Raw genomic sequence first — 144,179 nt, 5'->3', positions numbered from 1 at the left:
ATAGCTTGGGAAAGTGCTTGGGAAGTAGACGCGACGTATCCGGCCTGTTGAGTGATACATGCGCGAGAGGCAATAGCAGCCGCTATGGAAGAATGTTGGTGGGTGCCGTCATGGAACAGTGGGGGGTTGGAGGCCGTGCCTACGACCGAACCAAACGGAATGCCCCCCTCGATCTCGTCAGATTTGTGAAGATGAATAATGCTTGGAATGGGGGATCACCATGCATTCATACAGAAAACTCAACGCGTGCATCGATAACACCCTGGCCGTCATAGTAAATATGTGAAAATATACCGGGTGTTTCAAAAAAGATAGACCCAATTTCAAAGATATAGCGATTTCAAATCGGGTCCATCTTTTTCAAACGCCCTGTATAATAGGCCACGTACGAGAATAGGTTTTCCCCTTTTTCTGAAAACAAAACAGCTGTGTTAAGATGTTAAAACACCAAAATGAAACCTTTTACAAGGAGTCATGTCTGCATTAACCACAGATACGTGTGGTCAGAATGCAAACAAAAAACATTCTCTGATAATAATATATGCATTGTCTTTGAAACTGATTGGTCCACACCAGAGACAGCTTTCTTTGGAGCCTCGTCTCAAAAGGTGTTAGACCAGAGGACGCCAAAAGCCATCTTAACACCCGTTTTGTTGCCAGAAAAAAAGGGGAAACCCTTTTATCATATTTTGGAACTGGCAAAGGATGTCCCATGAAATATGCCACGTTCTTTGGGCAATTGCCCTTCTTCACAGCACTAGTGCTGCGAAGTGCCATGATTGAGGCCCCAAAACGTCGTCTCTTGTATTTGTTAGAAGGTCACAGTGTTACTGACCGTTGTGTCGAGGCTTTCGTTGGTTGTGCTTGTGTTTCACTGCCAATGCAGCATCAGCAGCCAACACATAATGCACGCTTGAAACAGGTGTCGGCAGCCGATGATAGTACAGCAAAATCCGTTGTTGTACTGCTACTGTGCTCCCACGTCTATGCTCTCCAACTTCATCAAACCGAATGGATCGCCGTAAAGGCTGCGCGTGCGAGTTTTGGCGATGGCTGTTTATTCTCACATGGTGGTCAAGATGTCTTGTGACCCCCCCCCCCCTCCTATCTTAATTTGGAGCTTTCGTGACTGCAGGAATTACTCTTTGGTTCTTTCGGTAAAGTCACATATAAAGATAAAATAATAAATAAATAGCATACTACGACGTTTCGATTGCAACACAAGCAATCGTCATCAGGTATAAAAGAAATAGCAACAAAAATCTAACCAGAAATCTATAGACAGACATATACGCAGGCATATATCACAAAGATACATAGAGAGAGAACACACATCGGCACACAATTAATTGACGCCCTAAAATGTTTTCTTCTTTTGCATATTCATGTATTTCTAAAATAAACCTTTACTCTAAAAAAATACATATTAAGTTACAGAGAATTAAATAGGGAAGGGTCACAAGACATCTGGACCATCACCCTCTACACAGAGGGTCAGAGAGAGAGAGAGAGACGTGGGGTGCAGGGGGTTGATGTAGTCGCAGTGGGGGAGTGCGGTGCGGTGCGTGAGCTGCTGGGAGGGATGGGACACCATCTGCTTGCTGTTTGCGGAAGGTGGCGGTGCGCTGCGGTTGGGAGTGACTGACGCTTGGACATTGCATCCCAACCCACAGTTCCATCGTGGGGCAAAAGCTGGGAAGTCACATCAATGGCGGAGTTTTGGTGTTAGGACCCTTATAGGTTTTTGTGTGTTTTTTATTGCTGTTGCTTGCAACGTTTATCGTGTGAGAGGCAGGTGCGGCGGCGTCTATATTTTAACCAGGGTTGATGCTTGTTGAATCCTTTGGCATCAGCACTAAACCCACCACCCCTCACCCCCGCCCAAAAAACTGAAACAAATAATGAAAGTGAGCCATGTGCAGTGCCACCCACCAGCGTGGTGCAGAACATGAAGCCCGTGTACTCTCTCGCAGCACGCCAATGGCTCCCACTCACTGCCTTGCCTAACTCTAGACCAGTGGTTCTTTACCCTATCTGCAGCCTTGCACCCATTTTGGTTAATAAATAACATCGGGTTTGATGAAATAAAGTAGTTGTACTTGCATCGGGTTTGATGAAACAAAGTTTTTTTACTTATGTGTCCGTGCTTAAATTGTGTTCCGAAGATTTTTACCTTCTAAAAAAATGTGCCACACCTCCAGAAAGGGCATCTTGCACCCCCAGGTTAAGAAGAACCACTGCTCCAGATCCTTTGGGTCTATCTCCCCAATGAGACCGTCTCACCCATGTGCCTCTGTGAATGAGGTGTGCCGGGCGCATGTAGGTGAAGCGTGTTGTACACAGGCAGTGAAGGAGTCTGCGGTTTTCTCTGGAGAGTTCGGGATAACCTGAGGTTAGTTGTCGCGTTATCTCCAGCTATGCAGGCCTTTCCCACCAACCTTCCATGTCAAGAGAATTGACGGACACTGCCGCTTCTCTTGTACCCGCCGTGGCTGCGGTACAAATATATATATACACGCGCCCAGATGTCCCAAGATACACAGGACTTGCTCAAGACAGTAGGGTCGCCGTCGTCTTACTCTGCACCTCGAAGAACTTGCTTTATTAATCGGTTTTGGGTTATGTTTACAAGACCCTATGTTGGTAAGTGTAAACGTCTGGTCTGATTTTTCGTGAATGAAAGTCACAGATATGATTCCCCTCCCCAACTTTTGATTTTTCTATTGCTCATAGTATAAAGTATAAAAGAGCTCAATTGCACACATTTTTACTACTAAAATCTAAAGTTAGGTACATTTACTAATGCTCTTTCTCTCTATATATTATCTTCTACATCACTATCAGAAAGGATAAAGCTCAAATATTCCCGCTTTCAATACAAAGAAAACTAATCATACATTAATTATATGTACAGTGCCACGAAATGCAAGCTTGTATGACAGTGCATTTAAATGGGGGAGTCCCCTCCTTCCCTTTGTCAAATACTCTGGCTTGGTGGAACAGTAGGTAGGATGTGCCACTCGCCAGTTGAAAGTGGTGGTAACGCGAGCAAAACTTTGTGTGCAGTCAACAACCGTTGCCCTCGCCATCGGAACGTGGAGTTTTCATCACAGTAACGGGGCAGCAAACGAACTAGACTACGTCTTATTTCACCCAGGTAAGGCCCACTGAGCTAACATCGCTCTTTTTCAGAAGTGACCTGGCCACAAATGACAGCTCAACGAAGTGGCTCATCGTGTGGAAATTTCTATAACAGCCAAATTCTCTAAACGCGTGTTTATAAATGTGGAGGTAAAAATCGGAGGACCCGGGGAAAAATCCACACAACCACGGGGAAAGAGAGACACGCAAACTCCAAATATACAACAAGCGCCAAGGGTCGGAATCGAACCCACGTGCCAGGCGAGGGAGTTAACGTCTCGCCACAACGGCGACCCCGATATTAAACGAGATATTGAGTGCCTTCCAATTCTCGTGTGAGCGTAAACACACGAGGACGTTTACTTGTCAAGTTTAGTGCCATTTTCACCACGCAGCGGTGTGTCATGGCATGAAGCAATAACAAAAAACAAATTCACGAAGCAAATTTTTTTAGTTTTTACTCTTCAGGAAACTCCACCCTGGGCGGGGAAAATTTCCTGAAAAGTTATTTCGTCAAAATCGTGAAGGAAATTGGCAGCCACTCACAGAGCCGAGCATGGGGCACTGTCGTGTGTGGACATCATGAAGGGAAACCCACCACGATGCGTTCTGTCTGTGACATGCAAAGACAAAGACCCCCCCGTGTAGCCTTAACAGACTGTAGGGGCAAGTGCTGTTAGCGAGCAACTATGAAGGCCGCTACGGCACACGAGGGGGGTGGGTGGCCAGCACCACGCCCGGCCGCCTTTGTCTCCCTAGTGACGATGTTTACACATTGCACCAGGTACTCATTTGAGGCTGAGTCGACCAAGGGGAGGCCCAGAACCGGTTCAAATAATCGTCACTGGTTGTGGCCGTGAGCAGGAATGGAACCCGTGTTGCCGGGATCGTAGCGCAGCGCGCTAACCACGACATTACCGATGCGATATGTCTGTGACATACACACACACACGTGTGTGTGTCAATAAAAAATGCATTCATAAGAAACTCTAACTCGTTGGCCTCTCCATGTGCTGTGAAGAAGGGCCATTGTCCGAAACGTGGCCTGTTAGACACTCTTATTCTCAAGGCAGCGTGGTTTTCTCGGGCTCGCTGTGCGCTGCGTTGCACCGCTATCCGAGTAGTTAACCTCACATTCAATAAATCTTCAGAGCCAGGGTGAACATCCGACTCCGACGTAGTTGATTAACTGAACGAGGTAAAACTGATGGAAAAACGCAGCACAAAATACAGCATCTGTTAATACTTGGAATATCAATACAAGGAACACTGCAGCATCATAACATTGTCTTAGATAACATGAAACTCAGCAATAGGTCCTGGATGGACCAGGCACCTACATTAGCACTGATTAGCTACACAAGAGAATAAGCTGTGTTTAATAAGGTCACATTGTGTAATCACCATACTGCAGCCTAAATGTACAGCGCTGCAAATAACACGGAACTGTGGATGAGATATTTTGTCATCCTTGCTCTCAAGATTGCATTAAAGTTACATGGGCACAAGTCGAACTCGACTTATTCAATGACAAGTAACATTCACAATAATGCAAGTGGCAGGCTTCGTTGTTAACTAGGCCTCATATTTATCATAGCAAGTTAACAGCATTATAAAGGCATTTACAGCATTATACCGCCAATCCTAACATAACAGCATTCCAAGTATTATAAGAACATAAACGAGCTTAAAGACAATGTTGCTTAAAGTACCACAATGTGCAGATGCACATGTCTTCACTGAGACGTTATTTGTGCCTCCATTTTGTACTTTTTGTAATGGCTGACACCCTTCCTCATGGCTTAGAGAATGTTAAGTCATAACTTCCTGGTCACGTGACTAAACTTAACACCATATCAGGATGTTCCTGTGTAATCAACACTCCCATGCCTGCCATGGGGCAGAACAGTTGTTGACGAACACATCGATTTGTGTTGTTGTTGTGAACTGTGCTTGTGCACTACTGCCTGGGCAGCATCTCGCCAAATAATTTCTTTAAATATGTCAACACGGGTCAGTGCCTCCCACCTCCCGCAGAGCCGCTGTTTGAGTTCGCAAAGCCAAAAAGGCCACTTTGCTCAACACAAACGTCAGTGGCGATGATCTAACATCAATCAATCCCATATTCCTTTGTGATACACCAGCCCAAATCTCCATATGGACCACCAACTCCCCAATCTTTACGTGATTCATCAACCCACGTGTCATATCCTGGCCATCTCACAGTCCTGTGGTGTTTGGGGTGGGATGTGCGTGGGGGGGGGCTTCACAAATCGTGATCCACCAGCCTATGCCAGCATCTAGTAGGAACAGAGGTACAGTGTTGGTGAGTGCACGCTACACCAGGGTACACACTTAAGGCTGAGTTGACTTAAGCAAGTGCCACTGTTGTTGTTAGCCTCGTGTCAGAGAGTTGAACCGATTGGTTTTTTTCCGGTTAAGTTTGGGGAAACCACTCTATCTCTGTCCGCTCTGACAGGGCAGGACAGCTGATGACAGTTTAGATTTTAGATGGAACATTCTCGAACTGGTTAAAACTGGAAACCCAAATCTGGTTGAATGGTTTTCGTTCATGGTTCACAAACGGTGACCAATGTAACGGTTATTTACGGTTAACGGTTATGGTTTTCGGCTCGGTTCCACTTCCTAATTTTCGTACACCAGAAATGTCGGCGGCCTACTCCCGGCGCCCCTCACTGATGTCCACTTTTCCACCACCCCCCCCCCCCACATCCAATGTGTGCAGATACTACTATCGACTCTATTGTATGTAGGCTGTGTGGGGATAATGCCTACAAAAGAAAACGTTTGGGGGGGGGGGGGCGGGGGGTGTCGACAATTGTTGTAAACCTGTTGGATCAACTTTTTATTCCCACAGTAAAGGTTTTTTGGGTTAGATCGCGTAAGTATAAATGTGTCGTAACCCTCCACCACCTGACAAAGCCAATTACCAGGAAGGGATTTGTCACGTAAACAAAACACCAATTAGTGACTACTTCAGCCCCCTGGTGTGTTGGAGAGTAAATACACAACATTTACAATCTGAGTACGACAGTGCATTTAAGCATTTACAATTTGAATATTAACTATTTTGACTCGTCTTTAAATTGTGATTGTTAATTTACAAGCACATGTCCTGACTGCAGTCGGGGAATCTTTTTTTCAACAAGTCACAAAGCTGTAAATGTCACAGGAAAGAAAAGATGCTGCTCTTCTGCGCGCATGTACAGCTTCATGTAATATTCTAGAATCTACAACAACAGCATCGGTGGAGTCACGGCCAAATCCTAGAGCTGAGCTCAACATCGCAAGGCTTTGGATGCCTCTCTGCTCGTGTCTATTTCCCAACCCACTGTGACAACAGTAACCCTCTACGACACATCCGTGGATTACGGGGCTGCTATAAATTGCAACGTGATAAGCCACTTGACCAGGTTGTTTCTGAAAAATGAGCTAATAACTCAGCGGGCTTTACCTGCTAAAATAAAAGTTGAATTTTATTTGAAAATATTTTTCGAGTGATTTTCTCAACCTTTAGTATACTTAACGCTCCTATTGTGTCTTTGTATTGTTTGTTGTTGTAACGTTCTGACCTGCCCCTTATGGACATCTGTGAAAAAGAGCTTTGTAGCTCATCCGATTCCTCCGGTATAAATAAGATCATCTGATAGCGGCTCCAGTTTGAAGTGGCACTCACCCGCTGGGTCGGTTCGTGAAGAAAGCCCCCCATCCAAACCAACGTAACTTCATTGCATTAGGGATGAGAAATAAACCAGACGCGTCGGTTAACGTGGATGTTTTGGTTCCAAATACATCGATGTTTTCCTTCCCATGTTTTGTCTTTTCACGCCAAAAAAAACACAGCTGACAGTAAAAAAAACCCACCCGTCTCCAAACGTCGCGGACGCGCAGTTTCTACTGCAGATAGATGTCACGTGAATATTCTGGGAAGTAGGCGAAGTGCGCGATTGGTCGTTCTATATTATTTCCATTCTACGTGACTTTACCGAAAGAACCAAGAAGATGCGCTGTTGGTTGTCGAGACCCTGCAATAAGAGCCTTGCTGCCAATCTTGATTTGAAGCGTTCGTGATTGCACGAATCCATGCCCCATGGTTCTTTCGGTAAAGTCACGTAGGTAGAAAATTTGATTAAATAGATCACTACGTTTCGGGCGCAACACAAGCGTCCGTCATCAGATGGGAAAGCATGGTCTGCTGCTGATGCAGACTGTTTTAAAAGGTTTGAAATGGGTGTAGCCCAAGGGTCATAAAGAAGTGGCCGGGTCGAGTGACGTTAATGTGAGAAATTAGCATGTAACTGGGTACGGAAGTGGCTATGTTAAGTTGAGAGATTAGCATGATGTTAAAGTGAGAAATTAGCATGTAACTGGGCACGGAAGTAGCTATGATAATGTGAGAGATTAGCATGATGTTAATGTGAGGAATTAGCATTAACTTGTTGCCTCTGTGTATGATTTTAAAATGTTGTTAATCATTCCGTCTTTCGATATAAAGTAGACTTAATATTGCGGCTCAGCGTTGACCTGTCAACAACAGCAGCCTCGTGCCTTTGTATTTTATTTGAACAATTATTTATTCTTGTTCATGATGCACGACTGCCTCGCCTGGTACGCAGGAGGTCGTGGGTTCGATCCCGACCCTGACGCCTGCTGCTGTATATTTGGAGTTTGCGTGTCTCTCTCTCTCTCATCATCATCACGGTGGCTAGGAGATGTTAACTACCTCGCCTGGTATGCAGGAGGTCGTGGGTTCAATCCCGACCCTGACGCCTGCTGCTGTATATTTAGAGTTTGCGTGTCTCTCTCTCATCATCATCATCACGGTGGCTAGGAGATGTTAACTACCTCGCCTGGTATACAGGAGGTCGTGGGTTCGATCCCGACTCTGACGCCTGCTGCTGCTGTATATTTGGAGTTTGCGTGTCTCTCTCTCTCATCATCATCACGGTGGCTAGGAGATGTTAACTACCTCGCCTGGTACGCAGGAGGTCGTGGGTTCGATCCCGACCCTGACGTCTGCTGCTGTATATTTGGAGTTTGCGTGTCTCTCTCTCTCTGTCTCTCTCCCCGTGGTCGCGTGAGTTTTTCTCTGGTTCCTTCGGTTTTACCTTCCACATTGATAAACACGCGTTTAGAGTATTTGGCTGCTATAAGTTTCCACGCGATAAGCCACTTCGTCAAGCTATCATTTGCGGCCAGGTCTCTTCTGAAAAAGAGCCACGTAGCTTAGTGGGCCTCAACTGAGTAATCATTGGAAAGATGTGATTAACCATGCAAAAAAGATTTAACTACACTTATTTGCCAATCTTATTTGACAGACAACTATTACAGGTTTACCATGTTTAGTTGTTTTCTCCTTGTCACAGGTTGAGTCACAAACCGTACCTCTCCATAACAAAGGCTCACCCTCTTAAGCCTCACCTTACCATATGAATAAAAAGTGTGCTGTACTTGGCCCTTACCCCCCCCCCCCTTCTCCAACCATTATATAAACGGAGTGGTAGCTACTGCAATCTCTCATTTGCTTGATACAGCTGTCGTGGCTGTGACGGTTCCACCTGAAGACGGAAGCTTGTGTTGCCTCCGAAACGTCGTGATTTTTATTTTATTTTACTTTTATTAATTTTAATGTTTTACCTACGTGACTTTACCGAAAAAACCTAAGAATAAAAATAAACATAGTTTTTCTTTGTCAAAGTTTTTGTAGTTTATGATACAGTTTATCTTAGACAGTGGTGTACGTTTGTGTCGAGGGTCGAACCTGCCACAGCAGCCGTCTTCTGCCTTTTTATCACGATAAGTTACGTTTCAGTTTTTAATGATTGGTTTGTCATTACACTGGTCAACAACAAAAAACACATTTTTTTCTGGCCTGGACTTTTGCAGCTGTTTTAGACTAATTTCAGGGTGCTGATTCCAAATCTGGTCTCAGATTTGCTCTATCACATCTCATTTTTATGCTATCGGCATACCCCATTTTCATTGATTTTACCCGAAATTAACTCTGTCACTTATGATTGCAAGTTATTGCGAGTCAGTGACTGCTTTAGTGTTAAAATATGGTGCTGTATTTTTAAGATAGTGTGTTTATAATATCATTTTATGTAGATATCCGCATTTATTTATTATTTTTCTTCTGCAGTTTTTATTGAAAATGCAATATTTGATATCTCAAAAACCTGATGTGATAGACAAAAACTGATGCCAGATTTGGAATCAGCACCCCAAAATAACCTTAAAACCGTTGGAATACCTTATGCCACAAAAAGTGTGTTGACCAGTGTTATCTTATTTGGTAACACAATTTTTATCAAGTCGGAAAACACATCAAATGTTTTCATTCTGTCAGCGTCACGTACATCGATGTGCTCATTAAAAACATCGATTGGTCGTTCTATATTCATGTTCGGCTTGCAATGTACCATCCCTAGCGCTAATCATTCAGAGTATTGTAATCACATCATCATCATCATCATCGTCGTCCTAATAGTAATATGCAGTGCTTTGTCAATCCACTTTAGAAGAAAGCCTCCCCACGCAGTGTTAGTCATGGGGGTTGTTTGACCATACTTCACCATCAGCTTAACACGTAGGCTTTCGCGACCAATGTTATTCATAATGAACGTTTTTGGGTTTAGATCGCGTTATTTATAAATGTGTCGTAACCCTCCACCACCCGACACGGCCAATCAGTAAAAAAGTGTCACGTTGACCAAAGACAAATAGTTCACTGCTTTAGCCCACCGGTGTGTTGAAGCATGAAACCACAACATTTACAATTTGAGTAGTACGACGTTTCGCTGGTAATTGCATCCAACATCATCGGGCAATTCGCCAGAATGGTGAATTGCGAATTGCCCGATGATGCTGGATGCAATTACCAGCGAAACGTCGTACTCAAATTGTAAATGTTGTGGTTTCAACACACCGGTGGGCTAAAGCAGTGAACTATTTGTCTTTTGTCAACGTGACACTTTTTTACTGATTGGCCGTGTCGGGTGGTGGAGGGTTACGACACATTTATAAATAACGCGATCTAAACCCAAAAACGTTGATTATGAATACTTCACCATGCTGGTCATTGCACTTTTATGACGTGGATGTCCAGAACTGGTTCAGATACCACTCACCACTGATGTCATCCGTGGTGGAGAATCAAACTCGGGTAATCGAGTTTTACAGTACGTATGTGTAGGATATACATTTGCTCTCCCTGAGTACCTGTCACAGTGTATCGATATCAGCTGACAAGGACACATTAGCAGCGAATGTGTTTTTTGTCTCTCTTACCGCTCTGTAATGCCACGTGGGCCTCATTAGGTGCTCACAAACACAAATCGACCAAGCAATCTCAACGCAGGCTATGAGAGGGGATCTCTGCGTCAAAGACATTTGCCATATCACTATCGTAAATCAGTGGTTTGATTTAAGTTGTTGTAAAGCACAACTGCTATTCAGTGTTTCGTACGGGCACCACAGTGGCGAGATGTTAACTACCTTGCCGGGTGTACAGGAGGTCGTGGGTTCGATCCAGACCCTGACACCAGTATATTTGAATTTTCCGAGGTTTCCCTCCACATTTAGAAACATGCCTTTCCAGTATTTGGCTGCAATAAATTCTCACGTGATAAGCCACTTTGTTGAGCTATCATTTGTGGCCAGGTAGCTCAGTGGGCCATACCTGATAAAAATAAAAAAAATGGTTTCGTTTAGTACACAATAGTAGGTCGTATTATAAGATGACTAAATGCGAAGGTGTCTTTCAAATGTGTTCTGTGTTTGGGCAGCCCACGTTAAAAGTATATTGTGAGTCCACAATGATTTATGGCGGTTTGTCCGTGCGAACGTGTTTGCGCTATAAGCGTGATGTTAACCACATGGCCAACGGAGTTGTTTTTACCGAGTTGCTGTTGGGTATTCTGTGCGCCGCTGCTGCTGCTGCCAAAAGCCTCGTGCGCTTTGTTCTGTGAACTCATTCCCTCTGTGACTCCGTTGTTTTTCAATATCGCGGTCGTTTGAATTATTCGTGTTTTTGTGATTGGATAATTGTGTTACATGCTGTGGGAACATTATGTCAGTGTTTTGTACCCGTGGCCGTGATCTGCGGCCGTCTGCGTTTATGTGGTCGTCTGGAACGCTCTTCAGTTCTGATATTATGCAGCCAATTGAGTTATGCACTTTTAAATCTGAATTTAAAACGAATTTCTCGAGAACTGCTTTTTGTGTTTAGTTTATTGTCCTTCCCCTGCGCCTCTGATTAGCAGGGTTGGCTACGTACGAAGGAACTTCAACATATATATGCATACATCTTGTAATCTCATCTTTACTCAGCTTAGCGTAAAATACCCGGATTTTCAACTTTAAATTGCTTGCGGTGATAATGGATCCCTCCCATCTGCGGCGTGAAAGATGGCAGACTTTTCGCGGCCCACCTTGTTACGTGGAAAACCACTACGAACGTCATCCAAACGGTGGCCACACATCAATTATTGACCACCTGGTGAGAAGAGCAATTTATGAATCCATGAAAGGGGCCCTCTTCAGGGCCAAACGTTTCATCAAACCGCCCTGCGGTACGGATTGTTCTTGTTTTGATAATGGTATTAACGTGTTTAAATGCTGCAGTGGCTTTATTTCAGGCGTTTTGTACCTGATACCGTGGCCTTGTAATCTCAACGGTGAGAGCCTTTCCCAGGTGCCTGTCTGAGCAACCGTATGATTATACATGTATGTTGAACTTCTTTCGCAGCGTACGTAGCCAACTGTGCTAATCGGAGGCATCTCGTGAAGACGCTGAAGGTGGACAACATTGGCGACCTCGCACGCCAAGGAACCCGCGATTCGCTGCGACCAATCTGGAGTCTGCTCAGCAACTGGGAGACGCGTGGTCACCTGGGCAAACAAATCATTTCACCTGGCACGCTGAATAACGGGCGATTCAACCGATGCACGAGTGGTGACGGGTTAGTTGACTACCTCGCCCGGTATGCAGGAGATCGTGGGTTCGATCCAGACCCTGACGCCTGCTGCTGTATATTTGGAGTTTGCGTGTCTCTCTCTCCTCGCGGTCACGTGGATTTTTCTCCGGGGCCTCCAGGTTTTCCCCTCCACATTTATAAACACGCGTTTAGCAGTATTTGGCTGCTGTGAATTTGCACGCGATAAGCCACTTTGTTGAGCTATCATTATTTGTGGCCAGGTCGCTTCTAAAAACGAGCTATGTTACTCAGTGGGCCGTACCTGGTAAAATAACAAAGTTAGTTTAGACATGCCACAGGTTTGTGTAACGCAGACGACGATGACCATTGCGACACGAGCCCACGGCATCCTCGGCGAGGTGAAGCCGTGAAGGCCACTCTCAGCTCTGACCTCAGCATCGCAGCACTTCGGAAAGTGGCGACTGATACGGAACACAAATAATTCAATCAAATGCGCAAACTCCAAATATACAGCAGGCGTCAGGGTCTGGATCGAACCCACGACCTCCTGTGTACCGAGCGAGGTAGTTAACATCTCCTAGCCACCGTGGCGCCCTGTGCCCTTGTATCGTTCCCGTACTTCTGTTACGTGCACTGCCTACTTTATTGAGGGCGATATTGGCACGTAACATGAAGATTGATTGGTTTGAGCCGCCTTGGTGTTCATGTCGACAATAAGAGCAGCCCACTGGACGTGGCTATCTTCGTCAAAAAGATGTGAAACGGCCCGAGGCCGACCTACCTTGCCATGACAGCGACATTTAATGAACGGCTCACGAAGGCTGCCGGCAAAAACTAAGAAAAGGGTGAATGTCGCTCAAAAACTAATGAGACCCAGAAGATTCAAAAAGAGTCGAGGGTTTGGGTGTTTTAAGGAAATGCTGCTGGTTAACCTCAGGCGGCCAATAAGCAGACTAAACAAATAGAATTTTTTTGTGTGGCAGCATAGAACAGATGTCAATTAATTACATTACCCAGAATGTTCCACAATAGCGCACGGAGAGTTGTCATACATGTGTGATATTATAACAATTAGAGATCTGCTAAGAACCTTCCTCATCTGAGGCCCTATCTTTTTGCGTAACTTTCCTATGCTCTATTTAGCTTAGGACAGGGTGAGAAATGAAGAAGTGATGAGAGGAAGACTCAAGGTGGTAGAAATCACAGAGAAGAAGAGAGGAAAACGGCTGCTGTGGTTCGTCCGTGTTGAGAGACGACGGGGACATCACGTGGGTCAGAAGGTGGCAAGTGATGCAAGTGGAAGGAGAGAGATCCAGAGGAAGGCAGAAGAGGAGGTGGAAGGCGATGTGGTGCGATCGGACTGTGGTTGCCCTGGGAGCGGAAAGAGAGATGGCGCAGGACAGGACAGCATGGAGATAGGTTGGCAAGGACAGTGGGCCCTACTTGAGTGGGACAAACGCATGGAAGAAGAAGATTGTATCATGGGACCTCCTTTGCCAGTACCAAAATATGAGAATAGGATTTTCCCCCTTTTTTCTGGCAACAAAACAGGTGTTAAGATGTTAAAACACCAAATTGAAACCTTTTACAAGGAATCATGTCTGCATTAACCACAATACTTGTGGTCAGAATGCAAACAAAAAACATACTCTGATAGTATATGCATTGTCTTTGAAATTTATTGGTCTACACCAGAGACAGCTTTCTTTGGAGCCTCGTCTCAAAAGGTGTTAGACCAGAGGACGCCAAAAGGCGTACAGCACAAAGACAACGCACTATCAGAGTCGGTTCCAAAGAAAGCTGTCTCTGGTGTGGACCAATCAGTTTCAAACACAATGCATATATTATCAGAGCATGTTTTTTGTTTGCATTCTGACCACAAGTATTGTGGTGAATGCAGACATGATTCCTTGTACAAAGGTTTCAGTTTGGTGTTTTAACATCTTAACGCCTATTTTGTTGCCAGAAAAAAAAGACGGAAAACCTATTCTCAAGAAGATTTTAGGTTATCCAGCATCTTGCAGGACTTCCATTAACACGCAATGCACATTTAATCACCTTGCTATGTTTGCATCAAATCAAGATATGGGCTCTTCGATTCTGTAAGTAATCGATTGCTCTACCACTTTTCTCAAGTGGCTTGTGATGTATGTTTGGATTATGCCATTTTGTGTACGATTCCAATATGTAAAAAATATGATAAAAACGTACCTTATTTATTGACCGATTTAATGTCCACTAAATGTCACGAAGATGGCTTTTTTTGTGATGATGCATTTAAGATTATGGCTTCACATGAACAGGACTACAGCATCAGTAAGCTTGATGAGGATAGGTGTGCACTTTTGATGTCCCCTACAACAGCATGTCCGTACGCTCTTGAATCCCATTGACAAGGCATCTGTGTGGTTTCACCGACTATAATGTAATCCTTGCTCGCAGTTGCTGGGCTTTCTTCCAACAGGTTTCTCGGGGGACTCTTCCATACGTGAGACTTAACATAGAGTGGCGTGTCCGGACATTTCTCCGCTGCACAATCGAGGAATGCACCTGGGCAGTTTATCGGGCCGATAATCAGAGGGGCCCACATGCCTTGCGGGCTTTTCGACAAACATATGGAACCCTGTTATGTAACCTGGCAACTCTTAACGACTCCTTGTGGGTCTTTTTTTTTACTGGCCACTCGCAAAATGTTTGAGACTGGGTTTGTGGTCTGGGCCGGTTTGGAAGTCACGCGACTTGTATTGCTTCTGCAGCAATCCATCAATCAATGAATCATTAATCTTGGTTTTGTGTGTCTAATATCGCCCGCAACAAAGTAGAGCCGGTCACGCCCTCAGCAGGCGAACACCAGCTGAGCAAAGTAAACGTGCAACCGTGAGCAACGGATAGCATAGGAAAGGGTAAGTAAGTTGGACACACTTAAGTGGTTGTGCTTTCGCTAAATTGTTCCCACCTGAAGAAGGATGCTTGTGTTGCGCCCGAAACGTCGTGATTTAATTTATTGATTTTTTTTACCTACGTGACTTTACCGAAAAAACCAAAGAGTAAGGGTAAGTAGTAAATGCAAATACATTTAATGAAAATTAAAGAGAGAGTTTTTATTTTTTTATTTTAGATTCTAAGGGAAGACAAGTCCGAGCAAGATGTGCCCCATAGTTGTCAACAACCCCTTATCAGTGCCCTACCTTATTACAGACCAATTCAGGACCTTATTGGTCACCCCGTGTCCTTATAAATCTCAACGTTCATCCTGCAAAGTTCCACCACAAGGCAGAAACACAAACAAATGGACAATTTTCGATTTAAAGCTTTCGTAACTGCAGGTATTCATATTCTTGGTTCTTTCGGTAAAGTCACGTAGAAGGGAACACAACCGCCACTTTTTCAAATTTTCTTGCTGTGGTTTTCACACCTGATGATGATTGCTTGTGTTGCAATCGAAACGTCGTGATAATTGTATTGGTTTATTGCTTATTATTTTATTATTTCCCTTCTACGTGACTTTACCGAAAGAACCAAGAAAATGGACAATTATTTTTGATGCCCGTATTGAAACGGCCGTACGCCCTATGGACCTGACAACTTCATGTCCCTGTACAAGAATACGGGGGTAAACCCTACGGGGTTGACAGCGATGCGGGGCCTTGCACAGACCCAGGAATTGAGATTCATGCGGAGCGTTGCGGAAGTCTGGTGGCAGGCAGTGCAGCGTTCCAAATTTTTGGAGATGCGCTCGAGAAGGGCTTCGTTCCCCCGGTGTCGGATGAAAACAAAAATCCAGCCACGCAGCGTGTAGGTGCAGTACCTGTTGATTGTGCCCATCAATGGTTTTGAGATAACTTTTGTTTTTGAGCAAGTGAGATGAGTAATCCTTGACAGTGCCTGCATCAAAACAAAGCTTAATTTACGCTCTTTTAACAAGTGCACTGATAGAATTACATCTCAGAAGACGAGCGGGGTTGTTCCTTGGTTACTGTTTGGATTTGAGAAATAAAAAAGAGACTATACCTGTAAATAGCAGGTCACGTCGGCTGGGGCTGTTGGGTAGCCAGACAAATGTCAATGCAGTAATGGATTAAATCCACCCGTAAGGAGATTTGATTGCGAGCCCTGTCTATACTTGGGCGGAGCCCTTGTCTAGTACGAGTTAATTTACTACCCACAATGCCAAACATCCCCGATGCATGCCGATGCAGGTCCCTATCTGGACCCCCCCCCCCCCCCGCCCACACTTTTATAAGTAAGTCTTGAATTTCGATTTAAAGCTTTCGTGACTGCAGGGATTCATCTTCTTGGTTTTTTTCGGTAAAGTCACGTAGAAGGGAAGTAATAAAATAATAAAAATAAAACAACGCAAGCAGCCGTCTTCACCTGAAGACGGCTGCTTGTGTTGTAGCCGAAACGTCGTGATAATTATTTTATTGTGTTTTATTTTTATTAAGTAAGTCTTGCCTGGGTAAATAATACAGACCATCGTCATTATTAGGAATTCTGCCAAACAAACAATGGGCAGGTCTCTTAATCCTCCACTGCCTCCGTCAACGCCACAGCACCTAAATGTGCACGTTGAACTTTTATGGCGCCGTACGCAACTAACCGTGTTCATCGGCGGTGCAGCGGGGGGGGGGGAGAGCAAACTGAACCCAAAAAGTGCAGCGTACGTCGGTACACCCCCCAGTCAATCGACAGGTCGCGTGGATTGTAGAGAAGTCTGGGCAGCGTGGAAGAGTAGGCCAAATACTCTCCAGCACTCTTCTTGACGGCTCAGCGAGAAAGGAAATCGCTAGGCTGCACATGTATCTGTGGTCCTCTCGAGTAAGAACGATTGTGATTCATACTCTTAGTTCTTTTGGTAAAGTCACGTAGGTAAAAAATGAAATTAAAATTGATAAATATAAAATAAAAAATCACGACGTTTCGGAGGCAACACAAGTCTCCGTCATCAGGTGGGACCGTCACAGCTAGATTAGATCTTGATGCAGCAAATCTGGCTGTGACGGTCCCACCTGATGACGGAGACTTGTGTTGCCTCCGAAACGTCGTGATTTTTATTTTTAATTTTTATTAATTTTAATTTCATTTTTTACCTACGTGACTTTATCGAAAGAACTAAGCGTATGAATCCTTGCAGTCACGAAAGCTTCAAATCTAGAATAGATTGTGATTACTACTACGAGTTGAACTTTCATTACAGGATGGACTCGGGTTTTATTTCGTGCACGTCTCGATGCCAACGTGTACCCACGGGAAGAGCTCTTCACTTGACCGAGAGGAGAGGATCGGTGCTGCCATCTGCTGTCTTATCCGTCTTCCTTCGCACGGCGGGGTCCAAAAAGCAAAAAGTCGCCAAACGTTGTGGCCGTCCATAAATGACGTCACACACATACGGGGGGGGGGGGGTCAGACATTGGTGACGATGTGTGACGAGGGGGGGTTTGAGAAATGTGACGTCACATCAAAATGCGCAACTTTAAATAAATATAGACGACACGTTCTACTTAATTAAATAGACTTTTTAATAAATGTTTTCTACCTACAACATCAGAGTGCAGCGGCCACATTAAATACGCACTACAATGACACTAGTTTAAAGCGATTTTTAACATGTTTTATATTCTTTTTGGGGAGGGGGGGGCAGAGCTTTGTGACGTCATATTTGAGAAGGGGGGGGGGGTCTGACTTTTTGTGACGCCGTGTGACGAGGGGGGGGGGGGGTAAAAAATCGTCCCAAATCGCGTGACGTCATTTATGGACGGCCCCTTGCTGCGGTTTACGACTTTTCGACGTTTTCTTCAACCAATCCAAGACGACACCGCCAGGATGTTTCTCGCACGGATGGCGCTGTAAGGGGATACAATGAATCCGCGACAGAATGAACAATAAACGACGTGTGTAATATAGAAGGCCCCGTTACATGGAGTCGTCGCGTGTGGCTTTTGCCCGCATTAGGAATAGTGGAACGGGAATCGACGCATTTTGAACGACCGAATGCGCGATGAAACTGGTAATGGACCGATTTTAAGGATACAAAGCTTGATCCGTGCTTGATCCATGCTCGAACACATAGATAGCTATGATATTTACAATATTTTTTTTTTATTTAAAGCTTTTGTGACTGCAGAGATTCATCTTCTTGGTTCTTTCGGTAAAGTCACGTAGAAGGGAAGTAATAAAATAATAAAAATTATTTTATTATGTTTCATTTTTATTATTTTATTACTTCCCTTCTACGTGACTTTACCGAAAGAACCAAGAAGATGAATATATATATTTTTATCGTTTAAGTGATTCCTGTATCTTAAGAGACGATTTGGCCACCCCTTGACACTGATTGGATTCCTTCTTCACGAACATCATTTATCATTCATTCTGTCGCCGATCAATTGTTTCCTGTTACTGCGCATGCATCGATGATGCCGTTTGATGGGGTTCGGAATTGATCACTTGTCGCAGTTCGGCGATTATTTTTTACTCGCCTTTTGCCCATCAAAGGACGGGCGTATTGTAGTAAATCTGAAACGTGCAAGCGAAAATCAGAGCGCGACGTGATATATTCATCGCATGAATGCGTGTGCAATTTGTAAGGGCGCGGTGACACAGATCTATTTCATTTTAAGGTTATAATCCCTTGTTCATCGTAACGTCCTTTTTACTTTGATGTCTCAACAGCGTTACGGAGATCACGTGACGTGAGGGTTCTGCCTTTGTAGTGAGGGTTGTGAGTTGACGCCGAGGAGGGGGGAGGAGGCGCCTCGGCCCCCCAATGTGGAGTGACGTCACCTGCTAATTATTATGAATGGGGGGGGGGTGTCCATTTGGAGGACGTCACCTGCTCATGAATATTAATGAGGGGGGCTATTCGATGTGGAGTTACGTCACGTGCGCATCATTATGAATGAGGGGTGGGGGGGTGTCCATTTGGAGGATGTAACCTGTTCATGAATATTAATTAGGGGGGGGGGGGCTGGTCGTCGTGGAGTGACGTCACGAGCGTTAAGGACAGACATTCCTGGGTGATTATAGTATTTCTAGATTTGAAGCTTTCGTGACTGCAAGGATTCATACTCTTAGCTTTTTCGGTAAAGTCATGTAGGTCAAAATAAAATAAATAATAAATTGCCGAAATAATTATTGAAATAAAATAATTAATCACGACGTTTCAGAGGCAACACAAGTCTCTGTCATCAGGTGGGACCGTCACAGCTAGATTTACTGTGTTAAGTGGGGGAAAATCCAAAATCCAAAAATCCAATCTTGTTGATTTGCCACGTCTGGCCCACGGTGCGACCCTGTCCAGCGAGTGCCCCCATGTCTTTTTCTCTTGCAAAGGACTTGGGACGAGGTAAGCATCGCTCAACTTTACGGTTTATTCGCAGATAACGTGCCAGCACATGTAGTTCATACTTATCGAGGCTTCAATCCAGAATGGGCCCTGAGCTCTCTCCCGGGCACCTTATATATCCTCTACCCCCCCCCCTCCCCACCATTTCTAGAAAGTTCTCCTCTTCTCTTCCAATCCCCTTTCCCCTTTTCCAACGGCTTTCAACCGTTCCTTATGAATAATTTTAATCTCCCCGCCTTTGCACGAAACTGATTTGCATGCTCCGATGCCTTCCAATCAGATTGTTGTGGTGGCGTCGCCGACCAAGTCGGTTGTCAGTGGCTTTGATACTTTTAAACTTACTTGGCATGCCAGTGAAGTCGTTAAGGTTCTAGATTTGAAGCTTTCGTGACTGCAAGGATTCATACTCTTAAGTTTTTTCGGTAAAGTCACGTAGGTAAAAAATAAATTAAAATTAATGAAAGTAATAATTAAAAAAAAGAAAAAAAAATCACGACGTTTCGGAGGCAACACAAGTCTCCGTCATCATGTGGGACCGTCACAGCTATATTTACTGTATCAAGTGAGGCAAAACATTTCAAGATACAAGTTCTTAAATACAAGTTAAGGGGGGGGAGGAGCTTATCTGAGTGTGGTAGCCAATGAATGGAACATATTGGGGGGGCGGGGCTAAAAGAGAACAACAGGTCACATGCTAAAGGTGCACATGCTTGAAGAGAACGACACTGCACATGTTGTTTTACCCAGTGTTAGTGGCAATCCAAATACAAAAAAGAAGAGTGTTGTTAACCGCTGGGGATGTTAACACTCGGTAAAGTAGAATAGTACCTGTCAAATAAGATGGTCCAAAAATGTGAAGTTAAATCTTTTTTGCATTGTTAATAACATCTTTCCAATGATTACTCAGTTTGTACCCATCATTACGGTTAAGTCGTTAAGGCTTCTGGCAGGCTACCCCCCCCCCCCCCCCCCACACACACACAGACATAGGGTTGGCCTCCAGGCCTAAAACTTACATCTTGAATCTGACTGCGTGTACAGGGACGGACAACACTGTGTTTCCCAAACAAATCCGCTTTGCACCATTGTCATCCTGTAGATCATAATTTTTATTCACATGTGTAACTTGTGCCAGGCTAGGTGTATTTTGAGGCCACGTGAAGTGTCGGAAGGCTCGCTGCTGGCAGGAGGTCATGGAACAGACCCAGCAAGTGGCGTGGGGTTGACCGACTAAGACGACTGGCCGATGCACCATCTGTGCCCCCTACTGGGCAGACCCCGCTAAACGCGGGGGTTACGTTCCTGCAAAATGCCTTGTTGGGAAAAAACGCGTTCGACAAATAATGTACCTTGTGGGAAAAACAGAGTTGCGTTCCTGGGTTGGAAATTATCATCGCCTTCCCCTTTGTTTGACTAATTCTCCACGATTTCCACCCTTGCTGCACTAAAGGAAGCAACAAGGGTGTCAGTAACCCGTTTATTTTTTAATTTCCCTTCGACACAAAAGCCCGCGTCTTCATTCCTCTTCCCGCGGCACTCACGCCCAGCGCTCGCCCCTGTAACTCTCTCACGCCGTCGTTGAAGATATTCGCCATCTAAGCGTCCGTATGACCGACGTGCCGTCGTGCGTGTTGCGTGTGTTACGTTATTACGGGAAAAACCGTACGCACACAAAACACACACGTGAGAAATAAATTGTTCTCACAGTTGATTCCTTGACACCTTCCAAAGGATGCAGCACTCTCGTCAACCTGTGACCTGACTCCCCCCCCCCCCCTCTCGTGTGAATGGTTCAGTCTAATCTGTGACCTGACTCCCCCCCCTCTCTCGTGTGAATGGTTCAGTCCAATCTGTGACCTGACTCCCCCTCCTCTCTCGTGTGAATGGTTCAGTCCAATCTGTGACCTGACTCCCCCCCCTCTCTCGTGTGAATGGTGCAGTTCAATATGTGACCTGACTCCCCCCCCCCCTCTCTCGTGTGAATGGTTCAGTCCGATCTGTGACCTGACTACCCCCCCCCTCTCTCGTGTGAATTGTTCAGTCCGATCTGTGACCTGACTCCCCCTCCCCTCTCTCGTGTGAATGGTGCAGTTCAATCTGTGACCTGATCCCCCCCCCCTCTCTCGTGTGAATGGTTCAGTCCGGTCTGTGACCGGACTCCCCCTCCTCTTTCGTGTGAATGGTTCAGTCCGATCTGTGACCTGACTCCCCCCCCTCTCTCGTGTGAATGGTTCAGTCCAATCTGTGACCCCCCCCCCCTCTCGCCGTGTGAATGGTGCAGACCGATCTGTGACCTGACTCCCCCCCCCTCTCTCGTGTGAATGGTTCAGTCCAATCTGTGACCTGACTCCCCCCCCCCCCTCTCTCGTGTGAATGGTTCAGTCCAATCTGTGACCTGACTCTCCCCCCCCCTCTCTCGTGTGAATGGTTCAGTCCAATATGTGACCTGACTCCCCCCCCTCTCTCGTGTGAATGGTTCAGTCCGATCTGTGACCTGACTCCCCCCCCCCTCTCTCGTGTGAATGGTTCAGTCCAATCTGTGACCTGACTCCCCCCCCCCTCTCTCGTGTGAATAGTTCAGTCCAATCTGTGACCTGACTCCCCCCCCCCTCTCTCGTGTGAATGGTTCAGTTCAATCTGTGACCTGACTCTCCCCCCTCTCTCGTGTGAATGGTTCAGTCCAATCTGTGACCTGACTCCCCCCCCCTCTCTCGTGTGAATGGTTCAGTCTGATCTGTGACCTGACTCCCCCCCCCCCCTCTCTCGTGTGAATGGTTCAGTCCAATCTGTGACCTGACTCCCCCCTCTCTCTCGTGTGAGTGGTTCAGTCCGATCTGTGACCTGACTCCCCCCCTCTCTCGTGTGAATGGTTCAGTCCAATCTGTGACATGACTCCCCCCCCTCTCTCGTGTGAATGGTTCAGTCCAATCTGTAACCTGACTCCCTCCCCCTCTCTTGTGTGAATGGTTCAGTCCGATCTGTGACCTGTCTCCCCCCCCCCCCTCTCTCGTGTGAATGGTTTAGTCCGATCTGTGACCTGACTCCCCCCCCTCTCTCGTGTGAATGGTTCAGTTCAATCTGTGACCTGACTCCCCCCCCCCTCTCGCGTGTGAATGGTTCAGTCCGATCTGTGACCTGACTCCCCCCCCCTCTCTCGTGTGAATGTTTCAGTCCGATCTGTGACCTGACTCCCCCCCCTCTCGCCGTGTGAATGGTTCAGTCCGATCTGTGACCTGACTCCCTCCCCCCCTCTCTCGTGTGAATGGTTCAGTCCGATCTGTGACCTGACTCCCCCCCCTCTCGCCGTGTGAATGGTTCAGTCCGATCTGTGACCTGACTCCCCCCCCCCCCCCTCTCGTGTGAATGGTTCAGTTCAATCTGTGACATGACTCCCCCCCCCTCTCTCATGTGAGTGGTGCAGTCCGATCTGTGACCTGACTCCCCCCCCCTCTCTCGTGTGAATGGTTCAGTCCAATCTGTGACCTGACTCCCCCTCCCCTCTCGTGTGAATGGTTCAGTCCGATCTGTGACCTGACTACCCCCCCCCCTCTCTCGTGTGAATGGTTCAGTCCAATCTGTGACCTGACTCCCCCCCCTCTCTCGTGTGAATGGTTCAGTCCGATCTGTGACCCTCCCCCCCCCCCTCTCGCCGTGTGAATGGTACAGACCGATCTGTCCTGACTCCCCCCCCCTCTCTCGTGTGAATGGTTCAGTTCAATCTGTGCCCCCCCCCCTCTCTCGTGTGAATGGTTCAGTCCAAATCTCTGATTTACCCCCCCCCCCCTCCTCTCCTTGTGTGTAAGTGGTGCAGTCTAAACTCTCACTCGACTCCCTCCCCCTCCCCACATGGTACAGTCTGACCCGGAAGTCATTGCGTTGTGTGTTTGTACGCACACGTGTGTGTGTATCGTAAGTTTACTCCTGAATTATGTGAACATAATTATAAACAGTTGCAGCGTTGCCGTTGTTGATTGTGCACATAATGGGGGAGGTTTGTATGAACACACACGTGCATACAGCCATACACGCGTATCTTAACGCTTACATAAATGTGTGAATGTTGCGAGCAGTTACATTGCTGTGATACAAACACGTTCGCATTGGCACTTGGTTGATGTGTGAAAGGTAGTATATTTGTCCTGTTCGTGGTTGTTGTTTTGTTATCGCGGTATAAAATAATTCCCCGTGAAGAGGTTTTAATTCCTGAGGGTGGTCTGTGTCTGTGCCCTTGCCCGTGGCTTCACTGAACTTTGAACCTCCTCCTCTGATGTGAGTTTATTTGTTGCCAACTGCACACACAAGCCCCATCGTGCAAGGTTTATCAAGCACTTGTAATGCCACGACCTGTAAGACTTTCCCAAATAGCCCTTCCCCACACAATCTGCTGTTTTAAAATGCGAACATGAATCCAACGATTTTTACAACGATGGTTATTTTTTCTTTCGCTGCCCTCTGCGAGTTAAACTCACTGATTTTCCTGACCTAAGCGTTCATAAAACTCGACACGATGGTTAATTCACGTATCCCTCTAAAACTATTGTTAACGTTTCTGCCATGGAACCATGGTACACAGGTATTTTTTTACACGCTTTCATTTAACTCACTTGTTATTGTAGTTGTATCCTCCAATCTTGTAACTCAATTTTAACCCACTTCCCAATGTGGTATCGACTGCAAACTTGGTATACTTATGTCAAACTGATGACAATACTATATTCTATCATAAAAAAATTTAAACATTCTTTTTATATGTTATGTTTCGGCTTGGGTCTAATTGTCCACGGTCCCTTACGTTATGGCAAGCTTTGGGGCACTTCCTGGAGTCGTGGAGTTCTGCCATTACTAGTACATTTCATAAAAGCGTGTTTTTTAAAAAGTAAAAAAAAAATATTACTTGTTTTATCAAAGGAAATGCCTAGTACCCAAAGCTATTTGTGGTCTGATACAATACCCATTTGTTGTACAATCCACTCAGACTTTGTTTAAAATACCAGATATGAATCTGGGCAATTCTTAATGAAGTAAAATATCCCGTACTGATTTTGCCCCACCAAGAAAAATGCTTTTCTTATAAACGTTTATAATTAAAAAAAAATCATATTTGGTGAATGTATAAGCCTCAGTGGGCATTGCCTGGTAGGAAGGGGATGGTTTAGTTGTATTTGTATGCGTTTTGGTGATTTGTCTACCTTGTGCTTTGCACGACTATCATGTGTTTATTTTACTGTTGTAACGTTCTTACCCGCCCCACAATATTTAGAAACATGCGTTTGGAGTATTTGGCTGCTATAAATTTCCACGTGATAAGCCACTTCGTTGAGCTATCAGGTCCGTTCTGAAGAAGGGCTTTATAGCCTAGTGGGCCTTACCTGGTCAAATTAAAAAAATAGTTTAATAGTTTTTATTTCAGCCACTGGAGGTCAAGAATTGCTTGGTGTTCCCCCAGATGTCTTCGCTACAATAAATAATCACTACTCCTGGGATTTATGAAACTTTCCTAATCTCCACAAGCCTTGCCACGTGTATTCTCATTCAGGGGCTCTGAGGATTCTAGGGCTCCAGCCACACGCCACCTGGTCCACCACCTTTGAACTCTGGAGGGTCTCCTCACTCGGTCCCCTGCACCCATATGTCATGGGTCTTCACCAGTTCCTTAAGAATCGCACGAGACAAATCTGCAATCGAGAGAATATCACCGGAGCCACCCAAGGCCCTGTGTATACCCTTGCTGGCTTCAATGGTTGAAAGTAGAGGCAGGGGCTGAAATATCATCAGAACATTCAGTGACTTGCTCCTCCTTGGCTTTACCCTGGAATGGTTTACTACTTTTTCAAAATAAATATCTGCCCACTTTAAAAGGTCTGATAATTGGAACTTAAACCCGCTTGAAAAGGACAGTGCATCTACTCTAGACCACTGGTTCCCGACACCCGTGGTCTGTAGGGTCATGGATATTAATCTGCAGAATTGCTGAAAGACATAAGAAATTGCTCACAAAACACGATATTTTTTACTCGTATTTTTTCACTCAATTGTTTTTGTTATAATTTTACTGTATGGTGGTCCATAGTTTTATCAGGTCTGTGCTTATATTTATTTTATTTTCTTCAACAGGTATTCCAGATGGCAGAAAATGTGTGCTGCATTGTCAACATCAGATCCCATCGTGATACCGCAGACCATGACAGCCGGCCTCCCAGTCCTCGAGACTCGGTAGCCCATCCCTGCGATTCTGAACTGGAGCAAAGCAGTTGTAGTGGAATCCTTCTGGATTCCAGACAAGGCTTGGTACTCTGTCCCATCAGTGCATTTATCCCCTTTTTGACAGATCTGGATTCTGAAAATGCCCAAAATAAAGGATACATGCAAGCCAGAGATCTCTGCGAACTGGAGATTTCAGTTACTCTTGGCAAGAGTGGTGCCAACAAAAAAGGAAGACTTCTCCAGACACGCGTGACGGGACATAGAGCTGTGTCTCCGAAGCTGTCCAATTTGAAGCCAACTTATAAACAGCTACACACTGCGAACATTGTGACAATGTTTCCGTGCAAGGAGTTCATGGAAATAATGTCACACTTGCTGCCTCAGAGTGAAAAGTGGAAGTTTATTGATAACATTGATCATTTAGGTAGCACGCCAGAGACAGAGTGGCAAGTTAGTAAAAAGCAGATGCAGGCTGCAGGCTTGCTGGGTTGGTTTGCTCTGCTTTCGCTGGATGGCTGGAGTATCCATGGCTTTGATTCCCAACTGTCTTATATCCTAGCAAGGGACCTTTACAAGGGTCCAAGCGGTTCTCACCGTGTGGCTCACCGTTTGGCAGCTTCTTCCCCGATGTCTTTTTAAACTCGTTGAGCAAGGGCATCGTCAGCGGTCTGGCTGGCAGTAATAACGAGCTGATGACGACTGATGCCCGCTGCATGGTTGGTACCGAGGGCGGAGCAGTGTTCGTGGAGGCGCCCCCCTCCTCCGATGCTCCCGGTGGGCGCCAGCTGCTGGCCGGAGTCATCGTGGTGCCGCTTTTCTGGAAGTCAGGCGAGTTTGTAGGCCTCACCCTGGTCTGCTCCTTCTCGTCCATCTTGAACAGTTTCCGGCAAACGCTCGAGAGAATTTCTGGGGATTTCAGTCGCTCAATCGGGGATTTACGATCGGTCAGGATGCAACCTTGCATGGGGATTCTGGACTCCTGTCCGACCGGGACGCTTGGCGGACTGAGCAACGTGGTGCTGATTGAACAGAATGCGACTTGGGGCTCCGGGGTGATGGTGGATCCGGCTCATGGATTGGTGGTCACCTGCCGACATGTGGTGCAAGGGGCGCCCAATGGGAAAGTGAAGGTCATGATCAGGGCGGACACTTGTGAAGAGAGGTAAACGCACGATGTCATCATAATCGAGTATGACGTTTTGAAGATGCTACTGATTTAGATGTTTGGACCTTCAATGCTTCAGTAATTTTCAATGGCCATAGAAATCATCCAAGTTGGCACAGCTTTGAGGGATTGGTGGAAATTTAACGCTTTGTGCAAGCCAGCCTTTCTGTAGGATTACCACTGGTGACCTCCCACAATCTGGCACTATTTAACTACCATAGAGGGATAATTGGTTCTTTACCCTTCTATCTGGCAAATGAGGTCCCCATAGTACCATAGAGGGATTATAGACCATCAACCCAAACGGGGATATGAATTTGTAACTTTAGAGTTGTGAGTCATGCACTTAAAAACACTGCTACCCTAACTAATAGTATCCCACTGTATTATACTAAAACATTTGTAACATATGAAAGGTAACATTTTTTGTGAAGACAGCTGTAAGTAGGACCATGTTTGGAGGAAGTTCAAATATACCAATGTGGACTTTTCTAAATTTGGCAAACAGTCTGGAGCCTCATCGGTAACCACTATCTGTACTTGTAAGAGACATAGTACTAAACATTGAGTTATTGAACCTTTATTCTAGATTTGAAGCTTTCGTGACTGCAAGGATTCATACTCTTAGGTTTATTGAACCTTGCTTGATATGATGTAGGAATAAAGTGTGATATATATTAATATCACCTTCAATAACAGACAATATTTAAACGGCTGCCAGATTTTCAGATCGATCAATATTGCAATTGTTTGTTTCAACTTTTAGATCTATATGCCTTTAACAAAAGGTCACCATCGCTGTGAAAAAAAACAATAAACGTTTGGAATACGATCAATACGTTCATTGTTACACTGGAACATACATTTGTAAGAAGGAACACACGGAAAAAAGGGGCTCTCTTTATTCACACGTGGATCTCCCAGTCTCGGCCGCCATCTTCCTCCACCCTCTCTCCGCCCCGTCTCTCTCCCTGCATCTCCTCTAAACTCATCCCTCTTTTCTAACACGTAGGAGGCTTTCGCGACCAATATCATCCATAATACAGGTTGCTTGGGTTAGATCGCGTAAATATATCAATGTGTCGTAAAACCCGCCACCACCAAATCTGGCTTTCGCCTGATGAAGCTGGTTGTAATTACTCACGAAACGTCGTACTCAGATTGTAAATGTTGTGGCTTGGCTCTCCAACACACCGGTAGTGCTGTACTCGTGACGACTTGGCATGTTCTGTTTACTTGACAAACCTTACTAATTGGCTGTGTCAGGTGGCGGGGGGTTTAACGACACATTTATTTACGCAATCTCGCCCAAAAAACCTGTTTCATCCCTCCTTGCCCTCCATCTGACATGCCCCACCCCCTGTCCATGGATGTGAAAGCTCTGCTATCTTATGCTATATTTCTCAGGGTGCTTATAACACCTTTACACATTCATAGCACACTAACTTGACCAATCGTACTACTGTAATGAGCCAAGAATGTGTGTGTCCCGCACTTGACGTCACTCCACATGAGGCCCACCCACCCGTGTGACGTCACTCCACATGAGGCCCACCCCCCCTCATTAATATTAATGAGTGGGTCGATTTTTACACTAACGCAGAGGAAGGTCGAGCTGAATTAAATAATTTATTACGCAAAGTCACTTCAAATATGACGTTTCTTTACAGAAAGTGACGAAAAAAAATAAATCTAAGCAGCACACTGCTACATCCGTACGTGACGTCACTGCAAAAAAGACCCCCCCCCCTTAATTAATATTCATGCCACGTGGCAATTTACACGAACGCACAAGAAGGTCGCTCACTCCACATGCCGCACCCCTCCCCTCATTGATAATCTTGAGCGAGTGACGTCACTCCACATGCCGCACCCCTCCCCAATAACCATTAGCGGGTGACGTAACTCCACATGGGGCAACCCCCCCCCCCCCCCCTCATTAATAATCATGAGCTGAACAATTTTTCTATTGAATATTTAAGATTTACTGCAATATACACCCATCTTTTGACGGGCAAAAAAGCAAGTAAAATAATAGTTCTGGATATTAATAAAGTTGGTAGTTTGATAGCCATTTAATAAAAATGTATTTCTGTCTTTGAGCTTAATACTGATACTTCTATGAATGACATGACCACACCTGCCATCGCACACTGCGTGGATTGTACCCCGTTCCACTCGCGAATGATTTCGATTGCACTGTTTCCACAGCTTCACTTGGCTGGATGGAACAGTTTTGTTCGCCACCAGCCTGGACTCACCCTACGACCTCTCTGTTGTCGAGCTCTCGCAATCCTGCCTCCACATTCCGCACGTGGAGATATCACAGCACTACACAGCTGGTGAGGAATGCAACTTCAGTGTCAGGCTCACAATTAATTATTGACGGAAACAATGTCATTGTGAGCATTTCCCCCTCCACGAACGTTGGAATCTGCCATCGTGCAAATAAGGCATCTTTACTTTTGCAAATGCCGAAACACAACAGACGGCTTTTTACCTCGCATTCGTGCGTACGCTGTGCGTGCAAACGCGGGCAGTCGGGGAGCGCAAAACGTGGCCTCGAATCCAGGAGAGGGACCACGTGTGGTGGGGAGATGCAGAGAGAGGCCTGGAAGAGCGGATTGGCTGGAGGCAGATCATTGAAGGTGATTGGAGGAAAGATACAAACGCAAAGGGCCAGGAGACGACCGGGTTGACTGACAGGAGAGCGAGCGGTTGAGAACCGTTAGAGAAGGGGGGGGGGGCGAGGATTGGCTGTGGAAAGTAAAGTCGGTGGAACCTTCGAGAATGGAAGGGGGGGGGGGTCTTGAGGGATATAAAAAGGTTAAGCACAATGGGGGGGGGAGGGGAAGCTTGGAGAGAAGACTGAGCTGTGCTTGTACCATTTTACCATCAGAGCTCGTTACTGTACGATGTTAGTGTAAACTTTATGGGCCTAGTAGCGGCATCCTCCCTGACCTGTCCAGTGTGCCACGGAGAATTCACGGCTTGGATTGGCCTGTTCAGCCATCTGCGCACTCATCAAACCCAACAAAATGACAAACGTGCCATGGTCATCATCAACTATGATGGACGAACAAGAGAGAGAGAGAGAGTAGCGGCACAAAATAATCCGAACGACTGCAGTCATACTACTAGAAACAGCTGATGTGGATTAATTATTGGATGCCGGTGGCTGTTTTGGCTGAATGTTATTGTATTACAATGATTTTGAAATCCGGCACACGGATTCTTGTAGTGCATAAAACTAGGCACAAGCTGTTTTAACATAAATTACAGTAACTGATAAATTTAATATTTATGTTGTCTAATACATAAATTAATTCGTTTAGTATCTAGCATGTAAACCTTGATAAATATGGACCATTTTTGGGGGGCACAAAAAACAAATATACCCCGTATAGCCTTAGCAGACTGTTGGGCCAAGTGCTGTTAGCGAGTACCTATGAAAGCCGGAACTGCACACGAGGGGGTGGGTGGTCAACACCACGTCCGGCAGCGTTTGTCTCCCCAGTAGTGATGTTTTACACACTGCACCAGTTACTCATTTGAGGCTGAGCCCACCAAGGGGAGGCCCGGGACCAGTTAAGATAATCGTCACTGATGTTGCCCATGAGCGGGAATCGAACTCGGGTCACCGTGTTCGTAGCGCAGCGCACTAGCCGCTACGCTACCACTCCCCGTGAGTGCACCGATCGCCCTCCACACATGGTGAGTAACGGTGCCTATATCAACACGTTCCTTCGGAGTGGGCAGGTAGGAACTTGGTTGGACAGCGCATTCGTGCACGACAGAAAAATATGCACGACAGACAGACAAATAATCCCTGGTGGGCAGTGTGGAACCTGTTGTTCCTACCTGTGCATAAGATCACGTGACTTGAGGCAGCCAGGCAGCCAGCCCCCTTAACTATCGGCCCCTCCCCCTTGCTTAGGCCCCTCACCTGACCAACCCCCCATATCCTTAGGCCCCTCCCCTGACTCCCCTTCCCTTAGGCCCCTCCCCTCTCCGTACCCGGCAGTAGGTCTCCACCAATCAAAGAGCTGTCAATATTATTTATATATTTATGCACGACAGACAGACAAAAAATCCCTGGTGGGCAGTGTGGAACATTGTTCCTACCTGTATCATCATCAGCTGTTAATGTCTCCTCCGGCACACGACGCGGCAGTGGATGAGCGGGAAGGGACTCCTGCACTGCCCCTTGCTGACAACGATGAGTTGAATGTTATCTCACTTATATTTGAGCTGGATTTATGGGGCGACGGCTTTTTTAGGTTTGTTTAAGAATCTCTGTTAGACGCTCTGCATGAAGAGAGTTATATAAAGCAAATAATTTGCTTAGGATTAGGGTTCTTATATAATGCATTACTCATAAACAGTTTATTGGAACCTTTGACGTACAGAGACGTCTGCAAGTTGCAGGGTGTGCCCCGTTCACCGCTGAATGTCGGAACGCACAAGCGGCTCAGCGTTAATTTTAGTTAGGGAACAAGCGCCACTGTTTTTTTAAAGACATTGCACTCATCGCAAAGAACTGTAGCGACACGACCGCACTCTACGATAGCTGGCACCAAACTGTGCCACGCCCTCCCGCATGGCCTTGTTGGAGCCTCGGTGCGGATAAAGCTTCCATTAACATGCTAATCTCTCATCAACATGCTAATTTTTACCTGGCAGCCCTTTGATTGGTGGAAAACCAACCACCTTCAGGTTGGCTGCCCACCACTTACATTGTCATTGGCTGTTGACATTTGGGCTACGCCCATTTTAAACCCTTAGAAATAGTTTGCCTTGGAAGCTAACCCCCCTTTTCCTGAAGACGACCGCTTGTGTTGCGATCGAAACGTCATAGTTTTTTGTAATTTTCTTTACCGAAACACCGAAGAACACGTGTCCGATGTGAAACGCTTCAACGGCGTTTCGTCTCTCTCGCCTGCCTGCGCTTGCCCAGGGGAGGACGTGCTCGTGGCGGGCTTTGCGCTGTTTGGGAAGCGCGCCGGTCCCACGCTCACCTCGGGGGTGATGTCGTCCGTGGTGACGCTGCTGGACGGGCGTCTGCGGGCAACGGAGTTGGCGCCGCTTCGTCTCCCGGGCGGTGCAGCGGAGTGCAGGGCGGGCGCCCCGGCTGGCGGAGTTGTCATGCTGCACACGAGCTGCGCCGTGCACGCGGGCGCCAGCGGGGGAGCCGTGATGCGCAGCGGCAGTGGCGAGCTGCTGGGTGAGTGCCCTGGTGGCTAGGAGACGCTAATTACCTTCTTCTTGGTTCTTTCGGTAAAGTCACGTAGAAGGGAAATAATAAACGCTGTCTTTCCGACAGACCTGTTCTTCACCTGAGGACGGTTGCTTGCGTTGTGGCCGAAACGTCGTGAGAATTATTTTGTTATGTTTTATTTTTATTATTTTATTATTTCCCTTCAACGTGACTTTACCGAAAGAACCAAGAAGATGAATCCCTGCAGTCGCGAAAGCTTTAAATCGAGCCGCTAATTACCTTGCTTGGTGTACACGAACTCGTGGGTGTATATTTGGACTTTGCATGTTCTCTCTCCCCGTGGTCGCGTGGATTTTTCTCTGGGTCCTCCGGGTTTTTCCTCCACATTTATTTGCAATGGTCTGTGAATTGTAATTATTGTATGTGCTTCAAATAGCTTTCAGTTAAAGCGCTTACTGATAAAACTCTTGGTGAAATCAGAAAGCATTTGTCAGATTTGAAAGACAGTGGTTCAGTTCACTTATTATGGGTGACGTGGGTGAGTAACATTCAGCTCTCAGCTGATTTGAAAGAGAGACCCGTAGGGTACCCTATAAAGATGTTACATTGTTCGCATACAGAACAACAATAATAAAATTATAATACACAAAAGAACCCTTACAGCAAACCTTTAGGTGCTTCAACATTCGAAGGTAAATCTTTGCTTGGATTTCATCATTGGACATGGAAATATGAGCTGTTAATAAATGCCCTCTAATAAACAAACTTTGACCACAATTTTTCTCATGAGTGGCTGAGGGTCAATGCTAACCAAACATCCCTTCCCCAAGCTATTAAATGGGAGAGTTCATTAATAGGTTGAAAACAAGGTCACTGGTTTATTTGAAATGCATTAAAACACGTCTATCCCACACATCAAACAATTCTGCTTCAACACTCTCCTCAACCGTGCCTAATTTACTCGCGTCCCGTCTTCAACATTCTCACGCCGTGGCTTGATTTCACCCGCAGGGATCGTTTCCAGCAACGCTCGTGACAACGTGACCGGGGCCAGCCACCCGCACATCAATTTCAGTGTACCCGCCGCGCTGCTGCAGCCATGCTTGGAGGCTTACCGTCGCACCCAAGACCCAACTGCCTTCTCTTTGCTCAACAACACCAGCCTCGATCTCAAAGCCGTATGGGGCCTGAAAAACATCAGGAGACTCGCCAAGTTACCCACGAGCAAACTCTAGCTAGCTAGCTAGCGTGTGATTGCTAAAGGGACCTCTATTCTTGATTTATCCTGCTTTTCCAGGTGGGTTACTGATTGTCAAATTTAGACGCCCTCTGTTAATAAGTACGCTGGAAGGCTGGGCAATGCAATCCATTGCAGTAATACAATTCGCAGAGGACTTGGAAATGTAATCCACAGTGACTTATCAATCACAGCTTTTATAACTGAATCACGTAATGCATTTTGCAAGGTGACTGACTACAAATGAATGTTTATGGGTTTCTATGCAGCAATGGAAGAGCTCTTTATAGTATTTTATTAATATATTACCAATTGTATAGCAATTGTTATCTGAGTCATGTCGCGTGACAAAGGTCCTTCGAAGGACGAAGGTTCTTCAGAAGACAGATTCTTTCCGTAATTCTCTCAGCAGAGTCGTGCATTGTGTCAGGGAAATGCTTATCGACGATGACACATCGGAACTGATTAGCCGGGTCGTGGTGGCGTGTGCCTGTAATCCAGCATTGCGGAGGAGTGGGTTGGCAGATCAAACGAATGTTCTGAAACTCCATGCCTGTGGGCTTCGAGGTGCCATACCCTTGGCCTTGCCAGGAGAACGCGTGCACAGCAAATGTGGACTCCACCTGTTCCATCTGCATGGGATTGTGCTGCTATTTAACGCACGTGAGTTTTCTGTGGGTGTACTCCGGTTTCCTCGCACATGTAAACAATCGTGTGATTGGCCAATTCTAATGTAATATACTTTAGAGCTTGTATCAAATTACGTGAAAAGCAAGTGTCGAATATTAACACTCGTGACCAGACTTGAGACTGTGAACTCAATAGACTTGAGAACCAGGTTTAAATCGAGTGTAAAATTTAACCCACCTCGTTGGTGACAGATCATTAGTCTGACATGAGCATTAACCCGTGTGCCACATCCAGTTGCTATTTCTATCTTACAACATTTTCAAGATGTAATTTTCTCTGAAATGTAAAGATACCACCCTTTCAAAGGGATTATTGTAAAAAAAATCCAATCAAAAATATTTAAAATGTTTTTTTAAACAAAATTCATATGCATAAGCCCACACCCCATGAATTTGAAAAATAAATAATTTATGGCTGAATAACATACGAGTTATTTTTGTGGAGTGGAAGTGTTCTGTGACAAAGTGCGTGCCCAAATTAGCGATCGTTCGCCCATTTATAGTCCATAAAATGAAAACAACTTTTTTGGAATAACACAGTAAATGTCCTACTTTCAGACTGGCTCCTATCATGGGAATGTGGAATTTCTACCGCTCGATAAAGGCTGCTAATGGAGAGGAGTATTATCTGTTAATTCTAGATTTGAAGCTTTCGTGACTGCAAGGATTCATAATCTTAGGTTTCTTCGGTAAAGTCACGTAGGTAAAAAATTTAATTAAAATTAATAAAAGTAATAATAGAAATAAAATAATAAATCACGACGTTTCAGAGGCAACACAAGTCTCTGTCATCAGGTGGGACCGTCACGGCTAGATTTGCTGTATCAAGTGAGGAAAATTCCAAAAGACACGTTCTTTGTCTTTTGATGACGGAGACTTGTGTTGCCTCTGAAACGTGATTTATTATTTTATTTCTATTATTACTTTTATTAATTTTATTTTTTACCTACGTGACTTTACCCAAGAAACCTAAGATCTGTTACTTGGTCGAGCGCAGGAGCCATTTTGATGTGTCGGCTCAGAATTCAGGGAAAATCACAAGCAGTTATCATTAGCAACTGTTTTGTGTAATCATAAAAATTTAACATTTACATTCGTCATCAATACGTTCCAGGATTACGATAAACCCTGTCATTCGTCATGTTTATCTCACGTTATTTAATAAGTTTTATTTTGAATATCTCGAGGGGTGGGAGACCTTCGGTGAGAAATGCAAACTGCAAACAGTACGTTTTGAAAGATACAAGGCATCGATAATAAGTGTACCCATGCTCATATGACTGGAACGGTTTTTATCTCCATGGACTGTTCTGAACTGGTGGTGAAAATTCCACATTCCTGTGGTAGATGCTCGAAATAGATGACCGTTGTGTACTTTCTACAAAGGGGTAACATTTCAGTGACCCGGGAGGGTTGATGTGATACATTTACCCCCGACTGGATTTTTTTCATAAACAATTCAGAATGCCATTAAGCTACAGATAGTCAATGGGCCCGATCAGAAATTGGTTCCGCCTAATGTGGCAAAACTTTATAAGTACAGATTCATTTATATGGCTAATAAGGGTAGATTATTTGATGACCCACTCATTTTCAAAATTATCACAGTTCACTGTTTTTGGCCACATACAGAAATTCGAACCAATAAAGTGATGTCACCTCGGGTGGTAACGGCAAGTGAGACGTCTGGGCTCACGGATTAAGAAGGATTGGGTTGTATGATGTAAGGGGGTCCTCGTTAAGACACATTCGAGCCATCACCTAGTAACACCAAATATAAATGTGTGCCTAGACCCCGCCATACGGTGTAACATGACACTGACTTTCATTAGTTGCCGTCAGGCATCAGTGCGTGTTATGCCAATGTAGTATTCTGCACACAAGAAATACAAATGTGACATTGTTCTGTCCAGACTTGTACAGCCTACCCTCTGCACTGCCTTCTCCCTGTTGCAGGTAAGAGAGTGAATATCCACAATAGCTGTCTGCCCGAGTGAACGTTGCTAATTGTATAATACAGCTCTTTGTCAATCCACCGCTGGATGAAAGCCTCACCCCGTGTCAGCCATGGGGTTGGTGTCAGTGTACTTCATGTTGGAGAAAGGGCCCAGGGCCTGTTCAGTTTTACACTCGATACTGATGTTAGCCACGGGAATTGAATATCTGGTTAATAGCGCAGTGGACTGACCACTTTTCCACTGCTCCACCTCAGTAATCATGCACATGTAATAAATAAAAAACTTTTACTATTTTCATTTTACCAAGTAAGGCCCACTGAAAATATATAGCAGCCAAATACTCAACACGCATGTTTCTAAATGTGGAGGGAAAAACCGGAGGACCCAGAGAATAAGCCACGTGACCACGGGGAGAACTTGCAAACTCCAAATATGCAGGCGTCAGGGTTGGGATCGAACCCACGACCTTTTTACCAGGCAAGGTAGTTAACATCTCGCCACCAGTTTACGATTATGGTTTCAAGAAATGATGGAGGATCCAAAGTATTTCCATGTTGAAAACAGGTTTAGGAAGTGATCATCCTCATTGATTGTCCAGAGATAGTCGTGGAAATCCACATTTCTATAACGGGTACCAGTCTCCGTAGCACAACAACTGATGACCACAGAGCGAATATATTTTCCAGATGGTTCTCATTTGTATTCAAGCCATGAGAATCAGTTGGTACCGGGGTTGGGATTTTAACTCGCATGCTCGCCAGTGGGAGGCTAATGCCATATCAAGTGACTTACATTCTCAGAAATCTGAATTCCATTTACCTCAATCTTGATTTGAAGCTTTCGTGACTGCAGGAATCCATACTCTTTGGTTCTTTCGGTAAAGTCACGTAAATAGAAAATAAATCACGACGTTTCGGGCGCAACACAAGCGTCCGTTATCAGGTGGGAAAGCATGGTCTGCTGCTGATGATGCAGACTGTTTTAGAAGGTTTGAAATGGGTGTAACCCAAGGGTCATGAAGAAGTGGCCGGGGCTAGTGATGTTAGCCCCGCATCAATTTACAAAAACGGAGAGGTGCATGCTTGGAATTGCAAAGAAAGAAAGAAAACCACACGTATCACAGAACAAGCGTCAGGCGGAGACATCGATTTAAGAAATGTGGTCTAGAGTCTAAAGTGGCAGTAAAGGTGTGAACGCACCAGAGAGGACGTCTACTGTGGAGACGGAGCAATACAATCGACGCATGCGCAGGAGCAAGGTACAGCAATATCCCGGTTAGCGTCGGGGATGCGTTCCTGGAAGGTGCGACGACGAATATCGAAACGAGGTAAATTAAAGCGACTTGCAGGGTAGTTAGTAGTCGTAGGTGAAGGATGAGAGGCGACGGATAATGATAAAGGATGGACGATGCGGTCAGCGACGTTAAGTGTTGTGGGTTGAGGTGACGCACATCACGAAGCGGTAGAAATAAAGTGACGATGTATTTGCAAAACGACGTATAAGGGGAAGAGGTAGCATCGTGGTATTACTGCATAACGAGTGATTGTGATGCTGTAGGAGGCCTTCGTCCAGCAGTGTGGTGATCGTGACGGATCCATTTGATTAACTCTGTTTTTTTTCTTTTAGGGGCCGTCCATAAATGACGTCACGTACCTAGGGGGGGGGGTCAGACATTTGTGACGTGTGACGAGGGGGGGGGGTTTGAGAAATGTGACGTCACATCAAAATGCGCAAACTTTAAATAAATATAGACACGTTCTACTTAATTAAATATACTGTTTTCTCCTACGACATCAGAGTGCAGCGGCACATTAAATACGCACTACAATGACAATAGTTTAAAGCATGTTTTATTTGGGGGGGGGCAGAGCTTTGTGACGTCATATTTGAGGGGGTCTGACTTTTTGTGACGCCGTTTGACGAGGGGGGGGGGGGGTCAAAAATCGTCCAAAATCGCGTGACGTAATTTATGGACGGCCCCTTACCAGAGATTCAGCATTCGCTTGCTAGCGAAATTCTAATCTCATCTGTTGTGCTCTGACACAGCTATTTGATTATTATATCCAACTTTATTGCAGAACATTTCACGTGAATTGGTGTTTCCCTGCCAGCACACTTCATAAGACATTTGTGACGATGTGTGACGAGGGGGGGGGGGGGGGTGAGAAATGTGACGTCACATCAAAATGCGCAACTTCAAATAAATATAGACAACACGTTCTACTTAATTAAATAGACTTTTAAATAAATGTTTTCTCCTACAACATCAGAGTGCAGCCCCATATTAAATACGCACTACAATGACAATAGTTTCAAGCGATTTGAAGCATGTTTTTTTTTTGGGGGGGGGGGGGCAGAGCTTTGTGACGTCATATTTGAGGGGGGTCTGACTTTTTGTGACGGGGGGGGGGGGGTTAAAAAATCTCCAAAATCGCGTCACGTCATTTATGGACGGCCCCTTGACTTGACCGCTCCGAGTTACCCGGCACGCGCAAGGGACAACTCGCAAATGAGCTCCGTCTTGTGAATTTGTACGAAGCGGTTTCTGCGCGGCTACCGAGGCACGCGCGCGCACACGCGCTGAATGCGGCGAGGATACGACCACATCAGTGTGCTCCTGTGCGAGCGTCAGCGCCTCGTTACATCCCTTGGACTGTGCTGAGATATTTTAAGCAAGATTAAGAGAGATGATGAGCGCACTGATATTCCCAACTGCTTCGCACGATCGTTACGACCGCCGTATAAATTGCAGCTCTTCAAAGCAATCGGAGCACAATTTCATAATTGTCATTGGCTCTGATTTCCCCCAAAAAACCCAAGGGAAACGTTGTAAGTGTATAATGAAAGCATTAGGGTTGGCATCAAGATAAAAAATAGTTTAGTTTTATTTGTATACATGTTTTAAGTGATTTGTATACATTTTCTATAGTTTGCATAGCTCATGTAACGTTCTGACCTGCCCCGACTGGACATCTGTGAAAAATAACTTTATAGCTCATCGGATTCCTCCAGTATAAATACATATTCTGATTCTGATCTAGTGTGTTCGACTGAATAGAGTTATCTAAATTATGGCTTTGCATTAAAAGTTATAAATAACACTCATGTAACAAAAATATATATTAACTAACACAAATATACATTAATAGTGAAATTAGCATATTCAGAAGCACAGAGCTATAGATACAATGAGACACGCACCCAGAGGTACACAGAAACACATAGACACCGATCGAGACAGAGAGGCGGAGTTAGCCAATTGTGGCTCTGGGTCCGGGATGCAGCAGATTGGAGAGGGACGAGAGACGCAGAGAGATGTTTTTACTGCATCCACAGAGGACACAAAGATAGAGGGCGAGGACAAAGCTGCACAAATCCATGGAGAAAAACACCGAGGTACAAATACAGAGACACCGAGGGTGATGCACAGATACCCTTGCCGAGAAATCTCTCCGTGTTTCTTGACTTCAGTGTGCGATAAAATCACTATTTCACATTACTGAAGGCAAATACAAGTCGTGAGGCAATGCACGTATCAATTTATTATGAGGCAGTTCTAACATGTGTGGCATTATCACTCTACGGCAGTGCCGCACCGTGCAATCCCATTAATGGCAACCAAATACAGCACACGTCAGCAACGGCTAACACATTCCTGCGGAGGGAGCTGGTAGGAACGTTGGGTTGCTCGGTCAATGGCCAGGGTCAACGGCGGCGTGGTGTATTCCGCAACTATGCCCGACTGTGAGGGCGGGCACAAGCCGGCGTGAGTAGGTTAAACGTTGAGTTTTATAAGGGCACCACGGGGTGACCAGCCCCTCCCCACCCAGCCCCACCCCTCCCACCCCCCACCCAGCCCCTCCCCTCCCCACCCAGCCCCTCCCCTCCCCACCCAGCCCCTCCCCACCCAGCCCCTCCACACCATCCCCTCCCCACCCAGCTCCTCCCCACCCTCCCCTCCCCACCCAGCTCCTCCCTGCACGACGGACGGACACAATAATCCCCTGTGGGCTGGTGGAACCAGTGGGTTCCTACCAGTATAAATGTGTCGTGTTGAACACGGAGGCACGCACTTGACTTGGAGGCAACACGTTTACTACACAGCCCAACGGGGCTAACTCCACAAACGTGCACACTCGAGACCCCAACAGGGTAACGACACTACTTTAACCGGGTAACTACATAACCGGGTCAGTCAGTAAGAGCCTGACTCCCCCACGATGCCGAGTGGAGACCGAAGATTGGAGAGACGTTGCACCGAGGGTTGATTCCAGAGAACAGCCCAGAACGCTCGCGGGACTTCCCCTTTTATGCTCCTGGGCGTGGCCTCGCCCCCTTCGAGACCTTTCCTGAAGGATCTCGACCGAGCATCACGTGTCCCTCAAGCCCCCCCTCGGCCCCCCCTCACTACCCTGTCCCGGTCACGTGCCCTCTCGGGTCCACCCAGACTACCATGTCCTCACTTGCCCTCTCTCAGGCCGTCACCAGGACTATGCCCCCCAAGGGCGCCTTCGCATGTCGCACTCACTCTGGCCCCAGAGAGAGAGAGGTTCCAAACGCACAGTAGCACTCTGACGACAGTGCCTGGCGCTAACACCATCGTGACACCCTTAACGTTACTACATTATGCAACACTTGAGCTGTTTAACACATTCCGCGAAGCAGCAATCATGCCTCACATTTGCCCTAAATAGACGCAACTTTCATTTTCTAGTCCAGCCTGCTTTTTTTCTGAAGATATTCTAAAGGTCAAATGTACTGTACCCATCTCTGCCATTTTTGACGAGAGAAAGGAAGGATGTTTTTTTTTTTAAACAGGCATTGACCTTTCACTCGCCGTATATCACTTCTACGGGCAAAGGTCGTGGTGCGTCTCCGTGTGCGTCAGTGATGACCAATTCGTGAAATGCTGCACAACGTTAGTAAGCCCTTACCACTCGGCACAGACGATGCCATTTATCTTGAGCGGTGGTTCTCAAGAGTGCAGCACCATCGGTGTGGTCCACGATGGTCCCCCCGGGTGGATCCGCGGGGCTGCGATGCAAACGCAGGATGATCCGGACAGTAATGACAATGTCTATCCCTTTTTGTTTCGGACATCAATGAATATTTTACTTACATTTAATGTAAAAATTAAGTTAGGCATACTACCCTGATTAAACTACCCCAACCCTAAGATTTAAATGGTACCCCTAAAAAAAATTACAGCTGCGTTAAAAAATAACATATGTTCCGGTAATATGCATTATTTTGTACGAGTGGTATTTAGAGAGAGAAGTGATCGCATTTTGTCCGGGGGAAATGTTTGCATCGGCCGAGTGGTCCGCGGGCCAAACAAGTTTGAGAAACACCGCTCTATAGGAGCAGAGGGAATAGCATCCACCTCGCCACCATTCGGTGGCGAGATGTTGTTTGAAGGAATTTTAATCCACAGAGAAATAATCCAGAGCGCTGGAACAGGATGAAATGAATCCGTGACAGAACGAATGATTAATTGTGTTCATGTGTTCGGCCCATATTTGGAGTCATCGGACGTTGCTTTTCCCATATAAGGAATACTGGAACGGGAATCGAGACGCATTTTCTAACGATCCAACGCATCACTAAACGGGCAATCGATCGATTTTTAAGGATACAAAGCTCGATCCATGATTGATCCATGCTCGAACACAGCTGTGATATTTAGATTTTTTTTAAAATCATTAAAGTAATTCCTGTCACATGATTTCTGTATCTAGAGACGATTTGTGGATCGAGAAAGCCCCATGTTCGGCCGCCCTTGACGCTGATTGAATTTCCTTCTATATGAACATCATTTATCATTCATTCTGTCGCGGTTTAATTGTATCCTGTTACAGCGCTCAATCGTCAGAAATTGTAGTCCACAGGACACACAATCTCATGCCTTTCCTCGCTTTTACGTGCGCACGTATTTACAACCGTGCCAATATATATAAAAAAAAATCGTGATTCTATTCTGAAAATATTCTAAAATACGTGAACGAAACATGTCGAGTGTAATAGCTCAACGGGCATATAATGTACTGGACACGTGTACTGTTACTTCACTGGTATCAATAAACGCTGTCACATATGGAAGTGTTAGCGTGACTGCCTCATTACCGCTAATTCATTCGTACTGCACTGTCTCAATGCAGACCACACTATACATGCTGCTGCTATCCACTGCAACGCCGTGGCTATCAATCAACCTCAATCTGGCCCTTTGTAAACGATCCCAGATTTCTTTGTTTTTGTTGCGCCTTGTATAACCCGAGTTGCCAGGACAGATCTGTCAAAAGACCAAGGATCGTGCCTCAAACTGCCGTCCCGTCACTGATCTACTCAGTTGGCAGTCACTGCGCTCCAAGCCCGGACAGGGCAACTCGTTATACACAACCACTGCTAGATGCACATTGAAATAGCGCCATCCTAAACCGAACACTGAAACCGACTCCAATCCACTGGCGGGCATTCCGCCACCAAATATCCACGGAGACGTGGCAACTGCCGGACACGTTTTCTTGCCCATGGCAACCTAAGCCGTCAACCGAGACCTCAAGTCCTGGGTTACCCCTTCTGGCAGCGTGCTGTCACCATCCTAGAATCTTATTCTTAGGTTTTTTCGTAAGTAAAATAAACATAAAATAAAAAATCACGACGTTTCGGAGGCAACACAAGCTTCCATCTTCGAAACGTCGTGATTTTTTATTTTATTTAAAATTTTACTTTTATTAATTTTAATATTTTTACCTACGTGACTTTACCGAAAAAACCCTAAGAATATGAATCCTTGCAGTCACGAAAGCTTCAAATCTAGAAATCCTAGAATCTCACCCACTGGAGCAACGTGGACGTCCAGAAATAAACAACCCATTCTGGATTCAAATATCGCAACCTCCTGTCTTTGACGTTCTTCGAAGACACTGAACCATCAAGCGCATCAGAATAATTTCAGCCTCATGCGTAATATCTTCTTTATTGGAAAATTAAAGGCAGGCCAGACTGCGACTGTGGTCATGCAACTCCAACTATGAACCATACAGTGAACTACTGTAGTCTGCACTAAAGCTGAACGATTTGGGGAAAATATCTGATTGCGATTTTTCTGACAGATATTGCGATTACAATTTTACTTGCGATAAAATTATCTTAAGTCAAGCTTTAGTTCAATATTCACTGTGTAATACATTTTAAACATGTGATGGAGCATTACCACATGATGCCATCAAAATTTGAACTGCTCTATATATTTTAATGCAAGGATGAGAACTTAAAATATATTAATTGCTTCCAAGATTTATTAAACATTTTTTTTATTGAAATAGAACAATCAAGCATAGAACAATTAAGTTAAATAAATTAAGTTATAATAATAATACAAAATAAAACAATTCCAATAAGTAAGTAATAGGACTTTTCAAATCGCAAAAATCGTCGCCTTTACGATTTGCTAATCGCATTGTTTCAAATTGCGATTTCAATTTGAAATCGATTAATCGTTCAGTCCGAGTCTGCACTCACTCAACGGGGGTGGAACAGCAAAACTACACAAACTCTCTCCTGAAGCGAAGAGACCTCGCGATATTTGAATTCAGCTTCCGAACATATTGCAATACGGTAAAAGTTGAAGAATATGCCCAAACTCCCATACGATCGAAAATGTGCATATCCAAGGGCCAATGCTTGCAAAGGAGCGGTCCATATATGACGTCACGCGATTTTGGACGATTTTTGACCCCCCTCCTTGTCACACGACGTCACAAAAAGTCAGACCCCCCCTCTAATATGACGTCACAAAGCTCTGCCCCCCAAAAAAAATTTATATTTCCATTTTGAAAATAAAAGATTCTTAAAATCGCTTTAAACTATTGTCATTGTAGTGCATATTTAATGTGGCGCTGCACTCTGATGTTGTAGGAGTGTTGTTATTTATTATATTCTTGGTTCTTTCGGTAAAGTCACGTAGAAGGGAAACAATAAAAACGTAAAACATATTGTTTTATAAATAATACAAATATTTTATATATTTTTATTATTTTGTTTCCTTTCTACGTAACGTTCCCTTCTACGTGACTTTACCGAAAGAACCAAGAATATCCCTGCAGTTACGAAAGGTTGAAATAAAAACATTATATATTTATTTAAAGTTGCGCATTTTCTCGTGACGTCACATTTCTCAAAAGCCCCCCCCCCTCGTCACACATCGTCACAAATGTCTCTGACACCCCCCCCCCTAGGTGCGTGACGTCATTTATAGGTGAGATCGTATTCCTCCAATACGTACAAATAATGATTTCTGAAGTCGAGTTTCGGCGTCGTAAAACGACACAACATCAAACGGAACCGTCGTAAACCGGAGCCTCCGCTCCATCACGTTGGGACGACGTTGGCATCGGTTGTGGCGGCTGCCCCGTGGCTGCCGCTCCTCCCCCCCACTCACGGCGAGGCACCCGCCCTCCTCGCGCTGCGGAGGGAGCAGGGGGAGGGGGTGGGGAGGATTCGGGGGAGGAGGAAGGGGGGAGGAGGGTGGGAGAGGTGGAGGGAGGAGGATGGGGGGAGGAGATGGGGGGAGGAGGTGGGGGGAGGAGGGGGGAGGAGGGGGGAGGAGGGGGGGGGGGGGTGGGGGGAAGAGGGGGATGGAGGGAGGAGGGTGTAGGAGGAGGGAGGAGGAAGGGGGGAGGAGGAGGGGGATGGGAGGAGGGGAGAGGGATGAGGGGGGGAGGAGGGTGGGAGAGGTGGGGGGAGGAGGAGGGGGAGAGGAGGGGGGAGGAGGAGGGAGGGAGGAGGAGGGGGGAGGAGGAGGGGGAGAGGAGGGGGGAGGAGGGGGGAGGGAGGAGGAGGGGGGAGGAGGGTGGGAGAGGTGGGGGGAGGAGGAGGGGGAAAGGAGGAGGGGGAGAGGAGGGGGGAGGAGGGGGGAGGGAGGAGGAGGGGGGAGGAGGGTGGGAGAGGTGGGGAGAGGAGGAGGGGGGAGGAGGAGGGGGGGTAGGAGGAGGGAGGAGGAAGGGGGGAGGGAGGAGGGGGGGGAGGAGGGTGGGAGAGGTGGGGGGAGGAGGAGGGGGAGAGGAGGGGGGAGGAGGAGGGAGGAGGAGGAGGGGGGAGGAGGAGGGGGAGAGGAGGGGGGAGGAGGGGGGAGGGAGGAGGAGGGGGGGAGGAGGGTGGGAGAGGTGGGGAGAGGAGGAGGGGGGAGGAGGAGGGGGGGTAGGAGGAGGGAGGAGGAAGGGGGGAGGGAGGAGGGGGGGAGGAGGGTGGGAGAGGTGGGGGGAGGAGGGAGGGGTGAAGGAGGAGGGGGGGGATAGGTGGGAGAGGTGGGGGGATAGGTGGGAGAGGTGGGGGGAGGAGGGGGTGAGGAGGAGGGTGAGAGAGGAGGGGGTAGGAGGAGGGGGGAGGAGGGTGGGAGAGGGGGAGCGAGAATGAGGTGGAGGAGGAGGGGGAAGGAGGGGGAAGGAGGAGGGGGGAGGTGGGGGAGGGATAGGGGGGGGGAGTAAGGGGGGGAAGGAGGAGGGGGCGTGGGAGTGGCACCGCAGAGCGGCAGGGAGGCGGGCAAGGCTGTGTGTGACGACGTCTCCCCGCGCGCGTCACGAGCAGGAGGAGGAGGAGACGAGGAGGAAGGGAGGCGGCGTGACCGTTCGAGTGGGCGGGGAGACGTTGGAGAGCCCTGCTGCTGCTGCCGCTGCTGCTGCTGACACTGCTGCTGCTGACACTGCTGCTGCTGCCTCCTCTCCCTGCTGCCTGCCTGCTACGTCTGTGTACGTATCGCCCCCCTCTCCACATCACTCTCCCCATCACTCTCTACATCACTCTACACATCTCTCTCCCCATCACTCTCTACATCACTCTCTCCATCACTCTCTACATCTTTACGTAACGCAGCACAACGCGGCTCTGTTATCACCATCGCTGGCCGCCTTCCTTCGCTGAGATTATACGTTTCCGTGCGTGCACTGTACGATATATGTGTTGTAAATTAACCAAGTCGGTGTGTGTAAGCATCTTATCTCACAGTCGCGCACAAAGACAAAGATTACCCGGAATACTGTAGGGGCAAGTGCTGTTAGCGAGCACCTATTAAGGCCGGCACGGTACACGAGGGAGTGTGGTGGCCAGCAACCACGCCCGACCGCCTTTGTCTCCCCAGTGACGACGTTTAGCACACACCGGGACCAGGTTAACTCGTTCGAGGCTGAGTCGACCTAGGGGAGGCCCAGGACCGGTTCATATAATCGCTGTCACTTGGTGTTGAGCGGGAATCGAACCCGGGTCGCCAGGTTCGTAGCGCAGCGCTAACCACTGCACCACCGCTCCCCACACACACACTGACACACACACGTATGTATGTATGTTACACACATACACGTCTGTGTATGTGTGTTACACACACACACGTGTGTATGTATGTTACACACACACGTCTGTGTATGTGTGTTACACACACACACGTGTGTATGTATGTTACACACACACGTCTGTGTATGTGTGTTACACACACACACACGTGTGTATGTATGTTACACACACACGTCTGTGTATGTGTGTTACACACACACACGTGTGTATGTATGTTACACACACACGTCTGTGTATGTGTGTTACACACACACACGTGTGTATGTATGTTACACACCCACGTCTGTGTATGTGTGTTACACACACACACGTGTGTATGTATGTTACACACACACGTCTGTGTATGTGTGTTACACACACACACACGTGTGTATGTATGTTACACACACACACACGTCTGTGTATGTGTGTTACACACACACGTCTGTGTATGTGTGTTACACACACACACGTGTGTATGTATGTTACACACATACACGTCTGTGTATGTGTGTTACACACACACACGTGTGTATGTATGTTACACACACACACGTGTGTATGTATGTTACACACACACACGTGTGTATGTGTGTTACACACACACGTCTGTGTATGTATGTTACACACACACGTCTGTGTATGTGTGTTACACACACACACGTATGTATGTATGTTACACACACACGTCTGTGTATGTGTGTTACACACACACACGTGTGTATGTGTGTTACACACACACACGTGTGTATGTATGTTACACACACACAGTGATGACACATTCATAGCGTGTGCAAGGTCCCCCCCCCACCACCACCACCGTCTTCCTGTCTGGTCGCTGCCTCCAACACGGCGCCTCTCTGAATAATAAATGTTCATGAACCTCGACGACGTCTCCCCCCCCCTCCTCCTCCTCTCTCTGTACAACGCACAACGGCGGAGGAGCGGTGGCGCAATGGTTAGCGCACTGCGTGCGTTCACGAACCCCCCCTCCCCCTGTCAGTGTGGCGAATCCCCAAGTCCCATTCCCCACTCACGGCCACCATCAGTGGCGACCACCTCGACCTCTCTCTGGCACCATTTCTGTGTCTCTCCCCCACCCCCCTTGAGTTGACGACACACCCGTAATCTCTGTGTGTGTATAAATATCAGCATTTGGGGAGACAAAGGCGGCCGGGAGTGGTGCTGGCAACCCCTCTGGTCCGTGCCTTAATAGGCGCTCGCAAACAGCGCTTGAACCCAGTCGTCGTTTCCTCGCTCTCTGCACGGGGGCAATCGTTCACGATCGTCACCGTCACATCGTGTTGTTGTCTTTGGGCCATGACATGGAACGTCTAACAGGGAGTGGAAGCTTCTTGGCGCCAGCTGCGACAATGGCAGAGGCGGCGGACAAGCGGGTGTTCGACAGCCTGTCGGGCGCGGGCAAGGCGATCGGCGTGCTGACCAGCGGTGGCGATGCCCAAGGTGAGGGTCGTGCACAGGTGTCGCACCTGTGCACGCCTGTTTATGTGTCTGTGTGTGTCTGTGTGTGTCTGTGTGTGTGTCTGTGTGTCTGTGTGTGTGTCTGTGTGTGTGTGCCTGTCTGTGTGTCTGTGTGTGTGTGTCTGTCTGTGTGTGTCTGTGTGTGTGTGTCTGTGTGTGTGTCTGTGTGTGTGTGTCTCTGTGTGTGTGTGTCTGTGTGTGTGTGTGTCTGGGGGAGCGGTAGTGTAGCGGTTAGCGCGCTGCGCTATGAACCTGGCGACCCGGGTTCGATTCCCGCTCACGGCTAACACCAGTGACGATTATCTAAACCGGTCCTGGGCCTCCCCTAGGTCAACTCAGCCTTAAATGAGTACCTGGTGTGGTGTGTAAACATCGTCACTAGGGAGACAAAGGCGGTCGGGCGTGGTGCTGGCCACCCACCCCCTCGTGTACCGTTCTGGCCTTCATAGGTGCTCGCTAACAGCACTTGCCCCTACAGTCTGTTAAGGCTATACGGGGGATCTTTGGATCTTTGTGTGTGTCTGTGTGTCTCTGTGTGAGTGTCTCTGTCTCTGCGTGTCTCTGTCTCTGTGTGTGTGTGTCTCTGTGTGGGTATGTGTGTCTGTGTGGGTATGTGTGTCTGTGTGTGTATGTGTGTCTCTGTGTGTGTGTGTCTCTGTGTGTGCGTGTCTCTGTGTGTGCGAGTCTCTGTGTGTGCGTGTCTCTGTGTGTGCGTGTCTGTGTGTGTGGGTGTGTGTCTCTGTGTGTGTATGTGTGTCTCTGTGGGTGTGTGTCTCTGTGTGTGTATGTTTGTCTCTGTGTGGGTGTGTCTCTGTGTGTTGTGTGTCTGTGTGTGTCTCTGTGTGTGTCTCTGTCTCTGTGTGTGTGTGTCTCTGTGTCTGTATGTGTGTCTCTGTGAGTGTGTGTCTCTGTGTGTGTCTCTGTGTGTGTGTGTCTGTATGTGTGTCTCTGTGTGTGTCTGTGTGGGGAGCGGTGGTGTAGCGGTTAGCACGCTGATCTGCTAACCTGGTGATCCGAGTTCGATTCCCGCTCACGGTCAATGGTGGTGACGAATATCTGAACCGGTCCTGGGCCTCCCCTAGGTCGACTCTGCCTCAAATGAGTACCTGCTGTGATGTGTAAACATCGCCACTAGGGAGACAAAGGCGGCCGGGCGTGGTGCTGGCCACCCATCCAACTCGTGTGGTGTGCCAGCCGTTCTATTGGGGCTGCTACTCGCCAATAGCACTTGCCCCAACAGTATGTGAAGGCTGTATGGTGGGGTAGGGGGGAGGTCTTTGTCTTTGTGTGGTGGGTGCTGTCCGCATCGGATCGGTGATGCTGCTGCTTCTGCTGCTGCTTCTGCTGCTGCTTCTGCTGCTTCTGCTGCTGCTTCTGCTGCTTCTGCTGCTGCTTCTGCTTCCGCTGCATTGGCAGTGGTGCAAAAGCACTAAAACACAAAACTCCCAACACGTTCGTCATTAACACCGTGGCCTTAAAAGAGGGGGGGGGGGGGTACATATAATACTGATTAGGTGACGTTTCATGCAATGGCCCTTCTTCATTGCACATAGATGAGTTTCAAACCATAGAAGGATGCACACGCCAATATGCAGTGCCATGGCAATTCCGTGCCGATATACTCATCACATCGGTTGTCACACACATGTGCACCGATACACGCACGTGTGTATGGATACACACGTACGTAAAACAACCGCCATTCTCCACTAAGTGGTGGTGACGTCACCACGACGCTTGTGCCAGGCTATGTACACGTTGAGGCCACATGAAGTGTCGAACGCCCACTGGCACGAAGTCACGGGACAGACCCAGGTGCCACGGGTTGACTGAGATGACTGGCTGATGCACAACCTGTGCCCCCTACTGTGACAACTTGCTTTGGTTTAGCCACCCGGCGCTCCGCTCATTGTGAGCGTCGCTCCTCCGCCCTCCGTTGTTGTTGGAGGGCGATTGCCTCCAACTGCCCAGTCGCATCCTTCACGAGCCTCCTCCATAGAGGACGATCTTGACACAGCTAGTACCAGTCATTGGCAAGTCCACTCAGTTCCACATCCTCCTGTACCACATCACTCCATCTCTTCTCTCGCCCATGCCATGCCCGTTTAGCCCCCTCGATCTGTCCAAATAAAAGCTGTTTAGGCATGCGGTGGCTGGGCATGCGGGCTACATGACCCAGCCAACGCAGCCTTGCCTGCTGGAAGAGCTCACCGATGGGACTTTGTTCAGATCTTTCAAGGATTTGTGAGCTCCTCACACAATCCAGCCTGGTTAAACCCAGGATGAATCGTAGGCAGGCCAGCCTAAATGTTTCAAACCGGCGAAGATGTTCCATTCGGGGAGTCCACGTTTCGCAAGCATAAAGAAGGGAGGGAATGACTGTGGCTGAGAAGACCTGAAGCTTCGTGCGAAGCGACAGACCAGGTAGCCTCCACACAGCATTACGCAACCGATTCGGAGTGAGACCTCTGCTGTTAAACCGGAGTCGGTCATGAACACACTGCCCAGGTATGGGAAACTCTCCACTCTCTCCACAACTGCCCCATCACCAATTGGGAGTTGTGGGGGTGGAATCCGATGGTACAAAATACCCAGGAAGGTGCTTAGTTTTGGTGGGGCTGATGGTAAGGCCCCACCTCTTAGTGGCAAGCACCAGGTTCAGCAGCAGCACCTCCAACTCCTCTGTGTGAGCAGCAATTACTAGATCATCGGCATACATAACATGGTTGAGCAATAGGGAGCCATCCCTTGACACCACCCAGGCATCGATCAGCCTCCCATTGTATCTGTACCAGATGGAAATTCCTCCGGCACAGCTATTGAAGGCTTCACGAACTACGTGGTCGAAATAGATGTTAAATAATGTGGGAGCCAGAGGACATCCCTGTCGCACCCCAAGGTGTACAGGGAATGGCTCCGACTCCCGGCCACGTAGTTTTACCTGGGCCCGCTCACCATCATGAAGGTCCTTAATGATAGTGAGCAGCGGGTCAGGGACTCCGAAAGCACGAAGAACAACCCATAGCCCAGGCCTATTGATGGTATCATAGGCCTTGACCAGGTCAATAAATCAGAGATGTAGGTCTTGTTCGAATTCCCTACACCTCCGCTGTAGCAGACGGACAGAAAATATGGCATCTGTGCAGGACCGTCCTTTCCTGAAACCGCATTGGGGTTCCGCAAGCCTCTCCTCAGCGTGCCTGGCAAGGCGATGTTGAATAATCCTTTCCCGGCACACTGAGGAGTGAGATGCCCCTTTAGTTGTTACAGTCTGTGCGGTCCCCCTTCTTAAAGAGGGGGACCACCAGGGCATCCTTCCTATTATGTATTATATATCCATTTAAGGTCACAGTGTTATTGACCAATGTTGAGTTTATGGTTATTGGTGCACCACTGGCAACGCAGCAGCAGCTGCAGCAGCATTACCACATATTTTTCTGTAATCCGTAAGATAGCGAGACATCACTTTGACAACATTCAAGCAACCATTGGAAAGAAAAAGGGCCATTCGAAATCAGTATCTACAAATGGATCACCATGTGTACACACATCCCCACACAGTCGGGACGCACTCGTGCACACAGCCACAGACCACAGTTACACGTATATGCATGCCCAGACTGTGTAGACACAACTGCTGTATTCATACTCACATATACTGACATGTATATCGTTGCGTACGGGTGCATACTGGCATACTCTTCTTATTCACACACCTTTGCACGTACAACAACACAACCGCCATTCGCCACTAAGTGGCGGTGACGTCACCACGACGCTTGTGCCAGGCCATGTGCACCTTTGCACGTACACTACACCTGCCCACAAACAGTCACTCGTAACACCTGTAGGCATACAGGTGTGGCTACACACCCCCACCTTCACACACACAGGGCCAAAGATCCCTCCTATAGCCTAAACAGACTGTTGGGGCAAGTGCTGTTAGCGAGCACCTATGAAGGCCGGCACGGCACACGAGTTTCCAACACCACGCTCGGTCGCCTTTGTCTCCCCAGTGGCGATGTTTACACATTACACACAGCCTACCTCCACACACACACAGCCTACCGCCACAAAAACCACGCAGTCACACATACCCCCTACCTCCACACTCCCTATCGCTGCACACACAACCTTACTTCCACGTACACACACAAATGCAACGTTCACACACTACCTGCAACACACACCTCACTTCCAAACATGCCCGACCTCTACACACTCCGTACTTCCACACACCCCACATGCGCACTCAAATATACACACACCCACCTCCACACGATCCACCTTCACACACATTTCACCTCCACACATGCCCTACCTCCACACACCCCACCTCCACACAAACACACACACATCCCACACACTGTGCCACTCCCCGTGTTGTCAGGATCTGTTGCCTTGGGGCAAGTTTCAGAATGCCTGCACTCCTCCTACCCGTTAAGAGTAACGTTCTCCCGTGACTGCTGGAGGCGTGGTTAGACATGTGGGTGGAGGCCCCCCCCCCCCCCCCCCGTGTGTTGAATTGCAGTTTCATTTCTTAAAATATTTTACCTGGATTATCATTTCAGATTGAACGTCTCATTTGCAAGGATGTCCAGTGACACGCGCATTGCAAACACGTATTGTACTGACACGTATACAAACAAATGTACTATCTACAACTCGTATCGGATCAAGGTTTTTGGGTTTAGATCGCGTTTATTTATAAATGTGTCGTAACCCTCCACCACCCGACACGGCCAATCAGTAAAAAAGTGTCACGTTGACAAAGACAAATAGTTCACTGCTTTAGCCCACCGGTGTGTTGAAGCCACAACATTTACAATGCATGCATGTATGTTGAACTTATTTCGCACCGTAGCCAACCATGCTGATCGGAGGTGCGATATACAGAATGAATGAATTAACTCATGTTATAGTGTACAATGTAACGTAACAAAACTTCTCACAGCGCTGATTCGCCTATTGGCAGCTGTCCCCTGTCCGGTACGAGGTTAACTCAACACGTGGCTAAGCGGTGGGAATTGGTCTGCCAGTGGGGGGCGTTTGATTGCCATGTGAGTAATTTGTGGGTCATTTTTCAAAAGTTTGCAAACTTGAGCCGAGATTGAAATTGTACGGTTTTTTTTTACACGGGGGGAAATCGAGAGAACCCAGAGCAAATCCACGCAGTATTAATACAAACTCCACTCGGAAAAGTACCTTCCCCGAGCCAGCAAACGCACCCAAGCTATCCTTCAGTACAATGTCAAATACAATTTGTGTCAAGACCAGAAACGGGGCAGCCAAGGCACGACAGCCAACGCTACCACGTGGCACCCGTTTGCATCATTACACCTTCCATCATATGTGGCCGCGTAGGCGCTAATTTGACGAAACTCATTCGCAGACGTGATGTCATTTTCTCGACTTCATGATGTCAGTGGTGGCTCAGACTTCATCACACAGCTGCAAGTGTTTTTTGAGTGCTAGAAAGTCATCCAGGGTTACTCAAAGGTTGTGCAATTGAAACACAATGCAGGTCTATGCACTGTAAGCATATTCCCGAGAGCACTTTCAGCTGTGGGTGTTACCTGATGGCATCCCTTGGATATTCGGAAATTGCCGCTTATTTGAGTAAAAGACGTGATTTGTGCCCAAGGTGCATGAGACCACAACCGCACGATCAAATCGGCTGGAATATGCCCCGCTGTCCTCAGATCTCGGAAGCTCGGCAGGTTTTAGCCTGGATAGCGTTTGGATTTGGCCACAGCCACGCACACACACAGGTGTTACGGGTGGCTACGGCTATGTAGCAGGCAGCGGAGGCCAGTGCAGCAAAATCCATTTAACTTCTCCAAATTTACACTCTCTGCCTTCGCCAAACCGCACTGACTCAACGATCCCCCATTACATGGGGAGGCCCTAACCCATTAGTGGATTGACATCAGGCTGTACTGTACAACATCATCACGATCTCACGATCTATGGGCAGATTGCCCGTAGGTGTCTGCTGTACATGTACAGTATATGCGTGTTTTTTTATTCCATGCCTTTGAGGGTTATATACGTGCTGTTTTGTAAATTATCTGATTAATGCCGAGGGTGCATTTGGCCGATATAGTAGAGGTCATTGCCTCTGGGGTCACTTGGCATTATCTAGTACCGTTTGTATCAGAGGGTCTAATTGTGGAGGATGAATCAGCATTGCGGTCCAATGAGACATTCATTAATAATGCGGTCTGTAGAGCAAAGTGGAGGGTGAGGTGAGCGTGGCTTTTACCTTCCTGTGTCTGTGAAGTCTGTGAAGGACACTCACTCGCTGCCGTGTTTGTTGAATGTGAAAGAGGCGTGCCGGTTTACAGTGAGATGGAGGTTATGGTAATGTGACCATGAGATGACCTCCATGACAAAAAAGCAGGTAAAAAAGAAATACCCACTGTATTTGAAAGACTAATTACAATAGTAGTTGCTCTGCACTTGCACCGATGGACCGTACACAAATCATTACTTATTAACACATCTTTTTGCTATTTATGGGCACCATTAAATAAATACGAGTCTAAGCAGTCAATGGTTGCGAGTTTACATTTGCAGTGTGTGAGATAATTGAATTTGGTGATCCAGCACAGTACACAATGTGCACAATAAAGCAGAGTGCATGCTGTATGGTTACCGTGTGTTATTCATGAAGGCAGTAGGGTGGATATTTTCTTCAATGGCACAGGCCTCAGCAGGAAAAAAACCAGTTGTAGGCAGCACACGTCTGTTAAACCATTGTACATTTACAACCACTGTGGAGGGTTGTGTATCTTTGGCTAATCGGATGCAACACACAGCCGTACCTGTCAACCCATACGGTTTACCCCCTATTCTTGTCCAGGGAAATTTAGTTTTCAGGTCTATACAGCATACAGCCGTTTCAATACGGGCAAAAAATATATATTTTTGTCTATTTGTTTGTGTTTATCCCTTGTGATGGGACTTTGTAGGATGAACGTTGAGATTTATAAGGGCACGGGGTGACCAATAAGGTCTGGATTGGTCTCTAATAAGGTAGGGCACTGATAAGGGGTTGACAGGTATGCACAGTCCATCATCAAAAACTCAACACATTTGATAATACCGCGGCCGTGGAGTTTAAGAGATTGGGTGGCAATATGGCATTGGCGACGTTTTAGACAATGGTCCTTCTTCATAGCCTGCCAGGTGTACAGGTACAGTACATTACAAATGTCATGAGATTATTCACCTGGACCAAATACATTTTTTGGTGTATTAGGACAGTGTGCACATATGTAATAATAACTAATTACAGCGCAGATCGCGCTTTTCAGAATGCCGTCTCAAGGCGCTTTACAACGATGATAATGGGAGGGGATGGGTAAGAAGTGGCATAGGTTAAGACAATAAATGCTTCTTGAAAGAGGAATGATTTTAATTCGAGACTGGAAGATCCCAACCGTACCCGCTGTGACAGCCTTCGGCAGAGAGAGCTTCGCTGTCCTGGTGCCACGGAATCAAAAGCTTGGTTGCCGGTGTAGAGTGCAGCGCTTGTAAATCCACTGCCGGATGAGGGCCTCGCCTCTGCACCTTGTGGGCCGTGGGGATTATTATGTGACCACACTTCCCCCCACGCTGGTTGGTGCCGGTCGGTGAGGCTGGGGGAGCGTAGAAGCTAGGGCTGAACGATTTGGGGAAAATATCTAATTGCGATTTTTCTGACATTGCGAATTGATTTGCGATTAACATTTTTTAAGTCAAGCTTCAGTTCAATATTCACTGTGTAATAGATTTAAAACATGTGATGGAGCATTACCACATGATACCATCAAAATATGAACTGCTCCATATATTCTAATGCAAGGATGAGAACTTAAAAGATATTAATTGATTCCAACATGTATTTATTAAATGTTTCAATTGAAATAGAACAATCAAACATAGAACAATTGTTAAGTTAAATAAATAAAGTTATGATGATAAAAAAAATTCCAATAAGAAAGTCATAGCACTGTTCAAATCGCAAAAAATCGCAGCCTTTGGGATTTGCTAATCGCATTGTTTCAAATTGCGATTTCGATTTGAAATCGATTAATCGTTCAGAAGCGACCTGGCCACAAATGATAGCTCAACGAAGTGGCTTATCATGTGGAAATATATAGCCGCCAAATACTCTAAAACGCACGTTTCTAAATGTGGAGGGAAAAACCGAAGGACCCGGAAAAAATCCACGTGACCACGGGGAGAGAACATGCAAACTCCAAATGTACAGGAGTCAGGGTCGAACCCACGGCCTCCTGTATACCAGGCGAGGCAGTTAATATCTCGCCACCGTGGTGCCCCCTGGGTTGAGGGAGTTAGATTTGGCGCTGAGCGGTGGGCAGTGCTGCTGCTCCAGGAGGTTCTGCTGCAGCCGGTCGCGGTGGGGGTTTGGGGTTTACAATCTGCCCCTTCGTCCTTGAGCGCGCTAAGGACGATTAGACCCTTGATGAGGCTTTCGCTTAACAGTACGGTCTCATTGGGCTTTGTAGCGGTGAGCTGTGCAGTGCATAAAAACAATTGTTAAAACCTCCTTCGCAGTGCATTACATCGTACTGTAAGGCCAGTGTTCTATGATTGTGTATGGCGATACTGTTACGTTCAGAAACTAGATGCCAATGTCGAGGTCTGCTCGCCATGGGAGCGCTTCGGGGGCGTTCGTTTCGTGTCGTTTTGCTTTTCCTCCTCCCGTTGAAGGAGTGGTTTACTCGATGGGCCGTAGTTTGGGTTGCGTGGGCACAATCGCAAGGTTGTTGTGGCATTGGCTTTAATTTCCCATTCATGTGGGAGATGTGCGCATCGGCTCATTGATGTTCTGACGCGGTTGATGGTTCCCAACAGTGTCTTTTGATGAATGTCAAAAGCCAGAAGGTGTGATGTTTGGGTCTCGTTTGAGGTGTTTATTACTCTTTGGTTCTTTCGGTAAAGTCACGAAGATGAAAAAAAAATCACTAAATTAAATCACGACGTTTCGGAGGCAACACAAGCTTCCATAGCGAGTAATTTTGTTGTGGCTCTTCCACCTGATGATGGAAGCTTGTGTTACCTCCGAAACGTCGTGATTTAATTTAGTTATTTTCATTTATCTTCTTGGTTCTTTCGGTAAAGTCACGTAAAGGGAAAAAATAAAATAATAAAAATAAAACATCATACTTGTATTATTTTGTTATTATTTTATTATTTCCTTTCTACGTGACTTTACCGAAAGAACCAAGAAGATGAATCCCTGCAGTCACGAAAGCTTTAAATCGAAATTTATTTTCATTTAATTATTATATATTTTTTACCTACGTGACTTTACCGAAAGAACCAAAGAGTATGGATCCTTGCAGTCACGAAAACTTCAAATCTAAAGGTGTTTATTCTGAATGCCACATTACTCCAGGATTTCATTGTTAATTTCGCCAAGTTTGTGGGTTGCAGTACGAGCAAAAGTATCTGTTTTACCTGTAACCAGTGCAAAGATGTAGACCCGTGTTTCGGCTGGTTTGAAACTGGTTTAATTGCAGCATATTGCACAAATAGACTTTAAACGTAATAACTTTGACGGAACGCAAATTCTAAAATGGCATCCGCCGCGGAAATGCACAAGAACGAAACGCGAGCTGATACTTAAAGCACGAGGAATGTTTGGGGAGGGGGGTGTTTGTTCTCAAGAGGTAATCTAGAGCCTAACGAATATTTTATTGTCTCACCAGTATCACAGAGTTTTGCAATAATGCATTGTGAACTGTGTGACTGGGAAATGTTAATTAATGCAATTTACCTTCTGGGAAAAATGCGAAGAGCCATTAAGATGCAATTAGAAACGTGGGTGGTGTCTTATGTGAATGAAAGGCAACGTGGAATGTTGGAAAGCTCGCCCTTCCAGATTGTGTAAGATTGATGAATCTGTGTTTTTGCAATGGGGAAACACTCTGCACTGTTTACTAGGCAGTAACGAAAATACTCGGGGATTTCAGAGTGGTGGTGCATCTATCTGTTACATCATTGTAGCGTCAAAGGGCTACATGGAATGTAGCGGCGGAGCGACAACCGAGTGCATTCATCTCGTATCTGCATTGCTGAAAAAAATATTGTGATTGTTCATACAAGGTGGTCCAGATTTCTTGTGAACCCCATTGAACTTTCTAAAACTCCATCTTTCTAACTAGAGGTTTATTTAAAAGAGAAATGAATATGCAAAGTAGAAACAAATGCCTGAGGGGGTCAATTCATTGGGGGGGGGGGGGGGGGGTCACAAGTCATCTGGACCAGCCTGTAGTAATTGTGGGCCCATCATGAATGACACAAGCAGGGGTGGCATTGCAGTTCGTATTCACCGCTGCATGCACATCTCCACGTGCGTTTACCACACCATTGCATTTTTGGGTGACGTTCGTTTTGCGGTCTCTTCGCGCAACACCATTTTAGTTGACTTTTTTGTTGGCCAGGCTCAGCTCAATGAGGTGGTATTTACTTTACTGACCCATAAGGGAAAATGGTTCTGCTTTGATAAGTCTAGATACATATATTGCTGAATTAGACAAAAACAGCTGTACTTTTTTTTACTAAAGGGTTTTGCAATTAAATGTTTTTTTTTTTAAAAACAGTTATCTTGACTATTCAGGCAGTTCAGAGGTACAGTGGTGAACGCACTTGCACTATGAACCCAGCTACCCGAGTTGGATTTCCTGCCAAGGCTACAATCAGTGGGCAAGGGACTTCTCAACCAGTCTTGCCCCCCACCAACCACCACCCCCCCCACCCAACGTTATCAACCCATACTCACCAGCACAGTGAAGCATGGTGGTCAAAGGACCCCAGTGATCGAGAGGAGTGGCGAGGCCTTCACATCCAGCAGTGAATTGACACGTGGTCGAAATTCACTATTCATGAAGTGTGCTTGTTCATCTCTGAAGTGTATGTGCAAGTGCTAAGGGGATTATTTACTTTGCAGGGTCCTAAGAGTTGGTGGGGGCTTGATGGTGGGGCAAGGGGGGGGGGAGCTTCATACAGCAGTGGATAGACCATATTCTTGGTTCTTTCGGTAAAGTCACGTAGAAGGGAAATAATAAAATAATAAAAATAAAACATAAGATAAAATTCTCACGACGTTTCGGCCACAACGCAAGCAGCCGTCCTCAGGTGAAGAACAGGGCTGTCGGAAAGACAGCGTCCTGTTCTTCACGTTTCTTCACCTGAGGACGGCTGCTTGCGTTGTGGCAGAAACGTCGTGAGAATTTTATCTTATTATGTTTTATTTTATTATTTTATTATTTCCCTTCTACGTGACTTTACCTGAAAGAACCAAGAATATGAATCTATGCAGTCACGAAAGCTTTAAATTGGATAGACCATGTCTGATGATGATGTTGACGATCAGTATTATATACGGCACTTTTTGTAATTTTCTCATTCGTTTGTTTGTTGTTGTAAACAACCTCGCAAGCCAGCTTTCTTGACCGACCTTTTTCCTGTGCTTTGTTCTGCAGGCATGAATGCAGCCGTCCGTGCAGTGGTGCGCATGGGCATCTATGTTGGGGCCAAGGTCTATTTCGTCCATGAGGTAGGTGGTGCCTTATTGGACGCAGCCGTCAGTCCTATTTTACACTGGGCTAAACGCGTGGCTCAGCCGAGTGAAACTGTGTCAGGTGAGAACTGATGTTGTCAGGTCACTCATTCTTCTTCTTATCTGCTGCTCTCATAAGTCTGGATCATACTTGCTCCAGTCATCTGTGCTGTTGACTCCCTGCCACTGTTCAGGACCAGCCTCAAGACTATCCTTTTTCCCCTATGCCTATGACCGAGCGTCATAGGCAGTCAGTTTCTCTGTAGCGCCTTGAGATGCTGCCTCATTTAGTTTACCTTTGAATCTGCATACTACTACTATGATTTTTATTCTACCAGGTAAGGCCCACTGAGCTATATAGCTCTTCAGAAGCGGCCTGGCAACAAATGAGAGCTCTACGAAGTGGCTCATCACGTGGAAATTCGTAGCAGCCAAATACTCTTAAACGCATGTTTCTAAATGTGGAGGGAAAAACCGGAGGACCCGGAGAGAAACCCACACGACCACGGGAAGAACATGCAAACCCCCAATATATACAGGCGTCAGGGTTGGGATGGAACCCACGACCTCCTGTATACCAGGCCAGGTAGTTAACATCTTGCACCATTGTATGGCTAAGTGAGGCTGTGTCAGGCTCTCACCTGGAACAAAGCCAGATTTTCATCTCTGGAAAGTAGGTCACACTCAGCTCACTTAGCAATGAAAATGTGAAAATGCAAATAATATAAAAAAAAGATTACATTTTTCACTTTTTCGAGAGGCCTAAAATGTAATCGTCCTTAATTGACATTGAAGTCTCAAATGCATTTATGGATGTCCTACCGAGCCTCCTGCATGGGATGTTTTATACATTTATTTAGTAATGTTTTGTTGTGGGTAAAAATGATTTGAGGAATTAAAAAATAAAATAAGTTAAACCTAAATTAATATTAAAATTAACCCAGATTGTGATGCATCCAAAGTTTGTGTTTATACATTTCTATTTTAATAGTTCTCACATACAGGTATCCATTTTTCCAAAATAATTAGCCAACATACTTAATATTATTGTAAACGCATATGAGTAGCAAATAACGTTATGCAGGGGTGAATGCAACGTTAACAAGAAATAAATGTAATTGCACATTGTAATAAACGCAGGCCCTTATGTTGCAATAAAAACACACTACGAGGTCTTTATATTTGTATATATTTTTTATTAGCAAATTTATTGAACTAATTTGAAAACATAAAAATCGTGCGTTCTTGGTTAAATGTGACAAATCATGTCACAAAAACGTGCACAGTTAAACGTTATTCAACTGAGTTTCACTCAGCATCATCTTGTCATAAGCCTTTTTAATCGTTGCAACGTTTTCAATCTCTCACGATAATACGCACGAGCTTTCTGAAATACACCACACCATATAGCCATCGGGTATAATGCACCCATTTAATCGGTACAGTAACATATTTTTTGAATTCGTTGTTCTTGTGATCTTTCAGTATTGTTGTTTAATAAGTGTATTGCCGGCAAGTACAATTATTGTCGGCAAATAAATGTATTTAAGAACAAATTTCGATTTAAAGCTTTCGTGACTGCAGGGATTCATCTTCTTGGTTCTTTCAGTAAAGTCACGTAGAATGGAAATAATAAAATAATAAAAATAAAACATAATAAAATAATTCTCACGACGTTTCGGCCACAAAGCAAGCAGCCGTCCTGCTGCTTGCTTATTTTTATTATTTTATTTAAGAACAATTCACTATGATAAGCACAATATAGTGATATTGTGCAAAACGGACAATAGGATTATTGTGGATCTCATATCGTTCGACACGTATCGTATCTATCGCCTGATCGCAGCAGCCGTAGAACTAATGTGGAGAGGTGATCTTTATATTTGCTAAAAAATAAATGAGTGGTCCAGGTGGTGAAACAGTGTTGGAAAAGGTGAGGACCAATGGGAGGGCCCAATGGGAGAGGCAGCACAGAAGAGGAAGCAGAGGGCTTATACTAAACTGCACAATTTTATTTTTATTTTACCAGGTAAGGCCCACCAAGCTAGAGTATTCTCTCGTTATTCGTGAAGGGTACATTGCTGGAGATGCTCGTTAATAGCAAATTTCACGGATTACGATATTGTCCAACGAAACCCTATATCTTTAATGAATTACTGTAAGAAAATACTTAAATAACATTAAATACATGAACATTATCATAATCTTATTCGTTGCTTCTTTCAGGTAAAGTCACGTAGAAGGGAAATAATAAAATAAATAATAATATATATTATTATTATTATTTCCCTTCTACGTGACAAGAATATGAATCCCTGCAGTCACGACAGCTTTAAATCAAAATGATCATAATCTCTTCACATCTCTTTATGTCTCATCACTTTATCTCTGATCACTTTCTTTCTCTCACTCTCTCTCTCGATGCAATTCGTGTCGTGTTCCAGATGTGATTCGCGGGTAGCCAAAATCGCGGATAGCAAGTTCGTGAATAACGACGGTCTAAATTTCGATTTAAAGCTTTCGTGACTGCAGGGATTCATCTTCTTGGTTCTTTCGGTAAAGTCACGTAGAAGGGAAATAATAAAATAATACGAATAAAACATAATAAAATACTATTCTCACGACGTTTTGGCCACAACGCAAGCAGCCGTCCTCAGGTGAAGAACAGGTCTGTCGGAAAGACAGCGTCTGAATGGCTTCTTCACCTGAGGACGGCTGCTTGCGTTGTGGCCGAAACGTCGTGAGAATTGTATTTTATTATGTTTTATTTTTATTATTGTATTATTTCCCTTCTACGTGACTTTACCGAAAGAACCAAGAAAACGACGGTATACTGTGTGTATATAGCTCTTTTTTCAGAAGCAACCTGGCCACAAATGATAGCTATGCATGGCCAATAGGATGGGACTGCTGTCTTTCACAGCGTCTCGTTGAGTAATCCTCATTATCCGGGATCCAGCGATGGCTCCTTTTGACCAGAGAAATTCGGGGAACGATGACTTTTCAAAAGTGGTCATGCACGACCCGCGCCTGACCTTTGTAAAGTCAGGGTTTGGAAACCTTGCGGGTCTTGAGCCGCATGTGACTCTTTATGGACTGCTTCGTGACGTACTGTATGTAATGTGTGTGTGTATTCACGAGCAATTACGGCTCTTGAAATATTGAGTTTTATTTTACCGTAATGGGAAAACAATGTATTTTCTTGTTCTTTCGGTTGCCGGACCCCCAGTAAAATGATCATCGCATTGTAGTCACGGCGAGTGGTGCGCCGTCTCTTGGACGCAACGCGCTATTGCACGCACTGACACCCACCACACAGGACGAGAAACACGCCTGCCAACCAGAGGTCGCAACCGGGGACCCGATACCCGTACCCTACCCGATACCCGCCTACCCGTTTGCGACCCTGGTGCGGCCGGGTACGGGTACGGGTAAGGAATCAAAACCCGTTTGCGACCTCTGGTAGTTGGTGAGTGGTGAGTGTCACGTGATCTCGTGTGTAAGACAGGCTACCCTTCTAGTAATTAATATCACTGGTCAACACACTTTTTCTGGCATAAGGTATTCCAACGGTTTTAATGTAATTTTTGGCTGCTGATTCCAAATCTGGCATCAGTTTTTGTTTATCGCATCAGGTTTTTGAGATATCAAATATTGCATTTTCCATAAAAACTGCAGAAGAAAAATATTAAATAAATGTGGATATCTACATAAAATTATATTATAAACACACTATCATAAAAATACAGCACCATATTTTAACACTAAAGCAGTCACTGACTCGCAACAACTTGCACTCATAAGTGACAGAGTTAATTTTGGGTAAAAGCAATGAAAATTGGGTATGCCGATAGCATAAAAATGAGATGTGATAGAGCAAATCTGAGATCAGATTTGGAATCAGCACCCTGAAATTAGTCTAAAACAGCTGCAAAAGTCCAGGCCAGAAAAAAATGTTTTTTTTTTGTTGACCAGTGTAATTGGTGTTGTCTCTCGATAATTGTATAAATATTCCCATTCGCGATGTATGTATAATAATGAAACTTATATCGCACCGTACGTAGCCAACCGTGCTTATTGGAGGTGCTGGGAAGGACAACAAACTAAACGCAAAAAGCAGTTCTGAAGAAATTAGTTTTCAGTCTATATTTAAAAGTGCATAGCTCCAGTTTCTTCCTAATATCGTAAGGAAGAGCGTTCCAGACGGCTGCAGCCATCTTTGTTCGATGGTTAAGCCAAAACGGAGTTCGCGTGACGGTTTATGCTGCTTGATGAGAGCGACATTCGTGGCAGGGGTTGTGGGTGGAGGCCCTTACGCCAGCAGTGGCATTGAGACAATGCTTTTGGGGGATGGGCATTGGAGCACGGTGGCGAGATGTTAACTACATTGCCTGGTATACAGGAGGTCGTGAGTTCGATCCCAACCCTGACGCTTGCTGTATATTTTGAGTTTGCTTGTTCTCCCCGTGGTCGTGTGGATTTTTCTTCCTGTTCTCCAGTTTTTCCCTCTACATTTATAATAAACATCACACGTTTGGAGTATTTGGCTGCTATAAAATATCCACGTAATAAGCCACTTCGTTGAGCTATCATTTGTGGCCAGGTGGCTTCTGAAAAAGAGCTACATAGCTCAGTGGGCCTTACCTGGTAAAATAAAAATAGTTTTTAGTTTTAGCAGGAGCACAATTTCAGACCTGGCATGCAATTTAATTTGCGGAATTATACATTTCTCTTTTTAAACAAACCTCCCACTGCTGTGTGACTCAACATTAGTCACGCATACATGCAATGTGACAAACCACAACTGCTCACGATCCAATCTCCATAAGCCACGTGCTCCACTCAATGCAGGTTCGTTTTGCTGGCAGTCTGCTACCGCAAAGCTATGATGTCTTTCACATTTAAAATGTTGTCATTCTAGTAGCGACCAAAAAGCCTGGCAGATAAACGTAATTGGTCATCTCAGAGTGCATCTGCGTATATGTGCCTTTGCTTCCCTACTTGGATGCCTATCTGTGTATTTCCCCCCCCCTCCGTCCACATTGGTTTCTTCTGGGTTCTCCGATTTCCTCCCTTAACTGAAATAAAACCAGACCCACAGTGTAACCGAGGTTGGACAAACATCTCAATCTGCTGAAAAGTTATCTGCAAATTACTCAGTTGGGATCACACACAGTAACATCTCCCCCCCCCCATACTACGGAAATTTTGGCAGGACCCTTCCTGAAAAAAAAAGTCATTCCACTCATATGAGCAACAAAATAATAAGAAGAATATATGCTTGAAAGGAAAAATGCTGCTGAATATGTGGCGCACGTAGCTTATGGAAATTGGGACCTCCTGACCGTTGGTTTGTCACACTGCTGGGATGTGTGACTAACGCTGAATCACGCTGGAGTGGGTGTTTCATAGCAAAAAAGACTACAATCCACAGATGATTGCGCATGCAAATTTGAGTACTACTACAACCGCAGATGGTGACAGGCCTTCATCCAGCAGTGGATAAATCATGGCAGATTATGATGATGGTTAAGATGATTATGAATGGCTTTTAGACTACATTGGGTCACTCATCTCAACCTGTCATTACAAGCAGAGGATAGGTTATGGTACAGTATGATGATTAAGATGATTATGAATGGCTTTTACACTACATTGGGTCACTCTCCTCTCAACCTGCCATTCACCCATTATGCCTCGTTTCCATTCATGCAGCAAATGTGTGAAATGTGTGTGGAATCTCCTCTTGGCAATCCAACTCAGAATCTTTCCGATCAGAATCTTTATTTTGTCCTCTCGTAATCTGATGAGCTATGGAGCTCTTCTTCACAGATGTCCAGGAGGGGCAGGTCAGAAAAGTTACAATAACAAAGAAGACAAAAAAACAACGATCGGAGTGCAAAGTATAGGGAAGCAAAGCAAATCACAAAAAATAAATACGTCAAATAGATCAAAGTTAGATATTGCATAAGTAAACCAATTCCCAAAGCTTGGGCAAGGCAGGAAGACAACAGCAGAAACAGTCCCAGACCACACCAAGACAATGCACAGTCACGCAATAAAATTGCACATTTCAATTGAACTGTCGATACACGGGCAAGGATGAAAGTTACAAATCACATTTTTAAATGCAGTTGTATTTAGCATCATCGTTTGTTCGGGTGAGTGGATGAATATTACAGTGAGGAATACAGGTGCAGTAAAAGCTCTTCGTGTCTGCCACAGAGTGAGAGATCTCGACACAGGTTATGAGCTGAATCCGCAATGAAGAACGAGTTTTGACCCTGGTATGCAGAAATAACTCGTCTTCTGGAGTCCCCATGGACTGTTGCTGACCTTCCCAGTCTTCACAGACTCTGCAGAAGTCAGGGATTTTTTTGTATCTCTGTCTGTGGCTCCTTCTGCCCACTTAGTTGAAAAGCACATCCGCTCCAATTCAGATGAATGATTTAGTGTTTTGCAAGCGCAAGCTAAGAGAGAGTGGTTTTTCTGAAGGGCATTAGCTGCTCGCTGTGAGGACTGTACGATTGTGCAAACATCGGAGAGAGTATGGGACACCCACCTACACGGTTTAAAAGTGAGCAGTCTGTTGAAAGTACAGCAAGTATGTTGCGGACCTATCCATACAAATATTTGAAGCATTATCACCTCGTATGCATACATATATGTGTTCTCAAGGTACTTCAGGTAAAATAAGGAATGTTATACAAGTCTTCAAGCGAAATCAGAAGCGTCATCATTGTGCTAATGAGTGGTCGTGAGCACGCGTGCCAATGAAATGCCGGGCCAAGTCACAGAGGATGAGCGATGTTTTTTGTATTGTTGTGCGTAGGTTTTTTTTTTCACTAACGTCTTTGCGTTGAACGTTTGTGGGTCCCCCCCCCCCCCCCCACGTTGTTCAGGGTTATCAAGGGATGGTGGATGGAGGAGACCACATCGAAGAAGCAAACTGGGAGAGTGTCTCAAGCATCCTTCAACTGGTAATTTATTTGACATTTCTAAGTGCGCTTACCAAAGCCGTATTACTGCATCCTCACCATTATCGTTTTGAACGCATTCACATTTTGTGGTTTGTCTTGTACCGGTATCTGTCACGTAGCATTGCTTCGTGACTTCATGGTGTATTGGTCAACCTGTAACCTTACCGATTGTAATCTTGTGAAGGGCATTGAGTTGATAGTTGTCACATTGAATATCAATTAAAGTTGAAGTGAAGGAAATTATTGGAAGGTCTGTGGGGTTTGATTCAGCTCATTATTCTTGTACGGTCCTTAAGATAAGTACCTCTTTGTGGGAAAGCAACTGTGAAATCATGATATATTTATTTATACTGGACGAATCCGATGATCTTTAAAGCTCTTTTTCACAGATGTCCAGTAAAAGTGGTCTCAACCATGAGGGAGCTCATCCCCCACCTCCTTGCCTTGGTACCCTCCCAGCAGAGATGAGTCCCAGACGATGCTCATTCGAGTATTCGTATACCCACTCATTTAGTATTTGCTCGGGAATTATCTGAGATTACAATATCCTACTTAAAGCTCTGCCCGCTGGCATTTCGCCTCATCTGAGCAAAACGGAGCCGATCTTTATCGAGGTACCTTATTCATCGCCGTGGAGGCAATGTAGGCTGCGTTTTGTTGTCATGAAAACAGCAATCGATGACGCTGTCTCTCAGGAACAGAACCGTAAGAGCCTCCATTGCCCTTCTTGCGTGCCGCTCAAGGACACTGTTCGAATAATGAACGTGGCTATTCAAATCGTTACGCCGGGTCTGTTTAAACGCTTGTGAACTCGGCGATAACTGATCATGTTTAATCGCGTACCTATTCTTGCCATATGCAAGAGAGCACATACTTAATGACAAAGAAAAAACAATTATCTATTCACTGAGAGGAGTTTGGTTTACAGTACTTTAATGTCATTCGGCTTAAGTCAAGATGATGGGAGTTAATTTTGACGAGGGCAATAAAGAGTAGTTGGAATGCAATTCGTGTATGCGCAGTTCGGTGTATATTATAGCGAGTGAAGCGTTCTTGTAAAACATATTTCATGGGTTTAAATTTCATCTCGCACTTTGCATCACAATGTCAGAGAAGAAGTAATGTTCTCGTTTAAATCAATATTTATGCACGTATTGTAATTACCTTTGTATCAATAGTTTCGCACCCATCACTATGACTGTTTTGAAAAAAATAATGCAAAACTCACGTGTACATCCGCGATGGGCTTATCTTTGCATTTCACAAGGTTTACAGTTCATGGTGGTTGTGTTGCATTTCCCAAAATGCATTACCTTTAGGGGTGTGAATCATTCTTTCCCACTCGGCACATGGGATCTGTTTGAATGCTTTTTTTTATTACTTCCAAGAAACCGTGTTAGCATCATGGGGACAGGGTGACTGCACATTTATTCTCCAATCAAGCAGTGATCCTTCTAAGCCATGTTGTACATATGTAGCCAGCGAAAAGAAGGCAGTTGGGAACACATCCCCGTCTCACTCGTGTGCATTTGCTGCTGGCAATGTTGCCTACGGTGCTGTTTGTGATCATCGGTAATTGTCACGCGGCCTACGTGCTCATCACGCAAGGGAAACACATGAATTATCGCATCAGGTTAAACAACTGCTGTATATTTATTTTTTATTGGATTGCCAATTGACAGAATTTGGCAAGAACAAAGTTTATACACCAGGTAATTTCCCTAAGATGGATGGCGCCACCATAACATTAGGTTACTGGTAATTGTGAATTCTGCCGAAATTATGCGATACTGGTTTTTGCATAAGTTCACATATGGGACAATTAATAGGCAGATGCGGTGAGCATATTGTATTTGTTTGGTACTCACAGCTAACAATGCGGTGTCCAAGCAGTGCCCGGTGCGTTTAGCGTGCTAATTTACAAATAAAGTCATAGTTGCTCTGACTGTTCAGAGGGCAGGAGAATATTATTATTTTTGTTGTTGGTATGCGCTTTAACAGTCATACGCTCCTCAGCCTTACTTTTCCAGAAATTGAAAAGCGCTCTTGGCCGCCAAAAGATAAAATTTGTTCTTGGCGAGGTTTATGCAATTGCCCGCTGTCACACTGCTGCCAAGTGCAGAGTTGGATTGGTTGTGAATCAGCTTCCATTTCCTTCTGTGTCAGGTAAAGCGTGCCCATTGATTATTCTGTTAGCAAACTATGTGCCATCTCCGGGGTTGTACATGCCACCTGCTGCGGTAATACTTTGTGCAGGGTGCCAGATGCATTGATTTGGCTCCACCTATGCACATGGCTAGAGGGCTCATTGCTAATAGCTCTTCTGGCACAAGGTTTTGTTTTATTTCTGTCTGTCTAGACTTTTATTAGCATTGGTGACACAGAGGTTAGCTCAACGAGTTTTGAATCTGGAGACCTGAAATCAATTTCTGGCCGGGGCTAATATAAGTAGGGGAGTGATATTTAAACTCATCTTGCCTCTCCTCCACCGTTCCGCCCCACCACCTTTCATCAACCAGCATTGACCAATGTGGTGAACATCATGGGACCTCCTTTGCCAGTACCAAAATATGAGAATAGGTTTTCCCCATTTTTCTGGCAACTAAACAGCTGTGTTAAGATGTTAAAACACCAAACTGAAACCTTTTACAAGCAATCATGTCTACATTAACCACAATGCTTGTGGTCAGAATGCAAACAAAAAACATACTCTGATAGTATATAATGCATTGTGCTTGAAACTGATTGGTCCACACGAGAGATAGCTTTCTTTCGAGCCTCTGGTCTAACACCATTTGAGACGAGGCTCAAAAGAAAGCTGTCTCCGGTGTGGACCAATCAGTTTCAAAGACAATGCATTTATTATCAGTGTTTTTGTTTGCGTTCTGACCACAAGTATTGTGGTTAATGCAGACATGATTCCTTGTAAAATGTTTCAGTTTGGTGTTTTAGCATCTTAACACAGCTGTTTTGTTGCCAGAAAAAAGGGGAAAACCTATTCTCAATGTGGGGAAGTATGGTCAAAACAACCCCCACGACTCACGCGGCACATGCAGGGTTCATACAACGATGGCAATGTGTGATTGGCCCCACGGTAGCGCGTTCACTGCTTGTTGCAGGGGTTCGCACCTCCGTTTAGCGCGGTTGGCTACGTACGGTGTGAAAGAGGTTCAACATTTACCGTACAACATCACGCACCGTTTGCCTTCATAGTGGACGTTTAAAGATCCCGTGGCTATTGTGTGCCAGCGTCAGGGTCCAAGTTTGGGGAATGACACCGCAAGTTACTCGATTTGTATAATCCTGTGCATAGTTTTCGTCGCCCCCTACTGCAAAAAAATGGCAGAACCCTCATGAAAAATAGTCATGAATCTCGGTGAGGCTCTCCTGGGTAGACAAGCATAGGGCGCCACAGTGGCGAGACTTTAAATCCCTCGCCTGATATACAAGAGGTCATGGGTTCAATCCCGACCCCGATGCCTGTATATTTGGAGTTTGCATGTTCTCTCCGTGGGCGTGTGGATTTTTCTCCAGGTGTTCCGGTTTTTCCCACCACATTTACAATCAACATGTAATGAGAGTATTTGGCTGCTACTATACATTTCAATATGATCTTATGCCGCTTCGTTGAGCTATGATTTGTGGCCACGTCGCCTCAGAAAACGAGCTGTATCGCTCAGTGGACCTTACCTGGTAAAATATATATTTTTATAGTTGTTGAGTTAGTCCCGTGTAGCTATAAACTCGTTTCATTGTTACCCAGTCCTTGGACAATTTATTTTGAATTTTGCAGATTGTTTCCTGTAAAGTGGCAATATAGCAAAATAAATGTCCACATGACAAGCCACTTCATTGACCTATCATTTGCGGCTGGGTCGCCTCTGAAAAATATCTATACAGCTCAGTGGGCTTTACCTGGTAAAATACAAAATATTTAGTTAATAAATAAAAAATTATTATGAGTTATAATTATGTTCTATTTCTTCTCTTGCCCATTTTTTCGATGCTGTTCCCTCCTTTTGCTTCATTTCAGTGCCCTTTGTATCGGTGCAGAGTGCAGTGTCTGTGATGCGTGCCTGCCATCTGTGCCTCACAGTGGGCTTATGGGAAAAAGGAAAAGGCTTTACCCTTTCCGGCGGCAATACGGATGGTGTTGGAATGTTCAAAGCCTATTCTTATTTCATAATTTTGATAAACCGGCAAACAGGGTCTCATGGATACCTGCTCCACCCCAGATATTGATGCTTTGATATTGGCATTGCCTTTGTGCTGTTCACCTTTTTTGGCGTTCTCTGGTCTAACGCAGGTGAGACGAGGCCATACATGAGGCTGTCTCTGGTGTAGGCCAATCGGTTTCGAAGACGGTGTATACGTAATTATCGAAGCATGCTTGTTTGCATGTGTTACACAATCATGTGTGGTCAATGGAGACTTGATGCCTTGCGATAGGTGTCTATTTGGTGTATGAGCATCTTAACGCTTGTATTACACTGGTCAACACACTTTTTCTGGCATAAGGTATTCCAACGGCTCTAAAGTAATTTTGGGGTGCTGATTCCAAATCTGGCATCAGTTTTTGTCTATCACATCAGGTTTTTAGAGATATAAAATATTGCATTTTCAATAAAAACTGCAGAAGAAAAAAATTAAATAAATGTGGATATCTACATAAAATGATATTATAAACACACTATCCTAAAAATACAGCACCATATTTTAACACTAAAGCAGTCACTGACTCGCAACAACTTGCAATCATAAGTAACAGAGTTAATTTCGGGTAAAGTCAATGAAAATGGGGTATGCCGATAGCATAAAAATGAGATGTGATAGAGCAAATCTGAGATCAGATTTGGAATCAGCACCCCAAAATTATTAGTCTAGAACAGCTGCAAAAGTCCAGGACAGAATTTTTTTAATTTTTTTGTTGACCAGTGTAATTATTGGGAAGGGTAAAACCGGTTTAATTTTGATACCGGCAAAAATAGTCCAGTAGATACGGTGGGGTTCGTGCAGGGGTCGGCAATTGACCAATCATAACAAGAACAGCCATTTTGCTCGAATTCGGTAACAAATTCAATATTTCAGGAGCTATGTTTATGCGAGACGGTGATCCCTTAATAGACGACGTCACGAAGCAGCAGCCACAGGTTCCCGACCCCTGGGTTCGTGCGTTGCGCCGAGACTGTGCGCGAAGACGTTCACTTGCACGCTAGAGGGGTGGGGGAGGGGCATGCTGGAGGTAGAGCAGCAGGTGAATTTTGACAATCATTGGAGAGTCTGTGCAGAAAAAAATTAAATAAATGTGGATATCTACATAAAATGATATTATAAACACACTATCCTAAAAATACAGCACCATATTTTAACACTAAAGCAGTCACTGACTCGCAACAACTTGCAATCATAAGTAACAGAGTTAATTTCGGGTAAAGTCAATGAAAATGGGGTATGCCGATAGCATAAAAATGAGATGTGATAGAGCAAATCTGAGATCAGATTTGGAATCAGCACCCCAAAATTATTAGTCTAGAACAGCTGCAAAAGTCCAGGACAGAATTTTTTTAATTTTTTTGTTGACCAGTGTAATTATTGGGAAGGGTAAAACCGGTTTAATTTTGATACCGGCAAAAATAGTCCAGTAGATACGGTGGGGTTCGTGCAGGGGTCGGCAATTGACCAATCATAACAAGAACAGCCATTTTGCTCGAATTCGGTAACAAATTCAATATTTCAGGAGCTATGTTTATGCGAGACGGTGATCCCTTAATAGACGACGTCACGAAGCAGCAGCCACAGGTTCCCGACCCCTGGGTTCGTGCGTTGCGCCGAGACTGTGCGCGAAGACGTTCACTTGCACGCTAGAGGGGTGGGGGAGGGGCATGCTGGAGGTAGAGCAGCAGGTGAATTTTGACAATCATTGGAGAGTCTGTGCAGTTCTTGAGTGGCGAGATGTTATCTCCCTTGCCTGGCATGCAGGAGGTCGTGGGCTCAATCCCGACCCTGATGCCTGTATATTTGGAATTTTGCACGTTCTCTTCATAGTCGCATGGGTTTTTATTCGGGTCAACATGCGTTTATAGTGTTTGGCTGCCGTAAATTTCCACATGATAAGCCCGCTTTGTTCAGCTTTGTGGCCAGGTTGCTTCTAAAAAAGAGCTAAATATCTCAGTAGGCCTTAACTGGCATAATAAAAATCGTTTAGTAGAGTGTTGGTTTATTGTAATTATGCCTGGAGCTTTTTTGGTAACCATAATATCCTCCCACATACGAACGGTATACATTAGAACCCCTACTTAACAATGGTAATTGGTCGTTAAGTGATTTGGTCGTTAAGCAAGTATAGGAAATACATGTTAAAGGTTTAATTCGTTCTAATAGCATCGAAAAAAAAACGTACATTAGAATATTAAAACAATGGGTATTAATACAAAAAGATACTGACAATATAATAAATGTATAATATCAATAGAAACATGGTGAACGCCACGTGTTAAGTGAGGACTTGCCGTACATGGGAACAGATGGCTGAGTAGTCGGCATGCAACGTCACAATCCCATTGACCTGGGTTAAATTCCTGCACACTAGTGACGATTGGTATCTGGTTTGGAAATCCTGTAGCTAAACTCAACCTAAAATGAGAACTATGCGGCACCGTGCCGAGTGAATATTGAGCGAGGCTTCCGTGTGTATGTGTGGACCCAAGGTGGCACCGTGCTGAGTGAATATTGAGCGAGGCTTCCGTGTGTGTGTGGACGCAGGGCGGCACCGTGCTGAGTGAATATTGAGCGAGGCTTCCGTGTGTGTGTGGACGCAGGGCGGCACCGTGCTGAGTGAATATTGAGCGAGGCTTCCGTGTGTGTGTGTGTGTGGACGCAGGGCGGCACCGTGCTGAGTGAATATTGAGCGAGGCTTCCGTGTGTGTGTGGACGCAGGGCGGCACCGTGCTGAGTGAATATTGAGCGAGGCTTCCGTGTGTGTGTGTGTGTGTGTGGACGCAGGGCGGCACCGTGCTGAGTGAATATTGAGCGAGACTTCCGTGTGTGTGTGTGGACTTAAGGTGGCACCGTACCGAGTGAATATTGAGCGAGGCTTCCGTGTGTGTGTGTGGACGCAGGGCGGCACCGTACCGAGTGAATATTGAGCGAGACTTCCGTGTGTGTGTGTGGACTTAAGGTGGCACCGTGCCGAGTGAATATTGAGCGAGGCTTCCGTGTGTGTGTGTGCTTCGACGCAGGGCGGCACCGTACCGAGTGAATATTGAGCGAGGCTTCCGTGTGTGTGTGTGTGTGGACTTAAGGTGGCACCGTGCCGAGTGAATATTGAGCGAGGCTTCCGTGTGTGTGTGTGCTTCGACGCAGGGCGGCACCGTACCGAGTGAATATTGAGCGAGGCTTCTGTGTGTGTGTGTGGACCCAAGGTGGCACCGTGCCGAGTGAATATTGAGCGAGGCTTCCGTGTGTGTGTGTGTGTGGATGCAGGGCGGCACCGTACCGAGTGAATATTGAGCGAGACTTCCGTGTGTGTGTGTGGACTTAAGGTGGCACCGTGCCGAGTGAATATTGAGCGAGGCTTCCATGTGTATGTGTGGATGCAGGGTGGCACCGTGATTGGCAGCGCGCGCTGCAAGGAGTTCCGCACACGCGATGGCCGTCTCGCGGCGGCGTTCCACCTCGTGCAGCGCGGAATCTCCAACCTGTGCGTGATTGGTGGCGACGGCAGCCTGACGGGCGCCAACATCTTCCGCGAGGAGTGGAGCGGCCTGTTGCAGGAGCTCGTCAAGCAGGGTGAGCCTCCTCATCCTCTCACCGGTCCGTTCACTATCATCATCACCATCACCATCAGCCGTCGTCAGTCCACTGCTGGATGAAGGCCTCCACACGACGTCGCCAGTGTTCAGTCGTCTGTGCTGCTACCATCCATCTTGTTCCTCCACGTGAACTTATCTCGTTGATCTCAGAATTATTTTTTCTTATTACAGAGGATCGTGGTTAGAGCCCGGTGGGCGCCCTGGTTAATACTGTGGGAGTATTCACCAAAAAAATATTCGCCGTCAGCTCCACGGTGGATATTAAAGATCCCGTGACATAAAAAACTGGAGGCCTTGTGTGCCGGCAACACCCCCTACTGGCAGACTCTATACCCGTCCGTGAAACATAGCACCTTAGTGATGGTGTTTTGTGCTGTTAGAATGTATGTATGTTGAACTTATTTCAAACCGTACACAGCCAACCGTGCTAATTGGAGGTGCGGGGGGGGGGGGGAATGACAGCGAACTAAACACAAAAAGCAGTTCCAAAGAAATATATTTTTTTCCAATCAAGAATAGCACGAATAGAAAGTGTGCTCGCTGTTAATGTTATCGTCGTTGCAGGCAAGATCTCGAACGATGTCGCGGAAAAGTATTCGCATCTCAACATCGTGGGCATGGTGGGCTCCATCGACAATGACTTCTGCGGCACCGACATGACCATCGGCACCGACTCGGCGCTGCACCGCATCATCGAGGTTGTGGACGCCATCATGACCACGGCTCAGAGGTATTGCGCAATGCCCTCCCCTCCGTGCGTGCACGTGTCTGTTGGTTCGCGCTTCTCGCGTCTGTCTGGAACGCTCTTCCCTTTCCGATATTAGGAAGCCAACTCGATTAAAATTCATTTGATAATTGGTTTTTTACCCTTCCATCTGGCAACAAGACTGACACCTTTTTTACAAGGAGTCATGTTTGCATAGACCACAATACCTGCAGTCATAATGCAAACAACAAAAAAACATAACTCTGATAATGTGCACTGTCCTTGAAGTTGATTGGTCCACACCCGAGACAGCTTTCCTTAGAGCCTAGTCTCACATGGGTTGGACTAGATCTGGTCCATTATGACTGCAGGTATTGTGGTTCTTTGCAAACATGACTCCTTGTAAAAAAGGTGTCAGTTTTGTTGCCAGATGGAAGGGTAAAAAAACAATTATCATATTTTTTACTGGCAAACGTGGTTCCAATGGTAGTTAATTTCATTTCTTTACGTTCAGTTTGTTGTCCTTTCCCCGCACCTCCGATTAGCGCGATTGGCTACGTACGGTGCAGAAGAAGTTCAACATTACATACGTACATGCAACATAGGCTAAAGCAAGTCGTTTATTTTCTCTCCAAAATCTGACATGAATACTCTAAAAGAGACGTTACATTCTTGGATGTTCTGATTTTGTAGTTTTTGTTATTTTATGCAGTCTCAGTATAGCTTAGGCTCTCTGGGAATTGTATACGTGTTGGATTCAAGTGAACATCACCTGGATTTACCCAGCAAACAATAATGCTCTTGATCCACTCCAGTTAAAGGTAATTTCAAATGTATGCTCCAGCATTAAGCCGTAAGGATATAAAACCAGTTATTTATAGCGCTGTTCATAATTACCATCTCATTATGTGGAGCTTTCACTTATCAGCCCAACAGTAATTACCATCGATAGATAGAATTCCACTGTGGAAATGAATATAAAGCGGTACTTGCTTGCGACCCTTTGATATTAGACAGATTGACCGCCAAGCTATCGTTCCACCTACCTTAACATGGCAATACAAATAATCTTTACGTAAAAGTAAATGGAGTAGACTTGTTTGCTTAATTTTTTTTTCTATAGTGCCACTTTACAGGATATAATCTGCAACATTGAATATAAATTGTCCATGGACTGAGTAAAAATAAAATTAGCTTATATATACATGGGACTAAGTTGAAAACTAGAAAAAAAAATGTTTTACAAGGTAAGGCCCACTAGCTCTTTTTCACAAGCGACCTGGCAACAAATTGTAGGTCAACGAAGTGGCTTGTCACGTGGAAATTCATAGCAGCCAAATACTATAAACGCGTGTTTGTAAATGTGGAGGGAAAAACTGGAGGACCCGGGGAAAAATCCACACGACCACGGGAGGAGAGACATGCAAACTTCAAATATACGGCAGGTGTCAGGGTTGGGATCGAACTCATGACCTCCTGAATACCAGGCGAGGTAGTTTACATTTGTCCACTATGGCGTTCCCTCATCCCGTCGGTTTATGTTACCGGGCACACACATAGGAATGTTAACTGCAAGGGGAGACATTTAAGCAATATTGATGTCTTAGTTTAGTTATGTGGAAACAGTGGTTCTTTAATTGCACGTGGCAGTCGGTGTTAGCCTATGTGGCCGATTTACACTCTCTGAGTTATTGCTTTGGTGATATTAATGCTTGTGTTGTTTGTTTTTCTCAACCTAGCCATCAGAGGACATTTGTTTTGGAAGTTATGGGACGACATTGCGGGTAAGTAACGCATTGTGTGACCATGTTACCTTATTTTAATATGTGAATACCTTTACCTTGACGAAAATAAAATAGCGTATTTTTTTTAGTATACAATAGTGTAGACAACGGTAAGTGAAATGATCAACGTATAAAACAATTAATCCGCACACGAGCTGATTGTATCACTCCATCTCCACGTTGCGCGTCAACTTTGGTGTAATCCCTCCTCTGGCTGCCACTGTCCGACGTTGATAAATTTCTTCTAACGCCCTTCATCCTGGAAAGTCTCACTGCACCCCAGGATTCCTTTACATTGGTTATCCTGTTTGGGATGATCTCCAATGTCTGATGGGTGGTTATCCATGGGGGAGGACATCTGAACACCTACAGATAACCCATGCATTTAAGGGGATAACTCTCCCAAAATCCGTACGGATGGGTCAGAGACTTACATTGCTCTCAGCTGCCACATCATGGGCTTGCAAGTTTAAAAATTGTGATGTGTTAATGATCCACCAACACTACCTATGCAGTGAATTCCAGGCAATTGCCACCACTCTCCCAAGAATGTTGGCCGTGTTGAAGTCAAGAGGCTGTGAGTGGGGTTGAAGGCCTCGCAGCTTTACCCAACATCTCCCTTCGCCACTTTCAACAATAGCGTTATGCTACCTCTAATACGCCTCACCAAGACAAATTACTTTGTAAAGCTTTAGGTTCCTCAAAATAACACATTCCTGCGGAGGGAGCTGGTAGGAACGTTGGGTTGCTCGGTCAATGGCCAGGGTCAACGGCGGCGTGGTGTATTCTGAAAATATGCCCGACTGTGAGGGCGGGCACAAGCCGGCGTGAGTAGGTTAAACGTTGAGTTTGATAAGGGCACCACAGGGTGACCAGCCCCTCCCCACCCAGCCCCACCCCTCCCATCCCCCACCCAGCTCCACCCTCCCCACCCAGCCCCTCCCCACCCTCCCCTCCCCACCCAGCCCCACCCAGCCCCACCCAGGCCCTCCCCACCCTCCCCTCCCCACCCAGCCCCACCCAGGCCCTCCCCACCCAGCCCCTCCCTGCACGACGGACGCAATAATCCCCTGTGGGCTGGTGTAACCAGGAGGTTCCTACCAATATAAGTAATAACTATTTTAATTATACAAGTCCGAGGCCAGCCCAGGACACCCTGGCGGGACTATGTCACTCAACTGGCCTGGCAACTCCTGGGAATTCCCCAGGAAAAGCTCGAGTCTGTCGCCAGGGAAAGGGAGGTCTGGACCGCCACGACTCAACACGCTGCCGCCGTGACCCTCGCCAGGACAAGCGGACTGAGAAACGAAAGAACGAAGTTCTTTTTTTCACTATTGGGCACGGCAGCAAAAACAACAACAAACACACCAAGATAACACAGTATATTTAACTGCCTTTCAAAAAATAATAAGCAAAACGTTTCAATAATTAAATTGTTGCGAGGAAAAAAAAATGTACGTGACATTTGTTCAATGAAAATAATAAGAGATCCGTACGTCAGAGGTCGCAACCGGGTACCCGATACCCGTACCCTACCTGATACCCGGCTACCCGTACCCGGCCGGGTACGGGTACCTGTTTGCGACCCTAGTGCGGCCGGGTACGGGTAAGGAATCAAAACCCGTTTGCGACCTCTGCCGTACGTGACAGTTGGCTCTGCACGCAGCCCCCTCTCCCGTTCTCTGCCTCCCCTCCACACCCGGTTTGTCTTTACAAACCTGCACCTCTCCTGCCCTCCTGGAATATTCTTAACAACAGCCTATGTACACGGTGGCCCCTCGGTTAACGTGCTTAATCCGTTCCAAGAAAACTACCGTGAACCGAAGTAACTGTTAATCGAATTCACTTTTAAGTTGAAAAATGAAGTCAAAATCGCCGAGTCTGCAGGAGAGCTGTTTTCCACCGCTAAAACAGAAAACGTAACGTAAACAAAGCCAGTCGAGGTGTAAATGCTCTTAAATGGGCATCGCTGATTAGCTGAGGACATGGCTCAGCCCCACTTTCTTCAAGGGCTCAAATTGGCTGAAATTGGCGCCCCCCGTGCATAACGTAAACACGCCGTTAATCAGAAGTTTAGCGTTAGTTGAAACCATGGGGCTCTATGGGAGGCGAAACTTTAACCTAAAAAACACCGTGAACCAATGTCGCTGTTAACCGAGGGACTACTGCATATATATAATCCGTCGTGGATGTCATTGTTAAGCACATTCACTGTGACGGATCGTTGGCTAAATCCTCCCTAATTCCTTCAGTTTCCGAGGTTAATCCTGCTGTGCAATGGAAAGAGTGATCTCCTTGCCCTACAAAACTCTTCACCTGGCGCACTGTTTCGTAGCGGCGTTGATTTTAGTAATAGCGCGCTCTTAAATTATAAACGGCTACGCGCACAAAATATGCGATACTGCGTCTGCCAAAACGGCACGTAAAGTTTCCATTGGCGTTCATCCCATGGGACAAATCTTACCGTTCTCATTAGTTTTAGCACAGTTATAAGCTGGATTGGAGCTCAGCTGCTTGTTCAGTTGGACTTGCTACGTGATGTAGAAAACCATGAATGTGAGCTTGTGTTTGCTTAAGATAACTTACGTAAAATGTTAACTTGAAAATATTTCAATTACAAACCAAGTGTGCTATGGGCACCAGCTTTCGAGACGTAGACTTTTCAATTCACTATGCTCTGAGAGAGAGAGAGAGCATTGCATTATATCTTGTCGGAGAACACGATGTTACAGGACTGCTTCTGAAGTAATTTAACAGGGCTCTGATCCACCACTAGATGGGGATGGTGGCTATATTTTTTGCCGCTTTATTTTTTTGGCAAGACTTCACTGATTGAGGACACATAAGAGATGGAATCTAGCACATCAGGGGAAAACAAACATTTTATTCTAAACAATTTTCATGCATGAAATAATCAAAAGCACACCACAGGTATTTATTTGAAATCTCAGTTTATTTCCCCATTGCATTGAACGCAAGACGTTTGTTTGCAAGCTCAGTTCTGAAGCTGCCACGAGATGGCAGTACAACAACAACAACGATCTGTCTGCTTTTTCGCTCTGAGCATCACCCCATCTTGAGTGTTATATGCAGAGACTGTGACCAAAAAAAACAAAAGCTCAGTAAATGAAACTGGCCTCCCACGTGGTGCAACGCCTGTGTGACCAGCTACCTTGCGTTGGTGAGTGCCCTGGCGTGCGGCGCTGACTGGGTGTTCATCCCGGAGAGTCCCCCAGAGGAGGGCTGGGAAGAGAAGATGTGCACGAAGCTCACCGAGGTATCCCCCCCGCCTGCTCGCTCCTGAGCCTGCGTTCTGTACGCCTCGTCCAAAGCGTCCTGTGTTATCCTCTTAAACGTGACGACGCTGCCGTTTAAGCATACGTGCCGGTGCAAATTACAGCCGCCAATGAACCCTTTCACATTCTGAGACGTCTGCAAGTTGCGGGATGGGTGTCTTGTTCACCGCTGAATCTCGGAATGCGCAAGCGGTTTGGCGTTAATTTTATTTGCAGAGGCGTAGCCCCGTTGTTTTTAAAGACTTTGTATTCGCCGCAGAGAACTGTAGCGACACGACCGCGCTCTATGATCGCTGATGCCAAACTGTGCCGCACGCCCTCCCGCATTGCCCTCAGCCCTAAGGGAACCTTGGTACTGATAAAATTATTTTAATTAAGTTTTTGTTCCGGTTCCTTTGCGATGATGTACATCATCGGAATGGAATCAAAAGAATAACTTATGACGTACACGTATGTACACGTACGCCATTGGAACGGAAAAAGGTTAAGATACACGTGCGCTAGCAGGTAAGGCCCACTGAGCTATAGCGAAGGAACATAGAATTTATAGTAGCCAAATACTCTAAACGCATGTTTCTAAATGTGGAGGGAAAAATTGAAGGACCTGGATAAAAATCCACACGACCACAGGGAGATCATGAAAAACTCCAAATATACAGGGATTAGGGATGGGATCGAAACGACGACCTTATGTATATCAGGCGAGGTAGTTACCATCTTGCCACCGATTTTGTGTTATTCCCACGGCATTGCATATTGTTCAAATTGGATTTAGAGACAGATTTAGCGAATTCTCGCTTTAACCTGACGGCATCTTCCAGTTCTGTCGTACCATCTTATTTTACCGCAATGCAGGTTTTAATCTCATGCCACTGGCCATTGCTAGAAAACTTCTGCGCAAATAGAGACATTGATATACCCGCGAGGCTTGTGCCTCGTCCACGTGCCCTCAATCCCAGGTGACAGTGTAGCTGCAACTCGTGTCTTCTTTGCGTGAAGCAAGGTGCACGTTTGTCCCCAGAATTGTTTGTTTATAAGCCGATCCTTATTTTTATATTTCTCATTTAAAACTGAAAAAAAAAATTCCAACACGTATGTCAGTATTTAATTGATGTCTTGATTTTTTTTTTAAACTAAAGTTTTAATATTTTTGTCAGTTTTTTTTTACTTGTTGAAATAATGTTGCTGTTTATTTGGAGATGTTTGCTTTTGTAAGTCATCTTGGCTTCACACACTTGTGTTCTCAAATATTGCTGACAAGCTGCGGGTTTATTGGCTGGAGTTGGGTAGCCATGAACTCGCCTCTGCTGTATCCCATAAGGCCATGCGCCCAGAACGCTCAGTCCCCTGAGTGGGTGTATAATGTACGTTGAACTTCTTTCTCACCGTACGTAGCCATGCGCAATAATCGGAGGTGGGGGGGGAAGGACAACAAACCAAACACAAAAAGCAGTTCTAAAGAAATCATTTTCAATCTACATTTAAAAGTGCCATAGGTCCAGTTGCTTCCTGATATGGGAAGGAAGAGCGTTCCAGACGGCCGCAGAAGCGCATCTTAAAACGCGCGGGTGGCTTGTGCACACACACACACAAACATATCCCTGCTTCAAGCAGAATGGGAAAACATCTAAATCGTGAAACTTCTTTTCAAGAGAAGATCTTAATAGCTATTATAAATGTTGAATGTTTTATTTACACCAAATGTCATTTTGGAACTTTTTTTCCCAAAGTGGCACCAATCTGTAGGAGAAAATGTGATCGGGACGGATTATCCAGCGACAGAGATCAGTCCGCCGTTGCCAAGGGAATTTGACCAGATGCTTTCTGGTGTGAACAAGCATAATACATAATAAAACATGCAATATGTAGACTTGAGAAATGGACCAAGGCAGTGCTTGCTACATGCATCTGTGTGGTATAGAACAAGATGATGGGCTGAGCGTTACAATTCTCGCACCTCCAATTAGCATGGCTGGCTACGTACGGTGTGAAAGAAGTTCTACATACATGCGGACCCCTCGTCTGCTATGGGTGTAAAAAGCATATCAAGAGACAACCGATGATGTGTGTGTGTGAAGCCAGATGGACTTTCAAAAATTATTTAATTACCTGGGAAAGAATAGATTGCCGTTAAAAACGTCAAGCCATGTCTGTCACATTTTTTAAGAACAAATGCTTGATTTATATTACCGTGTGTTTTTGTTCTTTGAAATCGAATTCATGTTGCTGATGACACTCGCGATGTTTGTGTTGATGTTTTTCGAAGTATTTGCCATGTGTATTACGTGTAGAACCGAGCCAGGGGTTCCAGATTGAACATAATCATAGTGTCAGAAGGTGCCATTGATACGACTGGGAAGCCCATAACCAGCGATGCTATCAAGGCGGTAAGTGTATTGAGGAAGGCGCGCGCGTGGGCATATCTTCTTCTCTATAGAAGCTCACTGAATTCATTGCCAGCAGCGCTAGCACGTGAGACAGCTGAAATGCTAATTGCAGCTTTTTAATTGGCCGACTAGGCAGCCCGCACAATGCATTCTATCGCATGCTTGTGCACCTGAAAGAAACGCACAATTTGGATTGATAAAGCTTCTAACTACGACCGTGCGTCAGTTTGCTAAAATGCGATGGCAAGAGTAAATCTTTGCAGTGCGTGCGTCGCATCAATAATGCGTGTTTGGGGGGGGGGGCGCTTTAAGTGAAATAAAATGGGTGCACGGGAGGCCCAATTACGACACGAGATGTAATTTCAGACGCTTTCGCTTGTCATTTTGGTAAGTTTGCGCAATTCCTTTGTCACCTCAAGTTAACGTTTTATTCGTGAAATATGAACTAGAGATGTGTGAATGCGTACAACGTGCAAGCGCTGCTGGGAATGAAACCGGCGGCGGGCCTCACCGAGCCTCTGATTTTCCTCTTCTTGATGATCACCGTATTTGCGCCGTTTCCTTTCTTGTTTTTTTTTCCTCCTGTTTTTTGTTCTGTTCGAATTTTCAGAATCGTCAGCGCAAGAAAAGACTTAATGTAATGATTGTGTCGGAGGGTGCCATTGATTCTTTCAACAAACCAATAAGCTCGCAAAAAATTAAAGATGTGAGTACAGCGTGCGCTGCTGACCGTGCCTGCTTGCTGTGGCTTTCCGCTTCAAAGAGCACACGTAATTCGCTCCCCCATCGCTCCGCTCGCTATCCCACCGATTTATTTTATGCTGGCCGCAATACCGAATTTCTTCTAATGAACATGAGACAAAACATGTTTTAAACATGAGCTTTGTCAGCTTTAGTAGGAAAACATGCGCGCTCACTTGGACATCATCATGATTTTTCTTTTGACTGGTACTTTAAAAGACTGGTTTCTCTGTATTGTTGATTCAATAGAGGACCATTCGTGTTGTTGTAGCTTCTAAGTGAAAACGCGCGTCAAGGCACTGTGTCGTACAGTGAGCTTTCTTATTTTATCGGGGCAGTCGTTCAGAGGCAGAGGCAAAAGGGAAGGTCTTGAGACTGGACTTGAACAGTGGCAGGGAGTCGAGGGCACAGACGGCTGGGGCCAGGGAGTTCCAGACGATGGGGGCAGCAGAGAGGAAAGCGAGTGACATGCCACCGTGCGAAATCGTCAAATTGCAACCATAAGGATGCAAACACCGGCCAATTAAATCAAAACCGATTAATTTGATTAAAATTACAAATTTTTAGGTAGTACGTAGCATTGCGAAGCACTGTAAATAGAGGTTATGGTAGGAATGCTCGATCAGCTTTTTACCATGATGTGAAAATGACAGACTTCATTGCGTGCCAGAAGGGGCATTGTGTAAGCGGCGAAACATTTCCATTACATATAGGCAACACCAATACTGCGTCTTCTATTTTTTTGTCTTTATCTAAAACTAAACCTTATTGCATGAGTGCAATAACAGTGTAGTCATATTTGAAATACAACTGAGAAGGCAAAGGGTCTGCACGGTGGGACAAGTGTTGAGCGGTGCTCAGTTCCACTGGCAGTCAGGAGGCAAGAATAGAACTTCCACATTCCCATGGCAGATTCAAGTATTTCCACAGGACAATTTGACTTTACATTAGTTGTACATTTAGAAAATGTGGCATCAATCTAGATCAGTGTACTGGAAAGGTGTACCGGTTAAAATTTACACTGAGATTGAACCGTCCTTAATATGAGAAATTTAATACACTTACGATGCTGTATTACATTTCGTACCAATTAGGGTATTGTTCACAAATTAATGTAAGTATACAATATGAACATTTTAATAGTAAGGCTTTGCAAAGTAATGCAGTTGAAAGACGTAGCTGGAATGGATGCACCCCTGATCGTCTCGTAATTTAGATGCGGCAAAATTAATAAATGAGAATACTTATTTATGTTGGGGTACGGCGAGTGGCTTGAGTTGTAGCTCTGTAGGCCGCAACGTGGCTTGTCAAACCCACGACCTCCTGTGTACTAGGCGAGGTAGTTAATATCTCGCCACCATGCAGAGGTCGCAATCGGGTACCCGATATCCGTACCCTACCCGATACCCGGCTACCCTCACCCGGCTGGGTACGGGTACGGGTACCCATTTGCGACCCTGGTGCGGCCGGGTACGGGTACGGGTAGGCCGTGAGTCACCGGTGAGTCACCGTTTGTCACTCATTTCGGGTAGGGTACGGGTAGGGAACGGGTACCCGTACCCGGCCGGGTATGGGTACCCATTTGCGACCCTGGTGCGGCCGGGTACGGGTAAGGAATCAAAACCCGTTTGAGACCTCTGCCACCATGGCACCCCTATTTCTAGCACATGCATGTATGTTGAACTTCTTTCGCACCGTATGTAGCCACCCTTGCTCATCAGAGGTGCCGGGGAAGCTCAACAAACTAAACACGAAAGGCAGATCTCAAGAAATTAGTTATCGTATTTATTTATTGTTAGAAAGGCATCTCGCAATGTTCACACTGTCAAGAAATATATTCCCTGCAGTTATGTTTTTTTTTACAAGTTAAATAGAATGTCACTAATAGTTACGTTAAAACATTTCTTGGTAAATCCTGGCAGCGCTGAGCAACACTATATGTACATCATTACTTGTTTAAATGTAAATTTCTTCCATCTTCTGTTAACCCCGAGTACATCATTACATTTACATGTGACCCTTACATTTTTCCTTTAATTGCTCCAGCAGTTTAAGCTGTTAACGAATCTCTACCAGACGATGGTTGTTTGGACAGTTCAACGACTCTGTTGTTATTTTTCTAATTGCCGGTGCAGCATATAATTAATTACACTGGTCAACACACTTTTTCTGGCATAAGGTATTCCAACAGTTTTAAGGTAATTTTGGGGTGCTGATTCCAAATCTGGCATCAGTTTTTGTCTATCACATCAGGTTTTTGAGAGATCAAATATTGCATTTTCAATAAAAACTGCAGAAGAAAAATATTAAATAAATGTGGATATCTACATACAATGATATTATAAACACACTATCCTAAAAATACAGCACCATATTTTAACACTGAAGCAGTTACTGACTCGCAACAACTTGCAATCATAAGTGACAGAGTTAATTTCGGGTAAAGTCAATGAAAATTGGGTATGCCGATAGCATAAAAATGAGATGTGATAGGGCAAATCTGAGATCAGATTTGGAATCAGCACCCTGAAATTAGTCTAGAACAGCTGCAAAAGTCCAGGCCAGAATTTTTTTTTTTTGTTGACCAGTGTTATCAAACGTTTGTTTTGACAAAGTGGTGTGCAGGGAGACAAAGAAGAGCTCTTTACTTGCCAATGCTTTGCAGTGATTGAATGAGAGCAGAGTTTTCCTTTTTCAGTTTAAACTTCAGTTAATTTTCAAGAAAATTCCCTGGAAGCTACTTGAAGATTTACACGATTGGAACCTCATTTGCCAGTAAAAAATATGATAATTGTTTTTTTACCCTTCTATCTGGCAACAAAACTGACACCTTTTTTTACAAGGAGTCATGTTTGCATAGACCACAATACCTGCATTCGTAATGCAAACAAAAAACACAACTCTGATAATGTATGCACTGTGCTTGAAGTTGATTGGTCCACACCGAGACAGCTTTTCTTAGAACCTCGTCTCACATGGTGTTGGACCAGATGACGCCAAATGGCGCACAACTCAAAGACAATGCACCATCAGAGTATGAGAGCTCGGGGTAAGCATTTACACCATTGGAACCTCAAGGACAGTGCATGTATTATCAGAGTTATGTTTTTTGTTTGCATTATGACTGCAGGTATTGTGGTCTATGCAAACATGACTCCTTGTAAAAAAAAAGTGTCAGTTTTGTTTCCAGATAAAATAGTAAAAAAACAATTATCCTAAGTTGAAGATGTTGCGCTTTCTGAGCGTTGCCATAATTTGAGAAATTATTATTTTAAAGCATTATTTCACACCTTCCTTTGCCAGTTTATTTGGGCTTCACATTGTTAAGAAAGGCCCATTTCAAGCCTGGAAATTAAATTGCGTCATGTGGAAGTTATTACCATGACATCTAATAAAAAATAGTACATTTATAATTCCATTACAGTTATCTTGCTGTACGCACAAATCTGTGCTAAAACATTTGTGCAGTGGCACTTAAAAGTAAGTCTTGTTTTTTTTATTCTAACCTGCCCCTCTGTTTGATTTGTAGTACCCTTCATAATTGAAATTGTCCCCTCTATATTTACCCAATGAAAGAAATATCTTAATAGTTATGAATGTTCTTTAATTGAACACTGAAAAAGCAAAACTATATATGAAATGCTGTCATCATACACATTCAAAAATAGGCATATTTTGTATTTCCCATTTTCATTACCATGCTTCAATGTTGCAGTGATATTTATATTGTACATTATTTAAGAAAATACATTCAAAGATGGAAATAATCGGTGCAGCAATGTTCATAAAAAGCGCTGTCCTATAGTCTTTAAACATTAATAATGCACCTCTGATTTCTATGCTGAAATGTTGAGCATACTTGTGTATGGGTTCATATATTTTATTGTTTGTGTTTTCACCCTGCTTTGCTTGACTTGTGGCTACTTTGGCTTCCTTGACTTGTTTCTTTTGGCAATTTGAAATCGAAGAACTCATTGAATGTTCTTAACATGCCATTGGATCTGCGTAAATAATGACGCTGTTACCTGCTACAATTTCTTGCAATACGCAAAATGAAAAAAAAGTAAAATTACCGTGCAAAACTCTTGTTGTCCTAACCACCTGTGTTAAATGCAATTCGAATAACACTGCGCGTGTGTGGCATCGCATCGCAAGCTGGTGACCAAGTCCTTGGGGCTGGACACACGAGTCACCATCCTGGGGCACGTGCAGAGGGGCGGGACCCCGTCTGCCTTCGACCGCATCCTGGTAGGCACAGTCGCCTGTACTCTTTGGTTTTTTCGGTAAAGTCACGTAGGTAAAAAATGTAAATCACGATGTTTCGGAGGCAACACAAGCTTCCTTCTTCAGGTAGAACCGTCACAGCTAAATTTTGCTGTGATTTTATTTAATTTTTTTACCTACGTAACTTTACCGAAAAAACCAAAGAGTATGAATCCTTGCAGTCACGAAAACTTAAAATCTAGAACAGTCGTCTGTGTGTGCTTGTGTGTAAGTGTGTGCCGGTGTGTATGCGTGAGGAGCGGTAGTGCAATGGTTGGCACGCGCTGCACTACGAAACTCCGCGACCTAAGCTCGTCCCGCTCACGGCCAACACCAGTGACGATGATCTGAATCGGTTCTGGGCCTCCCCTAGGTCGACTCAGCCTCAAATGAGTACCTGGTGCGGTGTGTAAACATCGCCACTGGGGAGACAAAGGCGGCCGGGCGTGGTGCTGGTCACCCACCTGCTCGCATGCCGTACCGGCCTTCATAGGTGCTCGCGAACAGCACTTGCCCCAACTGCCTCTTAAGGCAACATGGGTGATCTTTATCTTTGTGCCGAATAGCAACACAACTTTACACCATAGTTTCATTCATATTGGATTATTTTTATGACATTTATAAAGTTTTTTTCTCACCCCCCCCCACTGCTCCCCAATCAGTCCCTCCAGAAAAACGCGGAGTTTTTTGGTGATTGTTGCGGGCAAAAATCGTTGATTATGCGGCACGTTTTCTTAAAAAATGCGATGGAATATGCGGGGTATTTATGCAATTTTATGCGATTAATTTGCGGGAACTTGCAAAAATTGCGGGAACTTGCAAAAATTGCGGGAACTTGCAAAAACGGCGGTTTGATGAAAAAGAGAAAAAAAAGTGATTCCCCCAACACCCTATTCACTAGGCTACTACTTTAATGTAAAGAGTCATTTCTTATTACTTCCTATGATAAGCAAGCATACTACATCACAGAAAATGCTGGGAATATTTAAGTTCTCATCTTGTTTTATTTCAGACCTTAAACAGATGGCTCAAACTTACAAAACATTGAGTCGAACAAGTTCTGTAGCTTTACAAAATGAATATGCTACAACTTCTGTAAAAATGAATAAATAAAATATAAAAAAATAAAATGTGTGCTTCCTGTTTTACAGAGGTAGCTATACAAAACAGACATCTTCTGTTAAAATAAGTGTTTTCAGTGCACAGTAACGTAAGCAATACAGTAACAGTACAGTCTTACAGTAATGTAAATTTACATACTACTAACAAAAAAGTGCAATCTTACAACTGTAAAGTTGCATAAACTCCTGAATAAAACTAACTACGTAGCCTCTAACACTTCATAACGTTCCCATGGCAACAGGGGAAATGGCTGCGCTTGTGTGAAGTAAACGCAACATTTTTCAACTTTCTGCTAAGATATATGTGACTTTTTGCAACGAAAATGCGGGGATTATGAAATCATGCAAGCCCGCATATTTTGCGCGCAGAAATCTGCAATTTATGCGGCGAAAGTGCGGCGTATTTGAAAAAACGCGCCCCCCGCATAAATATGCGGACTTTGGCTGATTTTGCGTGGAATCTTGCGATCGCATAATCGCGTTTTTCTGGAGGGACTGCCCAATGGTGGCTGAACGGGCAGGGCTAAGGCATGAATGTGTGTGTGGGGGTGCAGGCAAGTCGCATGGGAGTAGAGGCGGTGCTGGCTCTGCTGGAGGCGACCCCGGAGACCCCTGCCTGCGTCGTGTCGCTGTCGGGCAACCAGTCCATCCGCCTGCCGCTCATGGAGTGTGTGCAATTGGTGAGGGGGGGGGGGGTGATGGGCGGTGCCTCCACTGGAAGTAAATGAGAATAATATAATATGGATACAGAAGCCTTTGTGAAGTACCTTGTGTGCGGCAAAAGGTCTGTTAATCCGGTGTAACAGGCCGTAGTATACCCGGGGTTAAAACGGCCTAGGCTAGATTATACCCGGGTATATTATGGCCTAGGCCAATTTATACTCTGGGGTATATTATGGCCTAGGCCATATTATGCCCCTCTAGGCCAAATCATACCCCCATGATAGCAATAGTGTTGAGCGATATACACATAAATTACTAAATTTTTCCAACATTTTATTCAAAACTGTAAACACATAGACTTTGATTGCTTCAACCAGAAAAACTTCAATAATAACCCTAACCCTAAAAATGCTTCAATTGATCACATTGAGATTCTTACTTCCATTTATACGCTTTTTAGATATCGATTGAAGTTCGTTTGAACTTTCACATGGGGAATATTCTGGCCTGGAAAGGTATGGTCTGGCCCAGTCTAGTTTAAACCCCCGGGGGGTATAGTTTAGCCTAGGACACTTTATCCCCCCGGGTATACTCTGGACTAGGCCAAACTATACCCGGGTTTAATCGGGGCAGGTGGTGATTTTAGCCTGTTACACCGGCACTTTGCCATCCGGAGTGCTCTGTTAAGCAGGCATCTGTCATGGACGGCAATAGAAATCTTCCTGGACGTATCCGGAAAAAATCCCGACAGCCATCCGGCATCTTGGCCTTGCGCTTCAGGATGCTGCCGAGTCGTGGCGCTAGCAGAGCCTCAATTGCAAACATTCGTCGTCGTGATTTAGACGGGCTCCCTTACTTCTCCATGATCAACTTAGAATACTCTGCCAGTGACGGGTGAGTACCTCTGCAAAAGAGTGTTGTTATTGCTTGTATCATTGTTTTATGTACTTGGGAAAATTTGGTGAGCCATAAGTATAACTCTCAGATAACTGGCATTACTGAATTTCAAAATAAATGCATTCGTAATTTTTTTTAATTTTATCTACCAGGTCAAGCCTACTGAGCTATTGGCTCTTTTTTCAGAGGCGACCTGGCCACAAATGACAGGTCAACGAAGTGGCTTATCACGTGGAAATTTATATCAGTCAAATACTCTAAACGCACGCTTCTAAATGTGGAGTGAAAAACCAGAGAACCCGGAGACGAATCCACCCGCCCATGGGGAGAACACGCAAACTCCAAATATACAGGCATCGTCAGGGTCGGGATCGAACCCATGTCCTCCTTACACTAGGCGAGGTAGTTATCTCAGTGGGCCTTATCCGATCAAATTTAAATAGTAAATAATCTAGTTTCTTGTTATGCGACTAACCGTGCAACGGAACCGATAGTCGGCTGAGTAAATCGATGACTCGGAAAGGAGCCCAGCTTTGGGACAATTGCGCGGCGGAGAATAAAGCGCGGTGTTGTCTTTGTGCTCCTCAGACACAGGAGGTTCAGAAGGCCATGGATGAGCGGCGGTTTGCGGACGCGGTAAAACTCCGCGGACGGTAAGCGACCAGCTTCTGCATCGGCCTGCTGTTTGCTTGTGCAACTTCCTCTCGCCTGTGTTGAGATGTTTTTACTGATGCTGGCTAATGACATGCACTGCCTGGAATCGTCTGTTGAATGCAATGATGTTTTCCATTTTAATTTTTTTGACAACTGCCTGCAGGAGTTTTGAAAATAACTTGAACACTTACAAACTTCTGGCCAATAAAAAGGTCGATTCTGCGTACCCAAAGGTCAGTCGATTCAACTGCGCTGGATTGTTTCTCAGTTGTAAATTCCAGTTCTGTTTTTACCCTCATGTTGCTTAATGATCTGAATCGCATCATATGCTTAACCCGAATCATATTATGATTTAGTATTCTTTTTTTATTACATACAAAAATCAATTGTTTACAATGATGTGTTAATTTCCAAAACTTTGATCATTATTATTATGATTGTCGTGATTTTTGACATTTTACTTTCTCCTACCCGTTGTGATTGTGGCCTGGGACTCGAACAGGATGGCAGTAATAGAGTATGTACCTTGGCTTGTGTGTCGTTTTTATGGCCTGCACTAGCGCTTAACGATGTGCGTGCTTTTGAAGTATTGCTGAATGGTCTTGCTCCAAACACTTCCCTTAAAACAAATAATGTTGGTCTTCATTTTTAGAGCAAAACTGAATCGAACAATCAAAAAGTTCATAATTTCCACAAATGCCCAATTTCAGCGTCAATTTCACACCGCTTTTTTGCGTATGGCTTTTGTTCGAACCTGCAGCGCTGTGAGTTTATAAATACGGTGGAGACAGAGTTTGGATTGCTTGGAAAGTACCACATTATGAATGCAAATTTAATGCTCATTTAAATCTATCGGTTTTCCACATGAATGTTGAAATGCCCAATTTGACATAATGGTATGCTGTTGAAAGCAGCTTGTTTCTCTTAGCTGTAAATTGAAAATTTTCAGGATGGATGTTTTCAATGACTGAGGCAAGCTTCAAGTGTACGCACTGAAATGGTGCTGCGCCGTGGGATATTGTGCTTTGGGAATTCTACAGCTGATGTGCCAAGGCCTCTTGCCCATGACTCTCATTAAGCTCTTGTTAAAGCGGGCAGACTGAGTTTTGCTATTTCCTCTGGTTTCTAACTGCCACTAACTGCTTTCGGCATGAATGTGCTTGCCGTGCTTTTATGACCCTTTAATTTACGTGTTAGAAAAAAATACACTGCAGTTAATTGCTTGATATAATAATATTGAACCTCTTAGTGATTAATTTGTACACATTACTGCTTTTTGTCTCGTTCTTATATCCTGTTTTTTTAAAATGGAACAATTAAGCATTGTTTAGCATTAACAATGCGAAGAGCATAACGTGGGGGTAATTAAACAGTTAAGAAGCCAAATGCAGTCCACCGGCATTCTCCTCTGCTTGCACCGCTGGCAGTTCTGCGTTCAGACCAAGCGCTGTTCGGCGCAGATTTATGCGGAAAGCTTTTTCCCGAGGGGATGCACAATAACGCCGCCAACCGACTTGAACGCATGCTGGCGCCCGTATGCCCGAGTAGACTGTGTGGCGGATAACGTTGGCACTTGGCAGGCTAGCATGCACGGCTCACTTAGCATTATCTCGGCTGCGTCTGTGCTTGGTGCCGCACTGCAGTTAACTTGTGTTGCTAATGATTTCTTCTAACGCGACTGGGAATTCTGCTGCAGTTCGGCTGCTAAGTCGGTGCACGTGTGAGGCAGGTGGTGGTGGAGTTGGGAGCGGTGGGGATATGGTGCTTTTGTCCTGTAGTTCCCGTGAGTGGATATAACTGCAGTGGATTTGTCCAGAAAAATCGGCTAAAGCAATGCCAGTATTTGATCTCTTTACCGAATGCAAGAGGCACTAACCTCTTTCCAACAACGTGAACTTTTGGCATGTCATTTACGCGGTCGTGTGTCAATTCTGTTAAAGCTTCGATTTAAAGCTTTCGTGACTGCAGGGATTCATCTTCTTGGTTCTTTCGGTAAAGTCACGTAGAAGGGAAATAATAAAAATAAAACATATTAAAATGCAATTCTCATGACGTTTTGGCCACAACGCAAGCAGCCGTCCTCAGGTGAAGAACAGGGCTGTCTTTACGATAATTTTATTTTATTATTTCCCTTCTACGTGACTTTACCGAAAGAACCAAGAAGATCTGTTAAAGCTGTTAGCCGTCAGCCACGAGGCAAACAAATAATAACACGTGGTACAATAATCGAGGTTTTTGGGTTAGATCGCGTAAATATATAAATGTGTCATTAAAACCCGCCACCACCCGACACAGTCAACTAGTAAGGGTTATCACGTAAATAGAATGTGCCAATTCGTCACTAGTACAGCACACCAGTGTAGTGTATAGTGTAGTGTATTATACTAGCACAGCACTAAACGATGTGTTAGAGAGCCAAGCCACAACATTTACAAACTGAGTACGACGTTTCGCCAGTAATTACAACTAGCTTCATCAGGCGACAGCTAGATTTGTGGAGAAGTCTTACTGTTTCTTTCCTTATATAGAGGCGTAGATGTGTTGACCACCCTTCTGCGCTCTTGCACAATGTGTGTGGGGGGGGGGGATTACTGAGGCAACGTACATTATGTATGTGCATTATGCGAGCCCTTTGAACTTGTCCTTCCTGTCTATTGTGTTTATTAAAATAGCCCTACCAACGGTAATCCCGATTGAAATACGCTGCCCTTTGTAGGCATGCATTTAAATAATGTTTTATTTTATGATTCGCTTCCACGCAGCACTAAGACGGTAGCAATCCGAACGGTTAGAGTTATTTTGATTCCTTTAAATTTCGAAAGATTCTCTAATCAGTCTTGGCCAGTGGTAGCTAGTTTTGCACAAACCTTCAACATTATCAAAATCAATTGAGTGTCCTTTTTGGCACGCGTGTTTTGCTACTGCTGACAGTTGCATTTGTGAGAATTTAATATTTCTCCAATGTTCTTTTCGTCTCGTGCTGATCATTCGTCCAGTTTGCCAAACAAAACATTTACCACACGTGCAGTTAATCCTGTACACACGTTCTGTTGATCGCTTCGGTAATACATCTTTTGTACCAGATATTAAATTCTATATTTTATGTACCGTGCCAAATCTGACTCGGGTTTTTTCAAACATCTGGCTAGTTTATCAGTTACTCCCGCAATGTACGGTATTTTGATCGTTTTAATTACTTGGGCAGCTTCAATGCTCTTGTTATTTGATTTGGTTTTGGGTTTTGGTATTCAATGTCCTGTTGATTTGTGCATCATTGGAACCGTTCATTTGCAGCACTTCTTTAACATGTTAAAATTAAAATAATAATACAAAATGAAGTGAATAAAAATACTAAAAATAAAATAAAAAATATAAAACAAAACAACGCTAATGTAGACTGTAGCCTGGTTCTTAATCGGAGACTGCCAGTACACTCACCCAGCTTAATAACCAGGCTACAGTCTACATTATAGACTACAAGTACACTCACCAAACTTAATAACCAGGCTACAGTCTATATTATAGATTGCCAGTACACTCACTCCGAATAAGAACCAGGCTACAGTCTACATTAGTGTTTTTTGTTTTATATTATTTTTTTAGTTTATTTTAATTATTTTTATTCACTTCATTTTTTATTGTTATTTTTCTATCTACGTAACTTTACCGAAAGAACCAAAGAATATCCTGTAACATGTTGCAAAGCCTGGAGCACCATAATTTGCCAATATAGGCCGCTGTGCACTTGTCTTAGTCCATATCCATCCCCTAACCATCGTTTTATATTTCAAGGCACAGTCTTCCATGCATAGATATAATGGATCTCAATGGTCTATTACCTGGATAAATAAGAAATCAATCAATGCGGGCAATAGCACTGTTATAAATGATTACGTGCCGGCATCAATGAAGGTATCCATTGCTCCTTGTCTGCAAATCTCTCAGAGTTAGGCAAGATGAATGGTATCTTGATGAGCAAATTGCCAAATCCTCATTACTCTGCCATTAGCTGGCACCCGTGACCCATCTTCTCACACACCTGAAGGAAAATATACCGAGCATTTACAGTTTCATACACTTTTCGACTCCCAGTTTGGCAAATGGATGATTGCACCGTGAGGAGATGCACTGCAATCCCAGAGTTGTTTATCCGTGAGCTGTTTAGCTCTGTGAAAGTGCTGCAGTGGGGGGTGGCTGCCCCTATACAACTCACACGGTGTCAATGTCATACTTGTTGGCTTTGAGACTCGCAAGTGAAGGATCCCTGCATAGACGACATTGCCTTTTACCGATGGTGTTCGTTTGGGGCAGTGCCACATTCTAAATTGACTCCACTGCCAAAGTAGCCTGCCAATCAATCAGAAGAGCAAATGGAAGAGGGTATCAGCGTGTAAAGAATTAATTTCCATGCAACTCCAGAACATAACGTAGAGACTGTAAATACAATGGAAGGGAAAATAAGTGGTTGACTTCTTTTGTTTAGGTATAGCATTCTTTTTGCTTGATATGGTTTTATGAAATGTTTGTTGGTGTCACTCACAGTTTACTCAATGTGTAGAAAGGTGTTTCCTCCTGTGGGATCTAAGAGATGGGTTTATTTCTTGTCTTTGGGTGGTCTCTCTTCTGCTTTGCTCGGTTTTTGCCGTTTTTAAAACCTCGGTGGCTCTTATATTAATGGACCAGACCAAAACGAAATACTTTAAAGTGGATGTAGAAACTAAGTCTCGACAGCGTCTTATTACCATGCGTATTACACGGACTGTTATAAGCGATGGACTATATATGCCAGTTTTGTGTTATCGTGAAAATCCCATATTAATTACTCACCATTCACAAAACTGGTCTTGACGTGCAACCTGAAGTTGTAAATCGATTAAACCATATTGGTAAAGGGTGCAAGTTCAGGTGTCCAATCACGTTGGGTTAAATGAAACCCTAAATGTGGCTCGGAGCCAATTGGATGTGATCCCAGATGTATCAAAGGCTAAGCGCCAAAATCTGAGACCTGTAAGCCGATCAGAATCGTATTTTAATTATTTTAGTAATTATCTTTTATGTGATATGACCTCAATCGTAATGCTCCAGTGAGAGTCAACACTGCTGGAGTGTTCGTGGGGATCATTTTCTTGGGTTATTTTTTATGGGTCATATTTCTATGGGTTGTTTTTTTACATACTCTTTGGTTCTTTCGGTGAAAAAATAAAAATAAAATTAAAACTAAAAATAATAAATAAATAGACGTTTCGGACTATTCAGTAAACGTAATTTTTTTTTCCAAAGAGTATGGATTCTTGTAGTCACGAAAACTTCAAATCTAGAATGATTTTTTTACACTTCAAAAAGTAGTGTATATATTGTTTAAAAAAAAAAAAATTCTGCCGTAAAAATTAATTGACCACTAATATTAAAGGGCTATACAATCTGCCCGATCATCTTTGACGCGGAGTATTGATTAAAATCCTGATATACATGAACGTGAATATTTGTCCTGTCACCCCAAAAAATTTTAACCATTCAGTAAATGTCAACATTCATTTTTTATGTTGATAATCACGTGACAACAATCTGTTCAGACACTGCACACTCATATTTACAAGAACAGAAATTCCTTGCGTGCATTACATTGTGGTCTGCTGCTTCGGCTACCGGTAATTGGGATTGTATTTCTTTTGGTCTGGTCCAGAAGTCGGGAAACTGGAAAGCTAACATTGTGGACGTTGCTTGGGCAGTGCCCTCCTGCTCTTAACTGCTGAGTGTTGTTGCGTCTGTGGTGCTGGTGGGGAGTAGACCCAGTTCACGATCGCGGTGCTCAACGTGGGCGCCCCAGCGGCTGGGATGAACGCAGCCGTGCGCTCGGCCGTGCGTGTGGGCATCACGGAGGGGCACAACATCCTGGCCGTGAACGACGGCTTCGAGGGCTTTGCCAAGGGCCAGGTAACAACCCGCTCCTCCAAAAGTGACGCGCCATATCATCATCGTCATCATCGTCATCATCATCACGATCCATGGGCAAATAGCCCGTAGGTGTACACTGAACATTTCCTAATTTGTTACCACTTTCCTCTGTCTTGTGCCAATGTGCTCAAGTAGTGGCCACATCTTTCTGGCACCAATCTCTCGTGATTTCGTCGTCAAGCCATTCTGTGTAAGGTCTTCCTCTCTTTCCGGTTCCTTACATTTTATCCGAACAACACCACACTTTAATTTTCCTGTTGTTGTCCATCCTACATATGTGTCTGGTTTTTTTCTTCATGGCCCGAAGTACCAGCACCCTTTCGCCTGACCTTCCTTTTTATCCAGGCTCAAATATACTCTTCATTGTGGACCCCCGAGACGTGCCGTATATTTATATATATATGTTTTATTGCACTTCTTTACCCAGAAATCTTTGCGGCGTCCGATGACTGGTTTTTTTTTGTTCCGGAGGGTCCTGACACGTTTTCGCAGTAGCGCAGCGATCAATGCTGTGTGTAATCCCAGTTGAGTGATTTTCGCGGGGTAAATTTTCAGGCACACAATGGCCTACCCTTGCGAATGAACTCACACCATCCTTAATGTCCACTGTGAAGCAGATGGCGCGCAATATTTCTGTGGTTAACACTGGGCTGCGATTTAAACCACGGTGGCTGCTGAATTCGAACCGTGTGAACCTTTGCAATAGGCGGCGAGCGCGCTACGACTAGGCCAAGCCACCGCCCCTATGCACGTGATGAAACTACTCCCTGCTAATCCCTCTGCGTAGGTTTTTGCAGTTGCGCTCTGCAGCACTGCGATTTGCTGTCGGGTCGTACTGTGTATTGTTTGGCATGGCTGTCCGTCGTTTCGCTCCACGTATTGGCAGCAGCTTCTTCAGGAACTAGTGCAGTGTGCTAGCTACCATGCCACTGCACCAACCCTCGCCCTATATAGTTACATGTTCATTATATTATTTGAGTTCCGAATATCTGAACACATGTACCTCGTATAGATTTGTTTGGGTGCAGGATAAACATTTCCGGTCTGGAATGGAAATTTAATTAATCATACAATAATTTCTACTTTCTTCCAAAAAAATACTCGACAAAGTGTTTCCGCTATTTTCTTGTTCTTCAGATAAAAGAAATTAAGTGGAGAGATGTTGGAGGCTGGACGGGCCAGGGTGGATCCTTACTCGGAACAAAGCGGTACGTTGCCGTGTGTATTGTATACAGTGATGGATTTTTCTCCACTGCCTTCTGTTATAACAAAGTAGCTCCGCAGAAGCAGGAGCCCTATAATACCTGTTATGCATGGTAGTCACCCATCCATGAACTTTCCAGGCTTCTGAGATTTGTTGAGATCAGGTTTATTCCAGATAATTTAGCACAAGGCATATGATAATGTATTAGATACAGGATTTGGCCAAATAATGATGCTCTTGTATTGATTATAGTATTTTTCTGGCTTCTGTGCACAGGACTCTCCCAAGCAAGTATTTTGATCAAATCGCTGAAAAGATCCGTGAACACAATGTTAACGCATTGCTCATTATTGGTGGGTTTGAGGTGAGTTTTCCCCAAAATACTGCCATTTGCAAATATGATTGGTTTTGATCATGTGAGTGGATTGTCATCATGCATAATTATCGTCGCAATTGTATATTATAGTATAATAAGTTAATCGTATTCCTCTCTGAATTTGTGCTTTGGTTTTATAGCAAGGCCAATCTCTTAACCCTTTTCTTAGATGTCTTGTTTATGCTTCTTTTGCACAATTCTTTCTCTTGAAACTTTAAAACTAACACTGTTGCTAACCCATTCAAATGGGATCGCACTGACGCAGGCTTTGCTCGATGACTCACTCACCCGCTGGAGTCATCTGCCGTGTAGGAAAATTTGGATTTGATTATTTTTCAACAACATCCCTCAATTTGTCATGTAATGGTAAATTGTGAATGGTAAATTAATTGAAACTGCCGCGTGCTCCCGAGGGTTGCAGCGCTGCACACAATCATCCCGTTACGAAACAGTCGACAAAAAAAAATGACCAAGTGTGCCCCTTTGCGTCTGCGTGTCAGTGCCAGGCCCTTCTGCTCCACTACCTCTTGTTCTGCATTCTCGCTCTGCCACGCTTCCTCTCTCTGTCTCTCGGGCCGTGTGCGCCCTGCCTTTTTCCGCTGCCGCCACCGCCTGCCGTCGCGGCATCAGGCTTTCCTCAGCGGCCTGGAGCTGGTGGAGGCGCGCGACTCACACCCGGCGTTCTGCATCCCCATGGTGGTGGTGCCCGCCACCGTGTCTAACAATGTGCCCTGGCAGCGACTTTAGCGTGGGGGCCGACACGGCGCTCAATACCATCACCGACGTGAGTGCCACACCGCCGTTCGTTTGGAAGCATCGCGGTTGATGTTTGGACCTCGCCTGTGGAGGCCTACCGCTCATTAAGGTCGCGCTCATTGCACACAAAGCTCTTGCTGCAAATAGACCACAAGGAGCATAAGCCATCACACGAACTCCGGTCATCCTCGCAGCGGCTGTTGGCTAACCATCGAACGAAAGACGGAGCCCGCATCGCTACTTTGAGATGCACTTTGGTGGCCGTCTGGAACACTCTTCAGATATTAGGAAGCCACTGGAGCTAAATACTTTTAAATCCAAATTCAAAACAAATTTCTTTAGAACTCATTTTTGTGTTTCGTTTTTGTTGTCTTTCCCTCGCCCCTGCATTTAATGCGGTTGGCTACATACGGTGCGAAAGAAGTTCAACAAACGTACGTCTATTTGGCATGCATCGCAGGCGCATTAGTGCAAGCAGTAGCGTGGCCAATGAGCACGCACTTAAATGCGACTACGATGCCATTAAAGCATACGAGCCAGCGCAAATTCCAACCGCCAATTAACCTTTTCCCGTTCCGAGACGTCTGCAAGTTGCAGGCTGGGTGTCTTGTTCACCGCTGAATCTCGAAACGCGCAAGCGGTTTGGCTTTAATTTGATTAAGAGCGGCGTAGCATTGTTGTTTTTAAAGACTTTGTACTCACCACAGAGTACTGTAGCAACACTACCGCACACTCTATGATCGTTGATGCCAAACTGTGCCACACGCCCTCCCGCATGGCCCTAAGCGAGCCTTGGTACCGATTAAGTTATTTTATTTTAGTTTTTCTTCCAGTTCAGTTGCAATGATGTATATCATCGGATATACGTATGCATCACCGGGTTCGTAGAGCGCTCTGCACGCCAACCGCTATACTACCGCAAAGACACACACACACACAATGCCGACGTTCACTCGTTTCATTGCATTCGGCTGAAGACGATCAACGCTGGGTTCCGTTCCACAATAATCTCGGTAAGTGACCTGAGACCAAGGCCATCCGTTCCTCTGCGAAAGCAAATCCTGCGACCAGCCTCGCTTCGTGAGTATCGGCCTGGGAAACCTTCTTCTCACCTCCTGCGCCTCCCCCGTCTTGCTCTGGTCTTTTTTTCCTCCCGCCTTCATTGCCAAATGCAATCCACCACGCTGTGTTTGTTTTTTTATACTGTTATTTTATTTTTGAATATAAACAAAAATATCTTTGCGGACTCTCATTATCCTCTCACTGATTGGGAAAGAAGCCAAACTGTTGAATATGATTTAATGTGTAATGAAAACTGCAGCGGTGCACAGCTGTAATCTGATGAGGGTGAAAGTTGTGTCACAGGACCCTTAGTGTAACGAGACACATTAGTTATATTATTAACCTGAATGATCACACAAATACAGTACAACGGTATCATGACCCCTTTAGCGCTGATTCGATTAGCGCTCGCTTCTCCAGGAACGCATCTTGAGCGCTAAGCCAGGTCTAAGTGCGTTTCGTGAATAGAATGTGCAATACCAAGCTTTCAAGACTGCTCCGCCAATAAACTAATGAAAGCGTGATTTGCTGAATTTGAGTGTTAACGCCCGTATCGTTTGCCATGGGCTTGTAAATTAATGCAAGATTTTATATTGCTTTACAAGAAAGCAGCTTAAGATTAAACAGCGCAGTTGCATCGTCGTGTGGATCACGCTCGGAATTTCATGGCAGAAAAGTGCAAGTAACTTGGAGGTTTAGAATAGAATGTGGCAACAGGGTTTTGTTTGTTAGACATTGTGAAGAAGAGGAGGTTGGGATGGATGGGGCACTTGTACAGGATGGAGGAGCCATGTGGGTTATTGGCAACGTGTTGGACAATATCATTTGTTTGGGGAAATGCACCCATCGCTTGTTCATGACAAATGCTTTCTCTGTGCGCAAACACACACTGTCATTAAAATCCGCGGATTCTACGTCCAAAGAGATTATATTACTAAACATCCATTTTTATCCTATCCAACCACTTGTCTTCCCTTCACTTCTGCAGTGGACTATCCTAGTTAAAGGTTTTTTATTCAGATGGATGGTGGATTGCATTTGTACTATTTCCCTGCTTCTCCATTCCGCTTTTTCTAGATGTGTGACGGTGATGCAGCCCATTGATTTTTTATTGCACAGTGACGGGTCTTAGCCAGACCAAAACCTTGCGTTTAAACGCGCGTGTGTGTGTGTGTGTCATGTTCCAATAACTGTACAAATAGAATTTTAGGGCAAGAAGTTATTGTCATGTCATTTTAAGCACAAAATCAAGTTAGTAAATGACAAATCGATATCATAATCCAAGCCAGTGTCCCCTTGCTCAGACGAGTGTGGCTTGGTACGCTACCCATCTTCCTGAGTGGCCGAACTAAGCCAGTGGCGGAGATTCCCGTGCGCAGGTCAACCACTATTGTTGTCCCATGAAGTAGAATTAATTGTATTCATCCTGCACGTATACGTCACATTATTATTAATGCTAATCACAGTTTTGCTTTGTAATGAAAAAAAAAACACATGACCTCCAACGTGTTGATATCTGGCTAAGAGCTGTGATTACTTGGCACACTGAAGCCATTAGTGTGTGCATGTGCCACGCTGTAGGCATTTGAAGGGGCCATTCAGCTCCAAGAGGCGAGAGGTAAATATGAAGAGTTTTGCATTCCCATCTGCATGCTGCCCGCCACCATCAGCAACAACGTGCCGGGTTCCGACCTCAGCCTGGGTACAGACACAGGCCTCAACGCCATTGTGCAGGTACTCCCCGCGACCGCCGTGCGCTGCCTCCAAGCGCTCGCTCCCCCCTCCCCCCTCCTTCGTTTCTTCAGGGGCCGTGTTTTCCCAGCGGGCTCGTTGTCCCATTGCGAGCGCACCGTGCCTGTCCGCCATCACGCTGTTGCCGGAGACGAGTCGTGTGCATCTGCGGTATCGCGCGAGTTACTAAATAAAAATTGAAGATGTGATTCATCATGGAAATCCTCTCTGAATGCAATTCAAATGTGGCTGATGGGATATGAGAAAAAAAAATAAGCGAAGGGATGGATATATGGAGATGAATCGGCTGTTGTATTTATTTTTGTTGCTTTATATTCTCCACAATTACGCGGGTGAATATTTTTTGTTACGTTTTTAAGTAAAATTTCACGACTGCGTTTCAGGCAACTTGTTTTGCATAGTGTGATTGTGAGGCCTACGTAACTGGGCGTGTCTTTCTGCACACTCTGATAGTTGAAGCACAAGTAAATGCTGATTGAGCATTAGAGTATTGAAAAGATTTCTGTACTCAATTTGCTATAATATAAAAGTAATTTTAGTTTAATCCAAAGTAATTTTTTTCAGACGTCCTTCGCAGGATGCGTTTTGGACCGTGAAACACATCTGAGTGCATGTAGCCATGCATTACATAATTGCTTATGTGTCACAAAGTTTCGTATTCGGTTGAACTCGCAATTTACCACTCTAGGACTAAATTGCATTCATAAACCTTTAAATGGAGTGGGCATAAAATAAATGATCACTCACTCTCATCTGGGGAAAAAAGCATAAATGGAATAAGTATAATGAAATGCTAAGTGCCCATTTGTTTTGGTCATTTATAGCGGCACTGCATTAGTGCAATTTATCCTCTATGAGTTCAATTTCACCATGAAGTTGGATATTGAATGCCAAGGTAAGATTTATTCTTGTTGTTAAATGGGTTCATTTATAAATGTAGTTAATGCACACGGGTTTGGAACTGCAATCATGGCTAACAATGTCCCTTGATGTGGGATTCGTTTTTGTTTTATAATCCATGTTAAAGATTGTCCACTTAAAGTGGTTTACATTGGTTTGTTACTTGAAATGCTTTTAAACATTATACACTGAAAAAAAAAGTAGTTTTAGAAGTTGGTCTTTGTCGATGGGTGGTGTTGGCTGCGGTGGACGATAGCTCGATGTCAGGACAGCGAGCCCCCCCCGGTCCGTCCGTCCCGCTGAGGGCCTGGCTTCAATCCTGGCAAGGGCCACCACGCGTCCGTGATTAAACCGGGCGGTCGAGTGAATAGCGCTTCGATCGTCTCGGCTTGGTCACCCGCGAGTGTGCGCGCAATAACGTCGATCGCAGCGAGGTTGTTTTTATTTTCGTTCTCTTTTTTTTCAATTCGGCCAAACACAAACATTGAGAATTAATCATTGCCGTTAGATTGCTATGCAATGAACACTGCCGTAGCTGGGCTGTAACAAGATTCATGACAAGAGTGGTTAAGGGGTGGTTAAAGGGAATTTAGAAGTAGTAGTTCTGTGATGTAATGTTTCACAGGATGGTCTCAGATATTGGTGCTTCTCTGAGTGTTTTAAATTAAAACTTGTTTGTTTCATGACCCAATGTTAATGCCACAATTTTGATACAATTAGGATTTAAAATAAAAAATTAGCCATATTATTTGGGTCTTTCGGTAAAGTCACGTAGATAGGTTCAAAGAAAATAAAAAAAAAACTATGACGTTTCGATGGCAACACAAGCGTTCGTCATCAGGAAAAGGGGGTTAGCTTCTAAAGGCAAACTGTTTATAAAGGTTTAAAATGGGCATAGCCCAAATGTCAGCAGCATGGGGATGAGCAGCTATTGTTAATGTAAGTGATGGGCAGTGACCGCGATGGTGGTGGGTTTCCACCAATTAAAGGGCTGCCATGTAAAAATCAGCATGTTCATGTAAGATCGGTGAGCGGCCTCCACGGCGAGTGCGCTGAGGTGTCTATGTTAATGTGAGAGATTAGCATGTTAATGTGAGAGATTAGCATGTTAACGTGAGAGATTAGCAGGTTAACGTGAGAGATTAGCATGTTAACATGAGAGATTAGCAGGTTAACGTGAGAGATTAGCAGCTTAACGTGAGAGATTAGCAGGTTAATGTAAGATCGCAGAGCCGTCGCCACGCCGAGGTGGGCGCGTGAAGGTGGCTGTGTCGGTGTGAGCAATTGAACCTGTTAATGTAAAATCGGAGAGCCGAAAATTAACAACTAACATCGGAAGGTGGCAGGATGGGAACATCACAGCCAGTTATGACTTAAACTGGTTGATAACGTCCTTCCAACGATTGCTAAGTTTGTACCCATTTTCTCAGTTGAAATTGTGTCTATTTGGTTGATGTGTAATATCGAAATGTAACAAAAAATTAATGTGATGCACTTTTAAAAGTGTGGTAACCTTTTGAGTGTATATGTCTATAATATAATTTTAACAGATCTGTACATTACTCATAGGTGGATTATATTTTGAAATACTGACCCAAACAATATGAAATCTATGCATAGGGACTGGTGGAAAAAAATGTCAGGATATATTTTGCATTTGTACTGAACGAGGGCAAATCTCTATAATCCCAAAATGTAATGAACAATGTTAATGTAAAATGTAAAAGGACGTTTGTGTACAGACATAAATAACATAATCTATGGTGCATTATAAGTAATATAGGAGGTGAACATTCTGGGCAATGGCCTTTCCAGAGAAAAGCTTTTGAAGGGAAGACTCTTGCTTCGTGAAATAAATGCACTCGGCGGGGGGCTGAAACTCCAACAATCGTCGCAAAGCCGCTGAGCGTTTCAACCCCCTCCCGTTCCCGCCAGACGTGCGATCGCATCAAGCAATCGGCCAGCGGCACCAAGCGTCGCGTGTTCATCATCGAGACGATGGGCGGATACTGCGGATATCTGGCCAACATGGGAGGTCTGGCGGCCGGAGCTGACGCCGCTTACATCTACGAGGAGCCCTTCGACATCCGGGATCTGGAGGTAGCAGCGCTCCGTGTCCCGAGGCAGGGAGAGGGGGGTGCCGCTCCAATGGCTCTTATCGGAGGGCAGCTAACCACGCCTCGGGTTCAGGCCCACCGAGGTCGCGTGCTACTCTGTGGTCCAATCGCAGTTTTTTGACGAACGATAGTGGTCGCGCTTCCTCTGCGCGAGTGGTAGGAGTGTGCCGCATGAGAAGTGGCGGCGTGCAAAAGAAGAATGATTCATGGGAAATGCCGAGTGGCTTCTTGCATTTTGTAATCAATCCCGATTTCGGGGTTGATTTGAAAAAATTATACGTGGAGTCTAGCCTTGGCGGGGAGGGTACGCAGACCAAGCAATTGTGCATCGTGTTAAATTCTGACCAATAGCGTGAGACAAAAATGTATTCCACTGTATTTAACCGTTGATTTGTGGTTAGGATCAGGGTGAATGACATGCAGGGATTAAATGTAAAAATGCCGAAATTGCATTTTATTTAATCAAGTGGGTTGAAAGTGTTGGAGTAAAAAAAAAAACCATGGGTTTATTCATGAAACCAATCAAGGATTCCTGCCAAATAAGGAAATGTGCCCAATTAGGCCTAGGTTTTTGCATTATGGGAATGATTGGAATCAACTGAGGGACTTGATCTTTGAATGTGGGCAAGCAATGATCATATCCTATTACTGCACTGCACATCACCGCACGTTCCCGCTGAATCTAGCAAGTGCCACTTTCGTGTATGTGAAGGTAAGTTTTAGTGGCAAGTCCTGTCACGCATATTGCATGTTAGCCAAGCCATTGTGCTAAACACACACAAACATCCATTGTACGCCCGTTTAATGCTCAACAGAAACCAGCATCAATGGCAATGTGTCAATTTAAATAAATAAATTTTGCTACTTATAATTGCTGGGGCTATGTTTTGTTCAGAAAACTGGCCTTGGTTTTTATGTACCTTGAATAGGACATACTCAACCGTAGTTACGTTTCATATTTTCTTATATTCACGGTGGGTGAGGGTTATGTGCCCACACTTCACCACTCCGGTCAATGCGGATCGAGGGGTGGAGTGCAAAACAGAAATGGATTTGGCTGCACTGCCCTCTACTTCCCACAGCGTCCACTGCGATCGTGCAATGGCATCTTCTTGGTTCTTTCGGTAAAGTCAGACAGAGTCTGAATGTTCTCCACCTGAAGACGGCTGCTTGCGTTGTAGCCGAAACGTCGTGAGAATTATTTTATTATGTTTTATTTTTATTATTTTATTATTTTCCTTCTACGTGACTTTACCGAAAGAACCAAGAAGATGAATCCCTGCAGTCACGAAAGCTTTAAATCGTGCGATGGCAGTCGCTCATCCATCGTGCACCATCCACTCGCGTCCCCCGGGTGGTTACTCAAGCTGGGTCCACCGAGAATTTTGTAGCTTCTGTCACCTGTGGGCCAACAACAATTTGACTGCATTCACCTTGTGTGGACATTTTGTTTCAAAGAGAAGATGAAATTGTGTTCAATTTGACTCCTGGTCAAAGCCGGCCGCTTTTGTGTGCAGCAAAATGTAACGCAATGGCCTGCTTGCAGTCGGATATATTTAAGTGTATCAGATATATTTAAGTGTACGAGACTTTTTCAAACGCAGAAGTAAAACTCTTCCTCGAGGATTCTAGATTTGAAGCTTTCGTGACTGCAAGGATTCATATTCTTAGGTTTTTTCGGTAAAGTCACGTAGGTAAATTAATTTTAATTTTTTACCTACGTGACTTTACCAAAAAAACCTAAGAATATCTTCCTCGAGGATCATTGATGTAATGTCCACAGCTATAGCCAACATCATTGAAACCCATAAGGTTAAGAAAAGATTTTCAGCCTGTCTTGCTATGAAATGGCCAGCATCCTCCACTTTACACCCATATTCACAGGCCATAAATATATTTTCGAGTTGTTTTGTTAAATTATTTTCTGCCCTATCGAGTGACAAATGAACTCTGCCTCAAACTGCCATTTTGACGACATCACAAAGTGGTTCATGCATTTTATCAAAAAAATCCATGTAATGCAATATATTACATATTAACTTAGCGCCATCATTTACCATATGGATTCCATATATATTATATATTGACCTCTTTATCACAACCCCCTACATTATACGTATTACTTACATTTAAAGAGGCCCATTCCTAACCACTTCTGTCAACGTTTTTTAAGCTCGTGTTGAGGCCTAAATGTAGAATCTAAATAATTAAAAGGTCCATAATCGGCTGCTGACCCGGTATCTACAAATGTAGTGTTTATAGAAAAAACTGGTAACATAACTCATTGCTGCAACCCATCCCATCTCTAAAACCACAGTGGGGTTTCTTTAAGTGTTTGTATATCTATGTGTTTATCCGATTCGGCAAAGCTCGAGGAAAAGCACCTCCCCTGCATCTTCCTGGAACGCTCAGTGAATGTATCCCGCGAGAATTAACACACTCTGTTACTTCCCTTCTCTTTACGTTTACGTAACGTTATGATTATGGCCTTTTATCAAACCCTGTGGGCTTCTGCTGTCTCCTCCGCGCTGCCTTGATTGTATTAGGCAGCAGCTACCTCAGCATCTGTCAGCCACCTTCTATCAACATATCTGCAGGAATACCAAACACACTCCTGCTGACTCACCAGTTTTCAGCTGTTTCACTGCTGCTTCGACGTGGAAGGTTATCACTTCTCTCTCCGGCTCTTTAGTCTTTGCCACGTTTTGCAAATCCACTGCTCGGGTTGGCCCGCTGTTGTTTGTCGCTTTCTTATTAGGGCCATCATTTGCCGTGTGGATTCATCTATTCTGCACCAGTTTGTGGACTATTGATTTTGGATACAGTTGCATGTAAGGAGGCCACTCGAGTCCAACAGTGGTTTTTCTAATGTCCCGTCGCAGCTGAACACAAAAACTGCAGCCAGCCATTAAAGTAATTAACTGAACGAGCCAAACACATCTCGCATCATTGACACAGTGAACAATGCGTTTACAAAGGGAACATTTGTTACATGTCTTCGAGCGGAAGTTAAGACACAGTAGCATTCATTCTGCTCTGCCACTTTTGCTAAAACGTTATGAATTTTCTGGTTAATGGGCCTTCCAGAGAAAAAAAAGCAGAATACGGGTCTGTTAAAATATTACAGCCGTGTCCTGTACGAAGCACCGAAACATCAGCCAAATCTGTGCAATTACATTGTAATCTTTCCTCCCATATCCAAAAGCCATCACATAACTCGTGTCATGTGAAGGTTGTCTTCAATAAAGGTACATGCCACTGTTTCGGTAATGTAAAGGATGCAAGTAGCATTAAAATCAATAGGTAAAGATGTAAATGCTGCAAACCAACGAATTTGTAAGCAATCTGTTTTGTGCCACATTATTGCCCCGTTTATTTGTTACCCACCGTAACCGACCGAGCAAAATCCTTCCCACGATATTCATGCCCTCGCTTGTCTGTGTCAGGCCAACGTTGAGCATTTGGCAGAGAAGATGAAGACGGGCATTCAGCGGGGGCTTGTTCTGAGGTGAGATGTTCAGCTTCTCCTTTAAACATTATTATGCTGGTGAGGTTTACTCTCGGTCGTATTATGTATGCATGTAATTATCTCTCTGTGTGTGCCGCGTCCTTTCTCAAAGACGTTCGTGATCACGACGCGATTATGGTTATTGTCATATCTGTTGATGGCAATTAGAGCTGGCTTGTATGATTACAGTGAGCAATCGATCACTGTACGGGTTATTGGTACGAGTGATCGACTTATCGCACGAGACGAAAATACTTTGGAGGAAAGGTCTCAAGTCTGCCACATGTGCCGCTGGATGGGAAGTGATGGGCGGGGCTTGGTGACATCATCAGGCATGTTGCTTTGGGCTTGGCTTGTATGGGCTCTGTCGAATGTTGGGACAATCACCATTTTTCAAAGGGCCCAAGTAATCAACTCCAAAATTTTGAAAAGTTTAGAATCGATAGAAGATTGATGTAATATAATAATCGTCGCAGCTCTAATTGGAATGCAATTACTAAAGGCCAAATAAAGTAAACCTGCATTTTGTGTTTACTATAGGTACTGCTAATGATATTTCTGACTGAAATGTTGCAAGGCATAGGCAAATACTGGTGGGGCTCGTGTCTTATGTAATTATGGCTTGTTGTTTTCTGGGCATTATGAAAATTGGTCGGCAAAAACATAAATCTTAGTGGCGCTACTAAGATTAGCTCTGCAGTTGTATAATAACTTCCAGCAACACGGGACTGTGAGTGCTGCGTATACTTCAATAGCGGCCACAAGCTCGTTATTAATCGAATGCCGGTACTCCATCAAATGCTTTACATGTGGAGCCGCTGATTTTGGGCGATTGCTCCGTCAATGTGAATGGTGTTGCAGTAGCAATGGCAGTCAATGTGGGAAGAGACAAATAATAGTTCACAGATTCTGAACTTGCGTTCACGTGGTGGCATGCTTTGTACAAGAAGCAGCGGTTGTCATCTGGGAATATTGAAAACATTTTGGGAAATTACCATACTCTTTGGGCGCAGTGGTGGCGAGATGTTAGCTCCCTCGCCTGGTATGCAGGAGCTCGTGTGTTTGATCCCAACCCTGACGCCTGCTGCTGTACATTTGGTGGTCTGCATGTTTTCTCTACCCTTGGTCACGTGGTTTTTTCCTATGGGTTCTCTGAGTTTTCCCTGCACATTTAGAAGCGTGCGTTTAGAGTATTTGGCTGCTATAAATTTCTATATGATCAGCCACTTGGTTGAGCTATCGTTTGTGGCCAGGTTGCTTCTGAAACAGAGTTATACAGCTCAGTGGCCCATACCTGTTCAAATAAAAATCGTTAACTCTTTGAGGAGGTTCCGTGTTAATATGTTACACCATTCTTCCTGGGTATTTGGTAACCCAGTGATGTGCAAGCGCAAAAAAAAAACTTGACACATACATCGATGCCACTGTGTGTGGCCTTTAAGGAAGAGTTTTTTTGGAGGTCACGTTTTGGACAATTGCCCTCCTTTCTCAGAGGAAATGGATGGATGTGGTGAGTTGTTACAATTCTTGCTGGGCGTCTTCGCATTCGCTTTATACAGGGAATCTAAAAGTAGCCTCGCAGGTGAACGGTCCTGTGTATCGCAGTGATATATCGGTGTGTTCTGGTGTGTCCTGCCATCCGTGCTGCGAACTTTCTAGCTTGCTATGCTTGAGTGGAACTGTGAAGAACAGCACGTGGCTTTCTTTTTTTTACATAATGCCTCACGAAATAATTTATCCAGGTTAACAAATTACTGGTCATGTAATGGTTCAGCTTGTTAATGCATTGGCTGATTTTTTTTTACTGGATTTGCCCTAGTCTTTATGTATTATGAATGGGTTTCTGTTGAGTAATCTATAATGTGTGATTGACTGTGCCACAGCAGAAGAGTCTAATTATGTGTTGTTTTTATCTCGGGGCAATTATTAACTTATTCACCTGCAGCAGCAGCAGCATGAAATTGATTCAATGCCTTGTAGACAAAACAACTTTAATTGTGTAAACATTCTTGGCACATATACACGCTCGTTTTTTTTCTTCAATCCTTTCGAAAATACTTTATTCAACTGGAACTAATTTATATCTGCCTCCGGGAAGGAGGGTTTTGCATTGGGAATCGCTCCAGAATTAGGAGCGTAGAGCTTGAATCATCAAATGGCTCTGGGACCCTCCTAATGATGGTTTAAATGAAAGAAAAAAAATGCACACAACAATTTTTCAAACCAGTGGGGTTTTTAATTATATTTATTTTTAATCTAAAGAAATGTTGAATTGTTGTTTCTTCTTAACGGATTTTATTAAAACGTAACGTGGGTTTGTTTTTAGCTCCTCTTAAATACAATTATCGATATTGGTTGTGAAAATTGCCTCGACATTAATTTAATTTTACGATTATTACATTTTGGGAAGCGTCATCGATGTGGTATGATGTCTTTTGTTTGTCATGATATATCAAGTTTCTTCCTTCAATGACAAAAAAACACCCCTACAATACGTTTGCAGTTGTAATCCAGTGTACGCCAGTGTCATGGCCACAGTAGCCTGTTTTTTAATGAGCAACGGTATAAAAAAAGCTATCTACAAGGAGCTTAAAGCATGCATTTGGTGTAAATAAACACATTTACTCATAATTAGCTAGGTGCATGTTGTGTTCCGATACCCAGTATAATATCCCCTTTTATCGTGAACATTTCCCCACAGTGTTTACATTTTGGATATAGAGGCAGAGCCCCATTAAACACTTGCTTTATGGAGATGATTGAACAGCCATCATGAAACACCACCGTCCCTTGTATGTACGTATGTTGAAGTTCATACGAGCAGTTCTAAAGAAATTCGTTTTTTTTCATCTACGCTTAAAAGTGCGGCGCTCCGTCGACACGTTTCACCGATAACGAGGTGACGTCTTCCTCGCCTTGCAGAAACGAGCTGTCTAACCCCAACTACACGACGGACTTCATCTACAACCTCTACTCGGAGGAGGGAAAAGGGGTGTTCGACTGCCGCAAGAACGTCTTGGGTCACATGCAGCAGGTGAGGGCATTGGCGCGTCGCTGCGGCAAAACGGTGACGCGCTCGGGGCAGAGAATAAAGAAATAAATAAAAAATGTAATAATCTTCAAATTAAATTAATGTCGAGGCAATTTTGTTTGGGTGATAAGGTAAACGCAGTTTCATATTCTTGGGTTTTTTTCGGTAAAGTCACGTAGGTAAAACATTTAAATTAATAAAAGTAAAATAAAAATAAAATAAAAATCACGATGTTTCGGAGGCAACACAAGCTTCCGTCTTCAGGTGGAACCGTCACAGCACGCTTGCTGTATCACGAAAGCTTCAAATCTAGAAGTAAATGCAGTTATTGTTTCGTTTTACAGCTTTCGTGACTGCAGGGATTCATATTAATAATATTATTTCCCTTCTACGTGACTTTACCGAAAGAACCAAGAATATGCAGTTATTGTTGTTATTTCGTAAATCAACATTGAGTTAAAGTCTGCCGTGGCTGCGACATTTTACCCCCGTGGGTGTTATCGTACAAGACGACCGGGTTTGCATTTCTGTGTGAAGTGGAGTCCTCTCATTTGCAGTTCAATCATCTTGATTCGTACTTTTTGTTCGGTGGATGAGGTTCCCCCTCCCCCCCTATTATAACCAGATGGTATGTTAATTAGTAAAAACGGCACACTGAAAGATGCTTCCTCATTTTTTTTGGAGAACTTAATTTATCTTAAACATTGGACACGTAACAAGCGGGGTGAGTATTCTTTGCATGGTTTTTCATGTGCGTGGTAGATGTAGAGTCAAAAATGAAATCGCATTTAATCGAGTGATCACATGCTTGACAGTGAAGACTTATGGTTTGCCTTGTTTAATTTTAATCTTGTATTTGGGAAACGGATTACGTGCCATTTTGCCGACCAAAAAAAACCCTTAGTCTATTGTGTTTTTCGATTTCCTTATTACCTTTAATTGTCTGGGGCAGGGCATTAATCCATACTGGTAATAATGTATCTGTTTTTTTCCCCCCACGTGCGTTTAAGGGTGGCGCTCCATCCCCGTTCGACAGGAACTTTGGGACGAAGATCGCTGCCAAGGCCATCCAGTGGCTCACGAAGAAGCTCACAGAATGCTACCGCCACGGTACGTTGCTAATGAGACTTTCAGAGAAATAAGGAGGCCATTACTAAACCATAACTATTTTTTTTTTACTTTACCAGGTAAGGCCCACTGAGCTATATAGCTATTTTTCAGAAGCGACCTGGTCACAAATAAAAGCTCTACGAAGTGGCTTATCACGAGGACATTTATAGCAGCCAAATACTCTAAACGCATGTTTCTAAATGTGGAGGGAATGACCGGAGGACCAGGAGAAAAATGCACACGATCACGGGGAGAGAGAACATGCAAACTCCAAATATATAGGCATCAGGGTCGGGATCAATGACCTCCTGTATACCAGGTGAGGGAGTAAACGTATCGCCACCGCAGGGTACGAGAGAGACATTCTGATCAACAGGAAGCCACGAGGGTGAAAGAGTTTTCAGCACTATCGCTGCTTTCTTGCCGAAGATAGAATGCCAATGATATAACCATAAAAGTCATCCTAATTCTTAGGACTCTCCTTCAGAAGGGTCCTGGACTGGAATTTTTGGCCAATATTATTTTTAAATGTGCATGTGTCAGGCAAACAGAATGACTGGGGTCAAGCCACACACGAGTGAGTGGACAACACTTAAAGCCTTGCAAAGATGCAGTCAATTAAAAAGACAGATGGGATCCAGTGAGTGGACTAATCCCATCTACATCTGTTGCTGTTACTCCCTTTCCCTGGCACCTTGCAGCCCTCAGCATATGCAATGCTTTACAAAGCCCTAGGAATGGATTGCCTTTGGAAATAACCTTTCACGTGTCATCTTGATTGAATGTGCATGTAATCGTTTACATTTACGGGGGTGTGCTATTTGAAATGGACACACTTATAATATTTAAATTCGTAAGCAATGAGGAGGGCACTGTTGTTCCATTATAACATTTTGTAGGAAGTATTCTTTGAAGAGCATTGCATTGTCTCCTTTGTTAAAACTTGTCAAGTGTTATTTACGTATTTATTTTTGATGTTTTACCGCTTAGCTTGAACATATTTTCCAGGGGTTCTAATTTTTTAAAACGTAAAATGAAAACAACATGTAAGAATGACTTTGTCACACTAATATGGCATTGGTGATACTAGTTGCATAAGATATATTTTTTGTTATTGTTTCTTTGCAAGGCGGTTTTGCAAAGCAGTCTTATTAACGAGCGGTTATTAACGTATGACAATGTTGACATGTTTAAATTATACTCTTGGAAATTGCATTCATACTAACAATCTTCTTCTCTCCCTTTCTAACCATTCACGGAGACAGAAAAAGGTAAATTGAATTAATTTTGTTCAACCTACTTGCATCTTCAATCTGTGTTGGGTAACACAGATTGATCGGTCATGACCTGCATAATTGACGCAGCTCGGTTCGGGTACAGTGTCGCATAGAACAAGCCCCATTGTTGCCCCATTATACACACACACACACACAGGTACACACACACACAGGTACACACACACACAGGTACACACACACACAGGTACACACACACAGGGTACACACACAGGGGACACACACACACAGGTACACACACACACAGGTACACACACACACAGGTACACACACACACAGGTACACACACACACAGGGTACACACACACACAGGGTACACACACACGGGTACACACACACAGGTACACACACACACAGGGTACACACACACACAGGTACACACACACACAGGTACACACACACACAGGGTACACACACAGGTACACACACACAAGTGCCACGGTGCCTCGGTGCCTCGGTGGTGCATTCTGTTCTCCTGTTACAACGCGTGGTTTTCGTAACGTGAATTGGGTATAACGCGATGAATGTATTGGGGAATTAATTTTTTTAAAAACGTGGATGCGGATTAAATATAGCGCGATCGAGTGAATGGAATCACGTCGCACGAGTGGCGATAAGCAGTCGTGTGCGGCTGCCTCGGCCTAGCACAAAGGCGGGATGCTGCTGGATGCTCCTAGATGCTACCCACGTCTTTGTTCAGTGTGCGTACGCATCTCGCGTGTTAACAACAACAGCGATTTTTCCATCACGCGGTGTCCTTCAGGAAGGCAACTACTACTGCGTTGTAGGAGAACAGACTGTATTGGCGACCGGCCATTGATCTGCCAGAGAATGCCCCCCCACCCCCCCCCCCCAGCTCCCCAGCTTTGCAACGGCATTCTGGAATAGCTGCTGCAGTTCGACTTTCAGCAATTTGCTTGGCACCTACTCCTGCACGCTGTGCACCACGAGTGTACAACCATTGTCAGCCCTGAGCCAACGGTGGAGATCTCACATTCCCGTGTGAGTTGACCAGTTTCTCTGGAGAACAACCGCTCAAAGCGGCACTCGCTTTATTGTCAACCATTGGGGAATGATGATGAGCCGAGTTGACCCCTCACATCTTCCAAGTGGCCGTGGCGCTTTCAAAGGCTCGCATTTAAATCCTGCTACATGTTGGTGGAGAAAAAAAAAATCATAAATGTGCCTTAGGACTTGATCAGACCGATACGCTGCACAGCAGCAAGCCTGCATGTAATAACAAGAATAAAAATCTTTATTTTGAGAGTGTCTTTCATACTGCAACGTTCAAGGCGCTCGACACAAGTTAAGATAAAACAAACGTGTATGAAGACGAATGTTTAAACACTCGTGAAGTAATGAATATACATAGCGAGAAGAAACAATGCGTAAAGCGTTAATATAATCATAATGTGCCAGAATAAAATCAGAAGGCGAATTATAAAAACACAGGTGTGTCCCGGCTTTCATATGCATCAGTAGATGCGTTCATCTGTTGGCTACTTTCATACACGGCTGCACACACACACACACCAGGCAAGCATTTAGCCATTGTGTACTCAAGTTCAACGCTTGAGAATCGGCAAGGTTTTTGGTTTAATGCTCTGACAATGAAACAAGAACTCAGCCGTGGTGCTATCGCAAAGTGATGCAGAATAAATTTATTGCTAGATTAAAGTAATGTTTTTTTTTTTCTCCGAAGGCAACGTAGCCGTCGCATAGGTGTGTGCGCGTGCGCGCGTGTGTGGTTTTTATTTTATCTTAAACTCATTTCTCACATCAAAATGTAATTAGCCCGGTGAGGCTCGTGTCCACCATTCCATCCAGATGTTATGCTAATGAATATGCCTCCCACACCACCTCGCGTACGTTACCCACAGCATGTCGGGGCCCTTTGGGATTTCACGCGGCTTAACCTCTCAAATCTGGCGCGCAGTTAAACGTAGTTTTATATTGTTTCCGCCCGTACGCTGCGTGGGGCGTGAGCAACTTTGACATTTGTGTTGATTAAAAACACACCACGATTTGACTTGCCGAAAATGTGCAATGTTAATATTTACAAAGTCTCGAGTATAAGTTTCGTGCTGAAAATGTACGACCATTCGGAACAAAAACGGGAGGAGGAGGAGCATTGGGTGCAGTGGTTAGCACACTTGGGTTAATTCCTTGGGCATAGCAAACATCGGTGGCGAGTGGTATCTGAACTAGCCCTTGCACTGACCAGTGTGGTGAAGTATGGTCAAACAACCATGACGTGACATTTTAATACAACAGTAGATTGACAAGGGACTTGCAGGCTTGGTTGGTTTTTTTGAATCGACGTTCAGTTGCCGCGTTGATTCGCCGTACGTGATTTCACTGAAATTGCACTTTCGGAAATGTAAGCTGATGATATATCACAAAGCTTTCTACATTTGCTTCGATGGAGCCTGTAAGATGGTGCTATGAATTCGTGCTGTGTATATTTATCTATAACAAGCATCATGTGGCTTACCGCCAGGTATGTTTGGGAAATGTAAGCTTTTACAGCTTTTACTTAATGGCATTCAAATCGGTCAATGAAAAATGGTAAGAAATGGCGTTGTAATGGTGGGAGGGCTGTACTTGTACCCTTGCCTCATGCTCGCAGTGGTTGTCTATCGTGCTGTGTATGCGTGTGTGTGTGTGTATCCCACACGACTCAGCCTCAAACGAGTACCCTGTGCAGTGTATAAACATTGCCACTTGGGAGACAGCGTGGTGCTGGCCACCCACGCCTCTCGTGTGCCGTGCCGGCCTTCATAGGTGCTCGCTAACGTCACTTGTCCCAAGAGGCTGTTGCAGGATAGATATATACGGAGGATCTTTGTCTTTGTATTTTTCCCCAGGACATGTGTTCGCGAATTCCGATGAGTCGGCCTGCCTGCTCGGGATGCGCCGGCGTGCCCTTGAGTTTCAACCACTGGTGACGCTCAAGTCCGAGACCGACTTCGAGTGAGAGATCTTCACACATTCGTTCGGTCATCATCACCTCCAACATTGGGGCTCATCGAGGTTCCGTCCCTGCACGTTTACATTTTCCATGAGCAAAAATGTAATGCACGTTTTAGTGTTTCCCACGGCTATTTTTTGGAAACTCTGGATGGAATTCTCTTGGGGTGAATTGTATAGTTACATTCATGCACGTGCCAATGTCTTCACAGTCACTTGATTTCATGCGTCGGTGTCAGTAGAAATTAGAGTGAGATGGCCATAGCAATAAACCAAATACCAGCAATGGAATGTCTCAATGTCCAGAAGCATCTGTACATCTGCCTCATTGGATTTGACATGCCGTACGAGAGAAGAAGATGGAATGACAATTTGCCAAATTGATTTCCGTGCTCTTAATGAGCATTCAGTCGGTGCTTACCGCCTGTTGACAGCCCTGAGCGCCTCTGGTGGAAATTCCACATTCCTACGATGGAGACAAGTCTCTGGTAGGACGAGCACTGTTAACTTTCCCCGCAAAGTCAACAGAGGGATAATGGGCTAAATCAATCCCCAAAACTGGACTTGAACTCGCAGCCTTCTGATTGCGAGCACCTCTTTCTACTGCTGAGCAATCTGGCTGGATTTGGACGTACATTATAAATATCATTATCATAGACAATGAAAATGTCCCACTTATATCACACGTTATTTTGGTCTTCTTGGTTCTTTCGGTAAAGTCACGTAGAAGGGAGATAATAAAATAATAAAAATAAAACATAATAAAATTGTCACGACGTTTCGGCCACAACGCAAGCAGCCGTCCTCAGGTGAAGAACAGGTCTGTCGGAAAGACAGACCTGTTCTGTATTATTTTATTATGTTTTATTTTTATTATTTTATTACTTCCCTTCTACATGACTTTACCGAAAGAACCAAGAAGACAAAATAACGTGTGATATAAGTGGGACATTTTCATTGTCTATGATAATGATAGATATCATTTACGTCCGAACCCAGCCAGATTGCTCAGCATTAGAAAGAGGTGCTCGCAATCAGAATCCCTGCAGTCACGAAAGCTTTAAATCGAAACGTTATTTTGTATTCAGTGATTTATTCATCGACGGTGTGCAGAACGAGGTAAGACTGTTTTAAGAACGTACAACGTTTTGTCAGTTCTACGGCAAACCGAGATCCTGAATGTGTCAACGCGGAATCCGCATTGACACGTTCAGGGCTTCGTTTAATTTCTCAACGTCAGTTTGCTGGCCTAACCTTAAAATTGCAACCATAGAATCGAAAGATTAATGCAAGGTATTGAAAAGGGTGTTAAAAATGGTCCGTTTTAAACTGCAGCAGATGAATGCTAAGATGCTAGATTCTGCTCATGATTTATGTCCCTTTCAGTTACTTTACGTTCGGCATTTAATTTAATTATGCAGAATTATAAAGTTGCGTGGTTAGCATTTGCACTGCTCTTTCCGCACTTTTATATCACGCGGTGGAATCCAGGGCGGTAAATCTAGCACCACCGTGGGTCACCAAGTATAAGATTTAGCGGCATTGCGTTTGACTTATTGATCAAACCTTCTCATCTGCCGTTCGTTAAGGTGAGACTCTCATTAATCGAGAATCAAATCAATTGAAATCCAAGAGCTGAAATAACGGAAATGTTTTTTATTCGTGATGAATCAAATATTGGACTGCCAATGCCTTCTGAGATGGGTCACTCGAGTTCTGTACTTAGGCTAGATATGCTTGGGGGTGGAGGGGGGCTATTGTTGTTGTTGCTCGGGGCATTTCCGTGCATTTGGAGCAGGCGAATGCAGACACGTGTGTATGAGAATATTAGTGGTGAGGAATTGTGCCAAGGCAAGGACTGTCCATCTGTGCACAAAAAAGGCAGTTAACGCGCCGTAGCGATTCATGCAGAAAATTAAAGCAGAAACACTCCATCATGTAGCACAGCCCTGGGAACCTGCGTTCATTGTTGGTGCCTAATGGAAGTAACATGTTAAGTGCAATTGGGCCTCTCTTGCTGCTCTTGCTGCTGCTGCTGCTTCTTAACCAGACGCTGAGTAATATTAATGGCGCGGCGCAACGTGCATTCTGTCAGGCACCGCATTCCAAAGGAGCAGTGGTGGCTGAAGATGCGTGCGGTGCTCAAGATCCTGGCCAAGTACAAGGCCAGCTACGACATCTCTGACGTGGGGCAGCTGGAGCACCTGGCCATCCGGCGCTAGGTGTCTCACTCGACGTTCACCTTGCCACCGCTCACCCCGACGGCACCCGAGGACACAAACCTCCGGCCACCACCATCACCACCACCACCATCACCACCACTACCACCACCATCACCACCACCATCACCACCACCATCACCACCACCATCACCACCATCACCACCATCACCACCACCATCATCATCACCACCACCACCATCACCACCATCACCATCACCACCATCACCACCACCATCACCACCACCACCATCACCACCACCACCATCACCACCATCACCACCACCATCACCACCTCCATCACCACCATCACCACCACCATCACCACCACCAGCATCACCACCACCATCACCACCACCACCATCACCACCACCACCATCACCACCACCACCACGTGCAACTGGCCAGAGGCACAGCGCCCCGTTCCCTCCGTGCCCGTCTCGTGTGCGGTCGCTGCTTGATCGTGCGGTCCCTTATATCATTCCTCCACTCTCTGTGTTCACTCCAGAACGTGTTCCACCTCTCAACGGTCACGGTGTGTGCCGGTGATATATGCCTTGTCTGTGTTGTACTGCATTACTGTAATGTCTTGTGTGTGACGTGCGGGGGGTGTTGCTGCTGCTGCTGCGGCGTTGAGGAAGTGCATGCGCGAGAGATTGAGGTGACCCGTGAAGTCGAGGATGGCAGATTTGATCAATGATGAAAGAAGCTTTCAGTGTTTGTTTTAGGAGGTGATGTATTGCAGCTTTCCCTCCAGTGGTTACGTCACTAAGCAAGAAATGTGACTGGAAAAAAAAGGAAATAATAAAAGAATGTTTTAAAGTAATGTTGATCAGCTTTTTAAACCAAATTTGAGTGTTTATGATAGAATACAAAACAATATAGTGAGACTGACAAGTCCTGATGGATAAATAAAAAAAGATACCGAATATAAAGCCTTGAAAATACGGGAAAAAAATTGTGAGCTTGTTGTATGTGTCTCTTAGTTTAAAGTCTAATTTCCTGTACCGTTTCTGAACGCTTGTCAATCAAAATAAATGTATGCATTTAATGAAAGTGTACACTGTTTGAAATGTATTTTTCTTCACGACTAAGATCTGTTTGGGGGGGAGAGTGGTGGCTAAAACACGTAGATATTTTATTGATATTGGTTGGCATTTAAAGAAAAAATTTCCTCCCCCTGAATGTACTGGACACACTCTTTTACGAAACATCATATCAGCAGAAATGTCCCCTATTATAAATAACTTGACCATCCTGCCAGTTACATTTAAAATAAAAAAACGAGAGTGTTTACCCACGCAAGAGTGTAGGGCAGGGATTAGTATGTTTTTCAGTACCATATATAACGTAAAGAGTGGTAAACTTCACATTTGTACATGATTCCCATAATTGCTTTATTTTTTAAGTTAATTTACCCATTATGTTTAAGCTGCAGGTGTTGAAACAACAAACACATTGTTTATGTGCACGACAAAATTAAAAGCCGCAGAAGCAAATAACGCTTAAGTGCATTGCAAAATCAAATGTTCCTTCACTGGCCACAAGAACCAACAACCGTCGGCCTAGCAACGGGCATCCCCAGCAATGGCTGCTCCACACAGCCATAGAAGGGCATCGGGGAGCATGGCGATTGAATGAGATAAGCACGATAAACACGTTCCTTCGGAGTGGGCAGGTAGGAACTTGGTTGGACAGCGCATTCGTGCACGACAGACAAATATGCACGACAGACAGACAAATCATCCCTGGTGGGCAGTGTGGAACCTGTTGTTCCTACCTGTATATAGATAACTTGACTTGAGGTAGCCAGGCAGCCAGCCAGGTAGCCAGCCCCCTTAACTATCGGCCCCTCCCCCTTGCTTAGGCCCCTCCCCTGACCACCCCCCCCATATCCTTAGGTCCCTCCCCTGACCCCCCTTCCCTTAGGCCCCTCCCCTCTCCGTACCCGGCAGTAGGTCTCCACCAATCAAAGAGCTGTTTATATTATATATTTATGCACGACAGACAGACAAATAATCCCTGGTGGGCAGTGTGGAACATTGTTCCTCCCTGTATAATTGATTGAATGAGAGATTAGGTGACAATGAGTGTCAGCAGAGTATTGTCTGTCGAGTGGTGGAGTGGTGTCTGGATGTGAGGGTTCGATGTCGGGTGAGTGGTGGGTGACTGGCCGTGGTCTCTGTGAGTGTTTGGCGACAGTGGTGCGTAGTGTTGTTGAGAGTGGCCGACAGGGGAGGAGCAATGTCAATGCTAAAGGGGAGAATAGTTGCTAAGAGACTGAGCCGATGGGTAATAATATAATAACATTATAATAATATAATAACCTCGTATGATTGGGCTAGTTTTTAAGGGGCAATTTTCGCAGTAATTTTTTCTGATAAATTACTTTTTTCTGATGAAAAATATTTACAATTTCCGGGATTTATTTTTCAATAAAAAGTGAATGACTTCATTGTGTTAAGTCTTAGAATGCTACATATATAATGAATAGTGGGACATTTTCACCAAAACTTTCTGATGAACAGCAAATTGACATTCTTACCCTATGTCATTTTTGGTCAAAATAGGCCGCATTGTCATTGTTTTATTTTTCAATATAAAGTGAATAACTCATTTGTTTTTAGGCTCAGTACAATAATAAGTGGGGAAACGCACAAGAATATTTTTTTTCACGTGAAAAAAATGATAAAGTGTAAAGTATGTCGGTTTTGGCCAAATTTGGGAATAATGTGTCTTGACCATCACTGTCTTGTGTACAGTCACTCCTCGCTTAATGTCGGGTTTACGTTCTTGGAAAATGCGACTTTAAGTGAAGCAACGTTTATGTGTAACCTATTTTCCCAGAAGAACAATTTAAATAGGAGAGGTTATGTTCTCTGGGTTGTCCCACCTGATGACGGACGCTTGTGTTGCGCCCGAAACGTCGTGATTTAATTTATTTTATATCTTCACCTACGTGACTTTACCGAAAGAACCAAAGAGTATGGATCCTTGCAGTCACGAAAACTTCAAATCTAGAATGAGGTTATGTTCCTGGTAATTTACTATCACACTTGAGAACATAATACACTTTCTAGACGTACATATTCAATAGGAAAAAAACATTAATAACACTGGCGATAAGTAGAGAAAAGGTTAGCTTTGGTTAACACTCACCAGTGTGTGCTATTAAGCAGGGCTATTGCCCGAAACGTCGCTCATTATATACTTTTCTTTTCATTGAGATCCCCCTGTAGCCTTTAACGGACTGTTGGGGCAAGTTCCGTTCGCGACTAGCACCTATGAAGGCCGGCACAGCACACGCGGGCATGGGTAGCCAGCACCATGCACGTGGTGACGGTTACTACACACCGCACCAGGTATTTATTTGGGATTGAGTCGACCTCGGGGAGGCCAAGGACCCAGTTCAGATAATCGCTGCCACTGATGTTGGTAGTGGTGGCTGTGAGCAGGAATCTCTGCCAGGTTTGTAGCGCAGTGCACTAACTACTGCACCACCGCTCCCCACTCTCACAATATCAAAAAGTAGTGAGTCCAACTGAGTCACAGACGTTGTCTTGGGAGCAGCACTATTTAACTCAACACAACATAACGTAACCTACACTCGGGTGTTGAACGACCATCTAAACACGCTACGGCAGAACTAGACACGGTCCCGCTATCACGAGCTGGGTCCTGGACCGCGTGGCTAGAGGCTTCTCTAACCCACATGTGGATCTTCTTCACCAACAACCCGAAGAACCCCGTGCCCCTCACGGGGCCCCCCTTATATCGGCCTGGGCTGGGGCTGGCTCCGCCCTTCGCCCCGCCCACCTTCCAGATCTCTCGAGCTCCTTCTCGAAGGCTCCCGAGAGCTTCTCTATACCACGTGACCACCCAGCGGCCCCCGTCCACCGGTGGCCCCCCTCCAATATCATCCGGCCACGTGTCGGCAGGTTAACCAGCGTATCATGCCCCAACGTAATCCTGGCTGACTGACACTCCCGCACACTACACGTGGTGCCTCCGTGCTGACCAGCGCTCAACCAAGCCCCGCTAGGGCTGGTACTACGCCCAGTAACCGGGCTGCACATAATGTCAGCACATTATCCGCCGTGGCCTCGCAAGCCCGGCAGCACACAGTGACATTCACAGTCACGACAAAAACATACACAGTCACCGACTTACGAACTCACGACTTACGAACATCCGCACTTACGAACAAGCTTCCATAAGACGTAAAATGTTTAACCATCCGACTGCGAATGCGAACTCGCACTTGCCAACTGAACCCCTGAACTATTTTGATCAGCAGAGCGATTCTCCGCAAGATGTAATGAGTCACAGCATCCCGCTGGACAGGGGATAGGCGGTGTAGTGGTTAGCGCCCTTCGCTACGAAACCGGCGACCCAAGTTCGATTCCTGCTCAACACCAGTGACGATGATGTGAACCGGTGCTGGACCTCCCCTAGGTCGACGCAGACTCATATATGTGAGTACCTAGTGTGGTGCGTTAAAAACATCACCACCGGAGAGACAAAGGCGGTCGGGCGTGATGCTTGCCACCCACCCCTTCGTCTGCCGTGCCGGCCTTCATAGGTGCTCGCCAACAGCACTTTCTCCTACAGTCTGTGAAGGCTATACGGGGGATCTTTGTGTGGGGAGCGGTCGTGTAACGGTGCTGGCCACCCCACCCCTCGTGTGCCTTAATATGTCCTGCTCGCTAACAGCACTTGCCCCAACAGTCTGTGAAGGCTACACGGGTGATCTTTGTCTTTGTTGTCATGTGTGTCTGCTCGTGGCCCCACGTGTGTGCAATTGTGAGGACTCATTACGCCCCTTCCGACAAGCAATCAGGACTGTAAGTGAAAATAAAACTGAAATGTTTTGTTCGATATACGTAACTTTATTTTGTTTTATTTTTTACTATAAAGTTGATGACAGTATTACATGCAAATCAGCAATATGTATTATTTATGAGTTTAACAGTATTTCCCTTTTTTGTTGAACCGTAACACGTATCAAACTGACCGCACATGCATTTAAATCCAGTCCTGTATGTGATTGCGTTCCAACTTACGAACCCGTTCGATTTACCAATGGGTTTCGGGAATGGAACCCTTTCGTAAGTCGAGGTCTGCCCATATTGAATTGTGGCAAGCAACTTCATAGCTGTTTTTTTCGCTATGTTGTTGGATGCGGTGTGTGGTAAAATATAATTATAGGTTTAATAAAATATTTAAAAATACTTTTTTTTAAACACGCTTTACTGAAATGTACTGTACTCTGATAATTTATGCATTGTCCTTGAAACTGATTGGTACACAAGAGACAGCTTTCTTTAGAGCCTAGTCTCATATGGTGTTCTACCAGATGACGCCAAAAGGCGCACAGTTCAAAGACAACGCACCACCAGAGTAATGAGAGCTCGGGGTGAGCAGCTACATCATGGGACCTCCTTTGCCAGTACCAACATATACTAATAGGGGTTTCCCCTTTTTTTCTGGCAACACAACTGACACCTTTTGCAAGGAATCATGTTTACATTAACCACAACACTTGCAGTCAAATGCAAACAAACAAAAAACAATACTCTTGGGATAAGCCGATCGGGGCTTTGAGATGTATATCCAGTAGAGAGCACTCGAGGGTCACGCTTTTGGCCTTGAAAAGCGTTGCCCTCGCTTCACGTCCATAAAATGCAAAACTGAAAATTTGACTTAAAACTTTCGCGACTGCGGGAAATAATATTCGTTGGTTCTTTGGGAAAGTCACGTAGATATAAAAATAAAGTGAATAAAAATTAAAATATTTTGAATAAAAATATTTTTATTCACTTTATTTTTATTATTAAGTTTCGACTTACGTGACTTTACCGAAAGAACCAAAGAATACGTACTTGTGGTTTATTCTTTCAACCAGGGCTGGACATGGGAAGAAATTACTGGGCGAACGAATACATGATTCCCCTCACCCCCTACTGTCTGTGTGTATCTGTCTGTGTCTGTGTGTATTTGTGCGTGTCTGTGGGTCTCTGTGTGTCTGTGGGTCTCTGTCTGTGCCTGTGGGTCTCTGTGCGTGTCTGTGGGTCTCTGTGCGTGTATGTGGGTCTCTGTGCGTGTCTGTGGGTCTCTGTGTGTCTGTGGGTATCTGTGTGTGTCTGTGGGTCTCTGTGCGTGTCTGTGGGTCTCTGTGCGTGTCTGTGGGTTTCTGTCTGTGTCTGTGGGTCTCTGTGTGTGTCTGTGGGTATCTGTGCGTATCTGTGGGTCTCTGCGTGTGTCTGTGGGTCTATGTGCGTGTCTGTGGGTCTCTGTTCGTGTCTGTGGGTCTCTGTGCGTGTCTGTGGGTCTCTTTCTGTGTCTGTGGGTCACTGTACGTGTCTGTGGGTCTCTGTCTGTGTCTGTGGGGCTCTGTCTATGTCTGTGGGTCTCTGTGCGTGTCTGTGGGTCTCTGTCTGTGGGTCTCTGTGTGTGTCTGTGGGTCTCTGTCCGTGGGTCTCTGTCTGTGTCTGTGGGTCTCTGTGCGTGTCTGTGGGTCTCTGTCTGTGGGTCTCTGTGTGTGTCTGTGGGTCTCTGTCCGTGTCTGTGGGTCTCTGTCCGTGTCTGTGGGTCTCTGTGTGTGTCTGTGAGTCTCTGTCCGTCTCTGTGGGTCTCTGTGCGTGTCTGTGGGTCTCTGTGTGTGTCTGTGGGTCTCTGTGCGTGTCTGTGGGTCTCTGTCTGTGGGTCTCTGTGTGTGTCTGTGGGTCTCTGTCCATGTCTGTGGGTCTCTGTGCGTGTCTGTGGGTCTCTGTGCGTGTCTGTGGGTCTCTGTGCGTGTCTGTGGGTCTCTGTGTGTGTCTGTGGGTCTCTGTGCGTGTCTGTGGGTCTCTGTGCGTGTCTGTGGGTCTCTGTGCGTGTCTGTGGGTCTCTGTGCGTGTCTGTGGGTCTCTGTGTGTGTCTGTGAGTCTCTGTCCGTCTCTGTGGGTCTCTGTGCGTGTCTGTGGGTCTCTGTCCGTGTCTGTGGGTCTCTGTCCGTCTCTGTGGGTCTCTGTGCGTGTCTGTGGGTCTCTGTGCGTGTCTGTGGGTCTCTGTGCGTGTCTGTGGGTCTCTGTCCGTGTCTGTGAGTCTCTGTCCGTCTCTGTGGGTCTCTGTCCGTGTCTGTGGGTCTCTGTCCGTGTCTGTGGGTCTCTGTGTGTGTCTGTGGGTCTCTGTCCGTGTCTGTGGGTCTCTGTGCGTGTCTGTGGGTCTCTGTCCGTGTCTGTGGGTCTCTGTCCGTGTCTGTGGGTCTCTGTGTGTGTCTGTGGGTCTGTGTGTGTGTCTGTGGGTCTCTGTGCGTGTCTGTGGGTCTCTGTGCGTGTCTGTGGGTCTCTGTGTGGTGTGTATGTGGGTCTCTGTGGGTGTCTGTGGGTCTCTGTGTGTGTCTGTGGGTCTCTGTGTGTGTCTGTGGGTCTCTGTGTGTGTCTGTGGGTCTCTGTGTGTGTCTGTGGGTCTCTGTCCGTGTCTGTGGGTCTCTGTCCGTGTCTGTGGGTCTCTGTGTGTGTCTGTGGGTCTGTGTGTGTGTCTGTGGGTCTGTGTGTGTGTCTGTGGGTCTGTGTGTGTGTGTCTGTGGGTCTCTGTGTGTGTCTGTGGGTCTCTGTGCGTGTCTGTGGGTCTCTGTGCGTGTCTGTGGGTCTCTGTGCGTGTCTGTGGGTCTCTGTGCGTGTCTGTGGGTCTGTGTGTGTGTCTGTGGGTCTCTGTGTGTGTCTGTGGGTCTCTGTGCGTGTCTGTGGGTCTCTGTGCGTGTCTGTGGGTCTCTGTGTGTGTCTGTGGGTCTCTGTGTGTGTCTGTGGGTCTGTGTGTGTGTCTGTGGGTCTGTGTGTGTGTCTGTGGGTCTGTGTGTGTGTCTGTGGGTCTCTGTGTGTGTCTGTGGGTCTCTGTGCGTGTCTGTGGGTCTCTGTGCGTGTCTGTGGGTCTCTGTGCGTGTCTGTGGGTCTCTGTGCGTGTCTGTGGGTCTGTGTGTGTGTCTGTGGGTCTCTGTGTGTGTCTGTGGGTCTCTGTGCGTGTCTGTGGGTCTCTGTGCGTGTATGTGGGTCTCTGTGCGTGTCTGTGGGTCTCTGTGCGTGTCTGTGGGTCTGTGTGTGTGTCTGTGGGTCTCTGTGTGTGTCTGTGGGTCTCTGTGCGTGTCTGTGGGTCTCTGTGCGTGTCTGTGGGTCTCTGTGCGTGTCTGTGGGTCTGTGTGTGTGTCTGTGGGTCTCTGTGTGTGTCTGTGGGTCTCTGTGCGTGTCTGTGGGTCTCTGTGCGTGTCTGTGGGTCTGTGTGTGTGTCTGTGGGTCTCTGTGTGTGTCTGTGGGTCTCTGTGCGTGTCTGTGGGTCTCTGTGCGTGTCTGTGGGTCTGTGTGTGTGTCTGTGGGTCTCTGTGCGTGTCTGTGGGTCTCTGTGCGTGTCTGTGGGTCTGTGTGTGTGTCTGTGGGTCTCTGTGCGTGTCTGTGGGTCTCTGTGCGTGTCTGTGGGTCTCTGTGTGGTGTGTCTTTGGGTCTCTGTGCGTGTCTGTGGGTCTGTGTGTGTGTCTGTGGGTCTGTGTGTGTGTCTGTGGGTCTCTGTGCGTGTTTGTGGGTCTCTGTGTGTGTCTGTGGGTCTGTGTGCGTGTCTGTGTGTGTGTCTGTGGGTCTCTGTGTGTGTCTGTGGGTCTCTGTGCGTGTCTGTGGGTCTCTGTGCGTGTCTGTGGGTCTCTGTGTGTGTCTCTGGGTCTCTGTCCGTGTCTGTGGGTCTGTGTGTGTCTGTGGGTCTGTGTGCGTGTCTGTGGGTCTGTGTGCGTGTCTGTGGGTCTGTGTCTGTGGGTCTGTGTGCGTGTCTGTGGGTCTGTGTGTGTGTCTGTGGGTCTGTGTCTGTGGGTCTGTGTGTGTGTCTGTGTGTGTGTCTGTGGGTCTGTGTGTGTGTCTGTGGGTCTCTGTGTGTGTCTGTGGGTCTCTGTGTGTGTCTGTGGGTCTCTGTGCGTGTCTGTGGGTCTCTGTGCGTGTCTGTGGGTCTCTGTGTGTGTCTGTGGGTCTCTGTGCGTGTCTGTGGGTCTCTGTGCGTGTCTGTGGGTCTCTGTGTGTGTCTGTGGGTCTGTGTGTGTTTGTGGGTCTCTGTGCGTGTCTGTGGGTCTCTGTGCGTGTCTGTGGGTCTCTGTGCGTGTCTGTGGGTCTCTGTGCGTGTCTGTGGGTCTGTGTGTGTGTCTGTGGGTCTCTGTGCGTGTCTGTGGGTCTCTGTGCGTGTCTGTGTGTCTGTGTGTGTGTCTGTGGGTCTGTGCGTGTCTGTGTGTCTGTGCGTGTCTGTGTGTCTGTGTGTGTGTCTGTGTGTCTGTGTGTGTGTCTGTGGGTCTGTGTGTGTGTCTGTGGGTCTGTCTGTGTGTCTGTGGGTCTGTGTGTGTGTGTGTGTGTCTCTGTGCGTGTGTGTGTGTGTCTCTGTGCGTGTGTGTGTGTGTCTCTGTGCGTGTGTGTGTGTGTCTGTGTGTGTCTGTGTGTGTCTCTGTGCGTGTGTGTGTGTGTCTGTGTGTGTCTGTGTGTGTCTCTGTGCGTGTGTGTGTGTGTCTCTGTGCGTGTGTGTCTGTGTGTCTGTGTGTGTGTCTGTGTGTGTGTCTGTGTGTGTCTGTGTGTGTGTCTGTGTGTGTCTGTGTGTGTGTCTGTGTGTCTCTGTGTGTGTCTGGTGCTGCGCTACGAACCCGGCAGCGACCCGAGTTCGATTCCCGCTCACGGCCAACAGTAGTGACGATTATCTGAACCGGTTCTGGGCCTCCCTTAGATCGACTCAGCCTCAAATTAGTAGAGCTATCGGGGATCTTTCTCTTGTCTGTGTGTCTGTTAGGTAATCCTCTGGAAATGTTCATGCACTGTTCATGCAGTTGTATGCGCCTTATGTTGACATTGAACACCGTAACGTTGCCTAACTGCTGATTACTGTTCTGCAATTGTGAACATTCCCAGCTCTCATCGGCTTCTGCGAGCGAACGCGATGGTTCTTCTCTGGTTCTATCTTGTGCTGCCCTTTGAATTGTTGCTGCTCACACGACGCAGATGTCCCTGGACCAACATCATCAATGCAACGTCACTCTCAGGGCGTTATACCCAAACTCCCTTTGAACATTCTAGATTTGAAGCTTTCGTGACTGCAAGGATTCATATTCTTAGGTTTTTTCGGTAAAGTCACGTAGGTATAAAATTTGAATTAATAAAAGTAAATTAAAAATAAAATAAAAATCACGACGTTTCGGAGGCAACACAAGCTTCCGTCTTCAGGTGGAACCGTCACAGCACGCTCGCTGTATCAAGTGGGTGATACAGCAATCGTGCTGTGACGGTTCCACCTGAAGATGGAAGCTTGTGTTGCCTTCGATTATGTTGGTGGTAAGGCTCTTCGGGTGTCGGTCTTGGTGTGAACGCTTTATTACAACATCGCCACACCTGAAATGACATTGCCTATCCGAAGGGCAGAAAATGTCAAACACTACATGACCCCGGGGTCCCATAAGCCCCCGGCTCTCGCATAAACTGCGTTGCGACGTCGTTTTATGTCTGTTGAAGGTGAACGACACGGCAATCTATTCCTCTCGACGAGCTCTAAACGATGCGCTAATCAAAGATTTGTTTCTGCTGCGCATTCGTCCTCGCCGCTGCGCTTGGACACGACATGACAACAGAATGATCCGTGGCCAGGTGCGTTTATGTGCGCGGTGGGACGGAGTCGCCAACACTTCATTAATTCATTACGATTTTGACTTCCGTTTATCCTGGACCCCGGGGTCCCGCCATAAGGTTCATGTAGTGTTTGACATTTTCTGCCCTTCGGGTAGGCAATGTCATTTCAGGTGTGGCGATGTTGTATAAAAGCGATACATGCAGTATGTATATAATGCTATTGACATTGTCTACAATCTGATTCTGCACATCACACCTGCTGCCCATTAAAACTTTTTCTTTTTATATGAACATGAACGAAGTGAACATAATCCCTGCTGGAATGAAGGCCTCCCACGTCATTGTGTGACTATCCTTGACCACCTTGGCCAGTACTTGGTTAAGACACCACTCGGCACTTATATTAATCACAAGGCAGAGACTCAAACTCAGGTGACTAGGTTTATAGTTCAGTACAGGTGTGTTAAGCACTGCTCTGGTAAAGCGACATAACTAGTTTGTGAGCGATACATGATGATACTAAAGAGAGTTGTATCGTGGTCAAATAAAGATGTTGCTGGGTGTGTGCTTGGAGCAAGAATCGAGAGCTCGAGTGATTGCTTGCACAAAAGTGATTCCAATTGAAACCAAAGTAGAGTAGAACCGATACTCGACCCCACCGAATAATGCAAGACCCCATCCTAAAACCCATAATGAACCCCATGCTAAACCCATAATTAACCCCATCCTAAACCCATAATGAAACCCATGCTAAACCCATAATGAACCCCATGCTAAACCCATAATGAACCCCATCCTAAAACCCATAATGAACCCCATCCTAAAACCCATAATGCCTCATACCCATACTGTGCTCAAACCGATAACGTCGTGAACCCAAACTCAGTCACATGCCCAAGGTTGGGTGTCGCAGTCAAACCTGACGACGTGATTTGGGATGAGTTGGGGTTAAAGTGTAAATACATAAATAAAATATGGTGAAATCTTCATCACTTTGATAGCCTAAAGACGTTGTGATAAGAGAGATATTTTTTTATCAATGTCGCCATGGGGTTGGTTGGTCAGTGCAGTGCACTGTTTAATGTCTCATCAGCAATATTGGATGGTGTTTTGAGATCCCTGAAATATTGCGACCATCTCCTAAGAATTTAGTGAAAAATAAAAACCATCGTAATAATACAGAAATACATCTGACTCAGACATCACTCACCGCTGATGTAATCTGTGGCCAGGAATGCATTCATGTCATTGGCTTTACAGGACAGAGCGCTAAGCACTTAAGCAGTTACACCCCAATCAATAATAACGATACAAATAAAAGCGAAATCTTTTGTTTTATATTTCAACACGCACACGTTCCTTAAAAAAAAAGTTTATATATATAAAACTCGTCAACCCATTTTGTGAGTAATAATACAGACTCGCCATTGCATTTTTTGAAACGCAAAAAACGATACAAATAAAAGCGAAATCTTTTGTTTTATATTTCAACACGCACACGTTCCTTAAAAAAAAATATAAAACTCGTCAACCCATTTTGTGAGTAATAATACAGACTCGCCATTGCATTTTTTGATACGCAAAAAACAAAGCAAAGTCACTTGATGGCATGACTCACGTTATGCTTCTTTCGCGTTACATAAATTACTTTTGAGGGGCGAAAAAGATGAAAAAACAGACAAACACCCCCGCTGCGAGCAACGTTGTACTCGTAGAGACGATGCATAAATATGTAACAAGGACACCGCGGGCTGTCATCGCGCTTGCCCGGCGGTCTGGCCCTTCTCGGAGTCCAGTGGGAGCTGTTGTACAGGCTCAGTGGAACCCAACAGCAGGGATCGCGGGCTGGTTACTGCCGACCTTGCCAGCAGAGACGCAATGGCAGCTTTGATACAACGGAGCTCAGAGGTGTTGTTGGTGGTGGGGGGGAGGAGGAGGGGAATGATCGCGTTTCCTCGAAATGACACCGCTGAACATTTTTTTTTGTATCCGCGCGAATAAAATGTGGTACATTAATACCCAGATCTGCGTCTCTCTCTCTCCCCCTTTTACGCCGTTCCGCTAATACGTCGTCACGTTATCAACACCGCCACCCACACTTAACGTCGCTGACAGCATCGTCTGCCACTTCCTCGGATCCATCGCCTCTCAGCCGTTCGCCTCCGACCCTGTAAATCGCTTTGCTTGGACGTCGCTTCTATAATATTTGTCGTCGCACCTTTCAGGAACGCATCCCCCCACCCGCCCCGACGTAGACCGAGGCATTACCGTAAAATGTTAAAGTTGCAGCCACTGTTGGTGGAAGGTCCTCTCCGCTAAAGGGGGCTCAAGATCCCCCCTCTGGATCGACGTTCGGCCTACTCGTACACCCCCTCCAGAGGGGTCAACTCATTGCCGCGTGGGCAGGGGCCGAGGGAGTTAAGGATCGCACTTTGTTGTTTCCGCCTTAAGGTGAAATACGGCAATCCTCGACCACGATAACACAACTTGGCTCCTGTGTCATTAAACATTTCTTGAATTTTCCATTTTGTTAATTTCTTAGCCATAAACCAAGACATTATTTTCCCATTTTTTTTGCCCAGCTTGGCCATCTCCATGGGAAACTAATGACTCGTTCTATACATATACGGTATATATATGTTACATTTTCTTTATTTTCCTAAATTATCTATCATTAACACAGCTATGTTGAAACTAATTTGCCAAAGAAACCTGTGCCACTTGTCACACAATAGGGTGCACCCGTGAACGATGCACCACATTGTTTACCGTCCTCTCCATCTTTCATCTCATCGCAATCTGCGGGCTTTACTAAAAACTACGAACTCACCAGCATTGGCAACTAAACCTTCCACCCATCCGTGCAAACCTGGCTCAGTCAGGGAGCATGCTGAGCACTGAAGCGTGCCAGGAGGTGGTGCATACCACACTGATGCTAACGTTTCACAAGAGGTGGACGGCAAGCGGTGGGCTTCACGTAAGGCGATCGATTGAGGTGATTGAGTTTGTTATACAATGCTGCCTGGTAAGTCCTCACTTAATGCGCGGCGTTCACACGACACGTTTTCGCGATAGTGCAATTCTTCCATTCGGGAACACTTTTCGCACAACTCGGAAATGCGCCCGTTATAAACGCAGAACGTCACGCGGAACGGGAACCGTTATAACGCGCAATGTGCAGTGTTGTAACGCGGAATGGGTACTGTTATAAAGCGGTTCCTGAGCGGTCGACGACAGGCTACTTTCTTGAGCTGTGCGGCTGATCGGAATGATGCAATCATTCGTGGAACAATACGGTACGCGGCGGTGTAACCCTCGTCTCACTTTTTTGTCCCGCGACGGGATGACTGCAGGCTGATTTTTTTTTATACTGCAAATGTGATTCAGTGAGCGGTAATTCTTCGCCCAACCGTGCTTTTCGCCTAACGCGGCATGCATCCACCGCGTTAAACGAGGAATTGCCGTCTTTATTTAACCAGTCAAATTCCTGGTCGCAGAGTTTTCATCTGAAAGTAAATGTTTGTAAAACACGTATAACAATGGTAATTTAAGGCCCCTTGTCAAACCAACTCATGGGAGGTCACTCCACACTGGCGGTTGTTTGACCATACTTCACCATGCTGGTGAGTGTGGGTTGTTCAAAGGGGAGGCCCAGCATCGATTCAGATATGATTCGCAACTCACGTGAGCCAGGCGTCAAACTCATGTGGCCACCTGCGCCGCTGCTCCACCCAAACACGTGTTCAGATGGTGCAGCGGCTTCACCTTTTTTGAATGCCAGCAGGCTGCGGAAAGCATTCCCTACGGCAGGGGTCCCCAACCCCCGGGCCACGGACCGGTACCGGCCCGTGGCCTGTTAGAAACCGGGCCGCACGGCAGCAGGAGGTGAGAGCGGTGAGTCCGCGCGTGGAACCCGCCCCCATTGTTTTATTATTTACCACTTCCTTCCGCGCATCTTTCCCGCACTACGCACTCGTCTCACTCACAGTGTTGGTAAGCCCACAAGCTCTAACCCCTAGCCACAATGAGTAAAAAAACAAACGTCGCTGGAGAGCTTCTTTGAAAAGGGGGAAAGACCTAATGATGACCCCCCCCCCCCCCCCCGGGTCCGTGAAAAAATTGTCTTCCACGAAACCGGTCCCTGGTGCCACAAAGGTTTGGGACCGCTGCCCTACGGGATACATCGTCGAAACAAAGGGCACGGCAGTCTCCTGCAGACAGACATCCGTGCGTATGCAGCCAGCGATGCTGTTGTACGTTATGTAATTTATAGATTTTGTTTTTAATCCTAATTTGAAGACGTTTAAAAGTGGGGCTGGGGGAGGGAGGCAAAAACAATGTTGAGAACCACTGAAACGGTGACTTCTAAATCGGAGTGTAGTTGAAAGTTTCTCGCCAGCCCCCAATGAGAGCGAGGAAAGTGATTTTTAGGCATTTCGCTTCCCTTCATATCACAACCCGCCAATGTCAGAGGAGGAGAGGAATCGGCTGACCCATGGAAAACAATTGCAATGAGTGAGCGGGAGTTGAACGAGCGGTGAATTCAAGAGCAGTCACCCGGACCCGGGGCCAATAGCTGCCCCCCCCCCACTTATCCAGTGAATGTGACAAATAGATAATGACTGATCAAGTATAGGCATGGACACGCTGCTGGCCGGACGATGTCGCTCGGCTGGCCTGGGAACGCCTGGGAATTCTCCCCAGGAAGAGCTACTCGAGTCTGTGTATAGTAGTGTAGTGTATAGTGTATATTGGTGTATATTAGTGTATATTGGTGTATATTAGTGTGTAGTGTACAGTATAGTAGTGTAGTGTATAGTAGTGTAGTGTATAGTATATTAGTGTATAGTGTAGTGTATAGTGTAGTAGTGTATAGTGTAGTAGTGTATAGTGTAGTCGTGTATAGTATAGTAGTGTATAGTGTAGTAGTGTATAGTGTAGTAGTGTATAGTGTAGTGTATAGTGTACACAGTGAGGGAAAAAAGTATTTGATCCCCTGCTGATTTTGTACATTTGCCCACTGACAAAGAAATGATCAGTCTATAATTTTAATGGGAGGTTTATTTGAACAGTGAGAGGCAAAATAACAACAACAAAATCCAGAAAAACGCATGTCAAAATAGTTATAAATTGATTTGCATTTTAATGAGAGAAATACGTATTTGACCCCCTCTCAATCAGAACGATTTCTGGCTCCCAGGTGTCTTTTATACAGGTAACGAGCTGAGATTAGGAGCACACTCTTAAAGGAAGTGCTCCTAATCTCAGCTTGTTACCTGTATAAAAGACACCTGTTCACAAACTCTCCACCATGGCCAAGACCAAAGAGCTCTCCAAGGGTGTCAGGGACAAGATTATAGACCTACACAAGGCTGGAATGGGCTACAAGACCATCGCCAAGCAGCTTGGTGAGAAGGTGACAACAGTTGGTGCGATTATTCACAAATGGAAGAAACACAAAAGAACTGTCAATCTCCCTCGGCCTGGGGCTCCATGCAAGATCTCACCTCGTGGAGTTGCAATGATCATGAGAACGGTGAGGAATCAGCCCAGAACTACACGGGAGGATCTTGTCAATGATCTCAAGGCAGCTGGGACCATAGTCACCAAGAAAAGAGTTGGTAACACACTACGCAGTGAGGACTGAAATCCTGCGGCGCCCGCAAGGTCCCCCTGCTCAAGAAAGCACATATACATGCCCGTCTGAAGTTTGCCAATGAACATCTGAATGATTCAGAGGACAACTGGGTGAAAGTGTTGTGGTCAGGTGAGACCAAAATGGAGCTCTTTGGCATAAACTCAACTCGCCGTGTTTGGAGGAGGAGGAATGATGCCTATGACCCCAAGAACACCATCCCCACCGTCAAACATGGAGGTGAAAACATTATGCTTTGGGGGTGTTTTTCTGCTAAAGGGACAGGACAACTTCACCGCATCAAAGGGACGATGGATGGGGCCATGTACCGTCAAATCTTGGGCGAGAACCTCCTTACCCCAGCCAGGGCATTGAAAATGGGTCGTGGATGGGTATTCCAGCATGACAATGACCCAAAATACACAGCCAAGGCAACAAAGGAGTGGCTCAAGAAGAAGCACATTAAGGTCCTGGAGTGACCAAGCCAGTCTCCAGACCTTAATCCCATAGAAAATCTGTGGAGGGAGCTGAAGGTTCGAGTTGCCAAACGTTAGCCTCGAAACTTTAATGACTTGGAGAAGATCTGCAAAGAGGAGTGGGACAAAATCCCTCCTGAGATGAGTGCAAACCTGGTGGCCAACTACAAGAAACGTCTGACCTCTGTGATTGCCAACAAGGGGTTTGCCACCAAGTACTAAGTCATGTTTTGCAGAGGGGTCAAATACTTATTTACCTCATTAAAATGCAAATCAATTTATAACATTTTTGACATGCGTTTTTCTGGATTTTGTTGTTGTTATTCTGTCTCTCACTGTTCAAATAAACCTTCCATTAAAATTATAGACTGATCATTTCTTTGTCAGTGGGCAAACGTACAAAATCAGCAGGGGATCAAATACTTTTTTCCCTCACTGTAGTAGTGTAGTGTATAGTGTCTTGTATATTCGTGTATAGTGTAGTAGTGTATAGTGTAGTCGTGTAGTGTATAGTAGTGTATAGTGTATAGTAATGTAGAGCTAGATTCTGCCTCCAGGGAACGGGTGGTCTGGACCGCCACTCAACACGCTGCCGCCGCGACCCTCACCAGGACAAGCGGACTGAGAAACGAACGGACGAACAAAGTATGGGCGAGTGTCATCGTCCTGTACTCTAGAAGCCGACCGAAACTAAATTTCTGGTTTCGGCCGAAACTGAAACCAGACCGAAAGTAAAACAATTGACTTTCGGCCGAAACCAAAGCTGAAACCGAAAGTTTCACTTCACTTTCGACCAAGACCGAAACAGAAAGCTATATAACCGAAGTTACCGAACACAAGATTTATGAAATACTAGCTTTACTACCCGGCTTCGCGCGGGACTTAAATCCACCACGGCGGGCCGCCTTTGTCTCCCCAGTGGCGATGTTGACATACCACACCACTTACTCGTTTGAGGCTGAGTCGACCTAGAGGAGGCTCAGGACCGGTTCAAATAATCGTCACCGGTCGTGAGCTGGAATCGAACTCGGGCCGCCGGGTTCGTACCGCAGTGCGTGAATCGCTACGCAGTCGCTGCCCCCCACCCCACCCAGGTGCGTGACATCATTTATTGACGCCCCCAGACCACAAGCTGCTGCTGCTGCTGCAGACGTGTGTGTGTGTATGCAGCCTATCGCATAGGATTGCCGAGCGCCGACTGACCGGCTGATAGACGTAGCACTAGCGTTATATTCTAAAAATAGATCTTCGGTGGACGATCGAAAGTCAATATCAGTTTCGGCCGAAACCGAAACCAGACCGAAAGTTAAAAATTGACTTTCGGCTGAAACCGAATGTATGCCGAAAGTTGGATCCCTTTGATGCTGCTAATCCTGCATAATTCACGGGCATAATATGACTTTGAAACCCCCCGCCCACCTCCTACGCATTTCCCATAAATATGCTAAATTCCTCTTGATATGCAAATTATTTTGTCAAGGCGCTCTTATTCCCCCCTCCAACCCAGCTTAAATATACGCTCCAAGCTTGGTGGTGTTTCATTCTTCACCTGAGGACGGCTGCTTGCGTTGTGGCCGAAACGTCGTGAGAATAATTTTATTATGTTTTATTTTTATTATTTTATTACTTCTCATCTACGTGACTTTACCGAAAGAACCAAGAAGATGATATGCCGAAGGTGTCCATTTGCCAACTTTCGACGCCGAAACCGAAATCGAATTTCGGTCGGCCTCTACTTTACACATTCTCACAGGGTGACACTTTCAAAGTGTAAACCTACTGATGTGGCTACGTACGGTGCGAAAGAAGTTCAACACACACACAGGTGCATCTTTCATGCGGACTGTGGTTATTTGCAGTCACTAAATCACTTGCAAGCGAAATGCACTTGGAAAGTAATCTGGAGGCGGGCGAGTTCCACTATGAGAACTGCATCCTTGCAAGCCCATCGATGTTAAAAAAAAGTGAATTTGTAAAACATGACATTTTAATATGAATGAGATAAAGGAAGTAGCACACACGGCAGTTTCACGCGCGTTGTGTGCGACGGCGTCGCAATTCATCGCACCTGACAATTCTGAGATTGCACGCTCCCAGGTAAGTGCCCTGTAATGTTTCCTGCTGCTGACGGGAAGGCGCCGAACTTATGGAAAGTTCGCCCTGATTCATCCAACTCGGCGGACTTCTGATACAGCGGCAACTTTTTAATGAAAAGTGTTTTATTTTTATTTTACAATGATGGATTTTTCTCGTGCAAAACCAACCTCTTGATTTGGTGACGTCCAAGCGGAATTGTGTGGTTTGTGTGAAGCCATCTGTCACTGCAGTGTAGTCCAATTACATTGTTTTAATTGACACAGGAAACGTTCTTCTGATTTGTAACTCATAGGCATGAGTTACACATTGCTGTTTGAGCTATGAAATCGGTACACAATTGTCTACTTTTGCGAATAGTGATAGATGCTCGATAACAGCACTTTCCCCAACAGTCTGTTAAGGCTATATGGGGTATCTTTGTCTTTGCACAGCAGCAGGGGCCCGGGGTTCGATTTCCAACTACCTGCACGCACGCACACGTGTGACAAATGCTGCGTTCATTCAAAACGTTCTACAGGAAACGGTTTCTGGATCCTGACCTTTGAAACCGGTAATCCATAACGCCGATTGTTGTTTAACACCGGCCACATTAGTGTTACAACGCACGTGGGTTGGGTGGGTGCTGTGAGCCTGCACGTACAACCGCGTGTATTCAGTACGTGCCAGCGCACGCACATTAACTTAGTGAAGTGGGGGTTCAAGGCGCAGTCCTGCAGCATCTCGCTCACGGCACTGCTGGCCAGGGAGTCCCTGGAGAGAGCGAAATTGGACCGTGTCTTCCCACGGCAGTGCCCACACTTTACCCCACCACACGTGACCTGACTACACTGTGCTGATTTCTGCTGCAGGGTGGAGAGAGGTGTCTGTGGGGGGGAGGGGGGGTTTAAGAAACCTGCAGCGTTTATATTTTTAAACTATTAGATTTTTTTACGAGGTACGGCCCACTGAGCTATACAGCTCTTTTTCAGAAGTGACCTGGCCCCAAATGATAGCTCAACGAAGTCCACTTGCTTCCATGTGGTAATTCATAGCAGCCAAATACTCTAAGCGCATGATTTTTAATGTGGAGGGAAAAACTGGACGAAAAATCGACGCAACCATGAGTGAGAACAAGCAAACTCCAAATATGCAGGCGTCCTGGTTGGGATCGAACCCACTGTATACCAGGCGAGGTAGTTAACATCTCCTATCCACCGCGGTGTCCTTTCAACTGCCACGCGGGTAGATTTAACGGATGAGAAGTGTGCCAACTGTAAAACCACAGCAGCATGATCTCTTGTCGAGAAAAACCCACAAACGATATTGAGGCTTCCTTCATGGACTGCCTTGCCAACTTGTTTTGGCACTGAGTGGAGAACAACAAACTGCTTATTTGCGTTTCTTATTTGACTCTACGTGCCCTCCCGCGTGACCGTTTAGTAGGAGCACACACAAACGGAACGCTTCACCAGCCACGTCTCTTCTTATTCACGAAAGTATAATTTCATGGGACACCCATTTCATGTTACGGTGCTCAAAGATGGTCACAGATCTCCATTCATACATCTGCCATGACAAGAGAGCCTGCATGCGGTGTGAGGGGACTAGTGGCCACGGGAGGTAATGATGGGGAAGTCAGCCCGCAGTGCGAATGCACTAGTGGCCACGGGAGGTAATGACCGCAGGGGTATCAGCTGTGAGTGCGAAGCGACTGGTGGCTACGGGAATGCTCGAGAAGGGAGACGGAAGAGGAAGGTGGAGGGCGGTGGAGTCTTCCGGTGGAGCGAACGTCCAGATTCAGCGAGAAGATTCTGGAAGGGGGGCGTGGCCTTGGCCGGTATATAAAAGGGGGAGATGCGCGGGAGACTCGGGGCTGTTGCAGTGGGGGGTCTCCGCCTGATGTCAAGCGTCAACAACGTGTCTTCAATGAAGTGCCATCTCAACAGAAGTGTGTCAAGTCGTCGTTAGACATCCGTACGTGAAACTTTACTTTGCATCAGGTGAGGGGCAACTGAGCGCAAGAGAAAATGTGCACAGTGCAATAAGTCGTAAAACATACTCTTAGGTTTTTTCGGTAAAGTCACGTATTATTAAATAAATCACTAATTTATTATTTAATTTTATTTCTATTGTTACTTTTAGTAATTTTATTTTTTACCTACGTGACTTTACCGAAAAAACCTAAGAGTATGAATCCTTGCAGTCATGAAAGCTTCATATCTAGAATTAAGTCGTAAAACAACAACAACAGCAAATGAGTGCAAGGGTAATAATTACAATTAAAAGCTCTTCGTATTTATTTTTCCACACGATGAAATTGCAAAAGGTTCGTGACTCTGATGTAGACCTTCTTTCTCCCTTAGCCACCGGGCCACCAACAATGACGTTGCTACTCAACCCAAACAAGGTCCCAACACGAGCAGCGAAATGCACGGCCACAGGGCAGTGAAGGAGGCCTGTGCATAAACAAATATATATAAGAAACTGTTAGAATTTTAACAGGTGAGTTAAACGGTTTACGTATTAAATTTCGATTTAAAGCTTTCGTGACTGCAGGGATTCATCTTCTACGTGACTTTACCGAAAGAACAAAAAAAAGGGTTTACGTATTACCAACATTGACCTTTTACTGATCAAGTCACATTTATGGCGTCTTAAAATACTCTTGAAAAGTAACAAAAAAAATCGGTGCTGCTCCATGCAGTGACCAAAGGGATAGGCCTGTGATCCGAGCAATGGATCTCTTCTTTTTGATTTAAAGCTTTCGTGACTGCAGGGATTCATATTCTTGGTTCTTTCGGTAAAGTCACGTATGAGGGAAATAATAAAATAATATAAATATAAATCAATATTATTTTATTTTTTCCCTTCTTCTTCTTTCGTATGGCCGCTGATATAGTTCCAGAGCAACGACTACATTTTTTTCTACATTCAGATGCTCAAGCCAGACAACCGCGTCAGGAGCAGTAGCGGAGTCGTGCCACGCTGTGATGAAGTCTCTTTCCTCGTTATTTGTGGATCGACCTTTGCATCGTTCAACGTTCTACGGTCCGTTCTGGGTGACCACGGTCGCGCGCTACTACTGGAGAGTTTTTAGTTTTGCATTTTTCCATAAGGCATCTGCCATGGTTTGTGCTGATGCGGTTCAGGGTGGCCCATGAGCTTCGTGGAAGCTCAAACCCAGGTGTCTTCACAGGGGTAACAAATCTACGCCGTTCACGTGCCAAACGAAGTAGAGCCGTGTCCAATTTTCTCGTGTATAGAGTGCTTCTGCATCGTTGATGCTAGGGATGAGTTTCGGATTTAAAGCTATTGGTTTTGCAAATATTCTGAGGCCCATTTATACTGAATATTTTTCAGATTGTCTGGTTAAAACATTTAATTGTATTTGTCTTCACTGTTAGGCCATTAACTTGTAATAACACTAAATTATATATTTTTATTCAAACCATGTGTCATATTCCATTCATCGGTATTTCGTTCTATTCCATTCATTTGAATTATTGTTATTTATACCCGGTAAACTTTTATAGAAACTAAAATTTTTTCTTTGGGAAAAGCAAACAAAAATACAATGGATATGCACTGCAACACAATCCCCTGCAGGAGCTGCTGCTGCTGCTTAATCGTTCGCGGACTGCACTTGCGATCCTGAGGTCGTCGTTTTGATCTCCCAGCGTGGCAGCTCAAACAATGAAAGCGAATCTTTAAAAACAAAATCCTACCTCCACCTCTGTCCACCCAGGTCGCGTGTGGTGGAGTAAATGATGGTTACTCCCACCAGGACGCCTGTTCTGTGTGAACCAATTACTCTCTAAAGGGGCTCTACGGAGCAGTACTCCCAAGCAAATCATTTGCATTGCTGTACATTCAATTCGTATATTATTAACAAAATCCAAGTACATCATGGAACCTCTCTTGCCAGTACCAAAATATACTAATAGGGTTTTTACCCTTTTTTCTGGCAACAAAACTGACACAAAAAGGTGTCAGTTTTGTTGCCAGAAAAAAGGGGAAAAACCCTATTAGTAAAAAATCCAAGTAGTTTTTATCCAAAAGCAAAATAATACCGTACTGTACTTACAGCTGTGATGCCAGAGCACGTGACACATTTTATTGCAAATGCAAAGCTGTGCATGCACTGCCATTCATTATTCAGTGCCACGCGGCACAAATCAATCCCACACAATGCCTGAAAAATGCGATCCTTGCAATTGTAATATATTGCATTAAAAATAATGCAACATTCGCGCTTATAATCCCCCCCTTACCCCCCCTCCCCAAGGATGAATACACTCATTCATAATCCCTTTTCCAGAAAAGCCTCGCTGAGCCACAACCATTTTTTTTTGTTTATTTTTTTTTCTCCTCCGGAGTCTTGCAATGAGAAAGTTTGGCCGATCCCTTCAACGAGAAATTTGCATTTGGGAGCACTGATAGAAAACGTGTGGAGGGAGAGCGTGTGGAGGGAAATAAAACAAAAACGGACTTTAATATCGCCCCATGTGACCATGGATATGTCACAATCCTCACATTCTGAAGTGCAAAGCCCTCACTTGCTGTTGCTTTCATGCTCTCATTTTCTTAGCGACGACATATTTAATCGTCTCGCATCGCGGAACCGTGAGGAATGGCGACGTTTCGAGCGAGGCCTTCATCGAGCAGTGGATTGCTCATGGCTGTTGATGATGATGATGATGAATGTGTAGAAACTATCATCGACTTTGTCCAGAGGGCAACCTACACATGACAAACTGCTCCAAGTTGGTCGTTGCCTTTTGTATACAAGGGACGCACGTGTGAAGCAAATTGAATAGATTAGGCGCGGGAGTGGGTTGTTGATGGGCCGCGGTTGGCCATTTCAACAGAGCAGAAGTGTCAACAATCGGTCTTCTGGAAATGTGTGTTTTGGGACGAGGAATGTCCGTGCTACTGGATGGATCGGCGAATTCTTCCAAAACAAAATACAGAACCTGTTGCAACACACGTGTCGATGTAAGAGTGGATTTACCGCAGAGGCACTCCGAATTGAAAGCTGCTGTGGTCCAGGTGAACTCGCCACGAATGAGTTCGAGGTACTTATAACTTTGGTGATTTTGGTTACAATAATTCCATAGCAGACAATTTCAGTGTCAGATGGCAGGGTGAGTGGTCCCTTTCGTGAGAAACCAGAAAAAAAACCACAAAGCGGATTTGTCCACTGCTCAATGTCGATACGAAGCCTTTGGCCTTTGAATGTAGGAGTGTAGTGGAAGGATAGGATACACAACTTGGCAGTTCAGAATAGGGCCATGGCAAAGTGACATCACTTGGGTGGGACGTGTGTACGATGGAGGAGGGAAGTGCACTCGCAATGCTGTGTATAATCCCAATTGAGAAGTATGCGGCAAAAATACTTTTAACTTAACAGGGATGGGACCGTGAATGGAAAGGACAACGATAAGAAAGAAATAACCGGGTGGCAGGATAAGAGCCAGAGAGAATATCACGCGAGTAAAAGATGTACATTTACAGCAACATGAAGACGGTCAACACATCCCCCGAAGATGCCCTGGACCGAGCCAAATGGAGAAGACAATGCCGAAAAGGGGACCCTGTGCCACAGCGGGAACAACGCTAGGAAGAAGATTTCCAGCAATCACTCAGAGTTGTAAACAACAGAGAAAGGAGCAATTACTCTTAGGTTTTTTCGGTAAAGTCACGTAGGTAAAAAAAAATAATAAAAAAAATTTATAATAAATGAAAATAACTCAATTAAATCACGACGTTTCGGAGGCAACACAAGTCTCCGTCTTCAGGTGGGACCGTCACAGCGAAATTTACTGTATCAGTAAATAACAGTTTATTATTATTTTATTATTATGTAATTTATTATTATTTATTATTATTTATTTTTACCTAGGTGACTTTACCGAAAAAACCTAAGAGTATGAATCCTTGCAGTCACGAAAGCTTCAAATCTAGAAAGGGGCAATTAATACTCATTCGAGCTAAAAAAAAGCTGAAATGATTCTCTTGAGTCTGAACATATTTTCAGGAGAGTTCAAATTGGGTTATGTGCGGTGGAGGATATTAGGATGCCCGTGTGTAAAAACACACACACACACGGGTGCAATGGAAGGACATTCAACAGGTCTACACAGGCAGGCTAATCAACCAAGCTCACTCTATTTCCTCCTGCCCCTGCAGACAGGAGGCTCGGAAACATATTCACAGCGTGATCCGCCAACCCCCCGCTGCTTCCCACGGATTACAGGCGCGCGCAACCATGCCTGGCATGGTAAGCAGCCCGCATGTGCGGCAGGTGCTACACGGGAAAGGATGAGATGTCCCAGCAGAGCAGGATAAATGAGGTCACGCTGGTCTATGGGGAATGAGATTAGGTAGCACTGAAGAGCTGTGGCCGTGGAGATCGTGGTGGCATGAGTGATGACCATTAATGGTTACTGGGGAGTGCACTGTGGCTCCCAGTGCCTCATCACCAACGAGGCATTTGGATGTAGACAGAATCGGAACAAGCT

The 144,179-nt window shown here is 45.3% G+C and overlaps 2 protein-coding genes and 1 long non-coding RNA gene across 5 annotated transcripts; all 3 read left to right on the top strand.

Annotated features, from left to right (window-relative positions):
• Window positions 1-23,307: 23,307 nt before the first annotated feature.
• On the top strand, window positions 23,308-34,542 carry TYSND1 (trypsin like peroxisomal matrix peptidase 1). The gene is given in 6 exon segments (XM_061556918.1): window positions 23,308-23,437; window positions 25,561-26,229; window positions 26,232-26,812; window positions 29,027-29,157; window positions 31,773-32,039; window positions 33,045-34,542. Coding segments are annotated over 6 exon segments (1,881 nt in total). The 5' UTR covers window positions 23,308-23,428; the 3' UTR covers window positions 33,269-34,542.
• A 10,969-nt stretch (window positions 34,543-45,511) lies between these two features.
• Window positions 45,512-119,919, top strand: LOC133345866 (ATP-dependent 6-phosphofructokinase, platelet type-like). Its single transcript, XM_061556917.1, is given in 25 exon segments — window positions 45,512-45,666; window positions 47,585-47,707; window positions 59,224-59,297; window positions 66,203-66,280; window positions 73,879-74,068; window positions 74,656-74,821; window positions 76,537-76,581; window positions 79,750-79,858; window positions 82,169-82,264; window positions 87,161-87,253; window positions 88,944-89,069; window positions 90,538-90,602; window positions 90,767-90,836; window positions 91,106-91,120; window positions 96,391-96,537; window positions 97,696-97,766; window positions 98,039-98,126; window positions 98,769-98,867; window positions 98,869-98,922; window positions 104,544-104,708; window positions 108,172-108,233; window positions 111,156-111,267; window positions 112,275-112,374; window positions 116,537-116,642; window positions 118,735-119,919. Coding segments are annotated over 24 exon segments (2,349 nt in total). The 5' UTR covers window positions 45,512-45,666; window positions 47,585-47,616; the 3' UTR covers window positions 118,862-119,919.
• Window positions 119,920-139,540: 19,621 nt separating this feature from the next.
• On the top strand, window positions 139,541-142,607 carry LOC133345756 (uncharacterized). 3 transcript variants are annotated; one of them, XR_009755480.1, is made up of 4 exons: window positions 139,541-139,658; window positions 140,022-140,160; window positions 140,558-140,706; window positions 142,247-142,607. It is a non-coding gene; the product is annotated as an uncharacterized LOC133345756 (long non-coding RNA). The 3 variants fall into 3 exon arrangements; XR_009755479.1 differs by lacking the exon at window positions 142,247-142,607 and having other exon boundaries at window positions 140,594-141,585; XR_009755478.1 differs by lacking the exon at window positions 142,247-142,607 and having other exon boundaries at window positions 140,558-141,585.
• The last annotated feature ends 1,572 nt before the right edge of the window (window positions 142,608-144,179 follow it).

This window comes from Lethenteron reissneri, chromosome 23 (genome assembly GCF_015708825.2).
Source record: "Lethenteron reissneri isolate LAM-NWPU_2019-01 chromosome 23, ASM1570882v1, whole genome shotgun sequence".
Taxonomy (NCBI): Eukaryota; Metazoa; Chordata; class Hyperoartia; order Petromyzontiformes; family Petromyzontidae; genus Lethenteron; species Lethenteron reissneri.
Note: the sequence above shows the minus strand (reverse complement) of the source record. Positions and strands in the feature narration are given on the sequence as shown.